At 51.3% G+C, this 141,752-nt stretch overlaps 1 protein-coding gene, 3 long non-coding RNA genes and 1 other non-coding gene across 13 annotated transcripts; 3 read left to right on the top strand and 2 right to left on the bottom strand.

The window, feature by feature from the left end:
* Positions 1–17,364: 17,364 nt before the first annotated feature.
* Gm33010 lies at positions 17,365–20,179 on the top strand. The gene is made up of 3 exons (XR_374802.2): positions 17,365–17,516; positions 17,783–17,891; positions 20,103–20,179. It is a non-coding gene; the product is annotated as a predicted gene, 33010 (long non-coding RNA).
* A 54,980-nt stretch (positions 20,180–75,159) lies between these two features.
* Gm10804 (predicted gene 10804) lies at positions 75,160–92,215 on the bottom strand. Of its 2 annotated transcripts, NR_040532.1 has the most exons (5): positions 92,072–92,215; positions 89,171–89,218; positions 79,579–79,723; positions 77,672–77,822; positions 75,160–76,918 (listed from the first exon to the last, which is right to left on the bottom strand). It is a non-coding gene; the product is annotated as a predicted gene 10804 (long non-coding RNA). The 2 variants fall into 2 exon arrangements; NR_040533.1 differs by lacking the exons at positions 75,160–76,918; positions 77,672–77,822; positions 79,579–79,723 and adding an exon at positions 88,313–88,988.
* On the top strand, positions 82,084–125,932 carry Cd82 (CD82 antigen). 8 transcript variants are annotated; one of them, NM_001271432.1, is made up of 11 exons: positions 82,532–82,704; positions 93,281–93,367; positions 101,590–101,665; positions 107,564–107,646; positions 111,101–111,173; positions 114,779–114,903; positions 115,015–115,089; positions 123,106–123,207; positions 124,279–124,479; positions 124,711–124,794; positions 125,092–125,932. In NM_001271432.1, exons 4-11 carry the CDS (start codon positions 107,584–107,586, stop codon positions 125,167–125,169), a joined length of 801 nt encoding a protein of 266 aa, NP_001258361.1. In that variant the 5' UTR covers positions 82,532–82,704; positions 93,281–93,367; positions 101,590–101,665; positions 107,564–107,583; the 3' UTR covers positions 125,170–125,932. The 8 variants fall into 8 exon arrangements, with proteins under 8 accessions (NP_001129527.1, NP_001258360.1, NP_001258361.1 ...); XM_030247042.1 differs by lacking the exon at positions 93,281–93,367 and adding an exon at positions 86,375–86,429 and having other exon boundaries at positions 82,555–82,704; positions 125,092–125,923; NM_001136055.2 differs by lacking the exons at positions 82,532–82,704; positions 93,281–93,367 and adding an exon at positions 82,084–82,124.
* On the top strand, positions 123,027–123,105 carry Mir7001 (microRNA 7001). Its single transcript, NR_105967.1, has one exon. It is a non-coding gene; the product is annotated as a microRNA 7001 (primary transcript).
* A 1,271-nt stretch (positions 125,933–127,203) lies between the features above and the next one.
* Gm13807 (predicted gene 13807) lies at positions 127,204–141,487 on the bottom strand. Its single transcript, NR_040529.1, has 6 exons — positions 141,366–141,487; positions 140,977–141,163; positions 135,010–135,069; positions 128,555–129,214; positions 127,440–127,589; positions 127,204–127,319 (listed from the first exon to the last, which is right to left on the bottom strand). It is a non-coding gene; the product is annotated as a predicted gene 13807 (long non-coding RNA).
* Positions 141,488–141,752: the final 265 nt, after the last annotated feature.

The raw sequence follows: 141,752 nt of genomic DNA, 5'->3' as shown, positions 1-141,752 counted from the left end.
GTTTGCTCTGAGAGGAACTAGAGGGGGCCTTCCATGAGAGAGTGGCAGAAGACTGGAGCAGAGGACTGTGGGTTAGGGGACCTGAGACCTGCAACTATTCATATCTGATCCCCTGTGTGTTTCTCCCTTAAGCCTCTCTGAAGAGATGAGAAGAGTGGCTGGTGACCCCCGTGAGTCCATCCCACTGTGAAGATGTCTTGGAGGCAGCTGTGGGAGGTGGGAGGCTGGCCTTGGTTTGTGGGCAATGAACCCATGGAAAATTGGGGTGGTGTCCCGCCTCCTGAGCCACTGGGAGGCTGCAGACAGGATCAGGCTGTGGGAACGTGCAGAGCTGACAGGATCAAACTGACTTTTTGACACATTTCTGTGGAAAGGCATCCCTGAGCGTAAAGCCAGCTCCCAGGGTAGGGCTGATCTTTTATGTGGCTCACTCTGGCCCCCTTCACAAGACGCCTGGGTGGAGAAGTTGAGTGTGGGACAGGATGAGGCACTGCAAGGAAAAGTCTGAGCCCTCCATTTCTGTCTGCCCTGTGGAGGAAGGCTCCTCTCTGTCTGACTGCCTCTAGCCCCCAGGGATCATTGTCACTTGTCTGGGCATTGAGTTCAAATCCTGGCTCTACCACTTACCAGAGCAAGCAGGTTAGCATCCTGAGCTTCTGTTGCTTCATCCAAGAAACGAGGATAGCCAATGGGTGAGAAACAGGTCCCAGAGTACTCCAGGAGTCATCTCATGGAAACACTATTGCATTAAACCATGGGTTGTATTTTAAAAGATTATATAGAGCCAGGCACGGTGGCATGTGCCTTTAATCCCAGCACTCAAGAGGCAGAGGCAGGCAGATCTCTTTGAGTTTGAGGCCAACCTGCTGGTCTACACAGTGAGTTCCAGGACAGCCAGGGGTACATAGTAAGACCTTGTCTTAGAAAACAAACAGATTACATAAATCATTACTTTGCTGAATCAGAACAAGACTGTAAAAGAGCACTTATTGAGCCTGCTTTATAGAAAAAGAAACTGAAGCTAGAGCCTAAGATACACAGAGAAAGCCAGGGCACACAGGATGCAAGCCAGGCAGGACTGCTGGCCTCTAAAGCATATGTGCTTTGGGATATAAGAAACCTGTGTGCTTACATTATAAATGAAAAGATGACTTACACTTGTTTTATGCAGCTTATCAGGAATGCCAAGAGGCACAGAGGGTTCTCACCAGCCTGTCACTGGAACTACAAGACATGCTCTCCCGGAGGGGACAAAGTATCCCCATATCACATGGGGACACTGAGCTTGTAAACCAATGCAGGTGACCTGTAAGAGGAGAATATGGTTAATAGCTAACTTCCCCTCTCTTAGGACTGTCCCCAACCCAAGGACTTGAGAAGTTTTGGAGAATGCCACTGAAGCCTGAGTGAGCTCACAGTAGGGCTCTTCCCAGGGTTGCCTCACAGGTGCCCATGGCTGGAGCAGAGCAGTCCTTGAGAGATGGTTTCCCTAGTTGCTCTCATGTTGGGTCTATGGGAGCCTCCTGGCCAGCATCTGGACTTGGGGGTTGTGCCTGCTCACTGTCCACTCAGGATGACAAAGTCCCAGCCCATGTATGAAGGCAGGGATGCCAAGGCAGATCAGACCAAGCCATAGATTGGTCTACCCACCCTAGGATCACCAGGGCTCCATTCATCAGAACAGAGCTGGAGAAGCCACGGTCCAGGGTTTTCCAGCATGCCAGAACAGTGGCCTGAGATCACAGGTTGCTATGATCAGCTGGGAAGACAGATGGAACTGGCCTTGAGTTTAAGCTCTGCCATTTGTCCACAGTATACCCTTGGTGAGGTCATTTACCTTCACTGCTCAAAAAAGGGGGACTTGGGCTAACAAGGTGGCTCAGTGGTAAAGGTGCTTGCCTCCAAGCCTAATGACCTGAGTTTGATCCCCAGGCCCACAGGATGAAAAGAAAACACTGATGTCAAGCAGGCAAAGGGACAACTCTGTGCCCTGCATGAGACTTGTGGGGAGGGATCCAAATGTGACTGTACTCCTAGAGTCAAAGGTTAGCACGTGGAAGTCATTCAATGCTTGGCCTTTGAGGTTCTTCTTCATGCCATTACCATTCCAAGTTCTAGAACCTTCTGTCATCTCAAATCCATGCAGCAGACTGGAGTGCCCAGGCATGTGACTCCACCTGGGGCTAGCTGGTGACTGGCATCAGCCTAAGTTCTGACTGGAGACCTGATGTCATTGGTCTTTCCAGTGAACCCTGTAGAGATGTTTGAGCTTGGCCAAGATTAACTGTCCACTTTTACTACTGACATTTCTTTGGGATTGTCAAGGGTTCCCGTTAGATGCAGCAAGGATGCTTGTGCTGGTCAATGAGACCCATGTCTTCTTTGTTTTGTCAGCGCCTGGCAGAATCTGGGGTGTCTGGAGTCGTCTGAGCCAAAGCCGAAGTGGATGAGACCTTGGGGCTTGTGTTTCAAGTTTTCCAAAACTTTGACCCTCTCCTGGTCACTTTAGTAAAAGCTACTCACAGCTCATGGTCATCATAGGTGGGGTGGAGTAGTGGCCCTCCCAGGACTGGAATCTGTAGGGTTAGCTCCCAACAGGCCTGGGTTCCAGGAGGTACCTCCTCTGGCCTCAGGCCCCCTCTCCAGAGACATGGGTAGATCTCCATAGAAGCCATGGGAAATCCTGACTCTTAGGGTAGATTGAGAGTCACATGAACCCCAGAGCTCCCCACACTGCATGCCTTATCCAGGGGCCAGCCATCCCTCCATGGAGGCCTCATTGACTTGGCCCAGCTGTCACAGGCCCCTACTCCCCGCAAAAAGAGAGACATTTAATTAGAGTTGTCAGGCCTAAGCAGAAATCACCAGTGCCAATTTCCTCCCTCTGGCTCTTGTTGTCAGAAGAAATTGGCCGGTCATTGACTAATACTCAGCCTATTTCCCTAATATTTTATGGATGCTGAAGGGTGAATTGGAAAGAAAGAATATGGGGTCCTTCAGAGACAGGGAGAGAGGGGCTATTTATGGCTGTGGTTGCCTGGGCAGAACAGCTGTGTTCCTGATCCCTGCTTGGTAGATCATCTTCAGGAGGGAGCCCAGAGAATGGTCTCCAGGGACAGGGACAGGGTCATTCAGGTTACTGTCCTTGAAGAGAGGAAGTAGCTAAAGCTTGTCGAACCAGGTAGGAGAAGCTAGCTGCTGTTTCTGGGGACCTTCTGGGGCCACAGCAGCTGGCACCTTCACTCCCTCAGTTTCTCTATCTGAGGAATGGCAATGAATGTGTTTACCACACAGAACTGTATATATCTCCATAATTTTTCAGGCAGTGATTGATAAGAGGGGGAGAAGAGAACATTCTGGGGTACGTGAACCATGGGGGTTCCTCATCTGAAAGGTGCCTCTGTCAACATTCACATGAAAGGTGCCCACGGGGCCCCACATAGGACTTGTGGACATTCCTCCGTGTCTGTGTTGTCTCAGCAACTGAGTGATGTGGCCGCCCATTCTTTATTTCTCCAAGCCTCAGTTTACTGACCTGTAAAGCAGGATGCTGTGGCTTTGGGGCCTGTCTCCACAAAGCAAACTGCACCACAGTAGGGGCTTTGAGGGACTCCCATCTATTCTCAAGGACTAGAACACAAGCAAAGAACAGGGGTTTTGATTTTTGTTTTTTAAGATTTATTTTATGCGTATGAGTATCTCTTTTGCATGTATGTAAGTGCACTGCATGCCTGCCTGGTGCCCTCGGAGGTCAGGAGAGGGCACTGGATCTCCTGGAACTGGAGTTACTAACTTTGGAAAGCCGTGACCCACCAGGCAGGTGCAGGGAACCAAACTGGGCTCCTCTGCAAGAGCAACAAGTGTTCCTAACCACTGAGTCATCTCTCCAGCCCTCCGCCCCCTTTTAAAATTTACTTGTAGGATTCAATGAGTTCTGGAGCCATTAGACATTGCTAGTGCTGGTCTGCTGGAACCTGAGCTGGACCTTAAAATGTGATATTTGGAGCTCCCTCAGCCTGGGAGACATCTGAGAGGTGTATACAGCCTGTTCCAGGCAGAAGGAACAGCACAACCAAAAGTTAATGGTAAGGAAGAAAAAGCCTACTATGATGGAAAAATACACACACACACACACACACACACACACACACGTTGTATATATTTATTTTTATTTTGTACTTTAAATGAAAAATGTATTTAAAATAAATAAAATAAAATCTATTTTAAATACCGTGTAGCTTTTGAGCAGACATGCTGTCACCTGGTCCTCAGAGTTGCGTGACACCATCCAGGGAGCCTCGCCTTGGTGTGGATGCAGACACACCCCATGGCTACATCTGGGAGGCCCACTTTGGCCATTCTCATTGAAGGTTCCAGTGTTCCCAGGCCTTCACAGTATTGCTTAATCCCCCCTGAATACAAGCAGCCTTTAATTTATGGGGACAGAGTGGTGGCCCCAGGGTCTGAACTAGGAATCAAAGCAAGTAGACATCATTTACCATAATCAAGCTGCTCCCTGGTGGATTTGGAGACTTGGGCATGAGGAAGCCCCAAGATCCCTGGGCACTCGAATAGAAGCCACCGGCAGGCACATGGGCAGCCCTTCAAGGCTCTGACCTCAATGTCCCTCCCAGCAGCTCTGTCTTGGAGGAGCCTCTGAGGAGCTGAGAGGGTGGGTAGACAATGGAGGGAGGAGCTTCCCCCAGGCTGTAAGGGGAACATTGGGTCACCATCCATTCAGGAGGCTCCTCCCTCCCTATTCTAGAACAGGTCCCAAGTGTCTAGGATAGACATAAATCACTGGAGGGTGGAACAACCTGGAACCCCTCTAGCAGGGTGGGCTCTGGCACTCTGCACCCCCCCCCACCCGACCCACTGAGTGTCAACTGGTTTCAGAAGGGGACAGGCTTGCTCCTCGTTGTTGACTGACTCCCAGGATGTGAATATTGCCTCTACCGCCAAATGTCAAGGTCTTGAGATGAGAACTAAAACCCCCGGGGGTTGGGAGACATGGACTTGCTCAGAGTAAGGCTGCCATGTCCAGGCTCAGTAGCAGAGAGAGTGGCCTCAAGGGAAAAAACACCAAGGGAGCATAAACTCTGTCTGCAGTCTTCATTTTCAATATAATTGACTTAGTTGTATGTGCATATAATTTAAATGTTAGCAGTGGCTGTATTTAACAACGGGCTTTTGAATCTTAAAGATACAGCAGCTAGGTATTCAGAGGAGGAATGACCTGTCCCCCAGGCCTGAGGACAGAGCCTGGCCCAGCCACATCACAACTTCCTCCTTGGGCAGCACTGGGCTTTCTGGGAAACCCAGAAGTTGGTGGTCTCTGGAGTCAAGAGGCTTCCTGAGTTGTCTCTGAATAACTTCTGGACATGGGAGGTAGGGCTCCGAAGCAACAAGAGGCTCCAGTTATGAAGGTCCTTCTACTAGACACCTGCTAGCTGGGTTCCTTCCAAGCTCAACCAGCCCTGAATCCAGGCCCTTCCTTGGGGCCTGGCTCCTCTCCTCCCTCACCTGGTTTCTCCCCCACCCCTTTCCTCTCTCTCCCCAAATCCCTTCCTCTCCCTTCTTTTATTTTCTTCTTCCTTCCTCCTCATTTTGCCCTACTGGGGATAGAACCCATGGCCTCCTGGATCCTAAGCAAATTCACTATCACTAAACTAGACCCCAGCCTCTCCCATCCATTTCTTTTTGAAGACACGTCTCACTAAGTCGTCCGGGCTGGCCTTGAACTTGTTATGTGCCCCAGGTTGGATTCAAACGTGTGATTCTTCTGTCTTAGCTCTGGAGTAGCTGCAATCCCAAACCTGCGTCACAGCACTGGCCCAAGGATGCTCTTGAACGTGATTATTAGTTTTTTTGTATAGTTTCAAAAAGCTAATGTAGTCCCTTTTTTCCCCTTTTTGGATTTGCATATAATTGGTCTTACCCAGGTAGCATCTATGAGAATCTGGGGTGAAGAGAGGCAGAGAGAAGCCCTGAGACATCTGGGTAGATGAGAGTCACACATGCTGACCTATGTGGGAAAGAAAAAAATGGAAAGGGGAGAGGGTTGGCTTCTCTCTGTCCTCCTGGTCTCAACAACCAGGAAAATGGGAGTGTTCTCCTAAAACTTCTCCATGCTGTCATTAAGTCTGACTCCAGTCCCTTTTCTCCAGCTATTCAGCTTTGGGCTGGTCAGCTAGCCTACACCCCAGCTTCTCCCCTCATAGAATGGGAGCCCTGTGATGTGAAGCTGGAAATTAGAGTCAAGAACTCAGCACAGTGCAGGTTACTAGGATTGTGGATGGCTGGATAGTTCTCATTCATTCTGGGAACCTACTGCCATGGGTCCCGGTCCCTGTGGTCCTGGCTGCACCTCCATCCAGAGGCCCAATCCCTGTTGCCATTGTCTCTTGGGTACCACGACGACGCAGACTGTTTTTCTGATCTTTTGTCAACAAGATTCACTGACTTGCTTAGCAAATGCCTGGGAAGTGGTCCCTCCTCCCCTCCCCCAGCTGCAGGATCTACGGATGGTAAGAGAAACGCCCAGGCAGGCTTCACACTCTCCAGACGCTCCAGAACTCCAGAGCTGTGTTTGATCACTTCACAAGGGCCTGACACAGACAATCCAGGTTTGGAAGCCGACAGGGCAAAGAGCCCTGAAGATCAAGTATCACACGGGACATTCTTGGGGCCCCAGCCTGGTGCAGGGAGCAGAGCCAGCTGCCTATGCAAGCCAGGACCCTCTCAGCAGACACAAACCAGAACTGGAATGGGTGAGGGTATCCAGGAACCCACCCTGGCTAGGTGCCAGATAGGCCTGAGACTCTTGGGACACGCCAGGATCTCTGTCTTCCCTTGCAGCCTGTTGCCTGTGAGGCCACATTCTTGAGCTGAGGAGCCCAGCCAGGGATGGGGATAGCGAGTGGAGGCACCTCCCTTCCCAGACGTATTAGAAGAGTCTTTTCTCTTTGTGAGCAGAGACCCCTTTGTTCTAGATATCCTGCTCATTGGTAGTTTTGCAATGTGGAAGGTCAAGCTTGGGTTACCCACCCAACCTCATGCAGGAGGCGAGTGGACAGCCCAGGCAAGAGTGAAGAGACTCCAGGAGATCCTATACTTTAGCACATTGGTGTGCCCACTTGATCCAGGCTGTCAGATTGACAGCCTATTGTTCTTCCAACCACACTGTGATGGCTCCCACGGAACTGATGGCTGTGTGCTGTGGGGCAGAAGGAAAATTCCTTTTTGTCCTTTTTCCAGAGGGTCTGTGGCCACCCCAAGTCTGGCAGCTTTCCAAGAATGAGCTTGTAAACTCAGCAACACCCCATAAGCCTTTTATGGAGCCTGCTGTGGTAATGGACACTAATCCATTCTCCCAGGCTAAGCCTGGTGGGTGCTGGGGACAGGCTGTGCGTGGACCCAGGCACCCCCTTGGCCCATCCCAGGTAAATGGTCCCAAGGAAGTCAAGGGGGTAAGCATCTGACCAATGCCAAAACTCTCAGCCAGGGGGCACTGTGCAGCCAGCACGGGAGAGGATGCTATAGCTGGAAGCCATGGGTCAAAGCACCCTTCATAGACAACTGCAAAGGCATGGGGGCACCCAAGAGCATGCCTAGGGCCAGTAAGAGGGGAGGAATTGCTTAAAATCAGAGTCTCAAGCACTCAAGATAGCCCATGGAATGGGTATCTAAGTGTCCCTTGGCACATGCCATGGAATGGGTATCTGTGTGCCCTCTGCACAGGCCAGGATTTCACAGCCACTACTTTGTGAAAAGGTGTCCTCTGCTGTCAGGAGAGAGAGCGTCATGCAACACACAGGGACTACCCATTTACTTGAAATCATGTAGGGCTCTGCCCTGGAGGACACAGGTGACACAACCCTCTGTCCCCAACTGGCTAGGAGCTGCCTCTGTACTAACTTGGACAGTGACGTTGAACCCTTCCTGCTCCTCTGGCCTCTGTCCCTCTGTCCCTCTGTCCCTCAGTCCCTACCAGCCTAACACTTCCGGGATTCAGTCTGTTAAGATAATTAGCAGGAAGTCCTCAGCTAGCATCAGAGTGCTCTTAGAACAGAGGCAGTCCTGAGCAAGTACCGAGCCTGGGGTTCCAGCCATGATCCTTTGCCTGCCCACTGGCCAAGGCAGGCATGACTACCTCTACCTCTGCTGACTGAGAGGGGAATCAGTGACTGTCTGGGCACCCTGACATCCATCCCCACAGCTGTGAAGGCCCCAAAAGGCAGCACGGCCTTGAGGATTCTAGTCTGGAGGTTTCGTTTTTAGTCAGACATGGATTTTTTTCCCGCATATGTGTGTGGCATGAATCGTATGTATACATGTTTTTTAAATTAAAACTTTTGAGGCTGATTTAGTTTATGTGTACAGAGTGCTTGCCTTCAAGGGATGTGTGCAGTGACCTCGGGAGCCAGAAAAAAAAAGGTATTTAATATTAATCTTTACTGCTATCTACTTGCAAACTGGAGTTACAGATAGTTGTCAGCCTATCCGGGTGCTGGGAATCAAACCTGGGGCCTTTGGAAGAACAGCCAGAGCCCTTAAGCACTGAGCCACCTTTTCAGCCTTACACACACACACACACACACACACACACACACACTTGCATGTGTATGGATCCACATGTGCATGCCAGCGTATGTGAAGACCGGAGGCCATGTAGAGTGTCTTCCTTGAACACCTTCTGCCTTGTATGTCAAGACAGGGTTTCTACTGACCTGGAGTTCCAGGTTTTGGCTGGTCTGCATAGCTAGCTTGCTCCAAGGCCCCCTGACTCAGCCTCCCTAGCCCTGGGATCACAGGAGGGCTGCCACACGTGCCACACTTTGACTTCTGCGTGGGACCTGGGGATCTATATTCTGGTCCTTTCCTGCAGAGCCATCTCCTCAGCCAAATATGGATCTTTTTTTCAAAGCTCATTAAATGATATGCTCAGTACAGTCTGCCCTTGTGTTTACAAACTAGGGACAGGGGTGTATGCACGAAAACGGTCCAGATGGATGCTTCCAAACTCTAACTATGTCCCACATCCCTAGATGCAAAGTGAAGATAATAGTAGGATTGCCCCGGAGGCTTGTCGAGAGGATTAAGTGAACCATACTTTGGACTCTGTTGGTTTCCCCTGCCCAGCACCATGTGTGTGGGACTGGCAAAGGCTCTGCTGGATCCAAGGATCGTCTGCATGTCACTTATGGCACAGCTGCTCAGATCCATTCACTGTGCTTCTTTTCTGTGTCAGGACCTGAAAGGGAACTGTCACATCATTGTAAGTAGAAAGGTAGATTTGGCCACATTGTGAGTAGACAGCCGTTAAGATGAACATGAGGGAAATAAAAAGGGTGTCACTAAAATCTGATACAAAAAAGGGGTGTCACTAAAACCTGGGATAGGTTGTAATCATTGTGGTGGCAACAGGGCCCTGTGTCTGAAGACATGTGTACAATAACACAAACACACACACACACACACACACACACACACACACGTCACACCAGTGTCAGCTTCCTGCCTTTGACACAATGCTCTGAGTGCCACATAAGAAGTACTGAGTGAAGGACACATGCAGGAAGTTTATTCCAGCTGTTTTTACAACTTCCGGTGAAGCTGTAATCTTTTTTTTTTTTTTTTTTTTTTTTTTTTAAGCAAAAAGTAAATCCAAAGATTGATTTTCCTGAGTCCAAGATAGATTCTCCTCTGGTCAAATGAGACTCCTGTGAGCATGCTGTCAGTCATGCCTACTCCACACCAAGACTTCCTCCTGACTGGTTGGAGAATATGACAAGAACTCCCAAAGAGCATGTCCTTCCCATGGGGATCAAAGACAGTGTGGAACCACTGGATGTCCATGGGTGGTGTGTGACTCTCTGTGGCATTACTGTTCTCTCTGCTGCTTCAGTGGGGCAGCTCATGGCCCTGTGTGCTGCGAGAATACCTGCTTATCCCAACCCTTCCAGGGCTGCCTCTACTTAAGAACTCTGTGCTGTTCTGCATGCCCTCAGGGACTGGAATCAAGCATCCTGGAACAGGTTGCCTGTTCTGTCCACAGCTCTCATTGAACAGTCCCCATGTGGTCTTGGGAGGTCCTTGTCAAGTCAGACTTTCTCCTTTGGTCAAACAGAAGCCTTTGTGTGTGGATCAAGGGTTCTTGAGCTAAGAGCCTGAAAGGCACCAATCCTCCCCTAAGCCCAAAGCTATGGGAACTTCCCTGGGGAGACGGACTAGATTTGTCTCCATCCCTCTCCCTGATGTTTCCTGAGGAAACATAGGCTCCTAGGACATGGAACTATCAGTTTGGGACAAATCAAGGAAGCTGGTCACTTTAACTATGGCAGCCAGTAACCACATGTGCCTAAAGAGGACTTGAAATGTGGCTGGTCCAACTGAGCTGAGCTGAAACCATGAAACCTACACCAGATGCCAAGAAAACTAAATATGAAAAAGAGAAAGTAAAAGATAAGTCTTGACTAATCTCCATGGTATGTGTGTGTGTGCATGTATGTGTGTGAGTGTGTGTGAGTGTATGTGAGTATGTGTGTATTTGTGAGTGGGCATGTGTGAGTGTGAGTATGTGTGTGAGTTTTTGTGAGTGAGTGTGTATATGTGTGAATGTCTGAGTGTGTGTACGCGTGCGAGCGCGCTCCTGTGTGTGTGTGTGTGTGTGTGTGTGTGTGTGTGTGTGTGTGTGTGTGTGTATGTGTGTGTGTATGTGTGTGTAGTCCAGATGTTATCCCCAATTGCTCTCCACTTTATTTTTTTTTGAGACAGGGTTCTTATTTCTTTTAAGCTAGCGTCTCTCTGCGCCTTTATTTTCTGAGTCAGGGTGTCTCACAGCTTCTGAAGCGCCTTGATATGCTTGGGCTGGCCGGCCTCACGATGAGTTTCCGGATTTCATTTCTGCTTCACTCTTCCAGTGTCAGCCAGCGCATCTGGCTTTTTATGTGCTTTCTTGGGATTTGAACTTAGACCTTCATGCTTGTGAAAGAGCTATTGACTAAGCCATCTTCTTGGCTCTAATCATTTCTGTACTGAGTATATGTCAACTGACACTCAAAATATCTTGGCTAAAGAAAACATTATTAAAGAGCTAAGATAAAGAATTAAAGTAACTATTTAAAATTTCATTTTAAAAGATTTTTAATGACCGTATGTCAAAAACCATTGTGAAATTTTATCTGTGGCTTGGGAGTCTATTGTGAGGGCCCCCAAAGGCTGCAGACCTTCTTGAGAGCTGATCCTCAAATCCCTTCCAAGCTACATGTATGGATACCTTCAAATTGTACCCATGAATTCTCTTTTTGAAGACATTTTAGTTTTTGAGGACAGGGCCTCATCCAGTCAAGGCTGGCATCAAACTCGCTGTGCTGCTGAGAATGGTTTTGAACTTCTGGTCATCTTGCTTGGACTCCATGCCGGGAGCGCCCACAGGCATTGCCAAGGCTGCTTTAGGCCATGCTATAGGTCAATCACATGCTAGGCAAGCGCTCCTCCAACTCAGCCACTCATCCCATCCCTACCTGTCACCCTGTCCCATTCCCTTGTGGATAGGTGCTGCCAAAAAGCCTAGGACTGCTTTCCTGTAGGGCCTTGTGATTTTCAGATGTCGGGTGGATGCTAATCTGATAAAGGCAGGGACTGCCAAGATGCTGAGGAGCGCAGGTCATGGCTAGATGCTAAGAGGAGCCTTTGTCCGAGACTGTGGCCAGCTGGAGGCCAGGTCACCAGGGGGAGTGGTCAAAAGGAGGCTCTTCAACATCAAGGAGGAGGCTCTGCTGGGACAGCACAGCCTGAAAGAAACCAAAGAAAAATGCAAGCAAGAAGCGAGAAAACTCTGGAAGCCATGGGAACAGCACTGACAGCTGGAGAGATGACGGCTTGGTGGCTAAGAGCACTTGCTATGCAAGGGTGAGGACCCATGTAGAAAGCCAGGTGAGACCTCAGAGTCGCTAGGGCTGACTACCAGCCTTGATCTACCCTGTCCCAAAGGAAAGAGGCAGAGAGGGAGAGACCAGGACACTCAGTGTCCTCCTTTGTCATCTTTGCATGTCCTCAAACAGGTGTGTGTGCCCATACTTACATGTACACACACACACACACACACACACACACACACACACAGAGAGAGAGAGAGAGAGAGAGAGAGAGAGAGAGAGAGATGCTCACTCTAAGCAGTAATGACAGAATGAAGTCCCTCTCCACTGCCCTTGTACCTTCCTCTACTAGCCAGTAGAAAAAGGCAGGAGAGTGTCCAAAAATGGGGCCAGGTTCCACCACTGTACCAGGCAAGGAGAGGAGGGGACAACATGGCTGATGCCTGGATTTCACAGGACTTTGAGATCTTCAAGAGCCACAGCTAGTCTGACTACATAAGGTACTGTGACTCCCCATCACTTACCCAGCATGCTTAGGGGCCCCATTGAACTGGACACGGCTGTTTAGTCAGATGTCTTCACTGGCCGTGATACTCTAGGATATGAAGCCCCAGAGAGGAATGAGTGGGGGGTGTGAATGGGAGAAGATGTTAGAGAACTCCAGGAAGGACTAAGGGAGCTGCCTGCGGAGGGCTGTGGCCAGCCTCGTTGGGAGCGACTCACACCCCCCACTTCCCCCCCCCCCCCACCAGGAAAGTAACTCAGTTCCTTGCATAGACTGGTTGGTTCTAGGACAAGGAAGGCCCTGGCTTCACTGGGGTCTCAAACAAGTAGCTGTATTGTGTGTGCCCTGTGTGGGGGTGGCATAGGCCACAGGCTGGAGTCCTGAGAACTATTCCTCTGAGGGCAGAAGCCAGATCTGGGCTCAGATGGCTCCTGGCCGGGCACCACTATTCTTTGTCACTTCCTGGCTTCTCCCTGCATCTTCCCAAGGTAAGCAGAACCTCAGTTGATTGTGGCTGCTCAAGGCCACGAGGAGGGGTGAGTGTGGCTCCAAGATGTCTTCCATAGTCTTGTTTCCATCCCTGTTAGTACACCTTGCAGGTCCTACCTCTGGGGGCCTTTCAGACGTTGACTCCAGGAGATGACCAAGGGTTTTAATTCCTGACCTGTTCTTCTAGCAGATCCATTTGTAAGTGATTGTGAAGGCTCTGTGATGTTCCCATCGTGCACGTGGATCTGAGGACCACTCTTCCAGCACCGGATGATCTCCCATCGTGACCTCCTCCCTGCTTCCAGACTCACTGCTATCTAAAACAGGGTTTTTAGCCGGGCGTGGTGGCGCACGCCTTTAATCCCAGCACTTGGGAGGCAGAGGCAGGCAGATTTCTGAGTTTGAGGCCAGCCTGGTTTACAAAGTGAGTTCCAGGACAGCCAGGGCTATACAGAGAAACCCTGTCTCGAAAAACCAACAACAACAACAACAACAACAAAAAACACAGGGTTTTTAAAACGAGATTTTCTTTTTTCTTTTCTTTTTTGTTTTTTGTTTTTCGAGACAGGGTTTCTCTGTGTAGCCCTGGCTGTCCTGAAACTCACTCTGTAGAACAGGCTGGCCTCGAACTCAGAAATCTGCCTGCCTCTGCCTCCCAAGTGCGGATTAAAGGCATGTGCCACCACTGCCCGGCCAAAACGAGATTTTCTTAATGTTTTTATTTCATGGGTATATGTGTGTGTCTGTGTCAATGTCGTACTTGTACACAGTGCTTGTGGAGGCCAGAGAAGGTGTCCAGTCCCCTGGAGTCAGAGTTACAGGCAGCTGTGGGCCACCCAATGTGCATGCAAGGAACTAAACTCCAGTCCTGTGCAAGAGTGGGAAGAATTCCCAATAGCTGAGCCACCTCTTCCATAAGTGATGTCATGTGTTGATTACTAATCATCTACCACTGCTATCCTGCACTAGCACCCCCTCCTTCGTACACATGCCACACAAGGCCTTCTGAGCCTGGATACCATCCTCCACTGCTGACCACTACATGGTTAGCAGCTAGAACAGGAAGACTCCCAGCAAGTGGCAAACCATGTGTTTGAATGCGTGGTTTCTAACAGTCTGAAACCATGAGATGTAAAATCTGTGTCCTCACGCACAGGAAACAGAATACATTCCCATGCACACATGCACGTGTGCACATACACGCATATACACATCTACACAGAGGTGGTTAACGTGACCAGAGGAGAATTAATAGAGCCATCCAAATGAGGTCATTGTCAAGGGAAAAGCACCCAACAAGCAAAAGGTGTGGGCAGAGGGTGTTACCCACCTGGGCCTGCTGGGGCCTAAGCATACAGGGAGGGCCATGGCTAGACCTTTAGCCCTTGATTGAGGAGCTCAGCTGAGAGGCTGTGGCCTGGCAAAGGAGACATTGAGGGGAAGGGGAGAGGTGGCTCCATCCCACTCTCTCTATCCTCTGCCCCTACTTTTCTCATAGTGCTCCCTATTGGCTCAGCCCAGCCAGAATGGAGAGTGCAGGGAAGCCTGGGGTTGAAACATTCACACAGAAGCATCAGCACTCGAGGGTCGGCCTAGCAAAGTTCAGAGCATGGTCCTGAGCAATGGACAAAATCTCATCACAGCTGGAGCAGAGGCACCCTCACAGTCACCCGCTGTGGTGTCCCCCTGTAGAAAATCTCCCCAACACCAGAAATTGGCTCTCTATGTTTAGGTTCCCCTGGCTCAGAAATCAAGGAAGGACTTTGTAGGTCACTTTGGTGTAGATGCTCCACGAAGTTAGTAGAAGTGCCAGCGGTGGGTGGGAGCTAGTCAGAGATCTCTGCTCCTTCTGGAACTGGCCTAGCATCTTGACAAGGCCCCTCCATACAGCTTCCTCACATGGTGACCTCGCTATGGTAGAACATCATATAGAGCTTGGGGCTTCGGTACAAATGTTTGGGGGCTTGCAGGGATCTCTTTATCTCCTGTCACACCCTTCTTCTTCACCACTACCTCTGTGGTCTGACACTCAGCCAGCCATCAAGGTCATAGCTTTGAAGACAAATATTCAAAGGCTGAAGGGTTTCTTATCATTGGGTGTGATGGGGAGGTAGTCACAAATGCTGAGCCAGGGTGTAGGAGACAGGACCAAAGCAGACATTTCCATCAATGTGGGAAGGGGGGACTTTTCAGTGTCCCCCTCTCAGCAGCAGGAGGACAAAGGATCAGAAAGAGAAAGTGCCTGGTCACTCACACAGCCAGGGCCAGTGAGCAGAGCCTGTCTCCAGAGACTCTGCATCCAGTGGACCACAGGATAGTGGGGACAGAGTTGCGCTCTCCCACGCTAGAGCCAAGAGCTCACAGCTGGTTTCCCTCCCACATTTGCCTCCCAACTTGATCCCTGGAAGGAATCGAGGAGGAAGCTCATTTCAAGAGCATTAGCAGGCCCAGCTCTCACCTTCAGGGAACTGGCTGTGGGGATTGCTTCCAGGCAGGCTTTCCCAGGCGCCTCCAAGCCCAGCCTGGGCAATGACTGGGCTCAGGTTGGTCAGCAGCAGAGACAGCAGACAAGCTGACTCCTCCAGAGTTTGGGGTTGTTTGCTTCTCTCTACAGCTCTGAGTCTAGGGTACTGGGAAGTCCTTTCCCTGGCGCTTCTTAGAGGCCTCCTACAGAACCAGGCCTGGATCAAAGTATGCTGAACCTCTTCATTCACAGGAAACCATGGACCAAAGTGACATGCTTGCTAGAGGAGACATCCTGTGTCCATGGGCCGAGGGCTCCAGAGTCCCCGCCCAAGACCTCTGAGCCTAACTTGAGAAACCTGAGGGCTAAGTATGGCACAACGGTGGCTCCTGGGCAAGTACGGTGTGGGTATTGGTGGGAAGTGCAGAGGGGCCAATCGACAGAGTTGGTGAAGCTGCAGGTGAAGCTGGTGGAGTCAGGTCACTCTCGGAGACTATCCTTCTCCTTTGCTCCTCCTGACTCTCAGCCCATTTCCCTGCATGGCTTCTTCCGACTGCTTTTCACAACGTGAGTCTGCCACTTCTAGTCACACCTCTGCCTTCCCTCATTGCCCAGTAGGGATACACAGTGAGGGGTTCTGTGACCTCGAGTTACATATTTATTTAAAACTAGTGTACCCTCTACTCCCTTGGTGCAAGATAAAGGAGGCAGGATGTGAGAGCCTTGAAGAGTCTGAAGTCTAAGTCGCCCATTTCACAGATGTGCAAGCTGAGGCTCAGAAAGGAAAGACCTTCCTCCAGGGGACTCCCAGGTATTAGGAGGCAGGGCATGGCCCTGCATAAGCAGCTGTGTTCATTCTCTTTGCTGTGATCAAATTCTGGAGAAGCAACTTAGTGGCACCCATGACTGCAGTGGCCCTGAGGTGCCAGCATACCCAGCATGCACCACTGCAAGGCTGAGATGCTAAGGTCTGGGAAGAAGGGGTGCCATGGCAACCTGGGTTCCATAGCCATTATTATCAGATTTCATTCCTGAGCCCAACCTCTGAGTTTATCCACTGTAATGCCCTTAGCTGAGGATACCTGTCCACCATCCCCCCCCCCCCACCAGTGGTGCTAGTAAGCTGTGTGCCTTTGTTCATCCTGTGTCTTAGAGCCACCCTGAAGCTTTCAGGAGGGCAGTGACCAGACAGATATTCTGAGGGGTGACTCTCCTGCCATCTGGACACCTCTTATTCCATGAAGCCCTGTGTCCTGGGTACGACTCCCATGCTCAGAGGACAGAGAAAGGAAGAAAGACAAGGGAGAAACCCACCCTCTCCTCCTCTATTGAAATACTTCAGGGAGCCCTGTGTGTGGACAGGAAGAGGGGCTGATTCGGGGTCACAGGAGGGGTCGCCCTAGCTCTGCAATAGACAAGTCACTCAGGTTTCTGCAGTGTGAGGCTAGAAATGACACATGTCCTCCCTCTCCAAGGGTGACACAGAGAGGTCATAAGACAACACCTGTCCTCAGGAGCTCACAGAAGTAACAAAGAGTGTGTGTGTGTGTGTGTGTGTGTGTGTGTGTGTGTGTGTGTGTGTGTGTGTGTCTGTGTGTATGTGTGTGTGTGTCTGTGTCTGTGTGTGTGTCTGTCTGTCTGTCTGTCTGTCTGTGTGTCTGTCTGTGTGTGTGTCTGTCTGTGTGTCTGTGTCTGTCTGTCTGTCTGTGTGTGTGTCTGTCTGTGTCTGTCTGTGTGTCTGTGTGTGTCTGTGTCTGTCTGTGTGTGTGTGTGTGTCTGTCTGTGTGCCTGTGTATGTCTGTCAGTGTCTGTCTGTGTCTGTGTGTCTGTCTGCCTGTGTGTCTGTGTGTGTCTGTCTGTGTGTGTGTGTCTGTGTATACACACATGCTAACAGCTGACCAAGCCAAAATGTTTACCCCACAAAGCCAGGGAGGAGGCAAGCCCTTTCAAAAACCTGCTGTGAAATGGAGAATCCATTCTATCCAGGACATCACCTAAGAAGGTTCCATTTAACCCCCAGGACCCCACACCGAGAGACAGAAACAATGATGTCCTTGAATAAGAGGGCCTGCATGACTTTGAGATCCTCAACACTGCACCGCTGTGGCTGCATCTTCCTGTGTCCAAAGCTACAACTGGTTTTCTGTCTCTGACTCTTCTTGACTCAGCAGAACTAAAGGTACATCCCACACTCTGTTCCTCTGCATAGGTTAGCCACACCAACACCACCACCACCACCACCACCAACAACAACAACAACAAACCTGGCTTTCTGGGGTGTGGCCAGGGGCTCACCAAGATCACCAGTGTTTCCAGGAGGTGGTGCTAATTCAGGCCTCTCACTTCCTGCTACTGCTTGGAATAATGTACTTAAGGCTCCTTCATATATGTGAAAAATTTCAGAATTTATTTCCTCTTCAAGGCCGAATAATATTCCATCTGCAGAAATACCCTCGGAATGTATCTCCTTGGTGACTCTGAGTCCAGTCAAGGTGACTGTGAAGACGGACCATTTGTGGATGAGCATTTGGCTTGCTTGTGCCTTTGGACTAATGTAAGTAACATTATGCAAGACAATACAGCAAGCCATGCATGCTTCCTGAGCCACACGTTTGGCACACCTTCGTATAAGAGTTCTGTTCATCTCTATAATGGTTGAAACAGGGGCTCCAAAAGGTTTAATCACAAACCAAGCCCACATCCAATGAGACACAGAGCTTGGCTTTGAATTTGTATCTGCACCCATCCCCCTTCTCTGATTTCTTTGCCTCTTGTATTCTTCAAAACACCTCCTGTATAGGCTGCTCATGCCGACCTCTGAGAGAGGGGTTGGAGCTAGTGTGAGGTAGAGCTGCCTACGTGCCTATGACCAAGGACTCTGACTACAGACTGTCCAAATTCAAAAGTTGGTGCCTCTCATTAACTAGCTCTATGACCTTTGCCAAGTAACTTAACCTCTTGGTGCCATGATTGATTAGTGATGTCTGCTATGGGCTTAGGACAAGGCACACGTGTCTCATAGCTGCCTCTAGACCAGATGAAAAGTTTGCCTGATGCCATACCTTACTTCCAGGCTCCTTCCAGATTCTCGATCTTGAAATCTTGGAAGCAATGATGTTTCTTCCAGACTTTCAGGAGGGGATTGGCCCCATTGAGGATGGTCCATAGCACGGCTCACCAGGGCTATGGTTTCCATCAGAAAGGAATTGCCCATCCTGGCTTACAGTCTATTTTCCCAGCACTGGCAGTATGGGTCCTGAGGAGGAGATTAAAGTCACAGGACCCCTCCCACTCTGAGATCTGCATGAGCTGCGCTGTGAACTCACTAACTCTTGGGTACCGCTTCACGCTCGGGGCCTGTCCACGTTTCTGATGGTTTTCCAAGATCCCCAGAATTTCTTCCCCAAAGTTCCCTTGGATATAAGCTCTCTGCCCTCTTGTCCTCTAGATGGGTTTATTAAAGCAAATCTTTATCTGAGATTCTGGGAGAGGTACCCCTAGAGTCTGCCTAGCAGGATGTCTGTGAACCCCAAGTGCAGAGCAGAAGACATACATATTCTGGACGTGGAGTGGGGTAGGACATGGAGCACATGTCAGTGTGGTCAGGGCTAACAAAAGAAGTGCGCTGGCTGTGTGTGAGTGTCACCTGTGGCTATGGTGACCAGCAAGGACCCATGAGTGGGTAATGACATAGAGACAAAACCAGAGTGGTTGTGGGGAGTTGGAGGGACAACAGTATGGTGGGCGACTCTGTAAGGTCACCTTGAAGGAATCCAGATAGGTGACAGTGCAATGGGTATCATGACAGCCCCTGAAGATAGAGACTGGCAACGATGGAGTGCAGAGGCTCAGAATGACCAGCTCTATGGGGCACACTGGGCCTGTCTCTTGGAGACACTGTACATGCCAGATCAGGTTCAGGGCGAGTGGGTTCTCTCCACCAGTGGAGAGTGATTTGGAGCGAAGGCCTGTCCTTCTGCCAGCACGCCCGGCTCCTCTGTGTCCCAGGGTGATCTTTCACAGATGCCGAAAAGCTAGGAAGTGTAATTACGGGGAAATTGCACTCCGGCAAACGAGTACAAGCCCAGGGCTGCCAGGCCCCATTCCTCACCTGAGCCCTGATTGCGCCCGACAGCCTCACATCTGCATGTGCTTTGCAGAGGGGAGGAGGGGGTGCCGGGACCCCAGCCACTCTGCCCGGGGCTCCCCTCAGTCAAGAAAGGCTGAGGCCTGGGGCGCATTCCTGGATTCTGGGGCCAAGGGAGGAAAGGGGGTGGGCTCTGGGAGGACATAGAGCCTGAACTTGCTCAGCTCTAGCCTCCCTTTTTACTGGCGGAGAAACTGAGGCTAGAGACAGTCCGGGGACACCTGTGAGTTCACATACAGGCAGAGTCACTCCTTCAGCATTCAGCCCACCACCTCTGGGCATGCGCAGCTGGGACCCCTGGCTCCCACCCTTCCATGCTTCTCACACTAGAGGGGAGCAAATGGCCAGCAAGCAGCTGTACATTCCTCAGACACCCCCCTCCCCCTGCCGCCATGCTCTCCAGGGCTGTCCTTGGTACCTTCCTCCTGAGAAGCTCAGAAGCTCCCAGGAGAGGAACCTCTTGCTCTTCCCATGGGCCCTCCTCTTGGCTCTCCTTCCTGTTCCAGGCTAGTTCCAGCCCTTTCTCGCCTAAACCCTCATGGACTTACTAAACGGGGGACATTACATTGTCTCCCACTGCGTCCCTTGTACAGCCACATTTCTTCCTACTGAACACAGGTCTGCCATCTGCTCTTCTGGCCAGGAGCTGCCCATGCCAGGATTTCTCAGGTAGTGCAGGCAACTTCAGCTTATATCCAAAGAAGACATGCAACCTGCCTCTGACCAATGAGAGTCCTTCTCTACTGGAAAGAGACTGGGAGCAGGAAGCTGGCCTTCAGTCCCTCTGAGGTGACAGTAAAGGAAATCCTGAGCCTGGGAATGCTAGACAAGCCAAGACAGAAGGGGTAGATAGGATGCAGAGAGAGTGACTCCAAGTGGGAGCTAGAAATAAGTTACATTATGTAATGTTAGCATTGTGGAACTTCTCATTTCACCCTGCCACTATTTCCAAATGTCTACTTTATCACCTGGGGGGGGGCTCTATTGTCCTGTTCTATTCTAGCCTGATCATTCCTGTCCACTTTTCCAGCTGCAGCTGGAGTTCTCCTCTTGAGACCAGGGGACCTGGTGAATGGTGCTGTCACAACACCAAAGCCTGCTCTTAGGACAAGTGGACTCAGAAGAAGTTGGCAATGCCACTGAGGTAGGACCGGACTGACACAAGTGCTATCCTCCTGCCAGGGTCCGTGTGGCATGGCAATAGTTTGCTAAGAGTAAGTAGGCATCAAACAGATAGATAGGGGGAAGATCCAACAAGCAAGCAACCCGGACACAGCGGGGGCAGCCTCAGTCTGCGAAGAGAAGCAGAGTCCTCCAGTAGACCGTCTGAGGATGGAGCAGAAGCTCCCAGGGGGATTCTCAGCTTAAGGCCTGAAGGCCTGAAATGGGGCAGAGGTGGTGGGAAGCAGATGCCACCCCAATGCCAGTCGCCATTGGGAAGCAGCAGTGTGCAGCCAGCAGAAGCTAAAGGAAGGTGGGTACCCAGGCCACTTTATTCTGGGTGCAAGCCTGGCTTTTCAAAGACCGAGATCTGTCTCGGGTGCTGATCGTGGGTGGGAGGCTTCACTGTTCTCTGAATACCAAGGAGGGATGAGATGTGGCTGGGCCTCCCCTCAGTGACAACTCAAGCATGCTGACCGGCCACAGCTGAGGAGGAGCAGGAAGAGGAGGAGAGGAAGAGGAGGTTGCTCATGGTGTCAAAACACATGGTAACTTCTGCAAACTTCCATGACATCTGTGATCCAGTTCTCTCTGAAAACCACCACCCAGGCGACACATTGTTACTCCCACTGCTCAGATCAGAACACTGAGGCCAACAGTGTTCCCCAGAGTTCAGAGTCTATGGGACTTTGTCCCTGGCCACATCCCCTGTTGGTACTGTGCCTATCCTTCATCCGTTTTGTTTTGTTTTTGTTTGTTTGTTGTTGTTTTTTTTTTTCAGGGCAGGAAGCCATGGAGCTGAGTTGTCTTTCCCAGGCCTCTTTGGAGGGTTCTTGCTGACTTCCTTTACTTGTACAGAAACTTGAGGTTCTGTCCAAGACAGGCTGGCCCTCCCTCTCCCCCCCCCATCTCTACACATCCCACACCTGTCAGAGGCTTAGGGTAGACCCCATAGCCACCAAGTTATTCATTTGCCCTTAACATACTGACTCTTTTTATTGTCTGCTCCCAGAATCCCTCGAAGACTGGATTCTACCAGCACCCCTGAGAAACTTCATTCCCAAGGACCCGCCCCTCCACCTGCAGGCCAGATTCTAGCATGCCACTAGGAAGAGGCTGTAAGTCTGTATTCCCCATACAGCTCAGTACCGAGAGTCCCAGGCTGGGCACCCCTGGGCACTCTGTATTTATCTAAGAGACTGTCCTTAGCATCTCTCCATGGGAGCCATTCCTAGGATATGACTCCTCACAGCTCCTCTGCACTGGGTCCTAGGGCTGTCCATGTCCCTGCAAGCTTGTTACCACTAAAACCCTTATACCAACAAAGCAAGCTCACCTCAGGTGAGGCACCTCTCTTCCCTGGGCTGTGGTCTTCTCAACAGTCAGACTGAAGCTTGACCAATCCTTCCTAGAACCTCTTGGGGGAACCTCTCTCTGCAGAGGCTCTCCAGAAGGAACCAGAGAATGTATCAGAGAAGAAGGAACCAGAGAATGTATCAGAAAAGAAGGAACCAGAGAATGTATCAGAGAAGCTCGGGCCCAGGGGAGTACTTTCTCATGACAGGAAGCCATCAGCCAGGCTGGGGATGATAATATTTATCATCATATGACCCCATTATCACATTATACCCTTTCCATGCATTTTCCATTTCTCCCCATCAATCTTGGATTGGCTATTAAAATTCATTTAAGTTTTAGTTTTTATGAAATAGGCTCTTACTCTACATCCCCAGCTGGTCTGGTGTTCACTATGTAGCCTAGGCTGGCCTCAAACGTGTAGCAATCTTTCTACCTCAGGGCCCTGAGTACTGAGATCATAGACATGTGCCACCATACCTAGCTAAAACCCATTTCATAGCTGGGAATGCTGAGGCACATGGAGGTGATGTGACTCTCACTGTCCCATCAGCAACTAGTCATGACAGACCTTGAGGCAGAGAAGCCCTGGGGCTCCTGCTACCGCTTGGCCACCTCTCAGGCAAGCCCGAGTGGCCGAAGCAGGCCATTCCGGCTTCTTCTGCCCTCTGTGACTGCTAGATTCCCGAGGTGTCAAGCCTCATTAGAGCAAGCGAGGCAGGCGAGTGTGGAGAGGCAGATGACAGGTATACAGTCTGACCGCGGCTCCCTTCAAATCATCAGCCTGTCTGGGTGGGAACGTGCCTGGGAGCCGGGCAGAGGCCCCTGGCTTGGCTGCACAGTCTCATGCATATTAAAAACATCTTTGGCACGCCTTTCCCTCGCTGCTCTAACTGCCTGACGTTTCTCCTCTACCCTACAAAAGCTGACAGAGTTAGTTGGCTGTACAGCTCCCCGGCTTCAGACACACACCCCACCTCAAGAAATGGATGCCCGGGAGGAGAATTGTGTTTGGCTGGCGTCTGTAGAGATTACAGAGGCAGAGGACTGTGCCCTGGTGAGTCTGACCAGGCAGGCGTTCCTGCACTTGCCCAGGAGGCAAGTCCGACAGTCATTGTCCATGGGTAGTAACTCAGGAAAGCTGAATGATCTGACAAAAGTCACAAATCAAGTCAGTAGTGAGGATGCGACCAGGGTTTGTACAGCTCCAGCAGTTTGGGCTCATAATTCCTGTTTAAGCACTGCCCTGGGAAGCCATGTGACTTGGCGACTGAGCTGACTTCTGGGATCCTGCTACTGTCCTAGCTGTGCGACTCTGGGCAAGCTACTTAGCCTCTCTGAACTCAGTTCTCTGTTCTATAAAACCAAGAGAAAAATAGCAACCACCTCACCAGGAACAATGTTTTTGACCAAATGCAGTCATGGCAACCATAGGGCTAACGGTGGAAAACAGTAACCACAGTGAGGATGGAAGGGTTAAGGTGACAAGACAACGCTTGCTGACTAATAAAACCGTGCACAGGACAAGAGATCTATTAGTTTCTGGAAGATTCCTCCAACAATAAAACAAATATTGGAGACAGAAAAACTGGTGTGGCTGGTCAAAGACTAGCAGTCGGGAAGCCAAAGCAGAGAGAAAGAATGGGGTAGAAAAGCTGCCCCTATTCTGGACCTGACAAGCCCAACCTCTCTGAGCAGAGAGAAGTGTCCAGGGGGGTCTCTTGTATTGCCACAAGCCTATGAGGAAGGCAGCCAGCCAGGCCCTGGCTCCCATTCATCCTTGGCAGCCAGAGCCTGCTCCTCAGTCAAAAGCATGCTCTGGTCCCTGCCCCAACAGGAAGCTTTTGTTTAGCAGGGAAGGGGGAGCGAGAGAGGAGCACCCAGTGCCACATGCTCCTGTTCCCCCACCCCCCGACACCCCCAGCATGCCTGCCACAACCCAGGTGGGTGGGAAGGTATAGAAGAGAAGACCTAGCCACCCACCAAGCGAGGCTCCATAGGCCTGGCACGAGAGCCTGGCACCACAGGGAGAGGTGATGGCTGTCAGCACCAGGAGAGCAACATTCCAAGATTCAAGAATAGCCCAACCACAAGACAAAGAGGCCCTCCCTGTCGGGAGCTTCTTCCTCCCCCCGGAGCTTCAGGGACACATGTTGGGAGGCCTGCGGTTTCCTGGAACTGCTAGGAACAGGACCAGTTTCCAGGTAGACACCACATCCCTGTGACTGTCGCGGTCTTCAAATCCTTGCTGGGCACAGCTGGGTGGGGAAAGGCTGATTCCTTGTGTTTGGGACAGCCAACCAACTGATGTCAGTAACAAAAAAGAACCAGCCATGCCACCACCTCTCAGAAGAGATTCCAAGCTTTTATTATTTACTCGACCAGAGTGCGTGGCAATGAGACCCTGGGCCTTATATAAGTGTTGACTGAGCCTGAATCCCACTGTGAACTCCAAGAAATGCAGATACTTTAGATGTACGCTGGTCACACAGTGTTGGGTTGTTCGATTATTAAATAACAATGTGCTGTGTCAAGACCAGTTGCTCTAGAGTATCAAAGCAAGAGCGCTGTTCTCAATTCTCACTTTCCTAAATGAAGGCAAGACGTGGGAAGAGCAATGATGGACATCATAGAAGGATACTAGGCACCTGAAGACAGAAGACAATCTGGGCAGCAACCGCCTTAGTCAGCCATCGGAGAGGGACATGGACACCAGAGCGTGGTAAGTAGAGGCAGAATGTCTTGCTGTCTCTTTTCAACAGCTGTGTGTAGTGAAGTATGGTGGATAGGGCAGCCCTGACAGAGAAGCTGCTGGATCCCAGGAGTCCTGGGGAACAGTGGACAGGATTCTGAGAGGTGAGGTCACAAGGATGCTAAGAGGGTAAAGAGGAGCGCTAAGAACTAGGTGTAACCCAGAATGACAGGCATGGATACTGTCACTCATGCGGCTGTCCTAAGAGTGGATGTGGACTGGTTCCCAGAGCCTGACAATGGCCTCGGAGGAATGAGAGTGAGAGAGAGGACAGCTAGACTGGAAGTTCACATTCAGGTGCCTCAGAACAGCTGGGTAGTCCATGGCGTGAAGAACTAGAGGAGGAGCAGTTAAGACTCCAGAACAACAAAATGAGAGCACAGAGGGAGGCTGAGATGTAGACAGCCCTGTGACATCACCACCACCTACCAACAGCACCCAATACATGCAAGCATGAAAAGCGGCAAAGGAGCTGGAGAGACAGCTCAGCAGGAAAGAGCACCTGACTTGAGCCTTGGTCTACCCCCAGGGCACAAATGGTGGAAAGGGAAAACCATCTCCCAGAAGGGTTTTTGTTGTTGTTTTGTTTTGTTTTGTTTTGTTTGTTTCTTGACCTCCACACGTGCCCCATGACACACACTAAATAAACACAACTTAAAATGTTTAAGTTTCCAATAATGAGCTGTGAAGATGTTGGGTAAAAACACTTGTATGAGTTTGAAGACCTCCGTTCATTCTCCAAAACCCACATAAAAAGCTAGATGAAGCAGGGGACATCTGTAATCCCAGTCCTTCCACAGAGAAGTGCCAGGCAGCGACAGGAGCATTAGCTAGACACCTGGGAGCCAACTAGCCTGGAAAACACAGCCTGGCAGAAATAAGCCCTACTTCAGTTGGTGGGAGAGAATTGATTCCCAAAAGTTGCCCCCTGACGCTTGCACAGTGGCTATGGCTTGTGCATATCACACACACACACACACACACACACACACACACACACGAGTGCAAAAATATAAACCATGGCTAAGTACAAAACACTCAAAATATAAAAATACAAAGTGAGTGCTCGTTTAGGTCTACAGTTTTTATCCTTTCTACCCACCCTTGTGTTCTTCTGTTCTTCCTCCCTCCCTCCTTTTCTTTGCTTTCCTCCTCCCCCTTTCTTTGGTGCTGGGAATGAACCCTGGGACCTCATGCATGTTAGGCAAGCACCCTACCATGGACCTACATTCCCAAACCTCTTTTTACGTTTGACTTTGAGATAATGTCTCACTACTTTGCCCAGAATGGCTTTAACTTTAGGTTGTAGCCCAGGGCAGCACAGAGCTTGTGACCTGTCTGCTTCAGCATCACTGGTACCTGAGATTTCAGGCCAGGCTAGACCTGCTCATTCTTTGGTGATTATGAGTAATCTTGTTGAGTAATATTGAAAAAGCAAGTGGGCACACCAATCTCTGTTCTTTGATGCAGCTTTCCAGGTCCTACCTGTGACAATTAATCTCCACTGTCAACCTGATGAAACATAAAAAGACATGGATTGCAGGCCTCTGGATATCCTGTAGGAGAGCATCTTGATTAGGTTCATTGACATGTGAAGACCTGCCCACTGTGGGGGGAAACATTCCTTATGCTGGGATAATGAGCTATATAAAAAAGAAAAAGAAAGCTGAACCTCATCCCTCTCTCTCTGTTTCCTGACTGTGGGTACAATGTGACCAATTGCCTTAAAGTCCTGCTGCCTCAGTTTCCCTGCAATGACAGGTTCTAATCTTGAATGGTGAGCCAAAATAAACTGCAAGGGTTTTCACCAGGGTATCTTATCAGAACTATAGAAGAATAATCAAGACAACACTCAAATCAAATGATGGGTTTGGTGGGTCCTCCTTGGAAACTATCTATTGCTTCTTGTCACTTGAAGAATGTTCTCTGTCTTAATGTCATATTTGCATTGGTTTCATGGGCAGACGCAACAGAAGAATGCTAGAGGCAGACGATCATGATTTTGGAGGCGTTGATTTTTCCAGCATCACGTGGGAAACCTTACAATTCTTAACTTCCTCGGGTGGGGGCCCAGGAATGAAGCATGAGTGTCCTGGGACTCATCACTGCCTTCCCAAAAGTTTCCCAACCTGGTACCTCAGCATGAGAGAGGCCCTGTGGACTCGACCCTGGGCCCTACACCCTCATTTCCTCAAAGCTCTTCCTCTTTTGTCTGTCTTGGGGTTTGAGATTCTGGGTTAGGTTCCCTTGTAATGATAGATCCTGTCACTCAAAAACAGTTTTAGACTCCCAGAGGCGCCATGGGCTCTGCCATTGTCTTTGAAGATGCAGTGCTGGGGCTGTGGCATTCCATTGCCTGCCTGAGATTCTTTCAGTTCTGTGGAGTCCCCCACCCCGCCCACAACCCTACCTCCCTGAACTTGTTGAAAAATTCTGTGTTCATGAACCCCGGGCAGTATACAAGAAACCCCAGACATGAAAGTTTGAGTCTGATGTGCCGGGTGTCTTAAGTAAATGAAACCTAGAGCGCCCATAAGTTTTACATGGATCTGAACAGCGACCTGGTGGGTACAGTTCAGGACTTACTGATGTGGTTTGTGATAATGTCACCAGGTTGATATGCATTATTTCATGAACTCCAGAGAGTAAAACTACATTAAAATCAAAACGGTTGAAAGGAATTGAATGGAGTTTGAGCCAGTGGGAAGTTGCTGGCCTTTACTACAAGATAGGGCTGGTCTGTGGAGTGGGAGAGGAGTGGGATTAAGGTAGAGCCCCCTTCATCAGAAAGCTGGGCCAGTGTGTGTGTGTGTGTGTGTGTGTGTGTGTGTGTGTGTGTGTGTGTGGTGTGGGGAGCTGCTGAGTGTGGGAAATGGTATGGGGAATTAGAACCCACAAGAATGTGACAGCTCTGTATTTTGAATGTCCCCAAAAGGCCATGTGTTGAAGGCTGGTCACAAACCTCGTCTACATATATAGTGAATTCCAGATCATACAGGACTTCACAGTGAGATCATGTCTCAAAATGATAATGGTGCTAAATAATAATAAATGATAATGATATAAATAAAATATGTCCTTTAATGCTGATTTATTTAAATTGAATCCATTTGGCTGCTATGTCTCTCAAGTCTTTAATCCTCAAGCTATCTTGCATAACTAAAAATTATTTGTGTGTGTGTGTGTGTGTGTGTCTGTGTGTCTGTGTGTCTGTGTGTGCACATGCTACAACATGCATGTGAAGGTCAGAATACAGCTTATGGGAGTTGGTTGTCTTCTTGCACCATGTGGGGTCCAGAGATCAAACTCTGGTGGTCAGATGTGGCTGCAAGACCTTTACTCAATAAGACATCTTGCCAGCCCCCTGTTCCACTCCTTCATATGTGCTAAAGTCTGAACATTTGTGCCCATGCCGCCAGGTAATGGTATCAGACACGGGTTACTTGGAAGGTCAGGTCACACTCCTACCCCAGTGCTGGAACAATGAAGGACAGTCATCTGGAACCTGGATGTGGCCCTCACCCCAAACCAAGTCCTTCTGGACCAGTGTCTTGACCGTTGGACTCCAGAAACCTGAGCAGTGAGTTCCTGTCACTCCTAAGCCACACAGGCTGCCGCCCTTCAGTCAGCAGAACAGATGGCCACAGGCCTGCGGCTGGCCGATCCAATACACCACAGCACCTCACTTCTCCACACAGTTGTGTCTTCCTGGAGTCACCTAGGGTTTCCCTCAAAACTTGTACTTTCAGTGAACTTCAAGCTAACTTTAAAGACTTGATTTGACATTGACTGTTTTTGGTGAGACCTGGTCCTAGATGTGCTGGGCTCTTTCTATTTATCATTTCAGGATGGATTTATGGGTTTATTATTTTTTAAAATCAAGGTAATAGAATGAGTAAAAGAAGAAAACCTAGCCCCATTCAGGGAAGAAGAGTCTGGACAGCTTCCAGCTGGTCTGGAAATTATTATTTCATTGTTAAGCTTCCAGGAATACCACAGTCATGGTCCCATTTGGGTAAATAAGTCCTCGCCTTTAAAAACCCAGTATTTCTTAGACTGTTATGACTCTAGCAACTTGTTAGACCTCATTGTGAATACCTGTCACCCTAAAATGAGTGCATTTGAGGAAGGCACCCTTAGCAAGCCAGCAGCTCCTCAATACAGGCTACCACACACTCCACTCTCTGTGGCTGCCTGTCACTCTCTCTACCTCCTGTCTGGGGGCTTTCCATCCTCAAAAGTGACAGTCCAATTTGTCATTCTCTGAGGTGCCCTCTTGGATGCTACAGGGGAAAAGATCCTCTTTCTCCTTAACACTTTCTGTGACTGGAACTGCTCAGTGGCCTCTGGAACAAATGCCAGGAAGTCAGCTTATAGAGCAGGGTGTGGAAGCTCAGGCCTATAATGCTGCGTTTGGGATGCTGAGGAAGCAAGGCTGATGTAAATCCAAGGTTTGCCTGAGCTACACAGTGGGCTAAGAGTCTAGCTAGGGTGCGGAGTACATGAGACTGACCACCTTTGACTACACAGTGAATTTAAAGCCAGCCTGGGCTACATACTGTAGCATTGTCTTGGAAGGAAGCAAGGATGGAAGGATGAGTGGGAGGAAGGATGGATGGAAGGGAAGGAGGGAGGAAGGTTGGTTATAATGATGCATCCCAGAGAGATTGATTGTTTGGAATAACTGGAGAATTCAGGTCTGTAATAAGTCACTGGCCTTTTACCTGTCAATTCTCCATCTCCTGTAGGCTGGCTCGGCTGCCCTCCCTTACTGTGGTTGGATTGCCTCTGCACTGCAGGGAAGATGTAGTCAGGCAAGGGAAAGCTGCCAGCTGCAGTCAGGTGCCAATCCTTACTCTGTGGTCCTCACCAGCACCCACCACCATGCCACCATCCCAGAATAGCCACTGACGCCAAAAAGAGAGGGACTTAGCAGCCAGAAAGGGCCCTGGAACAGCTTGGTGGGCCAAGACACATGGCCAGTGATGGCACGGGGGAAGGGAGGCAGGAACAGGCATGTGCCACAGTCGGACCTTTCTTCTTGTGTTCCTTTCTGCAGGAGTCTACATGTAGCTCACATCACTTGAACTAACAGGACATGGAATGGGCCTCATTAACATCTGCAGCTGCATAGCTGGCACGAGGTCTGACCCAGGTTCTTCAACAAAGATCTGCCTTCCTAAGTACTGGATGTCTAAATTACTCCTGGTGGAGGGAGGGAGAAGACAGCAGAGGAACTCTATTCTTCATATGGGTCTCTGGGAGCCTCTGGGCCTTACTCAGAGCCTCTAGGGACAGTGAACCAGCAGGGCTCTGTGCTGTCCCAACCCACTTTAATCTGCTTTGCATAGACTGAGGTTTCCTTGGCAGAGTTTCACAGCTCTTGAAAAGTTTGAATACACCTCCCTGTCTCCTTACAGCTGTCTCTCCTTCAAGAGTTCTGTGGTCGGAAGGAGTGCTCTAGCAAGTCTTTGACTATTGGCAAAGGATATGTGTTATCCAGGCCCAGTGGCAGCCCCAGATATCCTGGCACGTAGGAGACTAAGGAAGAAGGATGAGAATTTGACCAGCTTTGACTGAACAGTGGGAGCCTTTCTCAAACACGCTCATGCGCGCCCACAGACACGTTCACTCATGCATGAGTGTGCATGTTAAGTGTACTGGGACGTCCTCAGCAGAGAACATCTTGGATTGCATTCACTGACCCCTTAGATGATTGTAACATAAAACCTTTAGTAAGTAAGCGCCAATTAGCATCCTGAAGAAGCAGTGGTCCATCGAGAGCCCACGTGTGTCTTCCTGTGGTTGAGTACCCATGAAAAGGGGTTGAAAGGACTGAGGCTTCGGAAGCTAGAGAAAGGGCGGGAGTTGTGGTCTCCAGGTATGTGGATGGCTGTCATCACAAGAGGCAGTTGCTTTGTGCGAGGGGCCCTAAGGTAAGGCCTGCTGTCAACACCTGAGCCCTCAACATGGGTGAACTAAGTAGGCTTTCCTTCATGTCACCATAGCAACATGATTTTAAAGTCCCACAAGGGCCTTAGCCTAATCTTCTTCGCCATGGAATTACAATTTGTAAAACTTCATCTAAGGAAATAAGAACACTGAGGCACAGAGCAAATGGCAAAGACATTCGGGGAAATCTACCTTAGAACCCTGCATGCCCAAAGCCATCTTTTTAGGCTTCAGTATTCAACCCCACACTGTGTTAAGCAGCCACAGAATACAATCTGAGGTATCCAGGTGTAGTGGCTATTCCTGGTTGTCAACTTGACAATATTTGGAATGAACTACAATCCGGAATTGGAAGGCTCACCAGTGACCCTTATCTGGAGGCTTGGAGATCCTTATCTGGATCTTGGTTTGAAGATCTTGAGCCATAGTGGCTATGGATTCCAGAAGATTGAATCTCCGAGTTTAAGGAACACACCTTTAATCTGGGCTACGCCTTTCATCTGGGATTAAAGGTGTGGTGGAACACACCTTTAACCTGGGCTACACCTTCTGCTGGAGACAATATAAGGACATTGGAAGAAGGGAGTCTAGCTCTAGCTCTTGCTCCTTCACCTGCTTGCTGCATGAGACTGAGTAAGTGCTAGATCCTTGGACTTCCATTCACAGCTGCGACTGAACCATTGTTGGGAATTGGGCTGCCGACTGTAAATCATCAATAAATTCCTTTACTATCTAGAGACTATCCATAAGTTCTGTGACTCTAGAGAACCCTGACTAATACACCAGGGAAACATGGGATGCAGACTGGACCAGACATAGGTCCAGAGTAGAGCACAGGAGTCAGCAGACAGACATGTCCACGTTTGTCAAAGAAGCCAGGCTGAAGGACTGCTCTGTAACTTCCAATCTGCGCAAGTTGGTATTTTGCAACACATAATAAAATACTAGTGATAGGCTGGTTCTGACCAGATGGCCTAGATGGTGAAGATATTTGCCACCATATCTGACAACTGGAGTTCTATCCTCAGGGTGGAGAAGAATTGACTCCTGAAAATTGTCCTCTGACCTCCATATGTGCCATGGTAACTGCCCCCTCACATATATATATATATATATGTGTGTGTGTGTGTGTGTGTGTATGTATGTATATGTATATGTGTATGTATACGATGTATACGATGTATACAATGTATATGTATATGATATATATGTATACGATGTATATGTATATACATACACACACACTAAATACTACTCGTGACTGGTGATGCTGATGCTGTGGATGATTATGATGATGTTTTCAAAAATATGGTGGCAATGTCAAATTGAGGCATTAATTTCTAGATTCCCTCTCCCCACCACCCACCACCCACAATGTCCACAATTCTCTCTTCATGCAATAGAATGACCTCAGCTTGTATTGCTTGAAAGCAAAGTGATGTTTCTCTCTAGGCTTTGAGAAAGATGGTCAATATTTCTATTTTTACTTATATTTCAACTTTGTCACTCTGGGCTTCTTTCTGGAGTCACAAGGAGAGTGGTGAGGGTCACGGCATGGGATTGGAGCACACCCACTAAGGAGCTGGTTCAGGGGTTCTGCTGCTGGGTGAAAAGCTGGGCAGATAGCCAAGACACCATTCAATTTCCAGACCAGACTCTTAACCATCTTTGTCAGACCAGGCATGAATCAGACACTTCCTGAAGGAAGAGCCAGGATAATAGAGGCTTTGAGGTTTTTCTAAGTCTGAAACACTATTCTCTGTTCCAGCCTATATTCCCTAATTCCCTCTTCACCTTTGGGCACTTAACCCTCTAGCAGCCTTCCCTGGGCCAGGGCAGCCTTGAACCGGAGACATATGCACCTCACCTGGAAAGAGCAGCTCACCAGGCTAGTGCCAAACCACCAGATATCCCACCCTAAGCAGAGGCCCCCGAGGAACATCCTGTAACTCAGCCCCCGCCAAGGCCTGGGGCACTGTCTGCTGGCTCCAGGCTGGGCTCCAGGGAATGTTCCCAGGGCCCTCCGCCCTGCATGACCGCCAGCTGGAGAGGAGGGCGAGAATGGAAGGGGGAGCTTGTGGCTGGTATGGGAAAGAGATGGGGCTTCCTTGCCTTTCCTGCGACTTCCCCCCCCCTTCTCTGTCCCCAGAGGAGGGGCTCAGCTTTGGCCTTGCTTCCTAAGGAGAAGAAAGGGCAGCAGGGATGAGTTTCCAGTCGCCAAGGATGTGGAAGAATGCCTGTTCCAGCTGGGATGACGATGCCTTAGTGTCTGTGGTCCCCAAGAGCCTGGATGCCTCAGATCAACCGCTGCTACCTCTGGTCTCCAGAGGGAGGATGGGGAAACTTCAGGTAGCTGTCCCCCCCCCCCCTTTCTGGGCATCCCCAGGGTCTGGCAGATCAAGGACTGGAATTTAGTTGGGCTGGTTTTACACCAGGCCAGTGAACAGATGTGTTATTCCTGGTTAAGAAATGGGAAAAGTTAGGTGAGGGTCAGATCGGAGGGACGGACCAGAATGCCCATCACTGAGCTGAAAGTGATAGAACTAGGACTCCAGTCAGGCAGACTGCCCAGGAAGTCAAGTCACATCTCCTGAGGAATGAAATGAAGGAAGCAGATTCTGATACGCAAATACTTCCCAGAGAGCCTTGCCCCCTCCAGGATCCTGACCTCAGGCACGTGCCTGGGCTCCACCCTGCCCTTCTGTACCACCCACCAGAAGGTGCAGGAACCCAGAACTTGTCAAAGTATTCATGGAAACTATTTAGAATGCTTAGCATTTTGTAAGGGGATTCTGGGAAGTAAAACGTGTTCAAAAGTGGGTTGACCAGAGCCTATTGCTGTAGGCTGCATGGTGGCCTGTTCTCTTCCAGACACCTGCAGTGAGAGCCATGGTTCCAGCCAAGGATCCCCAGCGCCAGATTCAGGAACATTTGTAGTAAGTAACAGGCTATGTATCCCTTACCTAGCCTGTTAAGCTGACTACCTTTCAGTGACGATTCTGTGTGATGTCAGAGACTGGAGACCAGATGAGGGGGAGGGGCTTGGGTGAGCCAAACCAACTGTCCCAGGAGTACAAGCAGTAGGGCCCTAAGCTGGTGACTGTATTATTGGTGTCACTGAGAATCTAGGCCAGGTTCCTGGAAAGATATGAGCATTGATAATGACATGGGGAGAAATTTGGTTTCGTGATTTATTTTGGCTCTTGTTGCTTTTCTATTGCTGTGAAGAGACATCATGACCAAGGCCATTTTAGAAATGAAGCATTGAATCTGGGCTCCCTTCCAGCCTCAGGGGATGAGCCCATGACTGTCACAGTGGGAAATGTGGCAGCCATGGCAGGCAGTAGCTGAGAGCTTACATCTGATTCACAAGTTGGAGGGGGGGAAGAAAGGGGAGGGAGGGAGAGAGGTAGAGGAAAAGGGAGGGAGGGAGAGGGAGAGAGACTGGGGTCTGATGTGGGCTTTTGAAACCTCAAAGCCCCACACAATAATAAACTGCCTCCAAACATGGCCACACCTCCTAATCCGTCCAAAACAGCTCCACCAACTAGATACTAAGCATTGTGTATATATGGGTCTATGAGGGCCATTTTCACTCAAACCACCATTGCATTACCAAGGATTTAATCCAGGGGCTAGGTGAATATTCTACCATTGAGTCATATTCCCAACTACCCCCCATTTTTTCTCTTCTGAAACAGGGTATCTCTAAGTTGCCCAAACAGTCCTTAAGCTCACTCTCTGACTCTAACACACCACACAGACTTGGCAGGGGCAATGGTTGGTGCGCAGGACGATGACTACCTCTGTGGTGGAAGTGCTCGCTGTGCAAGCCTGAGAACCAGATTGCAGAGAACCCGAGTCAGAGCTGGCTGTGTCCCAGGGCTGTAACCTCAAGGTTCTGAGAAACCCTTCCTCAGAAAACAATGTGGAGCATGATACAGGAGGAAACCCAGCACTGACGTCTGGGCTCCACATGTGCCCCTCTGAACAAAAATAATTTTTAAAAAATTAAAAATCGGGCTCTTGGTTCAATCCCGCCATCATAAATCCACACATTTAATGTTTTCCCCATATGTACTAAGTTGGACCCACTTTTACAGGTCAAGGGTAGAGTCTCCACCCAAGACTGCTCTCATTCCAGACCCCAGATACAAGCAAGGGCACCCAGCCCCACCCTCGTTTACAGAAACTGGCTGCAAAGTTCAGCTCTCTGGAGAGCCTCATCAAGTTCAATAATCATTAGAAAGACTCACAGAGCTTTGAGCACATTTTTATTACAGGCAAGGGCCTTGGGGGCATCTCTAAGTGACACCTCCTTCCTCTGCAGAACGAGTTGCTCCCTGACACAAGCGTGTGACAGTACTGTTTCACACTGTGGGCCTCAGCAACGGTTCTCTGTGAGCTACCTGTCAGCATAGCCCATGGAGTATGGTCTGAGAGCTGAGTAGCAGGGATGTGCCTATCCTGGGGAAACCCCAAGAGCTGGAAGATACTTCTTGGGAGCTTGAAAAAAGGCCAGTCCTTTATAGCACTCCATGCCGCAGGACAAACACTGCTGTCAACCTTGAACAGAAAGGCCCCTCTTTCCAGTAGTGGTGGTGAGTGCAGACACTGGTGGCCGCACAAGGTCCTGAGAAGAAGTGACAGTGAAGTGCTTGGCCTGCCATAAGCCATCGGGGAGGGAGCATCGTAGAGGAGGATCTGGAAAGGAAGGCCGGACCTCCCGACCACACCTCCCGATGCCTCAGTTTCCCTCCACAGTAATCTGCATTTCCAGTATTCTTAGCTTGTGACTTCATACATCCCTCTATTCATATGTTAGTTGCCTGGAGTATAAGCTCCTGGGCAAAGGCTCATCTGTCATTTGTTTTGAGACAGAGTAACTGTGTAGCCTAGGCTGGCCTGGAACCTATGTGCTCCAATATCTACCATAGTAGACTCTGCACTTGCCATCAAGGTGAGTCTGGGTCTCATGGCTTGCTTCTCAATGCTCTCCAGCACAAACAAAGAACCTGACTGTCAAATACATGAATCAACATCCTTAGTCATCAGGGTAACACAAATCAAAAAGGCTCTGAGAGTCCATCTTACACCCGTCAGAATGACTAGGATCAAAACCACAAGTGACAGCTCACGCTGGCGAGGATGTGGTGCAAGGGGGACACTCCTCCATTGCTGGTGGGAGTGCAAGCTTGTACAACCACTCTAGAAATCAATTTGTCAGTTTCTCAGATAATTAGGAATAATTCTACCCCAGGACCCAGCTATATCACCCCTGGGCATATACCCCAAAGATACCCCACTATACCACGGGGACATTTGTTTAACTACGTTCATAGCCACTTTATTCAGAAACTGGAAAGGACCTAGATGTCCCCCAACTGAAGAATGGATAAAGAAAGTCTGGTCTATTTATACAATGGAATACTATTTAGCTATTAAAAACAAAGACGGAGTACTACTCAGCTATTAAAAAGAATGAATTTATGAAATTCCTAGCCAAATGGATGGACCTGGAGGGCATCATCCTGAGTGAGGTAACACATTCACAAAGGAACTCACACAATATGTACTCACTGATAAGTGGATATTAGCCCAAAACCTAGGATACCCAAGATATAAGATACAATTTGCTAAACACATGAAACTCAAGAAAAATGAAGACTGAAGTGTGGACACTACGCCCCTCCTTAGAAGGGAACAAAACACCCATGGAAGGAGTTACAGAGACAAAGTTTGGAGCTGAGACGAAAGGATGGACCATGTAGAGACTGCCATATCCAGGGATCCACCCCATAATCAGCATCCCAAACGCTGACACCATTGCATACACTAGCAAGATTTTATCGAAAGGACCCAGATGTAGCTGTCTCTTGTGAGACTATGCCGGGGCCTAGCAAACACAGAAGTGGATGTTCACAGTCAGCTAATGGATGGATCACAGGGCTCCCAATGGAGGAGATAGAGAAAGTACCCAAGGAGCTAAAGGGATCTGCAACCCTATAGGTGGAACAACATTATGAACTAACCAGTACCCCGGAGCTCTTGACTCTAGCTGCATATGTATCAAAAGATGGCCTAGTCGGCCATCACTGGAAAGAGAGGCCCATTGGACACGCAAACTTTATATGCCCCAGTACAGGGGAACGCCAGGGCCAAAAAGGGGGAGTGGGTGGGTAGGGGAATGGGGGTGGGTGGGTATGGGGGAATTTTGGTATAGCATTGGAAATGTAAATGAGCTAAATACCTAATAAAAATGGGAAAAAAAGAGTTAACCATGAAAATGGAAAGAAAAAAAAAACAAAGACATATGGAATCTGCAAGCAAATGGATGGAACTAGACAATATCATCCTGGGTGAGGAACCTAGGCCCAGAAAGACATCCATGGTATGTACTGACTTATAACTGGACATTGGCCATAAAGTGCAGGACAGCCATGCTATAATCCACAGACCCAAAGAAACTGAGTAATAAGGAGAGCCCAAGGGAGGATTGTGAATCTCACTCAAAAGAGGAAACAAAATAGTCATCAGAAGATGGAGCAAGAGAACTGGATGGGGAAGGAGGTAAGGAAGGAACTAGGGGTGAGGATCAGATGTGGGGGAGGGGAGGGCTGGAGGTGAGAATAAAAATGGAAGGGTAACATCTCTGGGACTAGCTGGAGAGCTGGGATGGAGAAGGGGGGGCTCCAGGGAGCTTATAGGAGTGACCCTAGCTGAGATTCCTATCATGGGGGATATGGGAACTGAAGTGGCCACCTCCCTTAGCCAGGCCAGACTTATAGTGGAGAGAAGGGGACATGGACCCACCCACAGAACCCTCATCCCAGAATTTGTCCTGCCTACAAGATGAGCAGACATAAAGATACAGCAGAGACTGAGGGAACAGCCAACCAATGACTGACCCAACTTGAGACCCAGTCCCTGTAAGACAGCCAGCCACTGACACTATTAATGATACTTAGCTATGCTTGCAGACAGGAACCTAGCATAACTGTATCCTGAGAGACTTCATCCAGTAGCGGGTGGAAACAGATGCAGAGATGCACAGCCAAACATCAGGCGGAGCTTGGAGAGTCTTGAGGAGGAGTGGGGGATGGAAGTGAGTGCACTGGAAGGGTCAAGGATACCACAGAAAGACCTACAGAGTCAGCTAACCTGGACCCAAGGGAGCTCACAGAGACTAAACTTCCAACCAAAAAGAATACAGGGGCTGGACTTAAGCTCCCTACACATTTGTAGCAGATGTCTTCCTGAGGGTCTTCTAACAACTGGAGCAGGGGCTGCCTCTGACTGTGTTGCCAGCTATTGGGTCCCTTCCCCCTTCGTGGTTGGGCCTTAGTGGGAAAGGATGCACTTAGTCCTGCTGAGTCTAGATGCCCCAGGGTGGGGTGGTACCAAGATAGGCTTCCCCTTCTCTGAGCAGAAGAGAAGGGAGTAATGGGTGGAGGGATTTGTAAGGGTAGGACTGGGAGGAAAGAAGAGATGGGGGCTGTGATCAGGATGTAAAGTGAATAAAAAAATAAATTATTGAAGAAAAAAAAATCTGAGTTCAATATCCATAGCCCACACATGAAGCTGGGTCTGGTAGCACATACTTTTAGCATCCATGCCAGGAAATAGAGCCAAAGATTCTCTAGGGCTTACTGGCCAGCCAGTGACAGCCAAATAGGTGTGCTTCAGGGCAGGGAAAGGCCTTCTGTCAAACAAACAAACAAACAAACAACAAAAACCAAAACGAAACAAACAAAACAAAACTGAGAGAGGGAAGCACCTAAAGTAGACCTCTGGGATCTCCTGAGGGATGTCTCTTGGTGAGGATGAATCAAGATGGAGAGACCCACCGTAAACGTGAGTGACCATGTAGGCTGGGTACTAGAGTGAATTTAAGGAGAAAGCAAACTAAGTTCTAGCATTCAGTGCTGTCTGCTTCCTGACCATAGATGTGATGGCATCTGCCACCTCGTGCTCCCTGCACCGAGACTTTCCATCATAAGGGGATGTACCCTGGAACCCTCAGCCAAATCAAACCCTTCTTCTTTCTGTTGCTGTGGTCGGGTGTTTTGCTTCCCTAAAAGGCAAGTAACTGGTGCAGACAATTGCTGCCAAGAAGTAGGGCTGTCGCTGAGATAAACCTGGCATACGGCGCCTAGGCCTTTGGATCTGGTTGATGGGAGGAACATGGGAAATTTTAAAACACCAGAATTGAGAAGGCCTTGAAAGTTGTAAACAGAACTCAACTTGGACAGTGAAGGCACAGCTCATGAGACTTCAGAGGGGTGTGAAGACTCTATCAGAAAATGGCATGGAGGCCATTTTGGTCACGTTAGGCTAGCTGTACTGGGTCAGTATCCTGAGAACTTCCAAAAGCAATGAACTGCTGTGTTTGGTGGGGAAACTGTCGAGGCAGGAGAGCAATGAGGACGAGGCATGGTCATTGCTCATCACCCTGACAGATAGAAGGTCTGTAGTGAAGAAAGCAAAAGGAGAGGAAGAATATTTCTAATATATAGTGAGAAAAAATAGCAATAGCAAGAGTTTAAACTTGCAGCCAGGGCAGGAGCTGAAAAAGAGGGTATAACTGTTAAGGAGAAATATCCTGCTCTGCATGGAACAATATGTAAAAATGTAAACTTACTGAAAAGAAGAGAGCTTAACTTCAAAATGTATCCAGAGGAGTTCTTGGTCCAAATGAAGCTGCCAAGGGAAGGGTTTCCCCAAGGTCAGCACAAGCCAGATTCTATACTGTGTAGATAGCTGAACTTGGGAGTACCAGTTTTTCAGATTTGAACAATGCAGGGCTGGGGGATTCATGGACTCTTGAATCAGGTTCCAGAGAGCTTCTGAGCCCAGGTCGTCTGTGCCAGAGTTGAAGCTCCTGTAAGAAGACCCTGAAAGGTCACTGAGTGATGCTGTGGAGCTGAAGTCTCAGTTGCAGTGGGAATCCCAGTGTAGCAGAGAGGCCAGAGGAAGCTACATGGAATGGAGCCAGCCTCGCTTGGGCAGCCGGGGCTGCGTGGTGCACTGCAGGCAGAAGAGCTGGCCGTGGGAAGCCAGACACATCCATCACAAGCCTCAGATGCTGCACATGGCGCTGCAGGGTTTGGTGTTTGGCTGGGTTTCAGTCTTGCTTTTGTCAGACTATTCCTTGCTAAGTTCCCCTGCCTTCCTTTTGGAATGGCAATGCTCACCCTGCATCACAGTGTGTTGGAAGGATGTAACAAGAGCTAGTGCCGAGGCACCATCTTGAGTCCCAGCTGAGATTTGGACTTTGAAACAGTGTTTGAATAGGTAAAGACTTGGGGGACTTCTGAAGGCGGACTGACAGCATTGGGCCTTAGAAGAAGGCATGAGCTATGGAGACAAGGGGTTGAAGATTACTGCTTGAAAGTTATGTCTGACCAGGCAGTGGTGGCGTATGCCTTTAATACCAGCACTTGGGAGGCAGAGGCAGGTGGATTTCTGAGTTCGAGGCCAGCTTGGTTTACAGAGTGAGTTCCAGGATGGCCAGAGCTACACAGAGAAACCCTGTCTTGGAAAAAAAAAAGTTATGTCTGGGGAGGACTAGAGGGATGACACTAAGAGAGTGTTTGCTTCTGCAGGGGGCGGGGGTTTGGTTCCTAGCACCAGTATGGTGTCTTACAACCATCTTTAATTCCAGTCCCAGGGCATCTGATGCCCTCTTTCTGGCCTCTATTGGCACTGCATATACATGGTGCACATACACAGGTACAAAACACTCATTCACATTTTTTTTTTAATTTCAAGTGATATATTTGGGTGTCAAGCTGAAAACACTTGGATTTGCGTTTGTTCGTTGACCTGGAATCAACTAAGAGACATGCCTCTGGGTGGTTTTGTCTGTTTGGTTTGTTTGTTACTGTAGGCAAACACCTGAGGAAAGCAACTTGAGAGAGAAAGGGGAGGGAGGGAGGGAGGTCCTTCCCTGTCAACCCCAGTGCAGTTAAACCTTTGTGGAAATACTCTCAGGCATGCTCAGAGGCATATGCCCTCCGTAAGTCTAATCAAATTGACAACGGTGATGGGCCACCACAGCAGGCAAGAAGTGATCACGCAGAGGCTCACTAGCTGTGCCCTTTGCTACGGCTGTACTCAATGTGTGGTAATAGTTGACAAGACAGAGGCTGGGAACACACACTTGACTTGGAGTCTGTAAGTCCTGCTGATCTGGGCTGGGCAGGTCCGCTTTGGACCATGAGTCCACTTGAGAGGTTCTCTCAGATATCTGTACTCTGCATGGGTTGCAAGGCAGCTCTGACCATCTCAGCTGGGCCCAGGCACCTCTGTGGAGTCAGCACAATCTCTGCTGGTGTGAGAGGGCAGGCTAAGGTGGCTCTACCTGCTAGAGTCTGGCAGGACATCCTGGGCGTACGTACTGTGGAGGCAGGTTGAGAACCACAGTGGGAGGAAGCAAAAACAGGCTCCTGATGTCCTGAAGGATGTACCTGAGTCCCAGCTCGGGACAGCACTCTGGTCAAAGCAAGTCTCATGTGTGTTCCACAGTTACAGAGAAAGGACACTAAAGAGGTTTTTGGCAGAGGGCAAGGAAATAAAAATGCTAAAGACTGTCAGGGTTGGGGCCGGGCAGGGCTGGCATCTCTGTGCTACACCCAACATTTACTGTGTCTGCTGTGAGCCAAAAACCAGGTTAGGTCTTTAGTCAAACCATAGCTCCCTTATCTGTGGGAGATGAAGCTCTAAGCCTCCCTCTCAGATACCTAACACTGTAAATACTCCCAGACCCTCCTACTCAGCGTCTGTTCCTAAATGCACCCTTAGAGCAGGCTGTAAAACATTTGCTGGATTTGGGAATACTTGGTCTCGAGCTGATGCTGCTGTTTTGGGGGTTTGTGGAACTTCTGAGACTGTGGCCAAACTAGCAGACATCACCACTTTGAAAGCGTGATCTCTGCCTCTGGTTCCAACATGAGCTTCTGCTCCTCCAAGATGTAGCCAGCTGTGCCGCAGGCTCCCACCACCATGGACAGAGCTCCGTTAGCTATCAAGCCTTCTCTAACCTGTGGGTCTATAAATAAACCTCTCTTCCTTAAAAAAAAAAAAGTATTTCTGCCCGTACTCGGTCACAGCAACAAGAAGAGAAATTATTACACATGCTGATGATACTCATGAATGAGGCACAATAAGAGGTTAGCGTGGTTAGAATGTTGTCAAGACTGTGATACAAGGACCAGCATCGCTGCTTTTCCACGCTGGGACCACTGTTAGCTAAGTAACACATGCATGCTGACAGCGTGAGACAGCTTCTCTGATATCAGGGAGGGCCACCACACCAGTAATGAGTGATAGCATCCGCAGCAAGGAACAGTGGACAAAGGGCTACCTGCGACCAGGGGATGGTAGAGGCCGCTCCGTGCTATCAATAGCAAATCTAGGAACACCATGTGATAACTACTACTACTACTTCTGTTGTTGTTATCAGGATAATCAATTATATCAGAAATTATATTTTAAAAGTTCTTGCTTTCAATCCGACAAAAGCTCAGAGCTTGTCCACTGATCTTCTGCTTCCACCAGAAATGTAATTTGACTCTTTTCAGAGGGTATCTGGCCACAGCTAATAGAAAGCACAGAAGACGAAACCATGAGTTAGAAGGAACAAAGGAACTATCTTTGCTCCTTAGGAGTATTTTTACCTTGTCTTTAAGGACAGAAAAAGAAGAGTCGACCATGATATTAGAACTGCACGTCTGCTGACTTCCGGGAACGACCTTCCTACACTCGCCTCAAGCTAACAGAGGAATGTTCCTACCACTGTATATTACTTTTTTTCTTTCTTTCTTTCTTTTTTTTTTTTTTTTTTTTTTTTTTTGAGACAGGGTCTTAAGTAGCCCAGGCTGGCCTCTTATTTGCTATGTAACTTCAACTCCTGACCCTCCTGCTGCTACCACACCCAAGTGCTAGGATTACAGGCAACACAACACCCAGTTTGTAGAGTACTGGGAATCAAAACAAGGGCTGTGTGCATGCTGGGTAAACACTCTGCCAACTGAGCCTCACTCTGCCAACATCCCCAGACCTCTGACTATGTCTCTACCTGACACAGATCAGTCACAGTCATCCTCTCAGATCAGAGGCATGTCCCCTTGGTTCATGCATGAGCAGGTAAGAGGCTGTTCAGGGCTCTAGCAGTGGTGACAATCTGCCTGGGCTTTTGTTGACTTGTGTGTGTGACTGTTTTAAATATAAATTTTTACTGTAGTAAATTTTAGAAAGAAAAAAATAAATGAGCATCAAGTACCCCAGTAATAGTAACAGCAACTTATCAAGAATGTATAGTGTAGTACACACAGCACTATTGAGAACAGGGTCACAGTCACCCTCTCAGATCAGAGGCATGTCCCCTTGGTTCATGCATGAGCAGGTAAGAGGCTGTTCAGGGCTCTAGCATCTTGCCATCTTGCTAAAATAGATGGCTGTCCTCCTTTGCTGTTAAATAGAATGGGATACGTTCAGGGAGTCACAAGATTGTTGGCCGTGGCCTCAGGAGCCTCTCTCTCTTCCCTTTTCATCTCCTCAGCTCAGGTGTCTGACCTCCTTCCTGGGGACCAAAGCAGGCCTGGGGCGGGTGGGGACCCAAATGGAGGGGAAGTTTCCAAAGCTGCAGCCAGGAAGTCGTACTCCGAAGGGGGTGAGGGGCTCCTCCCTGAGTTTCTAGACCCTGGCCACAGGGACCCGGCTCCTTGGCAGTATAGCTCCAAGATGGATGGCCATGGCCTTCGGGGCTGGACAGGCCCTTCACAGGCCTTTGATGCTGAAAAGCAGAACAAATGGAGCCGGCCGCCCGGCTGCAGCTGCCTTCCATTAGGGCCTGCTTCCTCCGCCCAGGACAAGGTGGGCCTTCGAGGTAAGCAGGGGCAAACACCATATGTGTCAGCCACAGCTGGCTGCAAAACCTTGTTCTTGACTTCTCCCCTTGAGCCCAGCCCCCCACCCCAACATCGCCTTGTTTCTTCAGGCTGGATCTGCAACCAGTGGGTCTCTCTCTAACTCCCCCCATATCCAATCCATCAGCAAGTCCCTTCGGCTCTACTTTCAAGATGTGTCTTTAGTCTGTCTCTTCTCTGCACCCTCACTGAAGACACCACCTGAGTTCAAGCCATTTTCTGTCTCCCTCGGAGTATAGAGAAGCTCTTTGTTAAGGGCTGAACTCTGTGTCTCCCCTGAATTCTTAGGCTGATGTCCTAGCCCCAAGCAGCACAGGATGGGATCTTGCTTAGCAAAAGGACCCTGGCAGCTGATTTAAATACCCCCTCACCCTGAGACAGGTCTCATGCAGCCCAGGCTGGACTTGAACTCATTGTTCAGCCAAGGATGACCTTGGATTTCTAATCTTCCTTTCTCTACCTCTTGAGGACTAAGAAAATCAGTGTGTCCCACTATGGCCAGTCTATTCTGTGTTTCGTGCACACCGGGTAGGTGCTCTGCAGCTGAGCTGCATCCCCAGTAAAGAGATGCTTAGCTAAGATGAGGTCACAGTGGAGTAGGGGGACTCCAAAGTCCAGATATCTGGTGTCCCTGTGAAAAGGGGACATTTTCACACAGCTCCGCACACAGGGAGAAGATAAGCAAAGATGAAGGCAGAGATTCACCTATAGGGTGATGCTTCTAGGAGCCAGTGACACTAAAGATTATCAGTAAACTGCTCGAGGCTAGGAATGAAGAGGTTTGAACTGACACATCATCAAAGGCCTGTGATCCAGCCCCAAAAGCTGTGGCCATCTCTTGGAACTACACTGCCCTCAGAAGAGATCAACCCTGCCATATCTTGAGCTTGGATTCCTGGCCTCCAGAGCTGAAAGAGTTCTAAAGTCACCCCTGAGTAGCACTCTGTCATATGCACCAGCTGTGTCTTCTTTGGCCGCGTGAGCCTCTCTCACCACCAACTGTACGCCATAGAAAACCATGTTCTAGGGTCTTCAAGGTGGGTCAGTGGATAAAGGCATTTGTTGCCAAGTCTGATGTTTGAGGTTTGATCCTGAACCCCGCGTGACGAAAAAACACAAGTGAGCAATCAACTCCTACACATGCATGGGTTCTCTCTCCCTCTCCCTCTCCCTCTCCCTCCTTCCCTCCCTCTCTCCCCTTCTCTCTCTTTCACACACACACACACACACACACACACACACACACCATACAGAGATACATAGAGTACTCTCTAAGATTCTAGCTCAGACTATGTCCTGGGGATTTGCAACACTTGGTTTATCTCTGTAGTACTAACACGCTGACTGAAGCAAACTCGGGGAGAAAGGGCCTTTTCTAGCTCACTGTTCCAGGGTACAGTCCATCATGGTGAAAGGCCATACAAAAGGTCACATTGTGCCTACACTCAAGACTAAGCGAACACTGAGAGCTCCTTGTGCTTTTTCCGTGTCATGGAGTCCGTGACTCCCTCTCAAAGGCAGAGTCCCTGCCACTGTCGATCGGCATGGGTTGTCCCTGTCAGTTAAAGCAATCAAGATAATTTTCATAGGCATGCCTCAAAGCACACCTCCCAGTGAGCCTAAACTGACAAGTTAATAATCACCACTATCACATCACTGCTACCTCCCTAGGAGACATCTTCATTGATCCCAGTCCTCAGGCCTCTGCCTGATCCTGACTTCTTGTCTGTCCTAAGTATGTCAAGGGACCTTGTACATAAGTTAGGTCCTTCCGAGTCTTTGCTCTACCACTTTGTTGCATTAGGTAGGAACACACGGACTTCACGTGAGCCCTCTTTGCCAGGGTACAGACAAGGACAAGAGAGCTGAGCAAGCTGAGCAGAAAGACCACCGCAAAGAAGGCAGTACAGTCTGGTCCAGCTCCCAGCATCTGAGAGCAAGGGCAGTTCCCTGTAGGGTTGATGTTTTGAAGGGAAGGGCCAGACATAGACCTCTGTCCTCTAGGGTCTCATGTGACTTGCATGAGTGAGTCTGGTACAATGACCCGGGTCTTTTGTTTGCATATCTGTAAAGTGGGTCAGTGGGTTTGAATGTGGAATGTTCCCCCCACCAGCTCATGTATTTTTACACTTGGTCCCCAGCAACTGGTGCTGTTTTGGAAGATGTGGAATCTTTAAAAGGTAACAGAACAAGTAGGTCACTGGAGGATAGCCTTAAAGTTTCATAGCCTGGCCTTACTTCCTGTCTGCTCTCTGCTTCCTGACTGTAGAAGTGATCTGGCCAGCTGCCTCATTCTTCGGAGGCTATGGCATCCCTACCATAAGGGAATGTGTCCTGTCAAACTGTGAGCCACGATAAACCCTCCCTCCCTTAAGTCACTTCCTGTTAGGTATTTGGTCACAGCAGTGAGGAGAGTAGGTAACGCAACGGCCATCAAGTTGTGAAGAGATTCTGTGAGTGTCTTTCTTTGCTGGAAGAGAAAATCCACTGGATAAATGGGGTCAAGCATCCCAGGACCGGAAATGAGTGAGCTGAGAAGGTCCTGGTCCCTGAGCCCCGAGACTCACATCTGTAGCCACTATGCTGAAGTGGAGTCAAGGAGTTTACCTGGTTCCTGTCATACGTGGAAAATGAGCTGGCCTAGGGAGGCAAAATCTCATGGAACACGGAGTCCCTCTAAAGGGGGTACATATCCCCTCGTCCTGCAGGACACACAATATGCACACTGTCGTGATGCCACAGTCTGCAGCCGTTGCTGGAGATGTGCTCACTGCTCTTGGAGAAGAGAGCTGCAGCTGAGGAAACCCCAAAGGCTCCACAGTCAGTGTGATGACCCTGCTGGAAGACGGCCTGAGTTTGCAACTTTAGATCAGCTATGAGGTTATAATAAAAGTAAGCATTCACAACTATCAGCAATCCACTTTTAAAACTTTCTTGACGAAGGTTGCATATGATTAATGAGAAATCCCAAAGACGATTTCCCAGGCACCTCAAAACAGCCAGACTCTAAGGCCGACCTTCCTGCATCTGCTTCTGTTTAGCCTGCAGTCCACCCTTGCAGAAAGGTGGAGAGGGGAACTCTTCCTTCCCTGACTTACAGAAGAGGAAACTGAGCCTTGGCAGAGTTATAAACTGACCGAGATGTAGCTAAGCTGGAGGACTGGCCCGGGCTCCGATGGCAGCCATGTTGTCTGCCGCCTTAGTCTTTTGACACCCTATATCCTACCTGCTGGAAGACAGGGGGTATGACTCTAGATGTTTTGTTTGTTTGTTTTGTTTTTTGTTGTTGTTGGGTTTTTTGTTTGGTTTTGGTTTTGTTTTTGTTTTTCGAGACAGGGTTTCTCTGTATGGCCCTGGCTATTCTGGAACTCACTCTGTAGACCAGGCTGGCCTTGAACTCAGAAATCTGCCTGCCTCTGCCTCCCAAGTGCTGGAATTAAAGGCTTGTGCCACCACTGCCGGGCATGACTCTAGTTTCAATCAGCTCTTACTGTTATTCCCAGGAGAGTGTCCACTTAGATGAGAAAGCAGAGGCCCAGGATTCCTACTTCCTTCACTGCAATCCCCTCCCACTTAGATGAAGACAGCACATTAGACATTAACCCTTTTGTGGGCGTGGAGGTGACCCGTTTGAAGGAAGTAGCAGGGATCGTTGTCCCAGCTTGGAGGCCCCTGGGCCAGTGTGGAGAGAGAGGGTGGGCATGGCAGGTGAGGGCTTCACAGTGGGGACATACAACAGAGGAGGGGTGTGTTCTGATAGACATAGCCAGGCTCCCTGCTCTTGTAAAATAATACCTCATTCTAGTAAGAAGAGGCTGATGAATCCAAAACCCTCCTTTGACACTGCAGCAGAATCATGGTCTCTGGTCTGCACTACACCAGTACAGAAGGGAGATTGGGTTAAAGGCCCTGAGAAGTACTGTGTTAGGAGGGGGAGCCTTTCTCTGAAGTAGGCATTTAAGCTGCGCAAAAGAGGAAGTGTGTTCCAGGCCGAAGGACCATCGACCAAGTGCACATGTGATGAGCTAGGAGGAGCTCACACTCATCCTTGTTTCTGCCCTTTATGGTGACAGACAACCTCGGTGTCTACATGGATTTGATCTGTGGCTGGCTTCCCGTATTCCAGGGGAGTATTATAGAAGAAAGGGATTTCTAATTCATTGTCTCTATTCTCTCTCTCTCTCTCTCTCTCTCTCTCTCTCTCTCTCTCTCTCTCTCTCTCTCTCTCTCTCTCCCTCCTTCCCTCCCTCCCCCTCTCTCTCCATCTCATCTTTACATCTTCATCTCTACCTATATCTCATCTCCATCATCTCCATCCCCACCTGTATCTCTTGCTGACTCTCTGGCTCTCCTTCTCTTCAAGTTCTCCCAGCCCTTTCCTAGCACAGGACCTTTAAACATGTCCACCCAACTCCCTCCCAGGTCACCTGATGGCTTCCCATTTCCTAGGGATTCCCCGTCTTGCCATCTCTACCTTCCAGGAGGTTACTTGTTTCCATGCCAGTCTGTGTCTCACACATGGCCTTTGACATGGCTGTCATTAATGAATGACTTTAATGAATGATGTTTAGTGTCGTCTCTGTCATCCCACCAGCTCCCCCGAGCAGGGGTCTACTGACTTCAGTGGTGGGCCCTAGCCTTTAGGGCATGACGATCTCTTGAACACATATAACCTGTTTTAGAATATGTATCATGGAGACGTATGTCTAATATATGGATTATGTGAAGGGCTGTGACTCAGGGCAGCCCTGTCATGGAAGCGCCTGTGTTCCTGCTGCACTGTGCAGCCTTGGGCATGTTGCTGTCACTCCCTGGGCCTGCCTCCGTTTTCCTCTTGGTGTAAGGCTGGCAGTTGAGCTAAGATGATAATGAGAGCAGAGGCACATGTTGCTATAACAATCTCTGAGCAAGAGGAGGCTGGTTTAGATGGGAGCCCAGTTGTCCAGCAGGGGAGCTAACGATTCTGACATGGCTTTAGCCCAGCCATGGTGGAATTCCCTCATATAGGTAGCCTGTGCCACAACCCAAACACGTGGCTTCTAAGGCCCCTGGACAGGTTGAGACAGACAACAGAAGCTCGGCGGCCACATCTGCTTCTTCCTGGAAGAGACACCAAGTATGGGGACACAAATCACTGACAGAGGATGGCAGACCTGGGGACGGGGGAGCCCTTGGGATATTTGGTGGCTTCCAATGATCTGTGACAGTCTTTTTGATGTTTATATTGATTGTCAAGTAGGACCTAAAATCAGAAAGAAAGGAGCCTGCTTGCATGCCTGTAGGTCATCTAGATTAGCTTAATCCAGACAGGAAGACCCTCGCTAAATGGGCAGCGCCATCACATTAGGATGCTTTTGCCAGGGTATTTTGTCTCAGCAACAGAAAATACCTAAGACCCTGGTGTTGGGGAGAAGTGAACTCTACATGCATGCTTAAGTGCCCAGCCTGTGAGCAAGCCTCTGTCCCAGACCCCTTCCAATTCACACTGCTCCTCCACACCCTGCCCTTCCACTGAGCATCCAGCACTCTAGAAACATCTGAAAGTTCCTGTTCTAGAGGGAACTGGACTTGAGCACAGATGGTGTCTTGACAATGCTGGGGAACCCTCAGATGACTAAAGGGACATCTGTTCCCCTTCTGTCCTGAGGACAGCCAAGTGAATAAAGCAGGCGATGACACTTGCAACCAAAGAGAAAACACTGGGAATATCTAAGTCGACACGTCTGTCACTCATTCTCCTGTGACAATCCAGCCCCTTCCCATGCAGGTAATCAACAGGTGTCTCATGCCAGATGCAGATGAGACTCGGGGATGGAAGTGCACTTAGCTGTGGAGAAAACTGTTTGGGACACAAGATGTATGATGCAAGGATCTTGTCCTCGAGGCAGGTCTAAGTCAATGCTGAAACTATTAAGAAAGTCACCATAGCAACACTGAGGATGCTAAAGACCACAGTAACAGCTGCCATTACACTAGGGCAGTCATGTGCCAGGCACTGGGATGTGGGCCAGGAGACTTGTAGATGGGATCAACCCTTGAGTCTTAAGGGATTCTCATTGAAGCAAGATGTCCTGCCCCCCGATACTGACAGTCACTCTGTGTCCCAGCCCATTGGGGTTGTCAGGGGTAGGCTGGGAGCTATGCCCAGTGGGGCCGCTCAGGGTAGGTGATGGCAAATCTTCTGGGGAGTTCTCCAGACTGGCCACAGATGCTGCTTGTCTTACATGGCCTCCGAGCTTCCTGCCCTGGCCTTTGTCTGCTAAAAGCTGCCTTCTGTTGCAAGTCACCAGGAGCTCTGGGTCACTGTTAATGGTACAGAAAAGTTAGAAAATATGGGAGACACCTGTGATCTCTTACAGATGACTTCTCTGCCCTATCTGCCTCAGCCTGGCTTCATCACATGAACTGCTGGGTTCTATGGAAGCCCTCTGTAGGGGTCTCCCTGTGCCCACATTTGCACCTATAACTACAGTCTTCACTGCTGCTGGGCCGCGCTTTCTGACATGGCGATCTAACACTCCCAAGCCATCTACAGCTCTTGGTGGCCCCCAAATGAAGGTCTTCTTCTGAACCAGGCCTGTCAGCCCCTTCAGGTCTCCTCCTGCCCCACTCCAGCCTGTAGTCATGGCTGCCATCATGCCTCCCGGGCCACACCTATGTACCACCCTAAGATATGCTGACCCTCTCTGGTCTCTGAGCCTTTAATCACAAGGTTCTACCTCAGTGACTCTTCCTGACTGCTGGGCCCTGTGTGTCCAACCTGTATCCCTGGAGTCTAGTACATGTCCTCCACTGACGGTTATAGAAAAGGCTTCTGAACACACCAAATGAAAATGAGATGGGACCCTTAGGTACATATCTCATCTGAGGGCGGGATCCTTAGGAACACATCTCAGATGAGGGCTCAAATGAGTGGGTTTAGCCAGCCTCATTTAAATGCTTGTATTTGCTGTAGCTGCCAGTATATTTCAGATGGGAGAGTCTATGTAGAAGTAAACCTTACTTTGGAGTCTCAGTGGAGCAGAGCACTACCAACCCCTGACCCCTGACCCCTGACCCTTATCCTTTTCCCAGGCCCATGTTATTTTTGTTTTCAGAAAGTATCTCCTGTAGCCCAGGCCAGCCTCTGACTAACTATATAACTTGAACCAGTGATTTTTCTGCCTCCCAATGATGGGATGGCAGCCTTGTGCCATCACTCCATGTTTGTGTGTTTGTGGGAATGGAACCCAGGGCTGCTGCATGCTTGGCCAACACTCTACCCACTGAGTCACATGCCCAACCCAGCCTGGATACACACACATGCACACACTCCCCCCATACACATACATACTCACACACACACATGTACACACACACAAATATACCCCCCACACACATACAAACATATACACACATGCGCACACACATACACACACAAACACACATACACACACTTATACACACACTTCCCTCCACACACACACACATTTACACACACATACACATGCATACACACACACACACACACATACACGCACATACACACAAGCACAGGCCTGCATTTTGCTCTGACAACAGTCATTTTACAGTTTGGAGCTTGTTAGTCACAGAGATAATAGACAGCTTTTTTTTTTCTTCCTCTTTCCTCTTTTCTTATTTTAGCAATTTGTATAACATTTTTGGTCCCTGACCAACTCACGCCTTATTTTACAAGCAGACATGGATGTTCTCAGGCAGAGTTTGCTCAAAGTCACATTTGGTGGCCATGTTGGGATTCAGGGTCTGTCTCAGGTTCCCTGTGCCCTTCTCTTGCCTCTGGAGGCCATGCTCCCCCCATCCCCACGCTCAGAATCACCATTGTGGGTTCAGCTTCAGCTCCCTTTGCTCCGAGGTCGGGATGCTTAAAGCCGCCACATCTCCATCCGCTCATCCCATCAGCACCTCAGGATCACCGTAGTACCCCCTGGCTGAGCATCCAGGGCCACATCTGTCATGGACACCAGGCTGTCAGCGCAGCCATGTGCCCTTCTCAAAGGCTGCATCCAGAACAGATCTACCCCAGGGGGGAGCCTTGTTATGCTTTCATGTCTTCGATTCATTAGGTTCTCTGTCAGCAGCATAAATCAGTGTGAGGCCTCTGCTTACACACCCGGGAGTGGGGAGAACACGCAGGGAACAGATATAAAACTTGGGGCAAATCAGTAGTGGCAGACATGGCTTACTGTCCTATTCACCCATGCACCTTGTCTCAACTAACACAATGTGAGGGTGTGTGAAGGCAAGGAGCATGGAGAGGACTCAGAAGGGGAGACTGGAGTTACTGGTTTTCCCATAATCCTATGCGATCACTCCATTTGCCCACAGTTCTATAGGGAAAAGCCCTTCCCGTTCTTGAGCTCTTGTATACTAAGGGAAACAATTTGTAAAGGCTGAAACCAAAGGGCAACGCTGCTCAAGAGTCTGCTAGCTCCCTGCTGCAGTAAGTGCCAAAAACGGACTCCCGTCAGGGTCTCCTGGACCCCGAGGCTCTGTCTTCCCTACCTACCTCACTTTCTACAGGCAACTCTGTCTCATCACTGCATATGTTTCCAGATCAATTGTTGGTCATTCGATACAGATTTCAGGAGGACCCACAGCTCCAGGTCCTTTTCCAGCCCCCTGGGCACAGCGAGAAGATAGAACAACAGGTACAAAGGGGTAACAGGCAACCGTTGCACCAAAGCTCGAGTGAAGAGCAAAGGGTGAGGTGGGAGCAGAGACAGAAGAGGTGCCTGAAGGAAGGGTCGTGCAGGTCCCATGGCCACGGAAGAAGCTTGGATGTGTTCTGAAGGTGTGCCTCTTATAGCCATGACATTCCCATGACTGTGGTCACCACAGAAGCAAACACTTACCTAAAAGATTTTAAGGTTACTTTTGGTGATTCCCTCCCTCTCTCCCTCCCTCTCACCCTCTCTGTAATTTGACTGCAAGATTCTCAAAACATGGACTTGACCCATGACAGTGTGTGTATAGCCATCCCAAAAAAGGTTGGCACACCTGAAACTGTGGTTTCATTTTCTGCTTCTTCTCTTGGGGTGTACCAACACCAGGCAAGGAAGGATGAAGTGAAGGATGACCCAGTGGGTCAGCAAGATCCCAGTCCAGCAGTGAATGCCAGAGGTAGCAGCCCAGTAGACAGAGCATCTCCCATTGGGCCCTGTGGCGGCCTTCAGGAGTCTTTTACATATCTGAAAGTGCCTCGGGTTCAAGGTAGCATGAATTAAACCAGAAGGAAAAAATTCTAACCTTCCAAGCCCAGCGCACTCCTTGGAAGCAGCTGAGGCTTCCCATTGGCTTCCCATGTGTGGCTCTCCTAATCTAGCCAATCTACACCAGAGCCTGGCTGTCTCCTGTAGAGCAGAACGGGCAGGTGCCACTCCCAAACTGCTCTACTGAAGCCCACCCCTTGTGACTGTATTTGTAGACAGGACTTGTAGGAAGTAGTAAGGTGAATGAGGTTGCGGGCAAAGGCAAGAGCCTATTGTGTCCACCCCCTTGAAACATGGTGACCCCCATCTCTGTCTCTCTCATGCTAGAAAGTTATGTGGGGACAGTGAGAAGGTGGCCTTCTGTAAGTCAGGAAATGTGCTGGAAACCTGGCCAGACAGAACCTTGAACTTGGCCTTCCAGCTCCCAAATTCCAAAAATAGGCTTGTTCTATAAACACCACAAGACCCCATGGTATCTCAAACTCCAAGCTGTCTTAAACAGCCAAGATGACCACATCAGGGGCTCCCCGAGCTTTCAGATTGCACCCCCTTCCCAGCAGTAAAAACACCGTGATCCGACTACATGCATGGCCTACGTTCCTGCACACTAAGCCTTCTGTGCTAGCACTCTGTGTAGGAGACACTAGGAAGTTGCCTGCACCTTGTATGATGGAGAAATACAAATAAACAAAAGTGTATTGATTTGTCCACGTGCCTCCTGAGTTCTCTTGGGTATACTACTTGAGGACTCTAAAACGGAGACTTTATTCTTCAGGAAAGCCCTTTCTGGGCTACAGACCTCAGCACTCCCATCCCATCAGCTGTCACTCTTTCACTGGTGTTTAACGGCTGACCTTCTGAAGGCTCAGTCTGTGCTGATGGGTCTTATAAACTCAACCCTGTTCCAGCTGGACCTTCCTGCCTTGCATTTTCTCTGTGATGGGCTGTGATGAGCAAATGACCTCTTTGTGGAACACCTGTGTGCCCCGCCAGGTCTGTAAGGATGGACATGGAGACTCCACCCTGTCCCACCAGGTCTGTCAGGATGAGTCCACATTCCTGACTCTCTGGTGCATGGGGCATAGGCACCTCACTTAGAGTGGATGAGTAAATGCATGAGTGAATTAATGAATGAGTGAAGGAAGGAAGGAAGGAAGGAAGGAAGGAAGGGAGGGAGGGGAGGGAGGGAGGGAGGGAGGGAGGAAGGAAAGAAGGAAGGAAGGAGTGAATGAGCACAAAGTGAATGGCTGACTCTACTCTCCAATTCTGGCTCCTGACCCTCCAGTCAGTGATAGTATGAGAAAGCACTGAAGTAGCCTGGAACCAGGAGACAGCCCAGGAATGAGGTGGTCAGAGACTAGTGAGCAGGAGCCAGGTTAGCAGTGGCTTTATTAGAGGCCATTAAGCATATGGTCATGATTATAATAAGCACATGAATTATGGCCAGTGACATGTGGGGGATGGGAAAGGGGAGGAGGAAGAAAGGAATACAACAAGGAGCCCCCAGAAGCAGCTAAGCTGGGATGCTTGCGCTTTTTAACTCCTTCGTGTCCTGGGTGTGGCAGTTAGGGAGAGGGACCTGAAAGGCTGGCTCCAGAAGGAACAGCTAAGTCTGTGGGTTGTCACAATATCCTGTGTGACTGTGAGTGGAGAACTTTCCCTCTCTGTGGTCCGTTTGTGAAAGGTGGTCACCCAGATCTTAGCTGTAGGTGAAAGCGGTACAGACAAGTCTGTCTCCTGACCAAGAAGGGGCATGGATAGGCACCAGGGAGAATCCTTGGCCAGGAAAAATTCTTTGATTGCCCTCCCTCCCACCCACGTTCTAGAAAGCTCCAGCCCATCCTCAAAGTGTGTTTAGTGTTCTTAGGCCCCTGGAGCAGGGACCACTGATGGTAAGAGGGGGCAAGGGACTGGAGACGGTGGCCACCAGACCAGGGATGGTTAGCAAACCCAGATGCCACCACTGAAGGCAGCCTAGAGAACAGTTCTTAACTTAAGCCTGGTGGCCCTCCACCCTGATGACTGGGTGCAATCTTTAAGAACATCCCAGAGGGTTCAGACAACACTGTCCCTCAAAACCCTATGATGCCTGCCTTTGATGGACCTGTAGAGCTGGTGAGTCTTGCTCTGGGAAGTGATGTGGGGTCCTGGATAGGTCCTTGAGCCTTGAGTAAGAGGCTGGGGTAAGCTCAGAGTCTTCTTATTTTTCTCCTCCCCTTCTTCTCCTTGTCTTCTTTCTCTTCTTCCTCCTCCTTCTCCTCCTCCTCTCCTTCCCCCTCCTCCTTTTCTTCTTCCTCCTCCTTTCCCTTTTATGATCCTGTGTTTCTGGAGGTTCTAAGCTTTGTTCAAAAGTGGTCATTCATTCCCCTTCCAGTTCCTGGGAACTCTGCTATCTCCACACTGGGCCATAGAAACTTTAGCCACCCCCATGATGGAACTCTCTCTACCTGTCCAGAGTTCCTCAACATGGTGGTATGTGTCTAGTCTGAAGGGGCTCCTGAAAGCTCTTGGCCTTCCAAGGACCCAACACCTAAGAAAGGCATAGCAACTGTGAATGTCCTCCTTAAACCCCTGCTGACACCCCGTGTATCCAGGAATGAACAGGCTCCCTCCTGGCCTGTCTACAACCTCCATGCCATGATCTGGGGACGGGAGGAAGTTTTCCCTTTTCTGTGCCTCAGTTCCCACTATTGTTAAGCCCAGACTCTACTCCTGTTTGGAAGAGCTGTTTCCAGGCTGCAGGGCCACAGCACCAGATGAAGAGTGGCCCAGAGATTCTGCTGACTAAGATAGATCCACCGGCTGGGTTCCGCCAGGTGGGGGCGGAAAGGAAAGTGGAGGAGGTTTGCATTCTGGGGGCCTGAGCGGAGAACCAGGCCGCCCTGCAGAGTGATGGCCGCAAAGGGACCCACCAAAAGATAAATAAGACCAGTCCGCGTGAGCGAGGCTCATCTTAACACTAAGCAGAGAGGCCTCAGCTGGACTTGAAAGTCTCCGGCCAAGATGAATGGGCTGCTGCCCAGGAGGGGGCGGCAGGGCGCAGGAGATGAGTGATGGAGTGTCCGGGCGCCGTCCCCACAAGCCAGCCAGCCTGGGATGCAGTCCTCCGTCCAGCCACTGGGACATGTGAAGGGCCTGGGATTTATGGCTTTGTTAAAGGAATTGGGTGTGTGTGTGGGGGGGGGTGTCTCACAGCAACCTGGCTGCCTTTGCCCATTTTCCACCCTGAGCTCCTGCAGAGTGATTGCCACAGAGCGACTGACCCTTGGAAGGTGACTTAGAGCAGGTCATGATGACTAGAGTCATCCCACTGAGGTGCAGAGCCAGGTCTCCTAACTTAAGGCTAGGCTCAAAGAACGTCTGTGTTGAAGGTACCGCTCTCTGCTGGCTATGCCTGTATTGTCATCCCCTTGCCTGAGCCCACACAGGACCCTGAGTCTGCAGACAGGGTATCCTGGGGAAGTTACACCTGTAATGTGGCCTGGGCACTGCTGAGGGTTTCCTTTGTAGAACGAGGGGCTCTTTTCTCCCTCCTTGCCCTTACCAACCTCCTAGTGAGTGACCAAAAGAGGTCCTTTGAGGGGGCAGAGACCCTTTTCTTTTTGACACCCAGACCTTGTGTTGTTAACAGGAGTCCATCCGGCTCCTTCCAGAGTCTGAGCTGGGTGGCTCAGTATCTTACTTTTTATACAGCAGAGAACCATTAGCCAGGGTTTGAGCCTACAACTGTCTGAATCCAAAACATAAAAGTGAATGGATATTGCTAATCAACAAGCCTTGGGGGAGAAAGTCAGGGAGCCTGGGAGGTCTGCTCTCCCCAGCTGATGTTTTTCGGTGCTTACCACCTGCTGTCCGTCATTTAGGTGGGTCCGTTGTTTAGGTGGACTGCATTGTGGTCCTATAAGGGTCTCCTTCATGGTCCTCACAGCCATTTTGTGAGGCTCTGCAGATGCCCATCACCCTATTTTATAGACAGAAGCCACCGGGTCATGCCCCACCTGGCAGGGTCCACAAGAACCAGGTGGCTGTGCCCGGGGTGACCTGTCCTCTTCCCTCAGCTCTTCAGCTGTGCCCTTGCATTCACATTTGCAGGGTAGGCTCAGCTGGGGAGGGCAGTTGTGGGTGATTGCTAGAACACTGCATTTGGGTGCCTGGCCATTGCCATTAGACCTTGAAGAACTCCCAGACAGAACCCCAAAGGGTTTCACCTCAACCACTCACCAATTGCTCCTTTACCTAATGTGTGAGGGGAATGCTTGTTGCATGTCTACAACAGACACTGTTCTAAGCACTGGAATAGTGCCTTTAGTCTGTGGAGCAGTAGCTCAGGAGCAAGGGCAGGGGACGCAGTTCAGTGGTAGAGTGATTGTATAGCATGGACAAGGCCCTGGGTTCAGACCCATCAGTGGGGTTATAAGTAGCTCACACCTGTAGTGGGGAAGTGGAGCCAGGAGAAGCAGAGGTTCAAATTCTTCCCTGGATAGCTAAGAAAGAAGTCTGAAGCCAGCCTTGGATGCATGAGACTCTGTCTTCCAAACTAAAGCAAAGCAAAGCAAAGCAAAGCAACACGAAAAGAAGCCAGCCAGATAGCTGAGAGGTGGAAGTGCTCAGGGCTTGCTGCCAAGTCTGATGATCTGTGTTCAATCCCCAGAATCCTTGGAAGGAGACTGATTCCACAAGGTTGTCTTCTTACCTCCACATGTGGCTACCTTCTCCTTGCCTTCCACAGCCAACAAATGATGATGATGATGGTGGTGGTGGTGATGGTGATGATGATGAAGAAGATCATGGTGATAATGTCCCTGTGGGAGAGACAAGCATTAGAAACAGCTTCAGAAAATAATAAACGCCCACTGTGTTAAGTTCATCCTCCAAGAGACCTTCCGAAAACTCTAAACTATTACCTGTGGTCTTCTTTCCTCTTTTGTCTAAAAAGTAGTGCATTTGGTGTCTGGCTGTGTACTGCTCAGCTGATCTTCCCTTAGTTAGGGTTTGGCTTTGAAATCCCCCCACCCCACCCCCGACGATGCAGCGGGTGGCTCCATTTTCAAGGAGCTTTGGGAAGGAAGAGAAGATTCGCCAGAGCCAATCTACTCCTAGCCCCGGCCCCATCTCTCTGTTTCAAGTCCACTACAGTGTGCACTTCAAGTCCTCAGCCTCATGCTATGGCTGCCTCTGACAAAGCCACTCCACCATACTTTGTCCCACCATGATGAACTGACACCTTCAGAAACTGTGAGTCCAAATCAGCACTTCCTCCCTGCGTGGGTCTGTCGGGTGTTTGAATAACAACACAACAGCAACTCATACGCCTACAGGTTGGGAGCTGGGGCCATTTTCTCAGTCTCTAGTATCTGGCATGCTTCAGTATTCTGAGCATATTGGCTGACCGCGGAATGAATGATGAATGAATGAATGAATGAATGAATGATGAATGAATGAATGAATGGATGGATGGATGCAAGAAGGAACATTGGAGAGTTGGGAGAACAAGAAGAGAAACCCAGCCTGGGCAGGGCTAGGGGGAGGGACTCCCAAAGATTTAACTGAGGTCAGACTGACCCCGAAGGTGAGGGCAGAAGAGGCCAGCAGAGCTTCTCAGGCTGAAGTATCTGACGCTCAGGGTGGCTTCGGAGCTGCTGGGACTCACAGGGAGTCACCATGGGAAGTTGCCTCCAGGGGACCCCCGAGCGAGCTTAGCTTTCCTCAGACCCTTAGAACTTCTGTCCGAGATGGAGAGCTATGTAAAACCTCCCTGGCCCTCAGTCTTCTCATCTGAGGTGGGGTAAGCACAGTGCTAGTCTCCTGGGATGACCCTGAGGACAGAGGAAGGCCAGCAAGACCTGAGGTAAATGTAAATATGGCTGCTGGGGTAAGGGCTGTGCTCCTTCAGGCAGTCTGGCTAAGGCCTGGGATGGTCATCTTTTCTCAGTGGGTACAAAGTCAAAAGGTACTTGTTCAAATGAATCATGCCCCTGCCTCATCCTCGGTGTCCCCATGAGCTTAGGAAGGTCGGCCTCCCTCCACCCATTCCCAAGCTGGTTCCCAAATTTCTGAGCTCCCTGTCCCCCCTCCCCTCCCCCAACACTCCCCCCCCCCCCCTCGGCCTCCCTGCTCTCTGGGCCTGATTTCTGTCCCTGCCTGGGCGGCACTGTGCCAGCTCTTTCCCAGGGCCCCAGATTGCCTGCTGAAGGATGGATCTACCATGGAAAGTCTTCTAGACTCCGTAAGACCCCAGATTCCCACCCACCTGTGCCCTCTGAAGAAGAAGGTTGCACCCATACTGGGTGATAACGTTGTTTTAGGAGCAGGCTTTCCGTGGAGGTTAGAGCCACAATCTGTCCTTGGCCTTACACCACTAAGAGACCTACCCCAAATGATTGCAGACACATGCATGACACCACACCCAGCCCAGGAGGGCTGAGAAAACCTCCCCCGAGGAATAGCAATTTCAGGAACCAGGGCCAGGGAAGGGGTCGCTGAGGGGCCGGCTCTGGCAGCGGGCCCAGCTCTGTGGTTTCTGAAGCTGCCTCGGCCCTGAATTGGTGGGAAGCTGGGGAGGGGGGTGAATCTGCAGCTGAGCTGTAATGGGGGAAGATTCCTCAGGGCAGAGGCAGCCCTGGGATCCACTCCAGGACGAGGTGACCTGGTGTTCCCTGGACCAGTGGTCCTAGGACATTCTGTCCTTGTCTAGGCGGAAAAATGTCGAGTTTCAGAAAGTAGGTGTTGGCAGGAGAGACATCAGAATTGCCATGAAATGGGGCTGAAAGATGGCTCAGAGGTTAAGTGCGCATGCTGCTCTTGCACAGGGCTAGGGTTCCGTTCCCAGCACCCATATCAGATGGCTCATCACAACCACTTGTAACCCCAGTTCCAGGACACCCGATCCTGCTTCTGGTCTTTGTGGGCTCCATGCATGCACATGGATGTACATAGTAGGCCTATACTTATTCACATAAATGAAAATACATAAATCTTAACAATGACAACCACAGACGACCACAGTGAAATAAACTGGTTAGCAGAGAAAGTCTGGAACTCCCCACACCTGGGCTACAAGCAGTAGGCAGAGGACACTTGAGACAACCCCACATTTTCCCTAGGGAGGGGACTAGGACACTATGTAAGTGACCCACAAAGGATGAGGGCTCAAGCCTTGGACCTGACTGCCTCTCTTGTCCACTCACATGTGCAGGAGTGCCTTTCCTTTCTTTTTTTTACTAACCATCCATGTGACTGGCACTATCCTTTTGTGTCTCATGCAGTTCATTGTTCTAGGACTCTAGAACCTGGCAATCACAAAGGGTACACTATGTGACTTTAAGGGCAGACAGATGACAAAGGGATCCAACTCAGCTACCAGGAACCTTGTTGCCTGAGGTGACAGGTGCCCCTTGCCAAACTTTTCTTCCATACAACATTGGAAAGGTAACTTTAAGCCCACAAACAACTACTCACAGGTGTGCTCACAGGTGTCCTTCCACACAGGTATGCTCACAGAGGTCCTCACACAGGTGTGCTCACAGGTGTCCTTCCACACAGGTGTGCTCACAGGTGTCTTTCCACACAGGTGTGCTCACAGGTGTCCTTCCACACAGGTGTGCTCACAGAGGTCCTCACACAGGTGTGCTCACAGGTGTCCTTCCACACAGGTGTGCTCACAGGTGTCCTTCCACACAGGTGTGCTCACAGAGGTCCTCACACAGGTGTGCTCACAGATGTCCTTCCACACAGGTGTGCTCACAGGTGTCCTTCCACACAGGTGTGCTCACAGAGGTCCTCACACAGGTGTGCTCACAGGTGTCCTTCCACACAGGTGTGCTCACAGGTGTCCTTCCACACAGGTGTGCTCACAGGTGTCCTTCCACACAGGTGTGCTCACAGAGGTCCTCACACAGGTGTGCTCACAGGTGTCCTTCCACACAGGTGTGCTCACAGGTGTCCTTCCACACAGGTGTGCTCACAGAAGCCCTCACACAGGCGTGCTCACAGAGGTCCTCACACAGGTGTGCTCACAGCAACTCTCTGCCCCGGTGGCCTGGCCAGCCATGCTCTGGTGAGCAATGGTCGACCTGTTTTTATCTCATGGAGACTCTGACTCAGAACTCCACAATCTCTCCACCCAGCTTGCTAGGTTCCCACTGTTGGGTTACTACCACGCCAGCACCATACTTCAATTTCCCCACAACCTTTGTGGTGCACATCTGGCAAACCCACGCTTTGCTGCAGTACCTGTCTCTCTTGAACCGAGTGAGGGAAAACGCCACACATACTTAGTTCAGAAACAATGGTAACTCAATTACTGGGCACAACAACTAAAATCCTAATCTGTAAGCCTTATTAAAATTAAATCCTTCAGTGGTGGATCCTCGTAATTACATCTTGTCCTCACACTAGCCCCATCCAAAAAGACCTATCTCTCTCCTGCTTCCTCTCTTCCCCTTTCCAACCTGGAAGTCCCTCCTACTTGCCCAGTGATTGGCTCCTTTATTCATTAGGGGACTGGTTCACAAGAATAGCACCAGGCCCGTCCACAACACAGGTGTGCTCACAGGATTGTGCACAGCACCTGCTGCCATCAGTGCTCCTCTGGGCACATGCTGTGACTTGATGACTTAGGACCCAGATCTGCAAGTTCGGGAAAGGAGGTAACAAGGAACAGACCTTTAGAAAGGAAGAGGTCACGCCTGTGGGGCGCGTGGTCAGGCCTTAAGATAGGAGAGCAGTTAGTGGAGACAGCAATCCTGTCAAAGGCAGCAAGACCAGGCCCTAAGAGAAAGGAAGTTTTCCCTTTAAAGCCCAGAGAGATGCAGACAGAGCTTGAGGCACGAAAACCAGGGAGCGGGCACCATGGGAAGCATCTGCGGGAGGGAGGAGGAGAGAGGAATGGTTAGGAGGTCTCTGATCTGACTGTTGTCCTCCTAGACCATTAAAGAACACACAGCCTTGGAGGCAGGGGTCCGAGTCTGGCACAGAGTCGCAGTCTTAGATGTTAGGAAGCAATGAGGAAAGCAGAGATCATCACATCAGGGGTCTCCACGGAGTCTGACGAGGGGATCTGGTCCACAAAAGCCGAGGTGGTCTGTTTGGGATGGTAGGGCAGCTGGGGACCAGCTGTAGCACTGCCCGGTAACTTCCACAAGGCAGCCCAGGAGTCAGGCAGATGGGAAGCTGGAGTCTCTGTCAGGCACAGGCTGCTTTGGGGAGCTGGACAGTGGAGGTGTCCCCTCCATGCCCCAGGGATAGGAGAGGAAGGACCCTAGGGCCCTCTTTCTTCCTGCCCATAATCTCAGACCAGTTCTTCCCATTGGCCAAGGCTGATTGGAAGCGGTGGGCAAGGAGCCTAGGAAGTGCAGTTTAGTAGGGGTGGCCCTGAGCTATCTCACAGGGCCAGAGAAGAGCTGACATTGTCAAAAGGCAGGTCCTGAGCTCACCTAGGCACTGATTCGAGAAGGGTACGGGGTATTTAACGGGGAAGGGCCTCTGCTGTGTGCTTCTTGCAAAGATTAGCTCATTGCTCAGACATATTTGTAGAACAGATGGGAACACAATAAAAGCTGCCTGCTCTTGCAGGGATGGTTCGGAGGGCTTGGCCTTCAGAAGGGCCCCAAGGGGCCGAGACCCACTATGATTCCAAGATCTTCTGCTTCTGATTCTAAGAGCCACACCCCACTTTGCCCTCCCTCCGCAGGGTGAGTTAAAACCCAGGCCCCCTCCACAAGCCGGAGCTGGAGGCCAGGAAGGCAGGGATGCAGCCACAAGCACAGCCCCTGCAGAGCCCCTCCATCTCTGCCCTGAGGCTCCTTTCCTGCCTGTCAGTCAAACCCAGCAGCTTAGAAGTTCAAGCGTGGCCAAGAGGAAACAGATTTCAAAACACACCTCTGCAGTACCCGATCCCCCACCCCACCCCACCCCTTCCTCAAGCTGACCTGGGGGCTCCCTTACCCTGGCCTGTCCCTGATGGGCTGGGACCAGGAGGATGGAGGCCAGAGGCCAGGGTTGGGGAGAGGCAGGCAGGGAAGGAAGATGAGAGAGGCCCACAAGGGCTCAACTGCAGACCCCAGCCCTGTCTAGGGCTGTGTTTGGTGGGTGGAAATTAATTTGAGGCTGAGCATGGCTGAAACTGGCCTTTCTCTAGGGAGGCAGAGCCCTGGGGTGACAGAGAAAGTGGTGGACTCCCAAAAGACCTCAAGGAGGGGACCTGCCTCCTTTATCCCCCATGCGTGTCACCTTCATTACCCTGTTTTACTAACACAAGCCTCAGAGAATTTTCTGAGTTACATTGTTTGTGTGTGGGGGGAGGCACATGTGTGTGCTCACACACGAGCCCGTGTGCATACATGCTCGTGTGCATCACTGTGTATATGTGGAAGAGACAACTTGAAGGAACCTGTTCCCTTCTTCCACCTTGAAGGTCCCAGGGCTTGAACTCAGGGCATCCGGTTTGGTGGCCGGGGCACCATCTCAACAGCCCTAGAGAATCTTCTAGAAGATTCTTCATGATCATCTGCTGGAAACAGAGAGGATGGGAGAGTGGATTAGTCTTTGAATCAGGAGGTGATGGGGAAGGTTGGCTTGGGTGGAGGCCTCTGCAGTCTGATCCTCTCTGTTGGCTTCCACTTCCTTCTTCCCTACAAAGAAGTTTGGATCAGAGCCCTTGGGACCTCACCCTGATTGACACCGTCTGGCTATGTGACATCACCTCTCCTGACTTTAACTTTTATGCATAAATGTAGGGGTCCTCCTTCCTCCAGTGGATGTTATAAAACCTGAACTGGGTGGAGATCTCTGGGTCCTACCTTTAAGCCCTAGCCTGGGCTCTTCTTGTAGATTAAGTCTTTTCCTGGACCTCTGGGACTTGGAGTTCGGCCTGGATTGTCTTTCCATGGGGTTGGCATCAGTTAAAAGTGTGCCCAAAGCCTGTGCCTGGCACAGTGGGTATCAACTCTCCCAATGCTATGACCCGATAAGACAGTTCCTCATGTTGTGGTGACCCCAACCATAAAATTACTTTTGTTACTAATTCATAACTGTAATTTTGCCACTGCTATGAATCATGATATCTGATATACAGGATGCCTGATATGTGAACGCTGTGAAAGGATTGCTTAACCCCCAAAGATTCTCAAAGCTGAGATCCGCTGCCTGGCATTGTTGTCTTCACTGGAGAGAAAGCACCACCCAGTAGCTGAAACTGACCGCTGGTCTGGGAGATTTCCACTGTCTCTCCCCTTTCTCAGTTCTCAACCATAATAGCAGGGACAGCCAGAGCCAAATCTCTTCCCAGAAGGCACTTAAAAATCCTGAAGAGGCAATCTAATACGTCAACGATGACTTTATTATGAGAACACTTCCTGAATAAGAAACAAAAGGCTCAGGTGCACTGGTGGACCAGCAGGGCTGAGAGACAGATCTCCTGGGATGAACATCCGGGAGGAATCCTCGGGCTGCCTTGGGGAAGACAGAAAGCTCAAGGCAGAGGCCAGACATCAGGAAACTGCACACCGCAGTAGCAAGCATGACCAGGCAGCAACCCTCTCCCATGTGTGTCCTGGACATGTCTTGTCCATGATTTTGCTTACATGATGAGTTCTGCCCCCCTGGATTCCAAACCCATCTCTCTTCACCTGGTAGATCTTTAAGACATCCAACACCTGTGCTGACCCCTCCTCCCCTGAATCCTGTGTCCATTTGCCCTCTTTAGGACATACATGAGGGGTTCCTCACAGACACCCTGTCTGCACTGTGCTCTGGGTACAAGAGGCGGGGCTCCTGGAGAAGAGGACTGGCCGGGTCAGAGACAGATAAGATGGTAAGGCTGGGGTGGGGAGGGGACAGCCCAAGACTGCATGTTAGCCAGGGCAAGGTGACTTAGAGTTCATAACCACCTTTTCTCTCCATCCATGAAGTCTGAGACAGTCAGAGACAGGGCTTGATGTCTGTGAGCCCACACCAGCTGCTTCCACAAACTGTAGCCCTTCTCTGGGTAGAGAAGAACAGACCCTAACGACACCCCAGCTCCATCCAGATCACATCTTTCCCTAAGAAAGCAGTAAGAAGTCCCTCTGGTGAGCTGCAGGCTTGCTATGCAGAGATTCCCATTGACCTAAGAACCATCACACCCGTGTGCCCAAAGGTCCACTCCTCCTGAGACAGGCCTCCCCTCGCTTTGCAGAAGCTGAGAGTCCAGAGGTGTTGGACAGCCCTAAGGCTGAGCCATGGTGCTACCCACTTCAACTGTGCCTAGCTTTGTTCAAGATCTAAGTGACTGACAGGGCCATCCTTGTGTTCAGGACGCTTGCAGAATGCCCTGTGTACCCAGTTTGTGGTTCCAGGCCTGGTCACCACACACTTTTTAAATATTTACTTATGTGTGCGTGGGTTTTATCTGCATATATATGTATAACATGTGTGCCTAGTGCCTACAGAGGCCAGAATAGGCCATTGGGCCCCCTGGAACTGGAGTTGTAGACTAGACAAGCCTTCATGTGGGTGCAGGGAACTGAACTCGGGTCCCTCTGCAAGAGCAACAGGTGTTCCTACCCGCTGAGCCTTCTCTCCAGCTGCTGTTGACCACATTGCTATCCCTGATCCTCTACATAAACAATGGCAGTGTCTTTTCCATAACAGACACCTCTCCTGTCATTCCAGAAACCATAGAGAAGGTGCTGGTGGCCACTGCCTAGGAACAAGCACTCAGCTGTCACAGAGCTCTGAGACCCTAGGGAGGGCAGAGGAAGTGGAAGGACCCCAAAGCACAGCTTCTCCCCAGCGCTCGCCATTGCAGGTCTGTAGCCTCATAAGAGAGCCCCACCCACACAAGGGTCCAGCAGCCCCTTCTGCTGCCCAGCGCATTCCCGACACCTCCAGACTCTTAGCAAACTCTGCACATTTGGCAGCTGACCCTTCTGAGCCAGACTAAATCCTCCCACAGCAAGCCCTGAAAATGGCCCACGTTTCCACAGAAACTCAAGGTTATGGCCCCATCTCCCAAGCTTCCAGGTGGGCAAGAACAGCGTCCCCATCCTCGGGTGTCCCCAGGAAGAGGCCGCACGTGACAGCTAAGAGATCACAGGAACCTAGAACTGATCTTTGGCTTTACAGAGCCCAGCCCATTCTGCAAAGGGGGAAACGGGGGCCTAGTCCAGCCCACAGTCCTTCACTGACAACTCAGCCACAAGCCAGGGTGAGACTAAAGGCCCAGCCCACACACAGGAATCTCTAGTTCTCAACTCAGCAAACAAAGGAGCTGCAGGCCCAGTGTGGGATGTGGGACTGGCTTACCCAGCTCTGTCCTCCAGCAAGGTGTGGTCACGGCAACAGGGTGGGTCCCTCTGAGTCTGAGCTCATGTCCAAGACCACCAACCCAATGGAGCAAGACCCTTCTAATGACACCAAATCTTATGAGGCAGCTTCCCTCCCCTCCCTCTCTCCTTTCTGTCTTCTTCCCCTCCCTTCCCTCCCCTCTCTCTCCCTCCCTTCCATCCCCCTCCCCCATCCTTCCTTTCCTTGGCTGCTTCTTTGTTCCTTCCCTTCGTCTCTTTCTTCTTTCCATCTAGATAATTAACAGATGTTGTCAGGTGGTCATTGAGGCTGGGCCATGCCAGGTTCAACACCAACCAAAGGAGGCAGAGGCAGAGGCAGCCATGAACTTATAGAGTTTTTATAGTGGTGAAGAGGTAGGGCAGCAGATAGGTAAACACAGAGAGGTCACTGGAGTGCCTGTGAGACGGCCGGCTGCTAACTGTGCTTGTGGCTGAGCCTAATGACCTGAGCTTGATCTGCATGGTGGAAGGAGAGAACTGTCGTCCTCTGACCTTTGTATATGAACTGTGGCATGCATGGGTACACATGCACACACCCACACACACATACACACATACCCACACACACGCACAAACACACACATACATACATGAAGGGGTATTGGAGAAGACACCCTAATGTATGTCCTTTTAGAGGGGAGATACTCCAGGCAGTGCAAGGGCCCTGGGGCTGCCACCAACCTGGTTCATGTGAGACACAGAGGAAGTCCAGAGCTCCTGGGCTGTGGTCAGTAAGGAGAGAGGAGGAGTTGCCAATGGGGTGAAGGGAGCAGTCCCAGCCCAGGTGAACAGGGTCAACCTAGGCCAGAAAGCCTATAGGTAGAACAGAACTGTGTCTCAACCCTCAGCAGATGTTCCAGATGCTCAAGAGAACTGGGCAGGTGTCTGGGCTGGAGACGTGCAGAGGATGGAGCGATGGAACGTGAGGCGTGATTGCCTGCATTCTTGTGGATGGGTTGTCAGGGAGTCTGGTGCCTCAATGGTGTAGTTAAATCTTAATTTTCTGAGGTCAGGCCTGGTGGTGCAACCACAAAACAAAACAAACAAAAAGAAGTGACCAAGCTGGAGTGGTGCAATTCCCAATGTGACCGCCAGGTGGCAGAACCCCAGCAGCTGTCCTAGCTCCAGGCAGCCTTGGCTCAGTGCTGGGTTCCGACAGCCTACATGAGTGACGGTCCCTGGTCAGCCTGGTAGCACTGACCACCAGGAAGTGAGGACTGATCTATTAAGATGGATCCCTGGAACTTTCGTTATCTTTGGACTTTTAGATTTTACCATGTGCGTATCTGTCCGTGTGTTAGTCAGGATCTGGCTGTGTAGAGCAGACTGGCCTCAAACCTGACTCAGTTTCTCAAGTGTGCCTTACAGGTGTCTACCACCACACCCAATATCTGCTTTGGTTTCACCACCGGCTAGTAGCATGACCTTAAACCTACTTAAGTTTCCTCATGCCCCAATGTCCCCATCCACATACAACCTTATAGGGTTGGTGGATAGACTTTAAAAAGCTGACACCCTGAGTGTATAGATTGGGCTCTCAGTTATCACAAGGTCTTATTGCCTCTCAACAGGAAAAGGAATCTAAGCCAGGGAAACACAGCAGAGAAAGAGCAAGGCACAACCAGAGCCAGCACGGGAGGTGGAGGTCACCCGTGCCCAGCCCTGATCTGGACACTGCAGCACACAGGAGTGATCCTGGCTGAAGACCACTCACCTCCTGGAGCTGGAAGGATGGCTGAGGAGGGCGGGGCAGATAGAGGTGGGGACTATGGTATCACACCGAGAATAGCAGAGGAGCCAGACCCGGGAGTCGATATCAGATAGAGGAGCCTGGGGTTCCAGAAAAAGAAGTGTCTGTTTCTTCCTTTGGGGACGCTTGAAAGAACAACAGAATCTATCGATGACACATAAGGCACTGGGCACTCATGCATGCTATCTCGATAAAGAGTCAGGGGTCTCAGGGGAAAGGGGTCTGAAGGTCAAAGAGGAAGCCGCTTTCTCTAGGCCATACTGCTGAAAGCTGACAGCAGCAGATGTAGACCTTCTGAGGCTTCCAGCTCCTTCTCCAAGGGATGAGGACCTAGGAAGAGTGTGTGGGAGCAGTGCTGACCAGCACAGGCGGCGATGACCTCAGGGGCTTGGCTTCACTTCTCTTCTGGAATCCGGACATTGGGCGAGGTCCCAGCTTGCGTGTCCTGGGAGCTACGGAGGCCTGGCCCAGAGTTAATTACCAGTGGGAGGACAGTTTGAGAGTGGTGACTTTGGGGTTCAGGCTAGTGTCCCTTCACAGACATCTGGTCCACTCTCAGGAGACTAGGGAGTGGCTCTGAGTTGGGTGGAGGTTGACTATAGATGGGCGGACAGCCTAAGGATCTGGGACCAGCCCATTGGCTCCTGTCACCCATATTGCCCATCTGTGATGGGGATGGACAAAGCTTACAGAATCCTCTTGGAATCCCTTCCAAGGTCAGAGGGATGGGAGTGTGTGTGTGTGTGTGTGTGTGTGTGTGTGTGTGTGTGTAAGGGGAGGCTGGGGTATATAAGGACAGTAGAGATTTGGGGTCAACAAGACTTGCATTTGGTCAGGACCCAGAGCAGCAGCCCAGCTCAGCAGCTGTTGGACAGGCTATGGACCACATCCAGGAGGGCTTCACTGAGACAGGGGTCTTTGTCCCCCACCCAGGACAGACTTCGCGTTATCTACTTCCATTTCCAGCTCCTATGTACAATGGGGGAGGCAGTAGAGGATATGGCTATAGGTCATCCTGCAGATGACCTTTTCCCATTCCACATTGAGGGGACTTACCTAGGTTGTAGCAGTGTCATAGAGCTGGGGGTGGGGGTGGGGTGGGGTGTGGGTGCTTTCCTGGGTTGTACAGCTAAGAAGGCTCAGGAACAGAGGTGAGAGAGGTTCAGGGGCCCATACCCTTTATCCCTGTAGCTCTGGGTGCCTCTTGAGAAGCCGGACTTGGTGCTGGGGTGGGGTTCCACCAGCAGAGTGCTTGCCTGCCATGCACACAGTAAGTCCTGGCTCCATCCCCAGCACCACAGAAACCTGGGAGACTCTAATCACTTGAGAGATGGAAGCAGGATTAGAGAAGTTCAAGGTGCAAGGCTAGGGGTAGCTGGAGGTGAGGGTGGGCTGAGAGAGAGAGGTGGGAGGGTTAGGAAGGAGGGGGAGATATCCCGAGGGCATCTTCTCTAAGAATTGGCACTGCCTTGAATGCCCAACAGTCCTGGTCTCTACTTTCTAGATGCAAGTTTGAAGAGTTTCCCATCTCCTTTCCTTTCCTCCAAGAGAGACAGAATCTGTGAAGCAGGGATCTCTGTCAAGGCCCCGGGCTTTCCTAGCAATTGGTGTCAACTCAAAACAGACTAGGAACTGAGAAGCTGAACCAAACTCCATGGACTCTCAGGCCTAAAGCCAGGCAGCTCACCTACTTCCTGTCCCAGAGTGATGGAGACTCAACTGAGGCTCAGATACCTGAATGGACTGTGCTGGTATCAGAAAAGCCCCTGTGTGACTGGCTGCCCCTGTGTGGAGCCCTCCGCAGCTCTATCGCAAAGTTCTGGTGCAGAGCTGGCAATAATCCCAGCACGGTCTCTGCAGCCTGGATCGCGTGTGTTTTATAAGGGCTTGGGCGCCACCTCGTGGTGGCATATGAGCATAACATGGTTTTGTGGGCTGCCGGAAAGATGCTAGGCCCGCCCTCCGTTCCTCCCTCCCTCTCCCTTAACCTCAGTCCCTTCGGGATAAATAGACTATGAAGTGCAAAGGCTTAAGGGCTGAAGAGAATTGGTTCAGAGACACAGTGGAGTTTATATTTGGCCTTGAAGAGATCATCACGCTGTGCAAATTTCAGATTCAGAAAAGCAAGCACCACTGATTTTCTCTCATATGTGAAATAAAGCTTTGAAAACAGGCTGAGCGTGGGGGTGCACACCTTTAATCCCAGCACTCGAGAGGCAGAGGCAGGCTGATCTCTGTGAGTTTGTGGCCCGCCGGGTCTATACAGCCAGTTCCAGGACAGCCAGGGCTCCATAATGAAATCCCACCTTAATTAAAACAACAACAAACAAACAAACAAAATCCACAAAACACAGGAGGCTATCTTGAAAGACAAAAGGAACCTGTGAGAGGAGGGACGAGGGCGGCAAATGACCCAAGAACGTCATAAGCACCTGCCGCTTGCGTTTCTTCATCGGCTTGATGAGAAACGTAATCTGGACAGGACTATGAGAGTGCTTCCAGAACGGCTTAACTGAGGAAGGAAGCCCCTCTCTGGCCGTGGATGGCACCAATCCCACAGACAGGTTCCCCAGGTATAGGGTACACAACAACCCCGAGAGAGCGCCTGACACCTGCGCCTCCATGCTGTGCCCTCAAACTGTGAGCCAAAGTGAAGTCTTCCTCAAGATGCCAGTGCCGGGGACTTCGTCACCACGATGAGGACAGTGGTGGTACTTCTTGTCTGAAAATGTTACGACAAAAGCATATTTTAAGCAGACAACATACGCCAATTAGAAGTGCCAACATTCCCCACACCCTTGCTGTTGGTCCTTGGGAGTGAGTACCCACTACCCACGAGAGGGTGATTCACAGCAGCGACTGGTCCCGACTGAGCCAAGTGCCTGCTCCGTGAGTTTGGTCAGTTCTCTCGCATGGCTGCTGAGCTCCAGCGCAGATGGGGATGATGGGCCAGAGGGTGGGTGCCTGGCCAGCATGGCAGGTGCTGTGGCTGACTAAAATGAGAACAGAAAGAGGGACTTGCTGGCAAGGGCGCCCATGAGGGAAACAGGCGGTGAGTAAACAGAGACATGTCTGGACATACCTACCCAAGAACAGCTGGAAGGAAGTAATAAAGCGTCATCTAGAAAAACAAAAGAAATAAGGATCTGGAAAAGCAATGGAAGAGCTCAAATCAATGCTACCAAACAAATAAACAAACAACAAAACCAAAACCCCAAAACAAAAACAAAATAACCCACCATACCTCCATCTTCTGAATGTCCGGTCCCACCCAGCAACTGAATCCTAGCCACCATCATTGCTATGACCTCAGTCATCTCTATCACCTTAATCACCACCATCCCCACCATCATACCATCCTAGTCATCTTATTCCCCACCATGACCACCACATCCACCACTACCACCTATCACCGTGATCTTCCACACCACCATCACCATCACTCCATCACTACCATCACCCATATCACCATCATCTCCATCACCACCAGCATCTCCACCATCCTAATCCTCTCAGTCATCATCACCTTCCCCACCACCATCACCATCATCTCTGTCACCACTGTCATCTCCTCCGCTGACATATTGCCCTCACCGCCATGATCATTATCACCTCCATCACCACCCTTGCCAGCATCATCCATCACCACCATCTTCCTCATCATCCCCATCACCACAATCATCACCTCTACCACTGCCATACCGATGTGCCATTGACATCCTCATCAGCATCATCTCCATCTATCACCTCCATCCTCATCATTTCCATCAACGCCATCACCAGCTGACACTATGCATCAATACCATCATCACATGGTGGCCCCTAGTCTCTCACAGACACACCACCATTCATTACCCATTGCCATATCACCGTGAACACAGCAGTCACCACCACCACCACTGTGTACTGTGCACCACCATTACCAGCATCACCATCAGCAACATCTCTGTCACCACCATCGCCAGCTGCCGCCCCCGCCCCCATGGTCCTCACTGTCTCTTCTTTTGAACCACACCCACCTTACAAAGCCTGAAGCCTGGCCACACCTCACTCATCTGTCTATAACACCATAGTGTTGAGTTTGTTCTTCCTGCTTGTGGTGGTTTGTATAAGCTTGGCCCAGGAAGAGTCACTACTAGGAGGTGTGGCCTTGTTGGAGTGGGTGTGGCCTTATTGGAGTGGGTGTGGCCATGTTGGAGTAGGTGTGGCCTTGTTGGAGTGGGTGTCTCACTGTGGGTGTGGGCTTTAAGACCCTCATCCTAGCTGCCCAGAAGCCAGTTTTCTCTTAGCTGCCTTTGGAAGATGTAGAACTCTCAGTTCCTCCTGCACTATGCCTGCCTGGATGCTGCCATGCTCCTGCCTTGATGATAATGGACTGAACCTCTGAACCTGTAAGCCAGCCCCAATTAGATGTTGTCCTTATAAGAGCAGCCTTGGTCGTGGTGTCTGTTCACAGCAGTAAAGCCCCACATATGACACTGCTTTACAAGAAGTCTGGAGCTCAAAGAAGAGGCTCCTTGAACAGAAATAGACCATTGCACATGGTGTGCACGACAGAGGTTTCGGTTCAGGCTTTCTGAGGGCTGGAGTCAGGCCTGCTGTGTTAGTCTGCTTCCTGTCTCTCCGACAAAACACCTGAGATGAATTTCTCCCTAAAGAGACGAATATCTATTTATTCAACAGTTTTGGGATTTCATGGCTTGCTGTTTAGTCCTGCACACTTCTCTCTGGGGACCCAGAAGTTGTCAGACACCAGCCACTGAGGGTACTGACTGGTTGACCAGACATGGCTGACAGCTCCTGGAGTCAAGATGACTGGACTTGAACACCGTCAGAGACTTGAACTTCTTTCCCCTTCTGTTTTCTCCTCTGCAGAGCAAGGACAGTCCTTAAATACAGATCTAACTAGCCATGGAGACTTAACTCTGTCATCTTAGCACGTGGATGACTGAGGCAGGAGACTAACAAGTTCTAGGCTCTCTAGAGAGCTGTGTGGATGCAGTAGTGCAGGCTTCCCCCGCCCCACAGACCCACTGCCCAGGCTGGGATCTAGAAGGGAATGCCAGGAAGAAACTGGGTCTTCGGGGGGCTTCCTAGGCCCTGCTGGCTGTGCCAGGCAGTGGTCATGCCACAGTTTACGCTTCCCTCCCGGGGCTCCTGACAGAGGATGGGCACAGTGACACCTGTCACATCTGCTCTGCACTGTTGTCTTGTGGTTGAGGATTCCCTCCTGGACCCCAGGCTTGAACCTACCTCTCCCACCCAGGTCCGCTCCTCCCCTCAATGACTCAAATGTGTCTGCAATTGTTCTTTAACTGCATTTTTCTTGCCATGATCACCCTCAGGCACAGGGCACTGTGCTGTGCACAGACCAGCACTGACCTGTGTGACCAAGGTCTGAGACAGGGAGAATGTCTGCAGTTGGAGCCTTAGGTGGGGTCCAAATTCTTTCTTCTGGTTCCCAGCCATAGGGAGTTAACATGAGACCTTAACTAGTTGAAGGAGGTGACAACACACACAGAAACACAAACTCTGTCTTTATCCCTGTATGTCTCCCTGTCTGTCTCTCACAAAAGACACACACACACACACACACACACACACCTGATGATAGAGATACAGGCCAGAAGATTCGCTGCACTGACAACTGTGGACACTAGGGGGAGGTAGATGACCTCGTTTTAGAGCAAGGAGCTGTTTCCCTCATATTTCCTGTAACTGGCAAGAGCTCAGGGGTGAGGAAACCAGCACTGGGGAGGAAACCAGCACAGAGGGGCCAGTGCAGAGGTAACATGGTAAGAAAGCAGCCTGGGTGAGAGCCATCCCACACCAGAACACTGCATGACACAGTATGAAGGGTAACCAGTATCTATGGATTCCTCTAGGAACTCATGTCCCATAGGAACCCTGCAGGTGACAGAAAGGAGAGACATGGGTGAAGTGAGTGTCAGAGGCTCAGAAGCTATGGCCATCTGGACCCTGGATGTTGCAACTGGAGTGGGCCAACTGCAGCCCCCTCTGTCTGGCTGTGGCCCAGGGCTGTCTGTCCAGCAGCAGCCTGGGTCTACCAAGAGGTTGCAGCTGTTACCCAGTCCCAGCTCACATCAAGAGAGTCCTTTTTTCTTTCTTTTCCTTTTTCTTTTTTCCCACCGCAGAAAACATAACAGTTGAATATTAATGTGAAATCTCCCAGTTTTTAAATGCTGGCAACAGACTCAAAACTTTCCCAACTCAAGTCTCAGGGAGGAAACGTCTATGTGGCCCCACCATAGGCTTTGGGGCTACCGACACCACAGATGTAGACCAGGCTGGCCTGCCTTCTCTGGAGCATGGGGATTAGCGAGTACCAGCTGGAGGCTGAGGGTATTTTGTTTGACCCTGGGTTTGGCTTGGGGAAAGCTCTCCTGCTGTGCGTACCCCACCCCCAGCTCAGGTGTTTGGGGGGAGCAGGGGCTGTCTTTCCTGCTTCTCCCTCTCCTACACCTTCTCATCCACCTCTGGGTGGACGGGGAGTGGACGTGAAATTGTTTAAGGGAGCTTCGTGCAGCTGCTTCCTCTGAACCGAAACTTCCCCTCCCGCGGGGAGGAAGGAGGCTGGGAAGATTCAGACTGCTAGGGAGGCGATCTAGGCTCCTGATGCTCCGCGGGGTGCAGGATTCCCAAGACCCCTTCCTCCCTGCAGTTATAAAGTATCTTTGCCAGGAAGAAGAGACTCCAGTAGAGTTGCCTGTGTGTTAGGAGCTCCAGGAGGCAGCCTTCCTGAGACTCCGCCCCTTCTGGGAAGGGCTTCTGTTGCTGCTACAGCTGCCTGAGAGTCACTCGTGCTCTCTGGAGTAACTCCTGGCTGGATCTGTTTCTTTGGTTTGGTATTGTGTGTGCCTGCGCTGAGGTGAACAGATGTTTGCTCACATGTGCCCACAAAAAGCCACACAGCACGGGGCTCCTCTGTGTCAGCTTTGCTACCCCAGCAGCCCTCACAGGGAACGTGAGGGCCGTGGGTAGTGGCTTCCAGCGTGCTCTACTGGGTTCAAACCTTGTACTGCTCACGCAGAAGACCCCGGTTCAATTCCCAGCACCCACCCACGCTAACAGCTCACAACAGTCTAAAACTGAAGTTGAAGGGATCAGACACCCTCTTCTGGCTTCCTTGGGAGCCCACACACTCAACGGTATTCATACACACGCGCATACATTAAATAAGAATCATAGAAACAGATCTTGTTCAGGCATGGTGACACGCATCTTTAATCCCAGCACTCTGTCCATGTAGTGAGGTCTGTCTCAAAATAAATAAATGGATAAATACGTTTTAAAAGAAATAGAATAACATTTAGAAGCTAGACGTAGGTGGATTTCTGTGAGGCCAGTCTGCTTAACATAGTGAGTTCCAGGACAGCCGGAGAGACACAATAGAGAGAGCCGGTTTCAAGACAAACAAATAAGCAAACAAAAAGAATAAATAAACTCACAGCTACTAAGGTGTAGGTTCATGAAGGTTTGGAGTGCCTAGACCCCACCTTGGGGTCCAGCTGATGCCTGCGAAGGAAAAAAAAAAGCAGTTTTGACAGGAAACTGTGAATGAAGACATTGATGGACTAGTGACCCAGGTGCAGAGATCACCAAATAATGAATATGCTTCATGAAATGTAGAGTGTAGCATCCCGTTATTAAATCTGGCATCATCGTCCCCAGAGAGACCAGGGAGACTTCATGAAGCAACTGATGGGAACAGGTGCACTGTCCCACAGCCAAACGCTAGGCGGAGCTCGGGGGTCCTGCAGAAGAGGGGGAAGAAGGGCTGGAGTAGCCGCAGGGATCAAGGACATCACACAAAAGGGCCCACAGAATCAACTGACCAGGACTCACGGGGCTCAAAGAGATCAGGGAACCTGCAGGGGTCTGAGCTAGGTCTTGTCCTAAGAGTGGGAACAGGGGCTCTCTCTGGCTCTTCTGCCTGCCTTTGGGGCTCATTTCCTCCTACTGGGTGGCCTTGCCCAGCCTCGATGTGAGAATATGTGCCTGTCTTACTTACTGTAGCTTGTTGTGCATGTCTGGTTGATGCTCTGGAGTGGTGTGCTCTTTTCTGAGCAAAGGTGAAAGGAGAAGAGACTAGGGGGAGGGGACGAAGGGGAAACTGTGGTCAGGATGTAATATATGTGAGAAGAAGAAATTAAAAGGAAAAAATGGTAATATAAAGCTGGGAGTCAGGTGCTCCTCTGATTGGCTCTGGCTCATCTGCTCGGCTCAGGCGATCTTCTGGTCGGCTCGGGCCACTGGCTTCCACCCTGGCACAGACAGAAGGCAGGGCTGCTAGGTTCTGTTAACTGGTCACGTTTATAACCACGGTTGCCACCGTCACTTTCCTGGAAAGGCTAATAGCCACACACCTCAGGCCAAGGTGGGTGCTTTCCCCAGACCTTCAGACGTAGCAAGGGGCAGTGAGTAAAATCAGGTCTGGGTGGTCTTTGGTTAAATCACTGCTACTAGAATGCACCCAGGCTCTCCAGTGGAAACAAGTTTGTTGTCCTGGCTGTAACCCAGCCAGGACTGGTTTCGAGGTCAGTACATTATGGTTCCACAGCCCAAGAAAGTAAAGGTCCCAAGCAGGCCCAAAAGACTGGAGGCGATACTGATGAGAACTCATGGGCTCAGACATGGGGCAGGCACCGAGGTGCAATGGAGGTGTGCTCTGAGCTCTGGGGCCAGCATCCTTTATGACAGTTAGGTGCGGCTAGCAACCCCTGGGGAAGCTCTCTCATCTAGAGTGGACCTCTGGGGGAAGGGTGTTTGTTCTGTGCTGGGTGCGCAGAATCAGGTCTCTGGATATGGCTAATTCAAAGCTCTTCTTGGGGTGCGGTTTCCGTAGCTAAGGCTGGTAGAAATCATCTGTGAGGTGCTACAGAGTTGGTCATGTTGTCATCTTGATATCAGGGAAATGCTTTTCTGCACCTCTGTCCCCACACGTGGGAAGCAGGCATCCTAAGAATGAGCATTATTAGGGCGATTGAAAAAAAAAATCTGTTCACGTTCACAATGCCGAGGAAACAGGGCTGGCCAAGGGGCAGGAAGGGTTTCCTCTGTCTAGAAAATTCTAAAAGACTGTTTGTTCTTGCTCTAAAACAATTTCATTTAGATTCCCAGTTCTCGTCAAAGGGAATTCCACCCCATGTCTCTGAGGACCCCCAGGAAGCCTGCAGCAGTTTCTCAAGGCAGCTACCCTAGAACTCGGCCTTCTCAGAGGAGGCGCCACCATTTTCTCCTTTGAGCACAGTGTTCCTGCCTGATCTCCACTATGGAATGAGAAGGAAGACACAACCTGACTTCCAAGGCTGGATCAAGACATCGCAGCTTTAACATCACCCTCCAAGTGTTCGGAAACCAGAAGGCTTGCTATGAGAAAGCCAAACTGCCTGGAGGCCTCAGGGACAGGAAGGGAGGCCTGTGCTCGGCACTGTGACTGTCCCATCCCTTCCTCTCCCTCTCCTTCCTCTCTCCCTTCCTTCTTTCCTCTCTTCCCCTTCCCACCTTTCTTGACGCTGACCCTGACCTCAAACTCTCTCTTCCACCTCCTGAGTTCTGTGACTACAGGGAAGTGTACTGCTGTGGTTTGAATGAGCATGGCCCCCATAGGCTCATAGATTTAAATGCTCAGTCAACAGGGGTGGCTCCATTTAAGAGGGATTAGGAGGTATGGCTTTGTTGGGGAAAGTGTGTCTCCCTGGAGTGACTGACCTTTGATGTTTCAAAAATCCAAGCCAGTCCCAGTGTCTCTCCTGCTGTCCACGGATCCAGATACAGAACTCTCAGCTCCTTCTCCAGCATCCTGTCTGCCTGTGTGTCTTCATACTCAGTGCCATTTTGATAATGGACTAAACTTCTGAAACTGAAAGCAAGTTCCAAGTAAATGCTTTCCTAAGAGCTGCCATGGCTGTGGTGTCTCTTCACAGCAGTAGAACACTGACCAAGACAACACACTGTGCATTTCCTGCCCTGCACTGTGCTGTCCTGTGCTGGTGGAAACCCTGTCAAAAATCAACATCACCGGATGTGGTTTCGAAACAGAGTTTGTTATAAGTCTCCTGGCCTCAGGTATTGTGTTATAGTAATACAAAATGGGTGAATATAATAACAGTGAGAGAAAAATAATCTCTTCCTCTTGTATTTGAGCTGTGCAGAAGTTTGGGGGTCTTTAATGAATCCAGGCACAGATGAGAACCTGATACCCACACTCTTGTCCGTGACTTCAGACCATCTTGGGGACAGTGGACTCTTCTAAGGCCTGGAAACTCTTCTAAGGCCATACTTCTTTAAAAGTTTAGTCACCACCCCACACCCTCCAATTGGCCATTTGAGATCTTCTGCTAAGCTCTCTAGGCCTCCTTGGCTTTGCCTCTGGAATGGCCTAAGGATTTCACACCAGATGGGAGTCTCTCACTAGAAGGCTGTTTCTCTTCCTGGCAAAATGCCCCCAGGTAAGGCTGGAAGAAAGGGAGTCAACATTACTGGGACATCCATCCATTTTAGCTAATGAGTGGCTGGGTCTATATCTACCCAGGCCCCGCCCTTACAGTCCCAGATACTGTGCACAAGTTCTAAGGGACAAGGACACCGACTCAGATAAGAGTGGTAACTATGTCTACAGGATCATCTTGACCATGCCTCTGTGTAGAAACACGGGGAGTCTCTGTTCAGCTGGCCCAAATACAGCCTCAAGGGCAACCCAAGCCTCTTGGCTCCTCTATCCCTAGATAATTGGCTCTGTCACAGGTGTTCAACTTCTGGAGGCAGTAGCTGTGTGGAGCAATGAGCAGATGGGCTGGGGTATCCTCACGACTGAATCCTGTATTGTTGTGACACTGAGGACAGGAAGAGAAGCAGGTGGGTGGGCCCAGCTATGGACCCGAGCTGATCTCCTCACATGCTCTAACTCCTGCATGAAGCTGCAGAATCCAGGAAGTCCAAACTGGAGCATGGTCTTGCTGATGGATGGATGATGGTCAGGCAGGAGGATGAACCTTTTGTTGTCTGGTCTGTGACCTGCTCAGCATAAAAGGATGCTTATCGAAACTGTATTCTAAGCTTGGGTTTCTTGTGCTAAACGAGGCCTGCACACTAGGACCAGAACCCCAGGATGTCAGCGCCTTTGGAGAAAACCTCAGCAGGAGTGCAGCAGACAGTGCCTCTTGTGTGGCAGGAATTCCAGAAGCTGCACACCTACTTCCCTATTTCCCACAGGACACTCTAGACTGCCCCCATCTCCAGTCTAGAGTGGCCTTAACAAGAAAGGGTTGCCAACAGGATTTAAATAGGAGGGGCAAATTGGTAGTGGAGGAACTATCTGGGCTAGGGAGGGGCTGATGGGACCCAGGTCTTTGGCCTATTGTGTACCATTTTCCTCTCAGGTTGAAACAACCCATCTTTCAGGGAATCAAGTTAAACAGGAAGGCAAACAACTCAAAATAGCTTCAGGAAGTCCCTGAAACTGACCAGATTCACTAAGCCCCTTCCTCTCAGAGTAAGCAATAAAGCTGCAAAGAGTTTCAGACAAGTTAACTACAAAGGAGAAGAAGACTCAGACCAAGAAACAGGCTGAGATACCTGGAAGGGATTTAGACCAGCTAAATCACTTGGACACTCACCAACCTGCTGAGCTCGCTGAAGCTGTGTCTTGTGCTCAGGTTCCCAGAGATGTCACCTGTGTCTAGGTTGTGCTTTGGAGATTCATCGGTTCACCACGTTGGACTTGGGGCGTATCCATGCTTTGGTCTGTTGTGGATTCCCTACCTGGGGAGAATTGATGTGTATGTAGAATCCCTTCAGGACAAGTCTTGTCACACAAAGAGCCATCTGTGAGTCACCATCGCAAACATCCTAGCTTGGGGGTCAAGGAGGTCTCAGAGAAGGGTGGGGAGGAAGGTATTTTATGGCCACTTGGCAAAAGTTAGACAAGGTCAAGATCTAGCACCCAGGCCAGGACACCACAGCACCCTATTTTCTCACTATGGCTCTGGGTCTCGAGCATCCATAGTGTCAGGGAACAAGGTTAGATCTTGGCATCTTATGGAATAAATGACAAGCATCTGAGAAGGGCAGTTTATGTACCCTAAACTTAGCTGGAATTGCAAGCTGTCCTGAGCCTCCCAACTTAGGTCCTGGGAACAAACTCCGGGCCTCTGGAAGAACAACAAGTACTCCTGTCCCATGAGCCATCTCTCTAGCCTGTTTCCTAAGCTTAGTTTATAAATTGTTTGATTAATTCATTACCCGGGACCTATCGCTAAATGTGTGGTTGGAACCCTTGCTCACCCTGGCCCATCTGCTCTCTTTCCTTAACCCCACCTGATCGGAGAAAATTCTGGCGTAATTCATCACCCCTCAGCTCTACATTTCGGGCAACCCACCCAAGAGTGCCCCACCCAGGGGCTCAGCTTTTGACCATATATGGGCATGATCCCAGCTCCTAGCTGACGCATCGCATCGTCATCCCTCACCTAAGGCCTATAAAGCCCCTTGTGTGAGCCTTGCTTCGTGACTTCCCTGGTCCACTTCCTTGGGATAGGGTGAACCTGCCTAGGAGTAGCCTTTATCTATTTTAATCTGGTCTAACCTGGTCTAATCTGGCCTACATCGCACTGGTAGAAAACCCGTTTTCAAGGATGACCATGAATCCCCAATCTTCTTTCTCACCTTTACCTCCCAAGTGCAGGGACTTCCGTTTTTTTAGCATCATCCCAGACTTAGTCCCTCACTAGACTGAGCTCTTGGTAAATACAATTTCTTCTCATCTCCACACTCAGAAAGTTGGAGGAGCAGCAGCAGGAAATAGAGGACAACCTGGGCTACATGAGACCAAAAGTAAATAAAAAGTTATTTCCAATGGCCACTGTCACAATATTTTTGTTATTAATCCTTTTGTTTGTTTGTTCCCTTTTCATGCAGCCCAAGTTGGCTTCAAACTTGTTTAGCCAAGGTTGGCCTCAAACTCCTGATCCATCATGCCATGCTGTCTGTCTGTCTGTCTGTCTCTCATAAACCAATAATGTGTTTTTATTAGGTTAGGGTTTTGTTTGCTTTGGCTTTGGTTTTGTGGGTCCCTTCTTAAAGGCACTTACTTTGCCCTGGGTAACACAGATGCTAGGTCTACCTAGGCCCTGTGAGTGAGTCTCAGCCTACCCTATGCCCAACAGTGGCTCTCAACCACAAAGCTGACTCGGAATTACCTGGGACCCTTGTGAAAGCAAACCACCGCAGTTTCCCACCGAGTTGTTTCTGGGTGCCTCAAACCCCAAACATGAACCTAACAAGTTCCCAGGCAGCGATGGGGCTTCTAGGGTGAGAACAGCTTTGAGAACCACTGGGCAGCCTTGCATCCAGCGCCCCACTGGTAAAGCAAGCACATCCACACCCTCCCCTCAGAGGCTTGTACTGCTATGCCAGTGAGATGTGTTGCTAAAGAACTTCAGCAGTTCACAGGTTAATGGCCCTGCTTGTTAACCTGGTAACCTGCCTGAGGCAGATCCATGGTCTGTAGTGCATTGTGATGTGTCAGACATCTGGAGATCTTTGGCAGACCACTTTCTCAAAGAAGAAGCCAGCCATGGAGGTCTCAGGCCCTCTGCCCTCTCCTGCCACCCCTTCACCAGCCTGCTGTACCACAGCTGGCTGGCCTGGGCCACTTCTTCAAGGACCAAAATCCAGAAAAGCTAGGACAAGTATTAAGTATGATTCGAGACGTTGGAATGGTTCACGAACGACTCTGCTGTTAGACTCTAGCCCACGACTTCCCCTCTCTAAAGCTTGGGCTGTGCATCTGTAAAATGGGTGCAAATAATAAAATGGGTACAAATAAAGTAGCCCAGGAGTGGTAGGGACTGAAGAGCAGAGTTTTAACAGCTGTTGGCTTTCATCCTGTCTTTGAGCAAAAGTTCAACCACTGGTAGCTGTTAGTATTTTCAGAAAGTGCTTGGCTCCAGCCGCCTCCACACGGAGACCTGGTCTTGGAACGCGAACGCTCCCACGCCATTCCCGGGTTGCACCAGGATACGCCCGTCCTAGAATGCCAGCGTCGGGGCCCCAGGCTTATAGCCCTGAGCCAGGTTGCTAAGGGGAACAGGCTCGGGGCGGAGCAGAGAATCCCCCGGGAAGGGCGGAGCCGGGGAGTTGCCTCCCAGTTGGAGGCCTAAGGGTGAGCCCCTGGGGAAAGTGATGGACTCAAAGGGGTGAACAGGAGGGCTTCAGAGGACCGCCAGCGGCATAGTTGGGAAGTGGGAAGGATGGGGGAGACCATAGGGGGTGAGACTCCGCAAGGCTGGAAGAGACTGGAGCGGCAGACTTGGGGTCCCAGGTCGGCCTTATCCCCTGGAGGCCCAAAGCAGGCGGAGCAAGGCGCGTACGTGGCCTCGCCTCTAATCTGGAGCTGGAACCAGGCTGCAGGGCTGGGCAGAGCTGGAGGGTTGGCAAAGGGTAGCCAGCTCAGTGTTGTGCTAAGGGGTGTGGCCGTTTGATTGAACCGGGAGGCTGTGGTGGGCGGAGCCTGGTGCTACCTCCCGCAGGGCCCAGAGGGGAACTGTATAGGGGGCGTGTCAAGGGCGTGGTCTTGGGGGGCGTGGCGTGGCCTGACAAGGCCGTTGAGCTTCTGGACTGACTTCGGGAGGGGGTGGCGGGGGAAAACGGAGGGACAGAGCCAAGCTGCGCAGTCAGACTCGGGTTGGGGCGCCAGCTGAAGACGCGGGACTTAAAGCGCGTAGCCAGAACCCAGGCACCAGGTAAGAGAAGCCTGGGGGAGGGGACAGGATAATCGGAAGCAAACTTAGCTTTGTCCGGATTTCCTAGCAGGACCCATTCCGCCAAGCCCGTGGGGCCCGCTTGGCAACAGGTAACAGGCTGGAGCACTTAGTAGCTGAGAAGGGTCGTTCACCTCCGAGTCCCGAACTCCCTAGTTCTGGCTGCCCCACACACCAGCCCTGTGGCCCCGGGCCTGTCCCTGCCCCTAGTCCAGATCTCCTCCGGTTCCAGAAGGAGGAAGTTGATTGAGATGAGCTTCCGAGCGGAATGTGAGGGCTAACAGGTGACAGTCACAGTGGTGTGTGAGTACACTCGCTTTCAGATTGCGTAGCTAGACCTCAGCGACTTCCGCAAAATGTCACTGAGAGAAACGATTTAAGTTGCCCTGGGTTATTGGAAGGAACTCCAAATCCAAAGCAAGGCAGTTTCCGTTCTTTTCCTCCTTCCACGTTCTGAGCGCACCACTGAACTGGGTGGACTTAAGAGTGGAAACCTAGCCAAACTTTTCCAGGTGAGCTGGTTTGGAAGAGGAGCCTGGAGGGATAGCAGCAGAAGAAACTCTCTCTTGGGGTGCATAGGGAGAAGAAGGGGAAACCCTTCCAAACCTGCTCAGAATCTAGCCAAACCCAAGAGAGCTCCTTGCTGTGCCAGGGATTAGGTATTTGTGCAGAAGGGGCTCCACTTCTGATGGTGGGGTGTGTCCTGGGTCCTGGCTGTGCCAAGGATTTAGGCTTTGGGATTCAGCCTAATTGGATTCCACTCCCCTCCAAACCTTAGTTTCCTCATCTGTAACTTGGGGAGCAATGGCCAAACAGTAGTAGCAAGAATTAAGTGAAACTATGTGTACCATGCCTGACAGGCCATTGGGTGCCCAGAAGCCTCACTTCAAAGCTCCTGAGATGTCAGTGAGCAGGTGGTGTGCTGTCTTCCTTCTGGGAAATGAACCCATCTTTGGGGTTTGGCTTGGTTTGGAAGGCTTGTGGGTAACTGCAGCTGTCCCATCCCTGACCTCATCAGAGTCAGAAACTGACACCAGCCATCAACGTCATCTTGTTCTTTTGTGGGTCAGGAAATGTGTTACCTAGACAAAGGAGGGCCTGAGTCCCTAACATAGCTTGGAGATGATGGGTATTGAATTTAAACGACCCCCACCCCCTTGTAAAAAAAACTGCTTAATGAGTCCATGGGCCTAGCATTATCCTCATCCTGAGGTGCTATGAGGCTCCCCAACCCATCTCCCTCCTGGGGAAGTTTCTCTCACAGCTTGGGCTAGCTCAGGGGAAGTCCCAGTAGTCTATGAGGCTTTAGTGGCTGGTATGGGCTGTTTCACTGCAAGTTTACGGTAGGAAGGGCACATGGTCTGCATGAGCAGGGCTGGGCACAGAAGATATGGAAGGTGCCCCATGGGAAATCCTTGCATTTTGGTGGGAGATGAGCCCCTGCTGTAGAGTCAGCTGGAAAGTACTCTGGAAAGCCTGGCTGAAGGCCGCCGGACCACGTGGAAAAGACTGTGTGTGGTGGGGGGCACAGAATATGTGAGGAATCTCTGGGGAATCAGAGTGGGTAGCAGGGATGGGCTTTAGAGTTGAGCAGGACTTTCTGCCTGGACTCCCCAGCCCTGATTAATCTTTGGCCTGCTCCATGGCTGTCAGCCTTTCGGTGGCATTAGATGAGACTTTGCTGCAGTGAGGAGGGTGCACCCTCAGGAGAAGAAGACATTCAGCACCAACTGTGCCTGGTGTGTACAGCACCCTCCCACCACCACTCCCATTCTGTGACGTGAAATGCCAAGCAATGGCACAACGATGGCCCATACCCTTCGGTCACTCAGCGTCTGGAAAGGGGCTTGAGTCAGGGATGTGACAGAAGATATTTGAAGGAAGGATGAGAGGAACCTTTGGGGCCTTAAGGACCAGAAAGGTGGGCCAGAAGGTCTTTCGAACAGAGGGAGATGCTCAAAAGCAGGGTCAGCTTCTTAATGGAGATCTTGAGAAATGGCTGGGTTACTGGTCTAGCTCGGTGGTTCCTACAGTTGGCTGCAACTTTTTAATACAATTCCTCATGTCATGGTGACCCTCGACCATTAAATGATTTTTATTGCTACTTCATAGCTACACTTCTACTACTGTTAAGTGTAGTGTAAGTGTCTGTGTTTTCCAATGCCCATGGGCATCCTCTGTGAAAGGTCTTTTAACCCCAAAGGGGTCAAGCCTACAGGTTGAGAGCCACTGGTCTAGCTAAGGCTGGGCTCTCCAAGTATTAAAGTAGACACGGTAGGAAGGATAAACTCCAGAAGGGCTCAGAATGCCAGTGAGAAAAGCTTGGCCTTGTGTTTTGGGAAGTGAGGTGCCTAAAAAGGGCAGGGGAGTGGTCCAAAGCTTGACACTGCGTGTGCTAGATATGCAGGGGTAGAGGACCTGGGAAGTCTAAGGGACTTTTGGTGAGAGGAGGCCACAGGTTAGGAACTGCAGACAGCCCAAAGTGGTGGAATCCAGCTATGCCCTGCCCATGGGGCACAGTCAGGGCTCAGAAGGCGACCACACTAAGTGGGTGGTAGTCACAGGGAGGGTGAATGCTGTTAAGTGACAGGATGTGGCCTTCAAGAACACCCTATGTTCACCATGAAGGAGTGGAGTCTGGGACCAGTCAGGGAGCTTGTGCCAGTTAGCAGTGAGTGTCTGATCAGGATGGGAAGGAAAAGTACCCAGGCTTCCCTGTTCAGCGCAGAAAAGGCAGGAGTGAAGGGTCAGTCATTTGGGCACAAGATTCCCACAAGGGGTAGATTTTGGTTCCCCGAGGCTGCTCTGAAGTTTGACATGCAGGAGAGCCCCTTATTTTAGAAGTGGAAGTTCCCACTGGTTGGCAACTCCCTCCACCGTGGGGACCAATCCGTTTTCCCTAGAGGGCCAAACAGGGTCAGATCATCATACATTGGGTGGGGGGAGTGGCACCTGACCCGGCAGCATAAGCCCTGAGCATGGTTTTGGATTTAAAGGGTCTGAGGCCTGCTGGTTCTCCTAAACCTCTCCTGTCGAGAGGTTTAGCCTAGACCTCTGCTCTAAACCATTATGCCCACTTCCTCTGTGGGTTGTATCTGTGATATAATCAGTAGCATCAAACAGTCAGGACTTGGCTCTGCAAGAGGCCGCTGGCGGGAAGGGTGGGTAGACCCCAGGCTGCTCAGCCTGAACCCCTCTGTGGGACAGGATGGGGTTGTGACCTGTTTAATCTCAGCAGGAAAGAGCCAGCCTGGGTCTGAGAAGGCAGAAGGGAAAGCCCAGAAGTAAACAGGGCCCAGTGGTCAGGATATGTTTGTTCCTCTCCTCCCCTCAGCCACTGATGTTGTCTTACTGAGAAGAGTCAACCCCGAAGCCAGTGGCCTGCAGGGTCCAGCTGGGATTTGTCCAGTTGACTTACTCCTGACTCACTCCTGGGATTCCCCTGCGCCACAGTGTGTTTCCTGTTAGCAGATGACAGACACACAGGACAGACATGTAAAAGCAGCTGAGAGGATCAGAGGCCTGCGTTCTGGTCTTGTCACAAAGTCCAGCTCTGGTAGTTTGTCCACTGTGTGAACGTAGATAACTTCCCTCTTCTCTCTGGGAGTCCCTTCCTGGCTCTGCTGCTAACCAGCCTTTCCTTGGTGTTCAGGTGACACACACATGCACACCCAGAACTCAGCAGTGGACTGAGCAAGGCCCTCAGTGTGAGTAACTGTGCTCTTTCTTATTCTGTCCCTTTATTCTGCCTGGTGGAGCTTGAGCACATAGTATGGCACATGGCCCAGTACGTAGTATGGCATATAGCCCAACACTATACTCTAGAGTTTCATTTCCTAGCTCTGTAACTGTTTCTGAGACTGTGTGTGAATCGGGAAAATGATGTTGATGATCCAGCACAGTGCAGATGCTCAGTGGCTGAGAACTGTGGTTAGGGTCTGTATCTGGCTGGTTTGCTCCAGCTCTACCAGGGACATTTCCTCAGTGTGCCCTCTGCCCTGCCTTCTGTGCCCCTCCATTATTCATCCATGAGATGTCCACAACGCTAGTCATTTCTAAGTGCCAGGTGCTTCTGGGCTCTTCTACCTGGGTCCCCCCATGACTTAACTTCCTTTTGGTCCTGCTGGTTTGTGGTAAAAAGAGGCCTCTTGGGCAGGGACTACCTTGTCCATTTATGTGTCTGGGCCTACTGTGGACACTCACAAAATGAAGCTAACAGAATAAAGGGGTTTTGGGGAGCATTTCAGTTGGATTCAGCTCCCTGTGAGATCCTTAGTGACTCCTTTGAGAGACCACACATTGAGGAAGCAGGGCCTGGAACCTGCACCAGGAGGGAAGTAGACTGCCTGGACTTTCATGGTTTACCACACAGGGCTTCTGCTTCCCCATGAAGCCTGATCTTTACTCTACAGAGAGGGGAACGAGGACTTCCTACAGTCCCAGCCTAGTGAGGGACCTCTGTATCCCTCAGTGAACCCTCACTCAGCCGTAGACACTTTCCTGGAAGCAGCTGGCAGTTACTGTGTGTGTCTGGGCTAGGGGGAGGCAGAGGTGCCCTCCAGGATGCTTAAACCAGGCATTATCCACAGGCCACCGGGGCAGTTTGGAAAGTGCTACCCCCCGAATTGTTGGCCTGTGCTGCAGCTTCTGTGTCTTTGGGCCCTAGCCCAACTCTCCTTGTTAAGCTTGGAGTCCCGCCATGGAGCAGCTCTGAGTTCTGAGCCTGCAGTCTCTGGACAGGGTGCTGGCGGGTGGACCTTTGGGCCTAGGTTTAGATCCTAGCTCTGCTATGGAACTCTTGAGGAACCTGGGCAGGGAGAAGACCTCTGGCTGATTTCTTTACTTCAGGCAGCACATGCTCTGGAAGCTTCCCAAGCCCCTAGGGGAGTGCAGGGACCCCAGGCCAGGTCAGAGACTGTGTATGTAAACCTCCCCAGCATGCTTGCCACTGCCGCTGCTTACCAGCTAAATGCCACGCTGGACAAGCATCTATAGCCCCTAGTGCCAGTGTCAGTTCCTGTGAGGGGGACACAGTGTGTCCATTATTTTCTCATTGCAAAGGCAGAATACATGATAAGCAGCAGTGTGTGTGTGTGTGTGTGTGTGTGTGTGTGTGTGTGTGTGTGTGTGTTTTGGGGGGGTGTATTTTGGCTCACAGTTTGAAGGGGCACAGCCTGCCATGGTGGGGGCCACTGTGAGGACAGAAGCTTAAGGTGGCTGGTTACATTATATGTATAGTTGGGAATCAGAGAGAGGATTGCTTGTGCGCAGCTAGCTTTCTCCTTTCCTACAGTGATACCCCAGGCCATCTATTGGTGCTGCCTACTGGGTGCATTTTCTCCCTTTGATTGGCCTAGTCTAGATAATGCCTCACAGGTTCACCCAGAGGCTGGTCTCCTAGGTGACCTAGATCATGTCCCATTGGCAGCTAGGATTCACCATCCCACAAATAGGCGTTCCACATCTGCAGTCAGTGAGCTGTAAACCCAGTGTGTTTGGAGGAAACTGTCATGTGGGAAGGCTTTGTGGAGCTGTCATTAGTTCCTAATGACACAGAGTGACAACTAGAAATGACAAAGAATACCGGAAATACTTAGATAGTTCATACATTACACTGCTGTTCGTAAGGGACTCTGGGCTGTCATCCCCAGGTTTGACATCCTTTCTAGGCACTAAGGGACCGCGGTGCTGTTTGACAATGACATAGGCGCTCATGTTTGTGAAAGACTCTGACTGTCCTGGGCACCTGTATACGTGCAGTCTGCATCCGAGCTGCTTCTGGGCAATGTTGTTGACAAGAAACAGCTTTAAGTCCCTGGGAGACTGGAGCCTTGAGGCTGCTTTGAACCTCAAGTCTAGGCATCTGGGTTCATACTTCAGCTTGTCCTTCAGACCTGTTGTGAAACCTCAGACGGTCACAGCCCTCCCCAGACTGAAGAGCTGTAACTGTTATCCTGCAGCTGCTGTGTGTGGCTTTGTCATCCAGGCACATGGGCGGATCAGGGCTTTTCCCAAGGAGAGGACATCTGGGTGCTGGCCTTACCCCATATCAAACCAGCCCAGGAGGAAGGTGGGGATTGCCAGTTCCCAGCAGCTGCCAGGAGGCTCTGCAGGCACGGAATGGCAGGAGCTGCTCTCTGTGACTCCTCACCAAGACTCCAGTGCAGATACACACTGTTTAAATATGTTCAGTAGGATCCAGAGGTGGCTCAGCCTGTAAGGGCGCTCACTTCTAAGCTTCGCGATATGAGTTCAAGGCCCAGGAACTACATGGTAGAAGGACACACAGTGGGTGGGCGGGTGGATGGATGGATGGATGGATTGATGTAACAATAATAAGAAGATACCACCAACCAGGGCCTAGAGAGCCGGCTCTGCAGTTAGGAGCACCCACTCCTCTCTCAGAGGACCTAGGTTTGGTTTCCAGAACCCACAAGGTAGATTGTACCTGTCTGTAACTCCAGTTCCAAGGGGTTCTGACATTGTCTTCTGGCTCCTGTGGGCATCAAACAACACACAGTACATTTCTATGCATAGAGGCAAAACGTTCAAACACATAAATAACTAAATAGATTCCCCAAGTAAGTAGATATGTGCATTACTATAATCAAATGTGCAGATAAGAGACATTTTTTTGCCTTTTAAAGTTTTATTTTTCTGAACCTTATGCCAGAAGCCCAAATTATTTTGATATTTAATTTGAAAAGGGAGCACACTCACACACAATGTTATAAAAGGAACATATTTGAAGAAAAATGCATTATGTGAACTTGAAGTCACATTGAGTTTTTGGTTGTTAATCAATCCTATGCTTTCAGAGGAAGGGTGGAGTGTTGGTTTGAAGTCCATATCAGCTTGTCAAGGCCCAGGAGACTCCCTGGGAGTGCCTAGGTCACAGCCCGCTTGGGCAGCCAACACCAGATATGTGACAGTGTCTTAGGTAGCATAGGTGTGACCCATCAAGGAGTTAGGTGCAGTTCCTGGAGCTTGTCATGGTCATCAGGGCAGCTTAACTGCCTGTCTAAGCCTCAACACGCTCACTTGTGGAATGGGGATGGGACTGATAAAGCTTACACCAGAGCATCAGGTGAGGGCCCAGTGAGCTTCACAGGTGTGCAAGCCTGTGGCAGGACTAGCTTCAGAACTGGGCAAGGGCCTTGCACACTGTCTGTTATGGAATTGCTGGAGTCACTTGTTTGAACACAGATGGCATTTGGCCAGATCCTGCCTGACTGCAGGACCAGGTGGTAAGAGCTGACAACAGCTGGATGGCAGCTTTCTGCAGGCAGCCTGGCTCTGCACCAGGTGGAGCCTGGCCTAGCAAGCCTAGTGTGACTCCTAGAGGAGCCCATCAGATAAGTGACCCTTGGATCTGGGGCAGGGAGTGAAGAAGAGTGGGGGTGGGGGCAAGGCTGAAAGTGTGTACTCAATAGAGGTCCCTCCACAGTGAAACAAGTGGAGAGAAGAGTATGTGTTCCCACACACGTGCATGCACAGCCCTTCAAAACAATCCCTGGTGTGTAGTAAGCACTTGGTGCGTACATATCCACCACGTGTTGATAGCAACAACAGTTAGCAGTTGCACATGTACGGGGAGCAAAACCTCTCCCGCTGGCTGTCTCGGGAGATGGATTATTAGTGTGCCTGCAGGGAGACGGATGAGGCGTCACTATAGAGGACAGAGAAACACGGCAGACTCATTGGAAGAGCAGGTCTTTGAAGTCATAGAACGAGTGAGTAGGTGTTTAGGCCTTGAGTCATGCTCTGTCATGTAGACAGTCTTCCTCTCTGAACCCTGGCCTCTAGGCGTGTGTGTGTGTGTGTGTGTGTGTGTGTGTGTGTGTGTGCACGTGCACACTAGCCAGGGCAAGGCGGATGTGTGTTCTGCTCTAATCTGTCCAAAAGATCCCCAAGCCCAGTTTCTGTGGTGAACCATCACTGGCAGAGTAGAGCAGCAGACCCATTTTTTTTGCCAGGAAGCAGTATCCCATGGTGCCTTGTTCTTTGCTTTGTGTACATTGTAAGCAGTAAGCAGAGAACTACTAGGGGCTCCCCTTACTGTGAGTCTTCCAGACCCTAGAACTCCACACGTTAGCCAGACTGATTGATTGATTGATTGGTTGGGTTGTTTGTTTGTTTGTTTGTTTTTGAGACAGGGTCTCTCTCTACACAGCTCTGGCTGTCTTGGATTACTGTGTAGACAGGGCTGGTCTCAGACTTACAGAGATCCACCTGCCTTGGCCTCTCACACCCAGCCTGCCTTCTAGCACTTTCTTAGCCTTGGCTTCCACGTGGGCCAAGTGAAGACATGCCCAGTGGCAGGAAGAGCCCACCCTCATGAAGCCAGCAGCTAGTAAGTGTGGTGATAGTGGCAAATGAGAGCTGAGCCCGGCAGCCCTGAGCTGGAGGGTGGGTACTTGCTAGGGCTGCTGGAAGTGGCAAGGGTCAGCTGGGGATTTGAACCTCTGTGGACTCAGTCAGTGTTTAGATTGAGTAAGCCCAGCCTGGACTCAGCTGTGACCCCAGTAATTATTCTAACATTAAAAAGGGGTGGGGGTGATTGCCTAGACTTAAAAACCAAAGCAAATCAGCCTCCTGGGCTGAGGAGATGGCTCAGTGGAGAACGCATGGGCCCTGTACGAGTGAGGATTCCCAGGACCCATATGAAAACCAGGCAGGTATGGCAGCTGCCTATAACCATAGCACTTGGAGGCAGAGACAGCGTCCCTGGGGTGAGCTGTCTGCGTAGACTTAGACTAGCTGGACAGGAGGAGTTCCAGGCTCAGCGAGAAACCGGCTCAGTAAATAGAGAGTGACTCCAGAAAGACACCGGACTTCAGCTGCAGGCTTCCACACGTGTGCCCATAACCATGTGAACACACATACACACAGGCACAACATATACACCTATACGTCCCCAAAACAACAGTGGCAAAAACAAAACAAAACAAAAAACAAACAACCCAAAAACTTTGTTTCCATCCGAACCAAATGGAAAACTTTTCTAATTACTGAAGAGTGGTTTTGTGGAAAAAGATGGCAGTGCACAGAACCATATGCTTAAAGGAAATAATTACTCAGAGATAACCACTATGAACAATCTGGTGTTTCGGCTTTTAAAAACAAACCATAAAAGAAGTGTTTACACCCTCAGATTGGTGTTGTGCCATCAGACTGGCTTCCTGTGAGCCTGGACCCCTGCTTCCTGAGGCTGAGACGAGGCTTGCCATAGCTTGGCTTCCAGCTCTGGGAAGTGAGGAGACACTTTCCTTCCCTGCTGAGCCCCTGCCTGCCCCAGTTGAATATTTCATAATGACCTCAGAGGCTGAAGTAGTCACCTCGCCCTTACCTGCGTTCTGCTCTCAGCCCTTCTGACCACCACAGAGACAGTAGTGAAATCCTCCAGGTGGCTTTTGGGCCTGGTGGTCTCTGGATTCAAGGTCGCAGGAAGGGCAGTGTGTGGCGGTGAGTTTGTTGTGTTTGGAAAAGAGAGTCTAAGACCACAAGAGGCAGGCAGGTCTCTCTTCGGTGTGACTTTGGACCCCCACCCCCCATGGAGCCTGTGGTATCATTAACTAGTCATGGGATCACTTTACTATTTAATGCCCTGTCCCTGTGGCAACTCTTCCTGCCTGTCTCCTTCTGGGAACAAGGGCTCTGAGAAGTGGGTCCTTGGCAGGACGTAGTTCTCACAGCATGACTGGTATGCATGCCAGTCATTGGGAGGTTTGAGAGAGCTTTACTCCAGGGTTTCTGGTGGCTGAGAAGGGGGCAGGGGACATGGACTGTGAGTGTACATTGTATTTTTTATTACATCTTTATCATTTGTGTGTTAGTATATGCATGAGGGCTGGGTCGGAGGGTACATTGTGGGAATCCTTTGTCTCCTTCCAGCACATGGAGCCTGGCTGCATGGCAGTCATGGCTGACCCTTATCACTTGCTGGGCAGAGAGTGTGCATTTCTGGCTTTTCCCCCCACTTTTCACACTGGAGATTGAACCCAGACACTTGCACACACCCAACAAGTGTGCTGGCACCTGTCGGACACATTCCTGACACCCTGTCCACCCAGGAGATCAAGCAGGGCAGCCCTCGGTGAAGCCAGCTGTAGTGGAAAGGAGGCAGGGCTATGCCCGGTTTAATAAAAGCCCACCCAGTGACACCTAATGACTGCCCCTCCCATCCCATATAGACACCGTGCGAGTGGGGAATTTTATACACAGGAGAGCCCTCATTTTACAGAATGGAGAAGTGAGGCTTTGGCACAGGCCCTCTCCCCTCAGCCACAGAGAGCCCAGTGCTCAGCACTGAGCTGGTGGGGTCCCTGTGTGAGGACACAAGCCAGCTGAAGACTGGCTTACAGCACCCTTTAGCCCCTGTCATCCCCCTCACCTCACCTGCCTTCTGGGTAGGGAAGCTGCCATACCCTCCCCAGCACTGCCTACCCAGGGAGGTCCCCAGGGATGCCTGGACAAGTCTCCCGGAGTCTTCCCGCTGTTCCTAAGGCAGGGCCCTGTTCAGTAATGTGATCTGAGTCCATGTCTCTTGTTTCCCCAGCCAGTAAGTGCTCCCGGAAGCCAGAAACTTTCCCTCAGCTGGGCTCTGCCAGTCACGTGCAGCAGAAGGGGGATGCTTTGGGCTTCTGTAAGCATCTGGTGTGAGCTAGGCCTGCCTGGGGCTGGTTTTAGGAAATTCTTGTACCAGGTCAGCCTCCCAGGTAGAGGTCATCAGTGCCCATTTCTCCAAAAAGAAACTGAGGGAGAAGAGTGGGAGGGCCTGCTCAGGTGACCAACTGGAGAGGGTGGGGCGGCCCACACTTCCCTTGGGGTGCCCACTCCTTTCTTATAATGACACCCTGTGCATTATAGCTGCTGACCACAGATAGTTTCTCACACACTCCCTCAGGCTCCCTGGGAGCCTGGCAGAGAGGTGAGGTGTTACATAGTTCTCACAGTGACAGGGTGCTAAGCCAGCTGCCCACATACCCCAGAGTCTTGGCTGTGCTGTCAACCCCATTTGGTACCTGTCCTCCCCCCTAACGCCCCCCACTGGCTCCTGAAGAAGGGAGGACTCTGGGCCTGGATGTGAGGGAGCTAATACCCCATGAATAACCAGGCTAGGATCTTCACTTGGTGTGGAGCCCATATGGTGGGAAGGTCCAGGCTGTCTCCAGCCCTGCCATGGGAGAAACAGGGTGGGGGCGGGGGAGGGGTGGGATTCTGGGCACCCTCTACCCCTGGCTTTTCCTAGAACCTGGGTGTCCTGTGAACAGGATTTTGCAGACTTTTCACACATCAGGGTTTGGGGCCTACTGCTCTGCCTGAATGTCTGCCATTTCTTGTCCTCCTCCTTCTAGGCCACTGGAGGAAAACTTGTTCCTCGGACCAGGCAGCTGGTCCGACTGGTTTCTGTTCCTCCTCCCTAGGGCCCTGGAAGCCGAGTAGAGGAGAGTCCACAGCTTAGGACCTGGTTTTGTTATAATGCCCCCGCTCTAGGCTGACAACTGAATTTCTTCTCCTCGCTGGGCATGGTGGCATAAGCTTCTAATCTCGAGTGTGTGTAGCTGGTGACAAGGCTAGCCCGGCTACTTGGTGGCCTAAGTGGCCTCTCCAGCCAGGCCTGAGCACAGCATTAGAGCAGATGTTGGGCCAGGGCCTGGGGCTCAGAGTGTTTGGTTGGGTCTTTGTGCTTCAGACTTGTGACTCTCAAGTCTTAACCTTGAGCGATCGCTTATCTTTCAAGGAAGAGGATGTTTTCCCACAGTGACTTGCAGGCCCCTGGTGGGTGGTGAATACTAACCACCCCTGAGTTGTCCAGGCTCTCTGGAAGCACCAGTGGCTCCCCACCCTGCATCTACCCTAGGATAGGATGTTCTTCCCTGGTGCTGGGGCCAGGACAGGGACAGAAGGACAAGGTGAACGCTAGCACTACAGCTGTGTGTAGGCATTGCCAGTTCTAACCTGGGAGTTAGGTAGGTTGAGTCCTGACCTCCCAGGCCTCAGTTTCCAGACCTGAGTGGGGGGGGTTCTCAGGCTGACAGGATGCGTTCTTGTCCATGCTAGTCAGTAGCATCCTGGTCCCTTTGCTGCCCAGACTTTGTTACCGCAGGAGTGAGCACAGCCACCCTGGCAGCACAGGGCCTAGCTACACAGCCGGGACCTACCAGCTTCACCCTCACACTACCTCAAGCCTTGCCAGCATCTGCATCTCAGAGGCCTGGCCTGCCCTCCACCAGGGGTGGGAGAGAAGCGGTGGTCTTGTGAGGACAGAGGAAGCCACCAGGCACCAGTGTGAGGGTGGAGGGCCCAGACTCCCCCCCCCTCGCCCCAGCTTCAGGAGTTTGGTAGGAGGTGTCACACACTGGTAAGTTGAGGTTTGGGACCACAGTAATGAAGGGAAGAGCTGGTCCAGCTGGTTTCTGGTCTTTTCTTCCTCTCTGGAGTCCTGACCACAGGCTCTGTGGGACTTGGTGTTTCTGTGGCTTTCCTGCTGTCTGGCTGACACGGGGCTCCTTCACCCAGACAGGAACATGGCACAAGCTTTGTAATCTGGAAGGCTTGTAATCTGGAAGCACAGCATCTGTAAGGCTGAGACAGGAGGATTGCCACAAGTCTGAGGCTAGCCTTGGCCATCTAACAAGACCCTGTCTTAACTTCCTGACCCCTCCCCCAACATTTCCTTCTCATTGCTTGTTTCTCCTTACTTTGGATGTGGTAGGTGGTCCCCTCCTGTCTGGTGATAAGGTCTCGCCAAGAGGATTTCTCAGGAGTCTGGAGTTGGTACAGCCTGGATACGGGAGAACAAACTGGGGTGCAGGTAGAGCAGAGGAAAGGCAGAGGCCTTAGGAGCCCAAGGGGACACAGGCCCCTTGACACATGTCACAAGCAGAAATTCAAGGCCTGGGGTCTGACTCCTGGTAGATCAACTGGGCCTGGGGTTGGATACCTGCAGGGACCAGAGAGTACCTGAAGTCTGATAGAGGAGGCTCTTGTCACCTTGATGTCTTCTCCCCCCTCCCTCTTCCTCCCCACTCTCCCCTCCTCACACCTCTCCCTCGTTTCCCCTCATTTTCCCTGTTAGTCCCCAGTGGTGACTCCTCTGTACCTGTGTGAGCAGAGTGTCTGTGCCCAGCTCTCCTGGCTAACCCTACAGCCACCCTTGCTAAGTCTCGTGGCCTTAGCACCTCAGCCATCCCACAGAGCCCAGAAGCCCTAGGGGGTCCCAGTGGGGAAGTGCAGAAAGCTCTAGCTTCCTCAGAGGATGTGTTTGTGCCTTAACAGCTGATTGCTTGTGCTGTGTCAGTTGTCACTGCTTGCTGGCAGCTGGGGGAGGGGATACAGCCCTCACCCAGGTCTCAGATGTCTAGGGCCACCGCCTGGTGCCCACCCCACAGAGAACTGACGTGGCTGGTGTCTGAGGTATGTGCTGGGTGAGGTGGCTGTTGACCCACGCGTTCACAGGCTTGTTTGGGGTTGCCAGGGAGGTGGCCCCAGAGGCAAGGAGTGGAGGAGGCTCAAAGGACCATAGGCAGGTGTGCACTAGCTTCAGGGGGTAGGGGGAGGTGAGCGGGCTTCATCCTCTCCTCTTCTCCCAACCTGGGCTAGTGCTTGGAGCTAGATGTCAGGAAGATCCTCTCTAAGTAGTACATCTGCCTTCACCCCAGCTCCCTGTGTGTGATGCTGTGTCCCCACCCAACAGGCCAAACACCTCTTAAAGGGAGGGGAAGCAGGTAATCAGGGCCATTTCCAGGGGTGGAAGCAGAGACTCAGGAAAGTAAGTCATGGGGGCTGGGGCTGTGGCTCAGTTGTGGCATAGTGTGCACAGAGTCTTGGTAGGGTCTCTAACACCAGGGATGCCAGGTGTGGTAGCACCAGCCTGAAATCCCAGCACACAGAAGATGAAGGATCAAGTTCAAGGTCATCCCTGGCTACAGAGTAAGTTTGAAGATAGCAGGGCTCAGATCATGAGAACCTGTTGAGGTTTGTTTGTTTGTTTGCTTTTGTTTCTTTTTGTTTTGTTTTTTAAACAGACAGCATTTGGGAAGTGCAAAAGGAGCAGGTTTGAGCCTATCTGAACCCTTGTGGAGGTGGCAGGGCTGCGCCGGAGGGATCTGGGAGGGCTGCCTGCAAGAAGTGGCCTTGCAGCTGTACCTCCCCTCCCACCTAAGCTCAGCCTGGGGAGGGGACAGTGGAGCTGCCTGAGCCTGCTGGCTGTTGCCATGTGGGATCCCTGATTACAGTCCCCTCCCTCCCCCTAATCACCCACTCAGGGCCCACACCCGGTTTCTGTCTTAGGAACCCTGGCCCAGCGAGTTTGCCAGCCATATGCATGGGTGGGTGAGTCTCCTCCCCAGCCTTCAGTATCCGTTGTATCATCCACTGCTGGTTAGGTTTTGTGCCAGGGCTACAGCCCTAGCTAGACTTGGCCTTGGTTGGATTATCTTATTGTGAAAAAACAGTTTCTGCTGGCCATGAAGCATGGCTGTTAGCACAGGGGGTCTGGATCAGCCCTTGGGGTACAGTCTGCCAGCTGTGTCATGGGAGGGGGGGCAGCACGTGTCTCCACCAAGGATAACTGCAGATGCTCCACCTGTGGTCAGTTAGTACTGTAGACTGTGTTTCCACAGCCAGCTGTCCCTCAGAGGGAACAGGGCTGCTGGGACAAAGGCACAGCCTGTTACTTAATGGTTCATTGTCTTGTGAGCTCCTGGGGGCAAGGAGGGTTCCACCCATCTGTGTCCTGTGTCCAGCTTGAGGCTAGCCCATGGTGGGGTCTTGGTAGACTCCAGGGGCTCAGGATGGAAGTCACTTGGGGTTCACTGCCTTTGGGCCCCTGAGCCTTTCACCTCTGAGCCTTATGCTGGGGTTTTAGCAAGCCCTGTGTGTAATGTGTTGGGGGCAGGGCAGGCAGGGCTGTGCCATTGCCCCTGAAGATACTGGGCACCTTTCCCATCTGCTCAGAGTCTAGGGGCTCAGGGGCCGCTTACCCCTGCCATCCTGACTCCCCATCATAAAGTGTGCAGGACCTTGGGCTGCAGAGTCAGAGTCTTGAGGGCACACCAGAGCTAGGCCACTATCCCTGTGTGAGCAGGGCAAGTGCTGCCTGCCTCCCTCCTGAGCCCGCATCGTCCTGCTTAGGTTTAGGGGCTGGATTAAGGGGTTGGGCAGCGAGCACATTCCCTTTGTCCCTCATGCTGCTCTTTGCCAGACTCCATTCCAAGGACTTAGTGACCATGACCTTTCTGGGCCCGTCTACAGGAACCCCAGGCCTGTTCCACCTCTCAAGGAACCAAGGGATCTCCTAGAGTGTCAGCAATTCAGGACTGGCTTCTTCCTGGACATCCGTGATAGTCCACTTTACAGAGAGCACTAAGGCCCAGAGCAGGCAAGCTGTGTGCCAAAGGTCACACAGCTCTGAGTAGTGAGACTACAATTAAGCCTCTCTCAATTCAGAATCTACGCTGTGACCTGGTTTACTGGGGTGAGGAGAGGTTCTTAAAACCTGCTTCCTGAGACGTCTCCTGGGAGTCTAGGTCCTGACATGAGGCCCCAGAGTCTGCGACTTCTGAATAGCTGATCCTCGAGTCTCTTAAGCGTCCCTCAGACTTACAGCGTCTTATCTGATTTTCCACTTAAGCTACAGTTAGGTTGAGATGGAGCAGAGTCCTGGGCTGGACGTTTGAGGCCAAGCCTAGCAGTTTGCACATCCCAGTGTGATGGACAAATGTGAACGCGTCACCCCCATTCTTAAGGGTCTGAAGCCACCCAGAGCACTGGCCACTTTAGCCAGCCCCAGCCCCAGCCCCAGCCCCAGCATACACCTCAACATTCACAACACCTGGGCCTCAGGCTCTTCACTGGGAGATGGAGACCGAGGTAGGATGTCTGGGGTGTCCCTAGCACAGTGCATCTGAGTGTGAGAGCTGCAGAAGGCTGGGAGCTCAGGGGCCATAGCTCAGCTTCCCGTCTGGTACTTCTTACGAGGCAGCCTCTTGTTCAGTCAGTGGCCCTCCAGTGATGCCTCTTGGGCTTCAGAGCAAAATGCAAGAAGGGAAACCTATCTAAGCCACATCGGCTAAATTAAAGGGATTGAAGGGAGATCCTGGCCAGGACCAGAGGATCTGGTCTCCTTCCCTGACAGGAAGCCAAGAGTCACATCTTGGGAGCTGGGTCAGGACAAAAAGGGTCTAGTGAGGAAGTCTGGTGAGGAAGATTGGGTGGGTAGCCTCCACTAAGGTGTTGCTTAGCATGAGGTAAGGAAAGAGTGCTGGTTATTTACTGGATTGGTTTTAGGCAAGTCACTGAACCTCTGAGCCTCAGTTTTTTCATCTGCTCAATGGGGACAGTGCTTTATCTAGGAGCTTGTTTAAGAGTCTCAATGAGAAGAGAAATTTTGTGGGTGATGCAAGGTGATAGGCTAAAGCTTGTCACCTCCTAGCTACAGTGTTGAGGGGCCAGAGAGTGGGAACCTGTCGATCCAGCTCATGGGGTCATGTGACTGGGCTTTGAACTCCTGTGACTAAACATGTGGGATGCTAGAGTGGGGCAGCAGCTTGTGTTCAGGCTCTGGCTGTGTCTTCTTGGTCCTCCAGCAGTTCAATGGACAGGCTCCCACCAGCCCTGCTGTGTTGGAGGTGAGGCCTGTAGGGGCTCAGGGACATTAGCTAACTCTCTTGCTCAAGGTCACACCACAGCTAGAAGCAGAGCAGGACTCCCAAGAGGTCTCCCAGGGAACCTTGAACTCCCAGGCTGCTCCATGGCCCCACGCTTCTCCTGTTGCCAGGGGAACGTGTGTTTGTTTGCTTGTTTTTCCCTCTCTTATTTTAACAACAGTAACAACAAACCGAAAGTACAAGCCGAGATTGAAAATAAGATAGTGTGAGGTCAAGAATCCAGCAGTCCCCAAGTCAGCTGTCACAGAAGGTTACAACACAGGAGAGTACAAGCAGCCACCATGACCAGCCTCCTTTTATGGATGTTCAGGGCAAAGTCCAGAAGCTGGAGATCTGTGTCATACGCCAGCCTGTTGGACCAGGCTGGGCCAGGTGGTCTCCAGAGCCTTGAAGTTCTCTCTCCACATCCTGCCATGTGTGACAGGCCACTCTTACCTGCCATGGCTGCCAGACTTCCCAGCCTCCAGGTGCCTCCTGCCTCAAGGTGACACTCATGGCCTGGCCTCATTGACAGAGGTGCCCCTCCCCAGAGGCCAGCCTTTCCCCCATCACCTTGCTTCAGTGTAGGCCAGGACCACTGGGCAAAATCCTGCCAGGTGTCAGGCACCTCACCTAGCTCCTTCCTGGGAACCCACTAGTCGGCTAATTTCACAGGGAAAGCTACAGCAGAAGCAAGGCATGGCTCCAGGCTACATAGCTGGCCGGAGGTGGTCCATGCGGCCTATTCAGGTGTAGACTTGTGTTTGTATGGTTGCCTCTTACTCTGTCTGGCCTCTCTGAAGACAGTGATCTCTCAGGTGACTCTCATGACAGTGCTCTGGGGTAGGTAACAGGAGGGGAGTGAACTTCGGGAAGGGTATGGAATAGTCAAGGAGTGGGAGGACCACATGACACCGGTTTCTGGTCACCTGCTCCTGTCTGAGCACGGAGGCACTGGGAAGTCAGGGCTGAATCACAAGCTGCAGAGCATCTGTGCTGGCCCCTGGCGCACATCTCAGCATGTTCCATCCCCAGAGCCTAAAACCCTAGTTCCTGGCTTCCCTCTGAGCAGTCATCAGGACCTCTGGCTTGTGCCAATCCTAGCTAGCTTTAGTGATGTCATTTCTGGTGTTCAGTGGCTTCCTCTGCAGAACCAGTGTCTCTCTAAGGGACCTTCCTGAGCTCTGCAGACACCCAGCTCTTACCTCGTTCTCACGATCATGTGCCACGAGCTCACTCGTCCTGGGCATTTTTAGAGTCATGGGCAGAAAATGTTAAGTTCAGGATAACCCTGAAAGACCCTGCGTTTTAGGGAGGATGTGGAGGGGAGGGTGTGGAGGGGAAGCTGCGGTGGGGAGAACCTGTGACACACTTGGGTGTAGAACTTGGCTGTTCCTGAGTCACCTGGGGTCCAAGCTCACCCTCGAGCTTCTGTTGGTGCAAACTGGGCAGTGCTGGGCATGGGCATTGGCTATGGCTGGCTGTGCAGTGCACTAGAAGAGAGACCACAGAGGGAAAGTCTCAGAAATCCACATTAGGAATTTCTGAAAAGAGGGATTTTAACAGAAACTACATGTGCAAAGGCCCTAGTGTAGAGAGGGCCTGAGAGTACAGGGGCAACAGTAAAGAGATCAGATAAGCACGTGGGAAAGACCAGGGTGACAAGAGGAAGGCAGAGCAACCGAACAGGGACAGGACATGCACATCATCTGGTTTTATAGCCAGTGTGTCAGCAGGAGTGCTGGCTGCACAGGACAGTGTTCTTGCTGTGTTTCTCGGCTGTCGGTCGCTCTGCAGTGTGGATAAGCTCACGCTGAGTGGGGCTGGTCCCAGCTCAGTTCTGGACTGGCCCGGCAGGAGGGCTGGGGACAGTGGAAAACTGCAGAATAGCAGGAGACTGTGTGGCTCTTAGGTGTTCCATGAGGGGCCATTTCCTCTTCTCTCCACCCCACAACACTTACAGCCAGGAGTGTGCCCCCAAAGGGACCTGGGAAAGGAAAGCTGAGATTACAGCTCAATACTCCCGAGAGGTGTGGACATGGCATTCAGAGCCATTAAATGGAAGGGGTTTCATGGAAGTTGAGAGTGACTCAGCTGGAGGTGTTTATCGCTGTGCATCTTGGGAACTGAGATGGGTTGTGAGTGCACGATGAGTCTTGGGAAGAGACTTTGTGATCTCAGGCCAGGTCACAGCAGAGCTGTTTGTTCTTCACAGTGTGTCCATTGTCCAGAACTCATCTGAAAAACTGCCACAGGAATTGCTTCTCTGCTCCAGGCTGGTCACTGAACAGGTGAGGAGGAAGTGGGGGGTTGGGCAGCCTCCTATGCAGGTCATGCATGACCTGGCCTGTGAAACCCTGGAACTCAGTCTCCCAGCACTGGACCAGAAAGCTCTGTGGTTCCTACACCCTTGGTCTCCCCAGAACTACTCAGGAACACGGATATGGGCCCGGAGTCAGGCTGGAGGGCAACATTCCTGTGCCCCAGTGTGTGACAACACCCCTCCCCCCCAGAAATGTCCTCTTGGAGACACCATCCTTCCCTTGCCCCACTACTCCACTAGGGGTTCCAGGGAAGGTGGAGAGGACTGGCAGCATGGCACATACTCAGAGCAGGCTCAGACTGCCCATCAGGCATGCCTTCCCGTACATCAGGGCAAAGACATAGGCTGTGTGTGAAAGTAGGTGACTCTGGCAGAGTAGATCTCAGACACTTTCCAGGCCGTTGGCCACTTGAGGTTGTGTACTCTTTGTGGCAGTCCTTTCTTCTTCATAGTCCGTCTGTCTGTCTGTCCATCCATTTCATCCATCATCTATTCATAATCCACCCATCATCCATCCATCTATCCACCCATCCATCTATCCACCCATATACTCATGCCTTCCTCCCTCCCTCCCTCCCCCTCCCTCCCATCCATCATCCATCCCACACCACCCCATCCATCATTCATCTGTATATCCGGTCTCACTGCCTCCCAGGTACATCTCTGGGGTGCCTACTCATAAAGAAAACTGGGTCTTCTCCTCAGGTCGTCATACTTCACAGGGAGACAGACCACTACGTGACAGCAGCTTTGTTTGAGAGCCCACACATACCAACCATTTTATCTACATTAGCTTCTGGGAAACAAATTAAAAAACAAAAGCAAATAAACAACCCCCCAAACAGGTTTTATCTTCCCCATTTCACAGGAGTAGAGTGAAGCCAGAGAGGTTAAATCACTTATCCAGGGGCACACAGCTAGGAGATGATAGAACTGAATTCAAACCTAGATGGTCTGATGCTACAACCCCCTTTCTAAGAGCTTCTCTATTATCCAGTTCTTCAGGAATGATGTCCCCAACTGAGATGAGTCTTAGGCTGAGGGTTGGAGGTGGTGAGGGGATGTTTACAGGAGTGTCTTGGACAAGCCTAAGATGAGTACCACAAGACAGCAGAAGGGAAAAAATATTGGTGTGTTATTTTGTTGTATAAACTGACTTGACAGAAAACCGTGCATTCCATCAGTTTAAATTATACCTGTTTAGAAATGGCCAACGGGCCTGCCACTGGTCCTGGCATGGCTTCCCACAACCATTCCAGAACTTTTCTGTAAGGTGTGCTCGCTCACAGCTCAGTCACTCCTGTTTAACACACCCTGGTAGGAAGGTGTTTATAAGAAGGATTCGGAAGCGCATCTAATCCAGGGGGTGAGCTATGAGCCCAGTCCATTTGGGAAGTGACTTTCACGCTGACTTCTTCACACAGAGTCCATTCCTGGTATCCAGAGTGCCAGCCTCAGGGCCGCCAGGCCCCTATTTCTTCTTTTCCTGTCAGGCATGCCCTGAAGGGCCCACTGCACAGAAGGAAGCCCATCCCCATGACTGCTGGCAGAGCCAGGCTCTGAACTTTCATCCAGGGACTCGGCCTGTCCTGACCCTGGCCCCAGCCCACTGCTGCCTTTCTATCTAAGATCTCAGCTAAGGCCAGCCATGCCCCCTTGCTGCCTCCTGCAGACCCTTGCTTTTGATCTCCTGGCCAGGCTGGGCCAGAAATTGTGTTCTGGGCTGGTGGGTGTGAATTTGAATTTCATGTCATTTTTGTGTACTGCAAAATGTCTATGTGTGTGTGTGTTGTTTTGTTTTTCTTTTTGTTCTGTTGAGACATGGTCTCCTCTAGTTCATGCTAGCCTCAAACCTCCTGTGTTGCTGATGTTCTGAGCAAGCACTCTACCAGCTAAACTATATCTCAGTTTGTTTTTTCTTTTAACTATTCTAAGGTAGTCAGTCTGTACTTAGCACCCAGCTGTGAGGGGAATAGGCAGGGATTGCTCAGGCCTTGCCCGCCACCAGCCCTCGTTTCTGTCTAATGGGCAAGAACTGCATCTGATGGTGATTGTGAGTTCTCTGAAGCTGCTGGCCACTTCCCATCACGGGGCCACCTGCTCGTGTCCCCAGTCAGAGCCTACCGGCTTGTATGTTCTCATGGAGACTCTCGCTGTCTTGTGCACGGAATGAGAATGATCTTGCTCACTGCCGGCTACACAGGCACAAAGACCTGTGGCCTGGACCTGGGACAGCTATGCTGGGGCCACCCAACACCCTCTAAAGCTGCTTCTCAGTTTCTATACTTCCTAAGGTCGTTCCCAAATCCCAATTGTTTGAGCTGCCTGCCACTCAGGCACTGCCTGGCTCTTGTTTCAGGATAGGCACCCCCTGCCTCCAGGTGAATTCTGTCCTTGTCTGTGTGCTCTTGGAGACCTTGGCCGTGGCACTTTGCTTCTTTGGGTCTCAGTTTATTTGAAGAGAACTGAAAGACTTAGCCCAGTGTGTGATAGGATCTGGGTGAGGACCAGCCACTGTTTCTAAGGCCTCGATGTCAGGGGAATGCCAGCCAGCCTCCTGCCTCGGGTGGTCCTGTGCTTCCAGGTCTGAGATCTCTTCCTGGTCTCTCAACCAGAGCTCCTTCGAGCAGCTACCCTGGATTGTCACCACCTGTCACCACCTGGATGATCCCATAGGGAGCAGTCAGACCTGGGCCAGCTCTAAAGGCAGAGGCCATTGAAAAAGAGGCCAAGCAAATGTATCCACATGGTGGGTGGCAGAGGCAGACACCTGAGGGTAGAGGCCATCTCCTCTGGGTGAACAGTTTGGAGAGGGAGGAGGCTCTCAGAGCTCCAGAGCTTTCTACTCTGCATGGAGCTCCAAAGTGCCAGTGTTTTTGTCCTAGCTCTGCTTGGGCCTGGAGCGAGCTTCCTATGGTGATGTGGTTCCACGCCGGGCTAATGGAGCACAGGGTGGTTCTCAGCCAGGCTTGCCACTATCATGACAGTCATCGGTCTCAGCCCAGCTGCCCTGTCTGCCCACAGATTCCAGTCTTTGCTTGTGTGAAGTCTGTCACACATGAAACTGTGCATTTTTTTTTTGTCTTGTAGTGCTCTTATTTTTATTTGGTTGTCTTGGGGGAAGAATGCACTTTTGACTAGCTTGGAAATTGCTGTATAGACTTAGATCTTTAATGCCCGGAGGTAGGGGCGGGTAAATGCTTTGAGTGTGAGAACTAATTCTTTAGTGAGCTCCTCCCCACGGGAGCGCTTCTGGGTGGGAGGAGCTCGCTTCTCACCCAGTCCTGGGCATTGGGCCAGTCACAGCTTGCCTGACCCAGGCCCTCCAGGGCTTGTTGGGAGGATTAAAGGGTATGAGAACCGAGGGTGACTGTCCATAGCAGGTGCTATGTACTGTGGCCACGCCTAGTCCCTTAGCAGGCCCCATTGTTTGGATCCCACTCTTGCTCCCTGGAAGCCCGTCCTGGAGACCCCACCTACCTACACCATGTTAGAGCCAAATAGTACAGAAGCCAATCTAGACTCTTGAATTGCACCGTAGACCCACCTCAGGGGTGCCCGCTGGGAATGTCCTAACAGGCAGTGGGTACCGGCTCCTGACACTTAGCTTTCTGCACACAACTGCATTACATTTTTCCTGTGGCGGAAGGACTGCCTCTGGCCTGCCTGGGTCCAGCTGTTGCTAGGAATGTGCCGGGAAGGAAACATAGGCAGACCTGAGCAAAAAGCAGTTCCCGAGTCCATGAGAACAACTCCTTGCTCTGGTGGGAGCTAGCTTTCCTCTTGGGCTGTTTATCCTGCAATTTATAGCGTGTTTGTGGAGGTGGCAGGCTGTCCTGAGGCCCGGGGGAAGGAGAAACAATAACTGCCCTTGTAGTGTCCGAGCAGACCTTCCCTGGGCCAGGCCTGGGCTGGGGCATTGCAGACTCCAGCTCTCTGATGCGTGGAAAGTTTGTTTTTCCTCTTGCGGAGACTGTGTGGGAGCTGCTGAGACCAGAGGCACCTCACAGTGGAAGGTTCCTGCTCCTCTGCAGTTCTCACACCCAGGCCTGACATCGCAGTCAGGAACAGCCATTTCCTGTCATCTTCCCTATAGTCAGTCCCTAAGTCCCCGTGAGCATGAATTTCCACTGTTTGCGGGCCACCTGAGATGGGAGACCACCACCCTCAAGCAGCCTTTCCCTGGATGGTGTTGCTTCAAGTTGTGCCCAAAGTTGCCCTTTCAAAAGGGCATCTAGCTGTGCAGTGGTGGCACACGCCTTTAATCCCAGCACTTGGGAGGCAGAGGCAGGTGGATTTCTGAGTTCAAGGCCAGCCTGGTCTACAGAGTGAGTTACAGGACAGCCAGAGCTATACAGAGAAACCCTTTCTCAAAACAAAACAAAACAAAACAAAACAAAACAAAACAACCAAAACCAAACCAAACAAACAAAAAAAACCAAAAAAATCAAAAGGGCATCTAAATCTTCTCTTAACAGAGCTGTGACAAGGCTGACGGGTTTCTCTTGGGAGACCACGTGCCAGTCCCATCTCCAGTCTCTGAAAGTGTGCAGGGAAGAAGTGGGGCTCCACTCAGCAAGGAGGGTAGAGTGTGAAAATGTCCAGAAAAGAGTCAGGGACCCGTGTGTGCATGTGGAGATTCCGAGGAGAAAGGGTGTGAGCAGCCTCCACTCCCTCATTCCTTCTACCCTGGGTCTGCCTCCTCTCCCTCCCCAGGACCACAGGAGCACAGTCAGCCTATACTGCCTCCCCCCCCCACAGCCTGGCTCTACCCATGCAGCTGTCCCGGCCCAGCTGTCCTGGCCCAGCTGCTTGGTGATGGCTCCCTGCATCCCGTGGATCCTGTCTGGCCTTGGGCGTGGGGGATTGGGGAGGAAGCCAGCTTCCTGCCTCTAGCTGAGCCCTCCAGCTCTCAAGGAGTTGGGGGGCTCTGCTACCTCGCACTGGCTTCTGCACTTCAGAAGTGTGGCTTGGGCCAGAGTGACCACTGTGAACAGTAGGCAACAACCTGGGCATCCCAGTGTGGCCAGCCAACCATGTGCTTCATGGGCTAGGGTTTGCAATGAGGTATCAAGGGAACTCTTGATTTTCCTGGGATACATAAACCTCCCCCAAACAAATTCTAAAAATGCTACCTACATGTGAATTCTCAGGAGGGATGTATAACCCCCAAATAGGAATAGGTACTGCTCAATAGCATGGACTCCTACGAGACATCTAAGGTTGTGTTTTTGTGTTTTGGTAGAATGCTGTCTTGCAGAGATTATGAAACAACCTCCTCCCTGGCATGAACACAGTTTTGCTACAAAGCACACACAGGAAGTAGCTGTTTAAGATGGTGGCATTTGCTATGGAGCAACAGGAGTAAGATCTATGGATGATGTTTGTGCTTCTCTGCATTTGTTTGATATTTTGTGATGTATATTTTTTACATTTGTGAGAAGCCAAGACCTTTTCAGCTTCAGTGTTTCTAAAAGTTTCAACCTTGGTCCCTAAAAGTCCCAACCTTGGTCCTAGAGAGGTGCACCAAGTTGGGGAGCTAGCCCCAATCTTAGTCTGGTCTGTCAGCCACTCCCTGATTTCTTGGCCCTGTAACTTCTGCCATTGTTTCCCGTGTGAGACCTCGATCCTGGGAGTATGGAGGTGAAGGCTCCCTGTCCTGTGTAGTAAAACATCTCTCTGGACCAGAGAATCACACCTCCTGGCTGAGACTTTGGGCTAGGCATGTAACCTCCCGGTGCCTCAACAACATGGAAGGCAGGCACAGTGCCAGCTGCTCCTTGTGAGTGGGCCCTGGCTTTCAACCCGCTGTGCCCTCCACCAGTCCCTGTCTCCCTCATCTGTTCCCCCTTCCCTCTCTCCCCAGGTTGCTCCAGGACCTGCAGAATGGGGGCAGGCTGTGTCAAAGTCACCAAGTATTTCCTCTTCCTCTTCAACTTGCTGTTCTTTGTAAGTATGCAACCCCCAGGGCTCCAGTCTCTCTAGCCTGTAGGCTCTAGCTGTAGCTGCCACAGACCTTAAAAGGACCAGGGATAGTGGAATGGAGTCACCTCTCCCAGCAGGTTCTGTGACAAAGCAAAGGTTCCTCCCCAGAGCCCTCTGCCTGGCTGGGGGTGGCCGAGGACAACCCCTCGGTGTCTCTGCTTTGTTCCCCTTGCCACACCCCCCTCCAGTTTGAACAGGCCCCCAACACCCTACCATGAACTCTCAGAGGCCACAGGGGACATTCTTCCCCCACAACCCCCTACAGACTAAGTCTTTCCCCCACCCCAGGGCTGCCCAGATGTGAGCTCCGTGGCACATCTGGAGCTGGTTTTTCTGGGGCCCCAGGCTTCCCCTCTGGTCTGGAACTGACAATCTTGCCTTGGTGTTGCCAAACCCCCGGTGTGCTCATGTATACATGAGTGTGTGCCTGAGAGTGTGTGCATGGGTGTATGCTTGTGTGTGTGCATGCTTGTATATGATAGGGGTGTGAACAGCCTGAATGGGCTTCCATTGTCCCAGAGTGCTATTAGGGCTGTGGCTTCTCTGTTCTGATTCACCCTAAATAGTTTTAAGACATAGATTATATAGCAGGGACTTGGCATGACCGAGTTTCATGTTTTATAGTGTCTAGACACGAGTATCTCTGAGAGGCAAGGGATAATCCTCTCACTGCTTATGTTGGGGTCTCTCTGAAGTATAAATGAGTTGCTTATAGGAGGAGTTTCACATTATAAGTGCATAGGATTATAGGAACTTGGAATATTTGAAAAGAATAATCCTAAATTTCCATTCAAAACTTTAGCTAGCCCAGAACATGGTACTTACAGAAGAATTCATGATACAAACACATATATGTGTGCACACACAAGTGGATGGTCCTGGCATGCCCCACCCTAGGTCTCTGCAAGGACCTAGGACCACCATGCTGGTTCCACCATGCCTAAGGCCCTGCAGTGAGGACATCGGCCTCAGAGCCCACCTGTGCTGAGTACACAGAGCATGGCACAGCCCTCCCTAGTCTGGCATGTGGATCCCTCCCCTCTGGCTTCTAGGGAACAACTGCCCAGGTAGACAGAGCAGGAGGAGCCTGGGCTCCTGGGCCACGGCCCAGCTGAAAGGGACTGCAGGCTAAGTCCAGCATGCCATTGCCATATCCCAAGCCTTGGACACTAGAAAAGGAGCCAGGGTTCATGCTTAGTGAGGTGGCAGAACCTTCTATGCAGTTGGGGAGGTACAATGGAAAAGGGCCATGAGCTCGTAGAAATGAGAAGAGTGTGGATGGCTTGGCCTGGGTATCTCTCCTGTGCTTCTTTTGGCTGACTCATAGAACCAGAGGCCAGGGACCTGACCCAGCAGAGGCTCACTGCCTGTTTATTGGTTCAGGTGGTCAGACAGACAGACAGACAGGCAGGCAGGGGAAGTGGATGGAGACTGTGTTTATTCGTTCCTTCTCCAGCACAGGGCCACGGGGTTCTGTGTTGGTGACCTTCACCCAGGGCAGGTAAAAAATAACTCCAAAATGCTGTGTCCTCACTGAGCATGTGCAGGCTGCTGTTGCTCACTGTCCCCTAGATACTGCAATATGGTATGTGTACAGGATTCCCATGTCAAAGGTCAAGCATTACAGGGCATCGAGAGGCCGCTGAGGGTGTAGGGTTGAGGCTGGGGTTGGGCTTGGTTGGTAGAGTGCCAGGTCCTAACCACAAAAGAGCAGGCCAAAAGGAAAGGGAAGGTGAGCCAGGCTGTGGGCTGTGTAGCTGGATAGAGAGGGTCTCTAATGGACTGAAAAGCTTCGTTTCCGCTGTGCTGGAAAGTTTTCGTGATCTCCCTATGACTGCCTCCAAATGCTGGGCTTGCAGCCCAGATTTATTTTATGTGTGTGCTGAGGATTTGAACTCAGGTCCTCACCTTACAGAGCAAGCTCACCCACCCACTGATCCGTCTTCCCAACCCCTCAGGAGGTTTTTGTAGTAAAAGATCAAAGAAATCATACATTTAAGCATTTTTTTTTAATCCCAAGTATTTTTATTTCTTCATTTAATGATATAAAAAATTCTGACCTAATATAGAAGTTTTCTGGAATGTTCACAGCAAAAGACTAGCAGGTCCAGATGAGCAGCTGTGGTCACCATGTGGCCCATACACACAGTGAGCCCAGGCACCCCTACACTTTAATCACCCCTAGATGTCCTGTCATGCTTGACCCTTGACGTGGGAAATTCTGTACACACAGTGGCTGTATTGCAATTATGCATGGGCACATTTAGAATGAGGAACAAGTTTGCTAATAAACACTGTGACCAAGCAAAAAGCAACCCAGGAGAGGAACGGGTTCTTATTCCTTACACTTTCAGGTCACAGTCCATCACTGGAGGAATCCAGGACACAGACTCAAGGAAAGAATGGAAAACAGAAGCCATAGAGGAATGCTACTTGCGAGCTCACTCATAGGACCATGCTCATTGAGCTTTCTTATATTCTGCCTGGGGAATGGGGCTGCCCACAGTGGGCAGAGTGCTCCTGCATCAGTTAACAACCAAGACAACCTCTCCCACGTGACCACAGGCCAATCTGATCTAGGCAATTCCTCCAGTAGGGCTTTCCTTTCAGATGAGTCTAGACTGTGTCACGCTGACAGCACTAACTAGGACACAGCTAGGACACATGTCCAAACTCATTCCAACCCATTCCTTCCTTTACATTCTAAAACATCTTCAAGAGGTCAGTTTGAGGTCAGAAAAGCCACAGTGCCCAAGGTCAGTCCAGATTTGGTATTCAGAGGCTTCTTCTATACAAAGAGCTTTTAGAGTGCTGATTGGCAGGAGAGGGGAGCCTGGAGCAGCAGACATGAGGCAGTCTCAGGAAACTTTTCAGATACATAGGTAGAAACATCTGGTAGGTGGGTTACAGCAAATCAGAGGTGGGGATCTCTGTTGTAGGCCTCGGATGCTATCTGATGACATTCTTAGTGTTTGGGTTGGTGGAAACTAGTCTTTATACGCTCCAAAGAGATTTTCCTAAAAGTCACAAGAATGTTAGGTGACACACAAGGTATGCAATAAAGGGCTATTTATAGAGGTCTAAAGACAACACAGCAATTGACTCTCAACCTGTAACATTCCAACTCTCCACGACCACAGTTCTTGGCGCTTAACTAAACTTGGAGGCACTTTAGCCCAGTGTACTCACAAAAAGAAGGGTGCTAGTGGGGGCAGTAAGCTGTGTGTGTGTGTGTGTGTGTGTGTGTGTGTGTGTGTGTGTGTGTGTGTGTGTGTGTAGCAGTGGGGTTTCACTGGACATTCTCTGGACGGAGGTAACACCTATGAATCCTCCTACCCTTCCCTCGGCTGCTTGGGCCCCAGGTAGCTTTCTGACCCACCTGCTCCTGGGCTCCCGCTGACCACCTCTTTCCTTGCAGATCCTGGGTGCTGTGATCCTGGGCTTCGGGGTGTGGATTCTTGCAGACAAGAACAGCTTCATTTCCGTCCTACGTAAGGCACCCCCTACCCCACAGATAGCCTGCTCTTGAGGGAAGGGACATGGCCAGCTCCTGCTGCTGACTGCTGCACAGGGGGCCCTTGCCAGGGTTCCAGGACACATTCTTGCCCAGAGACAAAGCCACCATTGTCTGCAGATCCTTGGGTGACTGGGATGGGGGTGGAGGGACTCATTCTCTTCACACATAGAAAAGTGTCTCACATCCTCTGTTCCCGCACTTGAGTGTGTAGTGAAATGCAGGCTGAAGCTGCCTCCCATGTCAGAGGGCCATAAGAGGGAGCCAGGGATGATGGACAGTCAGGTGCACATCGGGCCCTGATCCCAGTAGCCCTGTTCAGTTCCTATTGTACCAGTGAAGGAACAAAGCCATTAAGATGCTGGTTGTAGTTCACACAGTTCCTTGATTCTAAATTGCAAGACCCATCCTCAGGAGGTCTGGTCCTGGCTGCAGCACAGGTAGGATGAGCTTCCATTTAAGACCTCTTCTGTTCTTCAGAAGAAGAGGTGACCAGAGTGGTCTGAGGGAGGGCATAGGGCCTAACCTCCTTGCCTTCTCCCTGACTGGCCTCCCATCCCCGATCTGGGTGGGGAGGAGTATAGTAACATGCCAGGAGCACTCTGTGCCAGCCATTCCCCAGTGAGTGGCAGGCCCTGGCCCTCTTCATTTCCAGCAGCTGTCCCAAGCAGCTGGATTGGACTCTGGCCATTCTGACAGCTGCTCAATTTAAATAAGACAGAACCTGGCTGGGACGTAGAGAGAGGGTCTACAGCTGTTGTCCAGGTCCTCAGGGCCAGGCTCCAGGGCGGGTAAAGCAGGGATGACCCTGCCATGAGCTCTCAGTGTCCCAGTCAGGGTTGGGTGGGTTTTCTGTGCCCACCTTGACACTCCAGTGCCCTCCAACAGGGACATGCCCTCCTTAGGACTATCTCTGGCTTGATGAGTCCAGCCGACATCCAGCAGGCACCATGCCTGGGTACAAAGTTTGTCGGACACCTCATTCCTGCCCGTACCCTGTCCTGTGCAGGCAAGCTTTAAAGACTCTGACTCTCAGGAGCTCTGTAAATTCCAGGCCCAGGTCACACCCATCACACACCCAGTGGTTGTTCTGTGTTTACAGCAGCCTCTAGGGGCTCCCAGGCAGCCAGGGCCCAGAAACATGGATCCAGGAGGCTAGAGCAGGTGAACTGCTATGACATCTAGGCCAGCATGGGATACAGGGTGAAACTTGATTTCATACCAGCAAAACAGAAATCTAGGTCATAATACAAAGAAAAGAAACCTTCCCTAGGCACTTGGAAAACTGAGGCTGATTGAGGTACTTGGAAAACTGAGGCTGATTGAGGTACTGTTTGCAAGGGAGGGTCAGAATGGGACCCAGGACCTGCTGTATGCCGTAACTGCCCCTTACTAGATAGGCACCTTTGAGTCCCTGGTACTGGGCTCCACTCTTCCCTCCATCATCACCCCCCTTTACAGAGGAGAAGCCCCCAGGCATAAGGAGGTGGGGTAACCTACCCAAGGGCACACAGAAGGTAAGGGAGGAGGAGGTGGGAGCCCGAGTCCTGGCCCTTGCACCACGTGGCTCCTGTGTCCCTCAAGATGGGATCTTCAGAAGAGAAAGTAGACAAGATTGGTTAAGAGAGAGCTCTGGGTCTGGGAGCTTGGGGGAGGGGTGTCAGTGGTCACGGGTCTGCTGCTTGCCAGTTGTGTGGTCCTCCGGATGTTACTTTCCCTCTCTGTACTGTGTACCTCAGGAGACTGAGGCCAGAGAGGCCCACTTCTGTGTGAGGCACAGAAGTTAAACACCTGTCATCACAGCCATTTAGGAGTTAGAAGCAGGAGGACTGGAAGTTCAAGACCATCCACTGCTACAGAGAAAGTTTTGGGCCAGCCTGAGCTACATGAGACCCTGTCTCAAACAAGCACACCAGACCGAATCTCTCATTTCTTAGTGAGGCTTTTAGGACTGCTCTGGGTGAATTACAGTTTAATCCCTTTGACCATGAGCCACTGCACAAAGTCCTATTTTCCAGAGGAGGAAGGAGGAAGTGGCTTGCCACTGGTTGTGGCAGGCTGATAGAGCTTGGTCACCTGACTGGGGTCCCTTCAGTACCTGTGGCCTGCTTTCTACCTCCTGGCTCCCCTGCTAGCTGAGTCAGACACACTCTGCTGCTGTGGACAATGCAGGGGACACCTTGGACAGGCACTAGTCAGTGGCAGAGTCAGGCACCCTGAAGCTGAGTGGGGACAGCTGGTCTTGGGGTCTCACAGGGCAGGCTCCCTGCACCACAGCCTCCTTAAGCCTCAAGAAAACCCCTAGGGAGAACTGGCTATGAATCCAGAGAGAGTGTCAGGGTGTGCAAAAGGCTTTAGTCCAAGGGCCTCAATCAGGGCTGGTATATGACACCCTTTTTGTCTAGGGCCCTTTGTGTCTTCTGGATCATCTGGCCTTGCCTCAACCCCCGGAATGTGAGGCCATTGTGAGGAGCTCAGCTCCCCTCATCTCAGGCCACTTTCCCAGAGGTTCTGAGCAGAGCAGGAAAGTTCTTGGGAGCTTGGCAGCAAGGACTGTAGGCCTGAGTCTCCCTGAGTTCTGGAACAGGGCCTCCTGCCATCCACTTCCCTTCTGTGTTTATTCAAAGACACAGCCCATCCCACCCCACCCCAGAGCCACCACCTTGGTGAGCAAGCAGTGGGAATGAGCAAGCAGGCCTATGTCACCCCACCTGAAGGGCCCAAGTTGGCCCTGGCTGGCCTCATCCCCATCCCGGGGAACAAATCCCAAAGGCCCCGATCTCTGAGATCTCTGTGAGGTTCTAGCGTGTGCCAGCACTAGAACGATCAGGTTAAGCTAGCCTAGGCTTTAAGACCTCTCAGAAAACAAACCAAAGAGTCCCCTCTGTTTTGGTGAGCATGTGGCACACCTTTAATCCCAGCAGAGGCAGGCCTGGTCTACGTGGTGTGTTCCAGGATAGCCAGGGCTACAGAAGAAAGACTCCATCTCAAAAACAAAAAAATCCTCTATTACCGTTGCCCTCACCCTCTGACCACAGACCCCCACCTTCCCTTATGAGGTCTGCCCATCCCCCCCCACCCCAGAGCCATTCCCTTGTGGGTCCGCATTTCCCCCACAGGCCCAGCCTTCCAGACCTTCCTCCCTCTCTCGCCTTTGTACCCACTGTAGCTTCTGCTTCCTAAAAGCAAGCCAGACCCTGCACTAGCTGATGTTTTCTCACGCTACAGCCTCACCCCAGCCCATGTCCTGGCCAGCATGGGCACCTGTAGATCTTCAGGGTCCTCAACAGAACCTGTGTGGCGTCTGCCTCCTGACCCAGGCCTGGCTTGCAGGGTCCCCTAGGAAATTCAACCCGGCCCCACCCTCCTGCACTCAATCTCAGGGAAAATCAGATTAGAGGTGCTGAGAACAAAAGGAGTAATAAGAACTCGTGGCTGCACGGGAATGGAACACCAGGACGGGTGAGGGTAGGAACATGGCTGCCCCAACCCCAGCCGTGGGGAGCCAGACAGTCGACCTGGACCCAGACTGCCTTTGCCCTGTGGTTCATGGCTCACTAGGTGTTTGCCCTTCTCCTTTAGAAACCTCATCCAGCTCGCTGCAGGTGGGGGCTTACGTCTTCATCGGTGTGGGCGCCATCACCATAGTGATGGGCTTCCTGGGCTGTATCGGTGCTGTCAATGAGGTCCGCTGCTTGCTGGGTCTGGTGAGTCAGGGCCCTGAACCTGTGCTGGCCCAGGTCCCCAGGGTAGGGAGTTCTTCCTGGGATGGGGCAGATACCCATGGGACATAGCTGACTCTGTGCCTTTGTCCCCAGTACTTTGTCTTCCTTCTGCTGATCCTCATCGCACAGGTGACCGTAGGGGTCCTCTTCTACTTCAACGCTGACAAGGTAAGCACCCTTTCTCCTGCAGGTGAGGGCTGCTGAGACAGGTTCCTTTGGCAGGAATCCACTTGGTTGTCACAGGTGGCCCAGGAGGTCATGGAAAGCCCCCTGTACAAGGACACCAATGTGTCCAAGGTGGTGAAAGTGGCTGGCCAGAGTTGTCCTCCCTAGTGAGGGGCAGGCAGGGTAGCCCTCTGCCCCTGGGGGAGGGGGTGACCCTTGTGGCACTTGTAATTGAAAATGGGACCAATAGAGAGAGGGCTAGAGCTTGAGATGGAACTCGGATTGCTGTGTGGCCTTAGACTGACCCCTTCCCTCTCTGAACCTGCCTTACCCTCGGTAAACGAGGACTCTGGGACCCACCAGTGCATTGCTAGGTGAGCAGCTGATCCACTTGAGGCATTTTTTGTCATTAAAGCTCTTGAGTGTGTGTCAAATGCTACTAGTGTGCCACAGATGAGCCCAGGGCGGAATCTGATGATGCAGATGTTCTCTCAGGGTGGAAAGTCAGACTTGCTGCAGCTTAAGGCCAAAGGATGTCTTCTGCTGCTGCTGTTTCCGAGACAAGTCTCCTTTAGCAGCTGGGAGACTGGAGCCCTCACACTGGGATCAAATGTCCGTAGCATGGCATCTCATGGTCACAGGATGGCTGCCACAGCACCAGGCACACCATTTGCACTGCTGTGGCCAGAAGCGGGGGCAATGCCAGCCAGGGCCATCACTTGTCGCAGATAGCTTTCCCCTGGATCAGGAGGGTGCTTGAGAGAGTTTAGCATGGAGCCTTCAGACTTGTTATTGGGAATTATGACTGCCCACAGCTCAGGTCTGAGGACCTCCGGTGTGTACCGGCACCGTCTAGAAGCTTCATGCAGACTAGCCTTGTAGGGTGAGTCCCCTGTGGACAGGGGAAAGCAAATGCTAGTTATTGAGACAGGCTCATTATGTAGCCCTGGCTGGCCGAGAACTCAGAGATCCACCTGCCTCTGCTTCCTGAGTGCTGGGATTAGAGGCGTGTGCCAGCATGTCTGAAGAAGTAGATGCTGAGGAAGAGCATCGGTCACTGTCACCTGGACCCCAGCGTCTCTGTTGTTGGGTCCACACAGGCCACAGACCAAGCTCCGTGCTCACCCTGTCACCAGCTGGGTCATGTGAGAGGCAGGATCATACCCAGGCCTTCATCTTGCTGGTGGAGGAATCAGGGAGCCCCAGGCTCCCCTGCTGCCCTCAGAGACCCCACTGGGAACCAGCTGAGCCTTGGGGCCTCTCTCCCATCCTGCTGTGCAGCATGGGGCAAGGACTTGCCGTGTAGCCATAGGTCCCTCTTGGAAGCTGAGAACTTTGGTCCAACATTAGCTAGCCCTCGGAAGAACTGAGGAGCCTAGAGCTGTGCTAGTCACACACCGAGTCTGGCCATTTCTTGAAACCATGCCGGAGATGGGAGAGGGGAGGAGTCTCATTTTCTGATGTGGGCGCTGAAGCACAGAGAGGTTGAACAGCTTACTCGTGTTCACACAGCCAATGAGCAGCAGAGGCAGAATGGGAACCCAGGCATCCTGGCTTAGTGGTCATGCTGATAAGACGTTCGTTCGCTGTAGTGGTTCCTTGCCTGAGGCTTTGGTTTGTAATGCACACCCAGCCTGTTCTCCAGGTGAGCTGGGCTGGCTCCCAGCACGAGAGCATAGGGCAGCTGCAATCCAAATGAGAAGAGAGCCTGTGCCAGGAGCAGGGTGGCCATGACAGCTGAACCCTGACAGCTGAGGGCTGACCTGAGCCTGAGCCTCCAGGTGGCCAAGGCGAGAGAGGAAATGGTAGATGAAAGGAAACTCGCCTGGATGTCGGCAGGAAGCCTGTGGTTAGGGGAGGGAAACTCCTTACCTAGCCCCGTATAGGGTCAGGTACTCATTTCTCCCTGGTGACTTTTCTGGGGACTGAGTCAGGGTACCTGGCAATGTCATTAGGTAGGAAGCTGGTGGCCTTCGCAGGGGGTCTGAGTCACCCCGCCCCCACCCCTAGTGGAGCCGCCATCCCTTGGTGAGGGCAGCGGCACCCTCTGAATTGACTTCAACCCCATATCAGGGGCCAAGCTTGAACATAACCTGTTTGAGATTTACATTTTTCCACTCAAGAAACAAACTCACAAGAGCCAAGTGACTTTGGCCACAGTCACACACTCAGAGCAGCCTCAGAGCGACTTCCCCACGGACGTTCTGCTTGCTGCTGCTCATCTGTGGTAGAAGCTCAGGAGTCCAGCCTCTGGGTGCCTCAGGACTGGCTGGAGAGTCGGCCTCTTTGCAATGCTGTGTGCCCCACGGGGCTTCCTCTGCCACCCTACTACCTCAGGCTCCACACCCCACTCCTTCCTGCACAGAATGGGGAATCCCCTGTGGTGGGTGAGATTCTGCACCTTCACCCCTGAATTGGAAGGAGCATACCCCCCCCAGCCACTTTGTAAATCACAGCAGGAGACTAAACACCCCTTGCTGGTGTTTATTCCTGTGCAGCTTGGAGTGGGGCAGGGGCGGGCAGGATTTCTCAGGGCAGAGGAAGAGGCCTTCTAAAAGATGGCTGGCGGATCGTCAAAGGCCCACTCAGCATTGGTTCTGAGGCCCGGGGCAGGCAGCCTCTTTCTGCCTCAGCTTCCTCTTCTGGAGTGATGCTTCAGACCTCTCTCCCTTGTGGGTTTCTGTGGCAGAAATGTCCTCTGAGACAGCAGCTGCAGCCATTCAGTGACAGTGTAGGCTACAAGCAAGACATCAGGCCCCCTGTGCCCCACAGACAGTGTCCCTGGGGAAGTCAGTGCGTATAATCACACCCCAGACCCTTCTGGGCTGTGATGTCACCAACCTTTTCTGGTTGTTCTGAGACTAGGTTTCATGTACTCCAGGCTGGCCTTGGAGTTATGATGTCACCAAGGATGATCTGGAACTTAGGATACTCCATACCGCCCCTCCCAAGTGCTAGGAGTACAGCTATTACCACCCCTCATTTCCCAACCCCCACCCCAAGTTTTATTCAGTTGGAATAAGGGGTTTTTGGGTGTCAGGAAAGCACTGATTCACCAAGCCACATCCACAGCCTTCCCAGTCCCTTTGTAAGATCTGAATGCTTCTAGGGGTCAGAACCCCCAAAGGCCTCCTCCCACTGCCGGGTGGAGAGTGGTAGGGTAGAGGCTGCGAGGCCCAGGGCCCTTGGCTGGTCAGCAGGCATCGTGGCATCACTGCTGTGGAGACTTTGCTGGACCTGGGCGAACAGGTAAGCATGGTGGGTAGCTGCACCCACCGTGGCCAGTGTTAAGATAGGCCAGGCTGAGTGAGCAGGACTCAGGGTGAAGTCACAGGGGCTTCATCTATGGGCTGCTGGCTGCAGTCACCCAGCCAGTGTGGGAGCAGAGACCAGGTCTGACATTCTGGGGTCCTGCTCCTTGGTAAGCTCTTGTGTTGGCTGCTGTGTGGCCTGGGTGAAGTTATGCACACCCTCTGAGCTGTGTAGATGTCTAGGAAGGATTCTGCTGATACTTCCTAAGGCAGCAGAGAGCGAGGGGCCAGGAAAGAAATGAGGTCTCCTGCTTCCCTGTTGACAGGCTGGTTTGGCTGCCAAATGACAGCCAAGTGATAGCTTCCCATTAACAGATACAGAAGTATTAAGAACCTGGATTGGGTTGGAGTGCAGGGCCTGGAGCTACAACCTGAAGCAGAAGGGCTTCGTGTGGGGGTAGGGTGAGGGCACATTGCTCCAAAGATGGTGTTAAGGGAGCCGGACCCCTCCCAACTCCAGAAAGCCTGAAGTCACGAGTGTGCTCAGTCGTATGTGGCAGAGGTGGTAGGCCAGGTTCCCAGAGACAAAACCTTCCCTGTGAATGGTCTGCTCTTCTGGGAGGGAATGTCTCAGTCCTAGGACAGATGGCCCTTTCTTCCCAGCTGTGAACGGAGAAAGCAGCTGGCTGTTGGTTGCCCAGGGTCATAGAAATGTGGGTGGAGACTCACCAGGGAGCCAAGAGTCCTAGAGCCCCTGTGCTCTGCATAGGGATACAAACTTACTGTCAGCCTGTGGTGGCTGGGTGCATGACACACTCCTGCAGACTGTGGAGCAGTGGGCTTCTAGAATCACTTGGGGTGGAGATGAGAGGTGAAATGCCCTGCCCATGGCCCCAAGCAGAGGGCCTCATTTCTAGAAAGCTCTGAGAGGATCAGAGGCAGCATCGTGAATGGGAGCAGGGCTTGGCTGTTCTGACACTGTTCTGACTGTGCATGTCCTGCAGAACCTACAGAAGGACCTCGGGAAGGCGGGCAGAGGGCATCAGCAATCTTTGGCCCAGGAAAGGACTCAATTGCTCCTGCATAGTTCAAGCTTGGACTTCAGGGGACCAATGCCAGTGAGACAGTTGAGAGACTCCACTCTGTGGCATGCTTTTGTGGGGTTCTACACTCCCCATGACAGGAAGCATCTAAGCAGAGGACAGGAAAGTGTGGGAAAGTCTTAAGTTGGGTGCAGTGTTGCCCTTGAAGGTCCTGGGCCACTCACACTCTGAAACAGCACTCAGCCATGGAAAATAACAGTGTAGGCTTTTGGGGAAGACAGTCTCTGGTGAGGTGGGGACAGAGCAGGAGGAGGCCTCCAGGACCCTGGCAACTGCACAGATCTGGATTCTGGAATCTGCTGCTGACTGGCTGGCTGTGTGACCAGGAGGCTTGCTCTCCTAAGATGTGGGGAACCTGTGGAGTCATATGGGCTCTGACTCTTAGATGGCTTGTGGTTGGTCTGATGCCCTGGGAAGATATGAGCCAGGGACATTGCCCTTTGAGGTCTCTAAGGAAGGATAATTTGGCAAGTTCGGGAGGGTAGAGGGGTTGACACCATCCCAGGGACCGACCAAGGGGACAAAGAGACTCCTAATCAGTCATGAATCTCAGTCTCTAAAGCTCTGACCGAATTCAGCTCCACTCCTCTGTTGGTTTTCCCCCTAAGGTGGCTTGTCTCTTAGGGAGCTTGTCAACCCACTGCACTAACACAGAGGCCCCCATACATGGCTGTACAGTACCAGGTAGCAGTCTGGGGCTCTGACTCTAGCTGTGTTAGCCACATCCTGGATTACAGGATGCTGAGTGATTTCCATGGAAATCACCCACCCTGGTGGAAATCACCCAGGGCCTCTATCACCTGTTGGCATCTGTAGCAGGGTTGTGGAGGAGGTAGGGAAGTCCGGCTGCCATGACAACCACACTGGGAAAATACAGAACCCTGTGGCTACAAAAGGGGGACCTACTAACAGGGGCGGATGTGGAAGTAATGGGGAGATGTGTCTAGGCCTGGGGATTACCTGCTTACTAGAGACTAGAAGCTAGGCCCAGATGGTCAGGACAGCCAGACTCAAGACCTGCAGGCAGACAGCCCATTTGTGGGGTGCGCAAACCACAGGAGCGTCTCTGGCATGTGGTTGAACGCAGCCGGAGCGTTGCAGATGGATGTCGGTCTGGGTTCTTTGAGCAGACAAGCTCAAGTCCAAACTTCAGTTCTTGCACATGGTTGTGTGGCTTGCCTAAGTTCACAAGTTTCTCTAGGCCTGTGGTGGGGGAACAGGGCCAGTCCCTGGGCCACAGGTCAGGTGGAAGGGTCAGTTGAAAGATCTCGGTAGGGGCTTTCTGTGAAAGTCAGCCACTGCTGAGCTGTAGATTGGAAAGATCTGGAAGCTGTAGAATTCTACGATTTCTTTTCTTTGCTTTATCTTTTCTTGGTTTTTGTTGGCTTGGGTGTTTTGGGTTTGTTTTTCAGTCAGGGTCTCGTGATGCCTAGATAGTCAAAGATGACATTGAACTTTTCACCCTCCTCCACCTGCTGAGTTGAGAGGTACTGGATTGCAGGTGTGTGCCACCATGCCTAGTGTATGCAGTGCTAGAGACTGACCCCAAGTTGACCTGGGGAAGTTCTGTACCAACTGAGCCACACCCTAGCCTATGAGGATTCTTTTTTTTAAAATATTTTTTATTACATATTTTCCTCAATTACATTTCCAATGCTATCCCAAAAGTCCCCCATACCCTCCCCCCACTTCCCTACCCACCCATTCCCATTTTTTTGGCCCTGGCGTTCCCCTGTACTGGGGCATATAAAGTTTGTGTGTCCACTGGGCCTCTCTTTCCAGTGATGGCCGACTAGGCCATCTTTTGATACATATGAAGCTGGAGTCCAGAGCTCCAGGGTACTGGTTAGTTCATAATGTTGTTCCACCTATAGGGTTGCAGATCCCTTTAGCTCCTTGGGTACTTTCTCTAGCTCCTCCATTGGGAGCCCTGTGATCCATCCATTAGCTGACTGTGAGCATCCACTTCTGTGTTTGCCAGGCACTGGCATAGTCTCACAAGAGTCAGCTATATCTGGGTCCTTTCAGCAAAATCGTGCTAGTGTATGCAATGGTGTCAGCGTTTGGAAGCTGATTATGGGGTGGATCCCTGGATATGGCAGTCTCTAGATGGTCCATCCTTTCGTCACAGCTCCAAACTTTTTCTCTGTAACTACTTTCATGGGTGTTTTGTTCCCAATTCTAAGAAGGGGCATAGTGCATGAGGATTCTTGAACGATGCTAGGAGCTTTACCCAGGCCTGAGAGGTCTGGGCTGTTTCCCCAGGCCGAGCAGGCCAGTAGTTAGGAGCCCAGATTGTTGGCCCAGCTGGAGGAGGTAGGCATCCTGGGTGCCACTCAAGGCTCCCTTGGGAGGCTGGGGAAGAGCATCCTGAACCTGGAGAACATGGTTATGTCGGGAAGAGAGGCAAGTATGTGGCCTTCCTGTACACAGTGATCTTTCTGATTCTCTCATGGGTAAGCAGGAGATGGCAGCCTGCTTGTCTGGGCTGTGTGTTAGAGGGAGGTCAGCAGGAACTAAGTGCCTTGGAGGCCACATTCCCACCTTTGTGGGTTTCACCTCGTTCTGGAGCTAGCTGCAGATCTTTCCCCTCCTCACAGCTGGCTGTTGGTGAGAAGCTAGGAGGCCATGGCCTCTTTTCTCTGAAGCCCTCAGATAGCACAGGATTTAGGATTCCCTAGCTGGTGGGGACTACTACTACTAGTCGGGATATGGACTGTGAAGTCCCAGGGAGGGCAGCCATGGAGGGGCCCCACAGATCTTCACCCTGCCCCCTCTAGCAGTTGTGAGGACCTCAGCCTCATGTGGTGCCACTGGCTGTAGGGAAGGCCAGCTTGGTCACATGGCTGAGGCTCTGGCTGAGGCTTAGGAGGTCTTCTGGTTGGGGTTCCTGGGCTGCTTGCCTGCAGTCTCAGGGCTTTCCTGAGAGACTGCAGACAATTCCACAAAAGTAAGAAATTGAACATGCTGTGCCTCTTACTTTCACTGTCCCCCAGCCCCTGTGACGACTAACCATGGGGCAAGTGGGTTTATTTTCTGTACCCACACCTAGCTGCCCCCAGCCGACACCCACACCCCAGCTGGGAAAAGTTGCCCTAAGCCCAAATAGAGGATGAGCTGTGACACCATCATTTAGCCCTGGACAAGGATGGCCAGGGAAAGGCGGCAGAGGGGTAGGAAAAACACTGTTCTGTAGAGCCTGTCTGAGGAGATGCAGTTTGCTAGGGGAGCTTGCCATGTTCACATCGGGGGACAGCATTCTGAGCAGCAGGGGCAGCACAGAGGCAGCACGAGGCCTTGTGTAATGGAGCACAGCACAGAAGAGCAGGGAACCAGGGAACCAGGGCTGGGGAGGCCTGGGCAAACGGCGTGGGACTTTGTAAATTCTGAGAGGACATTGAAGGGCATTGATATGTCTCTGGAAAGTTGTGGGAGGCCACGGGAGGCCTTTCAGTGTCAAAAGGGAAAAATGCCTGCCGAAGGGTAGGCCATGGCTGACAGGGTTGGCGCTGAGCAAATGGGCACTAGGGATCACCAGGACAGTGGATGTTCTGCAGCCATGAGCGTGTCCTGGGATTGCTGTGGTGGAGGAGGCAGGGTGTGAGCGTGAGCATCCCAGAGGCCCAGGTTCAAGTCCAGCCCTGACGCTCACACTCCCTCTGCAGCTGAAGAAGGAGATGGGGAACACAGTGATGGACATCATTCGCAACTACACTGCCAATGCCACCAGTAGCCGCGAGGAGGCCTGGGACTACGTGCAGGCGCAGGTGAGGATGAGTCTGAGTGACAGTGACGTGGTGTGTTACTCTTGGAGAAAGGACACAAGTGCTCTTGGCCCCTAAGCACAGTCTTGGAGACGGCTCCTGGGCTCACAGCGCTGCCTCTTCTTTGTTGACCCTGGAAAGGTTGTCCCTTCCTGGTGTCACAGAACAAGTGAGGCCTGCCTGTCCGCTCACTGGGGGCAGAGCTGGTGGTACCTACCCTTCTGCCTTTCTGTCAGAGCTCTTGCCCGCTGGGGAATAGCCTAGAGCTCAGCTTCCCTTCACTCGCTTGGAGCGCCCCCTTCTGGCTGTTGCAGATGAGAGCTTGGGCACAGGAGATGGCTTATCCTCCCTCCCACCTGGGATTTGATTTCCAAGGAATCCACGGAGAACAGTGTTAGCTTCCATCCCAGAAAGCCTTGCCCTCTGGATAGAGCATTTTGTCTTTGGAAACAATGGAATTGATCTTGTCTCTTTTCTCACGTTAGTGACCAGGAAGCTCTGCCCCAGATCTCAGGTGCCTGTGTTTAACACTGGCAGGTAGCCTTGGACTTGACTGGTCTGTCACTGGGCTCTCTGGAAGCATGTGGCACATTGTCTGCCTCACCCCTCACTCAATTAGGGACCTTAGTTCCTAGTCTTCATTTGTGGAAAGCTCAGATCAGCTTGAAATGGCAGAACTGGGGTTTGAACCCATGACCCGAGAGCCCCATGTTCAACCTTTGCCACCTGACTGACAGCCTTGCACACATTCCACTTGTGCTGACTGGTGTTTCACTTGAACTCGCCTCCTCCGCTCTATGCATATGCTAACGGCTTCTGATTCTGGCTCTCCACTGTGTTGGTAGTTTGTACTGTTTCTTGGAGGCCTCTTGAAGTCCCTCTTGAAGTCTCTTCTGATACACAGCACTGAAGTTCAGCCCTTGGGTGCTATGCATCTCCAGCACCCCGGGAGCGGGACACAGCTACCACCCCAGGAGGCACAGAAGTGGCCAGTCTGAGTTTCCACCTGGAGATGGGCTGCTTAGGATGGGCTGAGTGGCCGATCAAGCAACCTGTCGTGTCGCCACTGCGCAGGTCAAGTGCTGTGGCTGGGTCAGCCACTACAACTGGACAGAGAACGAGGAGCTCATGGGCTTTACCAAGACCACTTACCCATGCTCCTGCGAGAAGATCAAGGAAGAGGACAACCAGCTCATTGTGAAGAAAGGATTCTGTGAGGCTGATAACAGCACTGTGAGCGAAAACAACCCTGAGGATTGGCCTGTGAACACTGAGGTATGTGTGGAGCTGGCAGTCAGGGGCTGGGCTCTGCCACTCTGAGAGGGACAGGTGTCCCAGCTCCTGGAGGTGCCCGGGGCCGTCACTCAGCCTCCTTCCCTTGTTAGTCCCCTCCTCCCCATCTGCTCACACCATAGTCTACAGGTGCCATGAGGGGCCTGCTCACGAGCCGGTCCTGGGCAGGCCTGCTGCAGCTGTGTGCAGAGGCTGACATGAGTCTTTCCACAGGGCTGCATGGAGAAGGCGCAGGCGTGGCTTCAGGAGAACTTCGGCATCCTTCTGGGCGTGTGTGCTGGTGTTGCTGTCATTGAGGTCTGTCCCTCTCTCCCATGCAGCCGTGCCCTGGGTTCTGTCTCGAATACCTCCCCCGCCCCCGCGCCCTTGCATTGCTGCTTCCTGTGAACTGAGTGGTCCATGTGCTTCTAGAGCTGCCCTGACCCCAGCCCATCTGGCTGTGTGACGTCAGATTGGGTACTGTCCCTCTCTGGGCCTCCTTCAGCAGCCTGCCTGTCTGCCTCAGGGTGGTTGTGACTGGGACCCAGTATGGAGCTGCAGGGCAGGGTCCTGGGACCCGGGCGGGCCTTCCTGACTTTGCTCTGTCCTTCACAGCTGCTGGGGTTGTTCCTGTCCATATGTTTGTGCCGGTACATTCATTCTGAAGACTACAGCAAGGTCCCCAAGTACTGAGGTTGCTGATGTCCCCACCGTCCTATTTCTCCACCCTCAGCCTCCCATGGGGCCTCTCTAGCTTTTTCTCACATGGGCCCTGCTCCATCCACCACTGAGGCCTCTGGCCCATCCTGGAAAGGTTGCATTGGGAACTTTCTGGGCCTGGGCCCTTCTCCCTGTCCTTCTGCCACCAATATGGGGCCCTGGCTATCCTGTGGCCTTTCTTCCTACTGCCTGGGATATTTTAACAGCTCGAAATGGCTCCCAGTATTACTGTACACAGGATAGCTGTGTCTCCACCCTGAAGTCATATTGTATTGTATTAAAAACCAGGGAGGGTGGGTGTAGCACCCGTAGCTGCCCAGGGAAAGGCCACAGGAAAGGTTGGTGGGGTTTTCCCCACTGTCACACTTTCTTCATAGGTTTTCCATGTTTCTGTGGGAGACAGGGTAGGCAATTCTTCCACACACTTGGAGCACTCCCCCCTCCCCAAGCTCAGTTCAGCAGGGAACTGAACTGAGGGGCCTCCTGGGGGACTGGCCCAGGTAGCCTCTGGTGCGCTCCTCTTGGTGAGGGACCTGACAACTTAGGGGTGTGGGTCCCTCAGGTCTGGCACAAGACCCTGGATGAGAGGAGGATCTGGACTGGTGTTTCTTGGCAGCTGTCCCCTGTCCTCTGCGCTAAGGGTGGGTGAGGCTGTGCCTTGCAGGGTGGGGGAGGGGTTCCATACACTCATCTCTGGAATCAATTATTAAAGGAGGGTTTATAATGATCCAGTCTGAAGAGGCGGTATCCTGAACTATGGGGTGGAGAGGATGTGGCGGTGACAGGAGGGAGCCGTGGGATGAACCTGAAAGCATGACATGGGGTTCCTGTGTCACAGCTGATGCCAGTTCACTCTTGCTGTCCTTCCTCCTCAAAGACCTGGGTACAGGTGCTTGGAAGGGGGCTGTAGAGAGCCAGGAAGCCACAGTGCTTGTGGCCTCTTCCTGGAACATCAGGCTTCTGTTAAGACTCACAGAAGGAGTCTTTTCATAAGAAGCCAGGCAGGTAGACTGTGCAGCCTTAGTGAAATGGATCATCCCTCGCAGCCTCTGCACACTCAGCCCGGACAAACGCAGAGCCAAACAACGTGATGAGGAGTGCCCACACAGGAGCAGGCGGAAGCTGGGAGGGATGGCCTGGTGGGGACTTCTCCCACTCACTTGTAGGCCCTGGAAGACCTCCCTTCTCTTCCCTCCTCTAATGAGTGGCTCTCGGCAGTGGAAGGGAAATGCTTCAGGCAGTACCCACCAGGGGGCACTGCTGCCCCATTGTAGGAGCTCAGGGAACCAGTGGTTCCTGTTTCCTGCAGGTACCTGGCCTGCTCCAAGTCTCTCAGTCAGGGGGGACACTTCAGAGGATGCAAACTCCAGAGGTCAAGAGTGTGGGAGGGGCTGGGGCTGGGGCTGCGGGGCTGGAGGGGACCAGGAATCCGCATTCGTGCAAACCGGGGAGTGATTCCTGAATTGAGATGACTTTAACAGGATTTGGTGAGACTGAGCCACAGTGTGAGCCAAAGAGAGAAGAATGAATAGGTCTCAGCCAGAGAGCCTGGTCCTGGGACAGAAGGTCAAGAGACTTTCTGTGGTCAGAGGCCATCCATGCAAGCTCACTGCTAGACCCACCATAGCACCCTGTGCCAGGCTGGGGCCCCAGGAAGCCTGGGTTCCCTGACAATATCAACCACTAGGACTCCTCTCCCCCTCCCTCCCTCTCCTCTCCTCTCCTCCTTTTCTTCCTCTTCTTTCCCCTTCTCCCTCCCCCTCCCCCTTCCCCTCTCCCTCCCCCTCCCCCCCCCCTCCTCCTCCTCCTCCTCCTCCTCCTCCTCCTTCTCCTCCTCCTCCTCCAAGCTAGGGGTTTAGCCAGGCAGCATGAGGCCCTGTCGGAGACCTGAAGTGAGCACTTGCCCTGTTCCAGGGCTGGTGTCTCGAAGTAATACTGGCCCAGCTTTTTTCGCTGATAACCTTGGCTGCCCTAGAAAGTGTCATATTAAAATATAAAGTTGGACATAGTGGCACACCTTTAATTCCAGCACTCTAGAGGCAGAGGCAAGAGAATCTCTGAGCTTGAAAACAGACTGGTCTACGTAGCAAGTTCCAAGACAGCTAGGGCTACATAGTAGGACCCTGTATCAAAAACAAAACAAACAGAAACCATAAAAGAAAAATGAATCTTTGAGGAAGTGTGCACTGGAGTGAAATAAACAGCCTAAGTGGCTCATCAGGTAGCAAATGCATACAGCATACCTAGACCACTCTACACAGCTTCGTCCTCAGCAGACATCACCAATCAATCACCAATCGCATTTTCTTGGCCTAGCTGCTCTCTGGATAGACTTAATGGTCTTCATTACTCATTGTGACCTTAGATTTCTCAACTCAGCACTCTGAATCAATCTGTTGGAACTCAGTGAAAACAGTCGGCATCTTTTAAGCTCTCAGGGTTGTGACAAACCATGAAGCTCTACCTCTGTGCTTCTCGGTGGAAAGCTAAAGGGGAGGCTTTGTCAGTTTCAGGGATAACCCTTCTTGACTCTGTCCTTGGTGATAGGAAAGGTGACTTCCTGGACTCCAGAACTTAAGGCTACTCCCTGCTAATCCCCAACCGGGGACAACTTTTCTGTTACCGGGCCAAAAAAAGCAAAAAAGGAGCCTGTGCGCACCCTACTAACAGCAGGCACAAGAGCGTTGCTCTTTGCCAAGGATGAAAGGATACAAGGAAGGCCAGTGGCTGATGCAATGGGGCCCCAGTTTTACTCAGCAGTTAGTATTGAAATAGCACGAGCCTGGAGCCCTGCTTCAAAGATACTGGGGAGCTTGAGGCGAGTAGCTCAGCTTCCTGCCTGAGCTGGGGCACGGAGCAGGAGCTTTTGATGGCATTGCTGAATGGTGAAGTTATGCCAAGAACACCTAGCCATGTCCCTTGTAAGCGGTGAGAGAAGGCTAATCAGGAAGTGACTGGGGCCTGACTCCTGCCCACTGACCATTCTGTAAGGGAGCATGCAGGGCATGATGGGAGTTCCAGCTACACACGGTTAGTCCTGTGTGTTAGCTGCATGCATCAGGGACCCGCATCACATGTGCAGAACTGAGTGTTAAGCTGATCTCAGGTCTGTGTGGGGCCTGGAAAGGGTCTGATCCACTTAGAGGTCTCTGGGAGGCTGGAGGTAGCCCATCCCCACTCGGAGAAAGAGCCACTGCTAACGTGACAAATGGCTGACTGAACTCAGGGGAGGCTACAGGACCCTGGCACGGTTCTTGGGGGTTTCCTCCTTTTCCCCCTGAAGCTTTGGATTTAGCAGGGTGGTGTAAGGCCCTCAGTGGGGTGCTTGTCACTTGGCAACCCCAGTCAGAGGATGTACCCATTTCTCTTGGCTCCACCCTTCCACTGAACAGACAGCCTGTGGGAGGTAGGATGCAGCAGTTGCTGGGGTCTGTGGGGTTGACTAGAATGTGGCTTCCAGGTAGGCAGAGTTTCCACTCAGTGCCTGTGGGAAGGAAGGAGTTCCATGTCAGGGTCTTTGCCAGGGCTCCCTTGGTCCCCTGAGGTTAGAGTCAGTATACTGGGTGGGTCTCTTGCTCCCTGCTGCAATTTCTTCTTAGCCCGAGTGTAGAGAAAGTATAGGTATGGGACTAGGGAGCCAAGACAACCCCACACCCATACCTACTCACGCAAGCCTACACAGGAGTGGCCACTGTCAGCTAGCAGGGAACTGAGAGCCACTGTAGATTATGGTGGACTACACACTGAAAAACACTAAAGAATATGCTAAGGTCACAGGATAGGGGTTCACTCCAGGCTGGTAGCTCTTACCTGCCTCCTTTACCTAAAGCCTGACTAGAGGACACCAGAGCAAGGGCTGAAGCCCATACTTCCGGCTTCAAAGGCTACTTGGGCCTCTGCCCCTGTCAGGGAAGGAGGTGACAGTCCAAGAGATGACCTGGTTGGTAGTTGGAGACCCAGGGCCATATGTTTTCTGTACACTTTGCTGTACTCTGGGGCAATGACTCCATAGAGGACCCTGGAAATAGGAAAGTGGGTATCAGTGGCTTGAGCAGGCTCCAGACAGATACAGGCTCTCTTTCCATCCACCTAAGCCCCACAGCTCTGCCTCCCAGGAGGAAATCTTGGGTTCTTCTGAGCCTGGAAAACCCTCTAGACTATAGACTATGTCATGCTGTCGAGCTATATGAGCCTCTCGGGTGTGAGGGGGACACAGTGAACTCCCTTTCCTGCCCCACCTTCTTCCCTTCCTTCCAGGTCTGTGAAAATCTGTCAGGAAGGACCTGGCCTTGGACCCCTAAATCCTGAGTTGCCCCTTCCTAGGGCACTGGGCTGCACCTGTGGGGTCTTCAGTGGGCACCAGCGCCACCTACTGGCTGCTGTCCCTCCCGCCATGGTGCAGGCTAGGAACATGTTGGGCAGAAGATTCTCACATGGGCTGAAGGAAGAAGGGTGTCCTTGGTAGTGCCCAGTAGTGTCTGGGCCAGGCAGGATTGTGCCTTTCAGCCCCTGGGGAAGCCAGTGACAGTGCAGGAAGACGATGATAGGCATAGATGATGACCAATGGGAAGGGAAGGCTTAAGCTAGGATTGGGTCTTGTATATAACCCTTATACAGGGAGGGAGATGCAGGGGCTGAGAGAGGGTGTTGAGGGATTTCAGTGGCCAGTGTAGTGTTATTTCAGTTTGACTAACTGCTGTGGTCAGTGGGGAAGAGTTGTTTTAAATAACAGGCCCGGGTATGTGCGTGCACACACACCACACTTGTATGCCAGACCCTTAGATTCCCCCAAGAGCTCAGTTTTTTTTCTCGGCTAGGTGAAGTCACAGCCGCCATCCTTGCAGGCTGTGAACTGTGGCGGGAGGGCCCCATCAAAGAGGAGTACTCCAGATACTGGGTCTGTTCCCAGACTCTTCTAGATTGGGGATCTTTCAGGCAGGCAGTCACTTCCACAGAGAAATGACAGGGTGTGTGTGGGACATAGGTCCTAGGTCGTCATCTGGCTAAAGCTGGCACCTCTTCCTGCCTCAAGAGTGTCTGGCTGTTCTTTGGAGGTTTTCCAAACCCACCAACTAAGGTGAATCCATTCATCCCATGAGTGCTTTCTGGAAACTAATAGAATTTCGAGTCTCTTAAGAATACAGCCATGGGAATAGCAAGATGTCTTAGCACATAAATGCTGTTGCCGAACAAATATGCTGTCCTGTGTTTGATCCCTGGGAACTCGCACAAAAGTAGAAAGCATAAACTCCCTCCATAAAGGTGAACTCTGGCCTCATGTACGCTACCTTGTGTGCATGCCCACACACACTGATAATACATTTTACATTAAAAAAAAAAAAAGCACGACAAGAATTGGAGAGATGGCTCAGTGGTTAAGAGAACTGGCTGTTCATGTATGTGTCTATAGTCGTGCTGCTGCTGGAAGCCATATTGATGTCGTGGCCTATGATGTCACGGGGGACCTGTGCCTGTGCTCCGTGCAGCCGTCGGTCATGTTGATGGCCATGGGCCGAGCTGCCACCTGGAACCATGATCCCTGCTCCTGCTGACTATAAAAGGCAATGAAGCTACTTTTGCAGTGGTATTGGTCACTGCAGACTCAGAGTTGAGAAAGGGACATTGAAGATTTCTGTGACAACCCCTCCCTCCCTCCCCCACCAAAGAAACAGCCTAGACAGGAAGCCATTGAAGAGGTCTCTTAAAACTTGTGATAAGGATGCTGGAGTATAACTCTCCGTAACTTACGGCTTCTGGGGCGGGTGCAGACGGGGAAGGGCTCAGTTGTCTTTTAAGTGGCTGGCCACTGGGAATTTGATCACATGAGTGTGTGGGCAACATAAATTAGACTTGTTTTTTCTTCTTTTGGGGGGAAGGTCATAAGGTTGGGGAGCAGACCTGGGAGCACTGGGAAGTGAGTGTGATCTGGGTGCATGATGTAAGATTCTCAAATAATCAATAAAAATGTGTTGGGGGATGGGGGAAGCACTGGCTGCTTGTCTAGATCATACTGTCCGCAGTTCTAGTATCAAAGGGATCCAGTGCCACCTTCTGGCCTCTGAGGGCACTGCACGTATAAGATGCAGAGACATACGTGCAGGCAAGACACATGAAAAACTAATAAAATAATTTTAAAACTGCTATGAGATGAGCCAGGGGCTGTAGAGTGATAGCACTTGCCTTGCAGGAGGCTCTGGGCTCCACTCCCAGCACTCCACAAAATAACAAACCACAGAAGCAAAAAGTCCTACCCCAGCCCACACGGCCTTTCCGACCACAGGAGCGTGACATGCACACCTAGGCAAGCACATGCACACATGTCACAAGCCTGTGACAGGCACAGCCACCCACATGAATAAAGACACACCTCAGCATGCAACGACCAACTGCTGTGAGCACAAGCTAAGCCAAGTGCACAGTGGGACACCCCAGGCCATCCTGGGGAAGGAAATAGAAGAATGGGGAATAGCTGCAAGCAGGAAGCAGGAGTTCTGCTGTCCCTGCACTGAAATCAAGTCGGTTAGGTCCAAAGAGCCCCTGTTCCCAGAGCTGTCAGGATAAACATTCATTTTGCTTAGGTCTTGTAAGGAAAGCAGCTGTAACCCATTGTGACTGGGGGAGCACATGAGGTCCCATGCATGCTTCCTAAGAGCCCCACGGTGACCTCAGCACCAGTGGCTCATTGTCTGCAAGTGGCCCTCCCTTGACTGAACAAGGTCTACAGGGAGAAGATGGAGCTGTGGACCTTCAGGAGACGAAGCTCTGGTCCCAGAGACAAAGGATTCTGATGGAACAGAGCCCTCCTTCCATGTCACCTCAAATGCCTCGGGCAACAGCCTATGTCTGGAGCAGGATAGACCTTTCTGCAAGAACAGCTAAAGACTGAAGCCCAGGAGCAGGGTGGGTGGAAGATAGGGACCGGAGGAGCCATAATTCGGTATGTGATAGCACCATGCCCACCATCAAAGCTAGACTGACTCCGGGGGACTGACTCAGGGTCAGTGCCCCTTCCATGAGTCCTCAAGTCCAGCAAGAATTAAAAACCTCATTCAGAAAAAGGATGGAGAAGCTAGGCCCTTTCTGAGGCAGCACACCCAGTAAGGTCCAGCTCTCCTTCCATGGACTCCTGCAGTAACTATTGCCAAGTGCCTACTTATATCCAGCCTGGAGGGAGCCCTGGCCCATCCAGAAGAGCAGGGCCCATGACAGTCTGTGGGGCCAGGGATAGGAGGAGGAGTGCAAACACAAACTGGGAAATGCCTTTGTGTCGGGGACACATAAGGCAGCATTGGGAATTAGAACTCCCATCTTTCCCTGACTGTAAGTGCACATGATAAATGGAAGAAGCCAGTCCCTGGACTGGCTGCTCTCACCTGACTGCCCCATGGCCTAGGACATTACAGGCTACTTTATCAAGATGGGGAGAGGGGGAGTGTGCACCAGTCAGAACGTGAATGCAAATGAGACACTTCCTACTGCTTCCCCCAGCTCCCTGCTCCCATGCCCCAGCTGGGTCCCAATTCGGGCCTCCCCTCTGTGCACCTGGCAGGAAGACCTTCCTCAAGAGGCCAGGGGAACTGTCTGCAGCTTAGATGGGCGGAACTGCTTAGTTCAGGATGGGTTAATGGTTTACTTATCCAGCACCTAGGGACAAGGGTCATCCAGGTGTGCTGTGAGGACATCCTGCTCCTGAGGATTTGAGCTTGGGTTGACTGATGAGGGATGGGGTCACCCGGTCCCCACGACTGCACTGGGGATGTTTGTGCCTGCCCTGTGACATTATCTGTTTTCCATCTCCTATGGAGGAAGGCACTAGAAGGGCTCTACTGGAGGTGGAGAGGAGGGGCAGAGAGGGTAGTCTCAGGGTAGACTGCAGGTTTTTACCCTGTGTCTGGGTACTGTGTTCAGCTGTTGGGAAAAATTACACTGTTCTGCATTTCCGATCAACATGATGACTCTGGCCAGCTCCTCAGGGACTTCGCTGGGCCTGTTACTTGATTTGGCTAGCAGGATATGGGGAAGAGACAGTATGCCAACCCTAAGCCAGAGTTGCGAGTGGTTGTGAACACATGCACTCACGTACACACATGTACACACACATACAGAGACAGAGTCAGAGACACAGTGACAGAAAGACATTACACACACACACACATACACACATACACACACACACACACACACACACACACACACACACACACACACACACCAGGCACTTTAATATGAAGCCCAGGTCATCATAATGGAATATTGGAGGTAGGGTACCCATCACCTGGTCCAGGCAGCAACATCCCACCCCTAGCAGAGCTACCCACTCATGCTCTCTCACAGCCGCTTGTGCCAGCCACAGGAGCAAGTGAAAGCCAGAAAAGCCTGTAGCTGATTTGCATAAACCGCAGTTCTTTTGTGCCTAGAACCTGAACGTCAATTACTCCACCTTGGTCACTAGCCAATCTGACGGTGACCTCATACAACATATAACAGTACTGACAGTTGCTTTTGAGCCCTTGACAGATGGGACCTCATCTCAGCTTTGCAGGCACATCCTCTCAGTTAATCATCAGAAAGGCAGGACTGAGGCAGCGGACAGTGGTCCAGTGCAAGACTGACGGACAGCTGGAGGCAGCGTGGAGCTGAGACACCCATCCATACAGACTCACTGTCTGTCTCCTGCCTGACAAGCCTTAATGTCAGCGCTGTGGGAGTGGATGCATTCTGGACACGGGAGCTGACGTCATTTGGAATGTTCTCAGTCTCCCCCTCCCCAGCCACTCCGAGTCTCTCTCAGCACTCCAGTGGCCAGCCTGGGCCTCTAATGTCGTGGGGAAGCTTGGCTGACATAGGGCATTTGCTTCCTTCCTATTTGATCAGCAGATATTTATCCATGGGCTCCTAAAGGCTCATTGCTAGAATGGCCTTTATTTTATCTTTTAATTTTTCTAGGGGAGGGGGAAGGTGGGGGAGGAGAGTTGAGACAAGATCTTAACTATGTAGCCCTGGCTGGCCTGAAACTTTCCGTGTAATCCAGGCTGACCTCACACTGGTGGTGATTATCCTGCCTCCACCTCCACCAGCTACAGAATTGTAGGATGGAGCAACAGACCCAGTCTCAACTCCTTCTTTAGTGATGGGTTTTATGTGTTCCTATTATGTGCCAAGCCCTCTCTCATCTCTGAAGTCCTCCCAGCCAGGCTGGGTGGGCTAGGATCACTCTACATGTAAGAAAAGGGATGCTCCAGAGAGGTACAGAACGCTCATGATGCAGATGCTCACAGCCAACCATTGAACTTAGCACGGGGTCCCCAGTGGAGGAGTTAGAGAAAGGATTAAAGGAGCTGAAGGGGATTGCAACCCCATAGGAAGAAAACAATATCAACCAACCAGATCCCCGAGAGTTCCCGGGGACTAAACCACCAACCAAGGAGTACACATGGAGGGATCCATGGCTCCAGATACATATGTAGCAGAGAATGGCATTGTCAATAGGAGGGGAGATTCTTGGTCCTATGAAGGCTCAATTCCCCAGTATAGGGGAATGCCAGGGCAGTGAGGTGGGAGTGGGTGGGTTGGAGAGGGAGCATCCTCATAGAAGCAGGGAGATGGGGATGGGAGAGGGGTTTCCGGAGGGGAAACCAGGAAAGGGAATAACATTTGAAATGTAAATACATAAAATATCCAATAAAAAAGAGTGGCTATCCCAGGCTCTAACTTCAGCTTGGTTGAGTTCAGGCAGGTATCTTTCCCCCTGGCCATCATAGTTGTGGCTTTTGAATTGTACCTCAGATGTAGCTCATATGGTAAATGGCTTACCTAGCCCCAGGTGTGATCCCCAGAACTGTATAAGCTGGGCATGATGGCATGATAGCATACCTGTGGGAAATAGAGGCAGAAAGATCAGATAGTTAAAGTTAAGTTTGCCTACAATAGCATATTCAAGGCTAGCCTGGGCTACATGAAACCCTGTGTCAGAGAGAGAGAGAGAGAAAGATTTTGAGAGAGAGAGAGAGAGAGAGAGAGAGAGAGAGAGAGAGAGAGAGAGAAGAGAGAGAGAGAAACTTCCCCAGCTTCTGTGTGTGTTGCAGAAAGGGGGCTGGAAGGCTGAGAGAAGACATTCTTGGACAGGGTCTCCTGACCTCAGGCGCCAGTTGCGGATCTATCAAACTGCAGGGTGCTGCAGAGAGTTCCATGGCTGAGAAAGAGTAAGAAATAGCTCCACCACCAGGCTCTTACTATGTAGCCCAGGCTGGCTTAGTACTTTGTTATACATCTAGGCTGCCCTCAAATCCTCCATACCAGTCTTCCTCCTTCTGCCTTTGAATGCTGGCATTAGCAATGTTTGCCACCCCACCCAGCTAGCTTATCTTTAAACTCCCACTCCTGGTACACAGCAGGCACTACCAGTGTGCACTGTGCACACTACCATAGCTACTCCCCCATGACAGCTTCATCTACTCCTGCATGGTTCTGGACAACCTTCACTTCTTCTGGATGAGAGAGCAAGGTTTCACAGCTCAGTACATACTCTCAGACTCTGGACTCCTCCATGCTGACCCCCTTTCAGCGTCTAAACCCTGTACCTGCCAGCCTCCCGTCCCCAATGGGCCACATTTGTAAATGGGCAGCCAGTGCTCAAGTCTGCCTTGCTTCCTGCTGTCCTGGGCCACATGTCAAGCACTGGCTCCATAGAAATCTTCCTCAGTTTCCTTCTTACAGGTTAGCCTTGAGGAACTCCTGTCTACCCCTGATTATGCAAGCAGCCTGGCCTGGCCTCCCTATGGTGAGTGCCTTCAGTCTGTCTGCCCAGTGGGCCATGGGTTCAAATACAAGCTCTGCTCTGCTTGTTGGTTTCTCCTTTCAAAACTGGGCCTAGTGCTGGTCCTGTTCTTCGGAGCTACCACAGGACACTGAGTTCCTGAGCTTCCTGGCCATGAGAGGTCCAGAAGAGCCGCTCAGGGCAGAGCCAGCCAATCATGCTCACCTCCTGCCTTGCCCTGGAGATTGTACCCTCTGCTGGAATCTAGATTCCCTGGAGGCTAAAAGGGCTTGTGCTTTGCATTATGCCCTGCCCGAGCTTGTAGCACAGGGACTGACATGTAGTGACCATTTAATACACATTGTAGAGTTAAGGGACGGAGGGAGGGAGGGTGGAAGGGAGGGAGGGAGGGAGGTAGGGAAGAACTGTGTCTCAGAGGGAAAGAAGGTGCTTCAGAAAGAGCAAAGGCACAGGGAATTCTTGTGGACAGTCCTGTACTTAGCCTAGTCACCCTTCAGCCTCTTCTTAGAGACCTGGGTCCTTGACTGAAGGGTTCAGAGAATCTAGCCTTTAATAAGCATCTGTCAGTATAGGCACACAGGTAACTTAAGACATGCCACCATATAGATCTGGTGGCTTAAGCCTGTAAACTCAGCTAGTCTACTTAGAGGCTAAGGCAGGGGGTTATAGGTTCAAGGTCAGCCTAGAAAACTTGGTCATCAGAGTATCTCAAAATAATATATATATATATATATATATATATGTATATATATATATATATATATATATATATATATATATATATATAATGTTTAAATGGCCAAGGGTGTAGGTAGCTCAGTCGTAGAACAGTTGCCTGACATGTGAGAGGCCCTGGGCTCTGTCCGCTGTCTAGGCTTGGTGCCCACACGCCCTCCTGCCTGAGTGGGAGGCCAGGAGAGAGACCTGGAGATTTTTTCAAGGATTGTCTTGGGGTCAGCCTTGAGGAGAGGTGTCAGTCTGCTAGGAGTAAAGAGATGGAGGAGAGGGAGGTTTAGGGTCTTGTGTATTGGGGTGGCCCAAGGGGAACCCTAAACCAGACCCTAGGTCTGCCTTGCTCTTGGACAGCAGAGGGCAACTCTTTCCAAAATAATGCAGCTTAGAGCAGAGTCATGGCCTGTGAGCAGCCCGGGTCTGCCATGTAGGAGGCCTCTGAGGTCTAGTGAGACAGCTGTTCGGCTAAGCCACAGATGGGGTTATAGGCCAGGCTTAGAGCTATAATTCAGTGAAGGTCCCTTGAGACCCCAGAAAGGAAAGAGGCTGCCTCTGTGGAAGTGGGGGCAAGTGTTGGAGAGTTAGATATCCCTTGTAAACCTGGGTGTCACAAAGCAGAGCGTCTAGGAAAACATCTCCAAAGTAGAGTCTTTCTTAGCACCCGAGTCTCGTGTGTGTGTGTGTGTGTGTGTGTGTGTGTGTGTGTGTGTTGTACTCACGAGCCTGAGACTAATGTGTGTTACAGGACTCTTGAATCTGTGTAGAAAGTTGATACTTCTGTGTGATGAGTGCCTGTCAGAGCCCCAACTTAAAGTAGATGCTCAGCGAATTCCAGTGCATTGCACAGAACCATCCGACTCTTGGGTCTGGAGGATTCACCGAGAGCCTCAGGGCTCTGCACTGGACCACTCTTACCCCTAGCTCATGATCAGAGAGGAAGGTGACCACAGCTGCTCTGCACTGACCAGGGTTCCCAAGGGTAAGGAGCAATATCAGGAGACCCTGGAGGTAAAGAGAATTCTGGGGCCCATTCCTGCAAGTGAGCCCAAAGCAGGAGGAATAGAAAGAAGCTAGTTGCAGAGGGAGAGAGCTCAGAGGTGTGGGCTCAGAGATGTGGATGGGTGTGGGCAGGCATGGGCGAGGGGGACAATTAGCATCTTTTTGTCGTGATTGCTGGAGGGGCTTGAGTCAGGGCTGGGAGTTTAGTTCCAAGGCCAGCACACATGGCACAGTTTCTGCTAAGGAGACAGAGTAGAACAGCAAGCTATGCCTCTGCTGGGAACAGGGATTTCTCACCAGGTGTCACCACTAAAACCTGATCCGTGCGATGGGATGGTGATCCTAACTAAATGAATCTATCAAGGAAGGAGGGTCATAGGTGAGAGAGCAGGGGTCTGAGGACGCTTCCAGGTTCCAGTTGGAGCAGTGTATGGACTCCTTTAGGGCTTGGCCGACCCTTAAGGAAGAGCACAGCTGCTGGCAGATAGGAGGCCATGTGATACAGGAGCCCAGAGAAGCTGGGTTGAGAGGCTGTGTACTGAGCTCTGGGGGCACGTGTATGGGGCCAGTGGCTTGTGAAGAGGAAAGGAAGGTTGGTCAGAGGATATCTATGAGGGGGGAACTGGGGTACCCCAGGAAGTGAGTAGTGTCCAGCTCCATTAAGAGGGAGTCACATGAGTGCCTGTCCTGCTGTTGGATTTGGTCAAGTTTTCCCATGAACCATAGGAGATGACAGCATGTGGTGTCAGCAGGTTGAGGACATGGTGGAATGGACAGATCTGGTACCTATTTGCAACATCAGACCCATAACAGACACAGAACCAGAAAGTGGCTCCAAAGGGAGGGTGGACTAGGACCCCAGGGGCTCATTAGAGTACAAGACATGGATGGTTTTCTGTGGCTCAAAGATGAGCCTGGTCGTCTACCAAGTTGTTTCCCCAAATACAGCCCCTCCTTCTCATCTTCCTCCTCCTCTTCATCCTTTTCCTTTTCCTCTCCCTTTTCCTTTCTCTCTACTTCCCCCATACCCCTAGGGTTCCATCATGAAGTATACATGAGGGCACCATGACAGCATATTTGCAGGGTGGCTGTGGGAAGCCCAGGGGTGGGGGAGCAGCTCCTGGGGGAGTCACACATGGTCCTCAAAGGGACGAATATAGCCCAATATTTCTAGACCCAGAAGAACTGAGGCAGCCTTCCCCCTGAAACTAGTGACCTCAGGAAGAGGAGCAAAGACCACCCATCACTACCAGGGCCATCACTTCCAGATGGGTGCCTAAAGAGGACAGCAGAGGAAGCAAGTGCTGGTGCTGTACCCATCCCCTGGAACCAGTCAGACCCTTTTCATTGTCAGCCAGAGTTTGCAACTGAGAGCCACCTAAGATGTTTGGTCATCTCACAGTGATGGGTCAGAAACGTCTTGGGACTGCTGACTTCCGACCTGAGCAAGGGTGAAAGCTTCCTGAGGTGGACTTGTAAAGTGACACTGGAAAGCAGTGACACTGGAAAGGAGCGTGACTTTCCCCAGCTGCTTGCACGTCCAGCTTACCCAACACAACCCAACTCAGTGATGGCATGTGAGTGTCTTAACAGCCAGAGTGTGCTTTCCTAGGGACCAGGGCCAGATACATGATCTTCCTGCCTGCCACTTGACCCTGGATTTTCTGAGGAGATAGCTTGAGGGTCAGGAGAAGCCCAAGATCTCAGACAGAACAAGCTTTCAGCTCATCCTTTCTGGCATCTCCATGTGTCAATCATGTAACTCAGTGAGACAGTGTTTGAGGCCATGAGGGAATGAACTAACAGACTGTCAGACAGTCAGACAGTCAGTCGGGCATCGATTAGGACATGGCTGGCCACTAGCCTTGCCAGTCAGGCAGTCAGACAGTCTGAGTGAGTATCACTCTCTACATTGTATGATCTTGTCACCTTTCTCCAAAGTCCCCTCCCAAGACACCAGGGGTACTGTCCTCTCTGGAGCACCGCTTCACTCCCTCACTCAGGACGTCCCTAGGGTCTGAGGTAGTCCTGGCTGGGTGCCCAGCCATGTCTGAGGACTCGGACTTGGCAGCCTCCCGGCTGAAGCTTACGAACTGTCCCTCCTCCTCCCTCCCCCTCCCAAGGTGGGATCCCAGGCTCTGCCAAAGAATTACTAAGCTGTGATGACGTCATCTTTCTCTCTTCCCACAGCCCTTATAGCTTACCCTTCACTCTTGGCTGACCCTATGCGGATGACACATCCCATGTGGGGGAGGGCCCATCTCTCCCCCTAGGACATTCACAGAAGGTCCCCTCTCTCAGCTCAGCACATGCAGACCAAAGGCTGCCTCCTTTCAGTGGAGGTGCTAGGCTCCAGCCATCATATCCAGTCCAAATGCAAAGTAGGATGCCTTCACTTACCAGCTGGGTGGCTGGGGTGGGTGACTTTACCTCCTGAGCTCATATAACAGGGAACAGTCATAGGTCATCCACTGGGTGGGTATCAGGCTGATAAGAGCGAGTGTAGCTTCTGCCCCTACTTGTACATGGACCCTCTGTTTACTTTGATTGCCTGTGAGATGCTCATTCCCGTCTTCTCACTGCTGTCGTGCTTGGTGGAGGGAAGGGACCATTCAGCAATGTGCTTACCATGCAAGGGCAGCACTGGCTTCCAGGGACCATCAAGGCCATCCCCTATTGTGGGGTACAGCTTGGAAGGGGGTCCCAGGATACCACATGAAAACTTGCAGCATCATCCCTGTGCTCTCAGTATGGTCAATAGCTCCCACCCCAACTCCCAACATGGGCTCTTCTTCCTTTCAGCCAAAAATTTTTCTGGGTCAAGGTTTATGGAGGATCAGCCCCAGAATTTAAGCAGGCTCTTCACCTCATCTCCTGCCACCTGGAGTCTGAGAGCACAGAGGGCTGGCCGGCTGCAGAAGTCAGCCTCCATTTGAGCAGGAGGCCAGAACAGCAGTGACCCCTGCTGGAGTACTCAGTCCACATCCCTATGGGATGATCACTGGGGCTGCCCTGCAGCTGCTGATTCTCTCAGGTGTCCCGGCCAAAATTCTTCTGCCGCAAGGCATGTCACAGTGCAAACACTATCCTCACGGGCAGTACCAAAAGTAGAATATGTGGGTACTCAAATCCCCAAGATGGGGGGGGGTCTGTTAGGGAACATACCCATGAAGCAGTCTGGCATGGGGGTGTCTTACAAGACTCTCCCCTTCGTGTAAGGGCAGTTGACAGACATCCCACCACACTAAGGGGAAACGAGGAGGTATGCTCACCTTAAGCACAGAATCATGGGAAGGGGAAGGGAGCATGTGGAAGCACATGCCAGCCTGAGGTGAGGATACTTTGCATGGATGCAGCCACTGGACCATGAGCTTTGGCAGAGATGCCAGGAGCATGTGATCCGTCACTGGTAATGCTCAAATGTGACTTCCTGGAAAACAAACAAACAAACAAACAAACCTAGGAAAACAAAACAAAGAGGGTTAGGGTTAAGCCTCAGGGGCGGAGTGCTTGCCTAGCATGCATGAGACCCTGAGTTCAATCCCCAGTACTGGAAAAACAAAACAAAACAAAACAAAACAAAACAAAACAAAACAAAACAAAACCAACAACGAAACCAGAAACAATTCCTCTAGAAGAATATAACATTAAAGATTCTCACAGAGAATGTGCCAAGAAATATGATATCCTGCTAAAAAACAAATCACAAACACACGGAGAAACTAGTCCAAACCAACCCAGAAGCAGCATGGTAGCGGAAGCTGACCAGGGCCGCGCAGCAGCACTGTGGTTAGATTCAAAGGCAGAACTGGCACACTTGTATTGTTTTGAGATACTGTCTCCCACAGCCCAGGCTGACCTTGAACTCTTGACCCTCCTGCTTCCACTCCCACTGTGCTGTGATTACAAGTGGGCACCCCTGGGCCCAGCTCAGGGTGTTCTTGAAAAAAAAAAATAAGCGAGACTTGGAAAATGAGCATGTCACAAGGCAATGAGAATGTAACAAAATGGCCTGGGAACCGGAGCTTCTGGGAATGAGATCTTTCCA

This window comes from Mus musculus, chromosome 2, assembly GCF_000001635.26.
Source record: "Mus musculus strain C57BL/6J chromosome 2, GRCm38.p6 C57BL/6J".
Taxonomy (NCBI): domain Eukaryota; kingdom Metazoa; phylum Chordata; class Mammalia; order Rodentia; family Muridae; genus Mus; species Mus musculus.
Note: the sequence above shows the minus strand (reverse complement) of the source record. Positions and strands in the feature narration are given on the sequence as shown.

Excerpts from the sequence above, each read along its gene's own strand:
- Cd82 (NM_001271431.1), top strand. The coding sequence starts at position 107,584 with ATGGGGGCAGGCTGTGTCAAAGTCACCAAGTATTTCCTCTTCCTCTTC. Across the intron at positions 114,904-115,014 it reads TCCGCTGCTTGCTGGGTCTG|TACTTTGTCTTCCTTCTGCT; the intron begins GTGAGTCAGGGC and ends CTTTGTCCCCAG. Across the intron at positions 124,480-124,710 it reads ATTGGCCTGTGAACACTGAG|GGCTGCATGGAGAAGGCGCA; the intron begins GTATGTGTGGAG and ends GTCTTTCCACAG.